This window comes from Canis lupus, chromosome 7 (assembly GCF_003254725.2).
Source record: "Canis lupus dingo isolate Sandy chromosome 7, ASM325472v2, whole genome shotgun sequence".
Taxonomy (NCBI): Eukaryota; Metazoa; Chordata; class Mammalia; order Carnivora; family Canidae; genus Canis; species Canis lupus.
This window is the reverse complement of record NC_064249.1, coordinates 40,990,978-41,093,590: the sequence shown is the minus strand read 5'-3', so window position 1 is coordinate 41,093,590 and position 102,613 is coordinate 40,990,978. Positions and strand designations below refer to the sequence as shown.

The following is a 102,613-nucleotide window of genomic DNA, read 5'->3' as shown; positions in this document are numbered from 1 at the left end:
TCTCCCTTTGCGCGGAAGGACATAATTGACATCGCAAACTCAAGTCACCGTCTACTTCAGCTTCACCACGCCTTTTTCTCGCCTCGTAGCCTAGGACAGAAAGTTTGCCAGATACACATTTCTTTAGAGCCCGGGCCGTAATTCGGGAGTGGCCCCTTTAAATGCAAATGAACCGCCTTCTCGCTCTCGTCCCCCCCCCCCACCACCACCCCCATCCCAACTTCGCTCCTCGTGCCCAGACTCCGCCAGCTGCCATTGACGTCACGCGTGCGTCAGCGTCGCCAGCCCAACCAGACGGCACGTGGGGGGAAGAAGGTGGCCTTAAAGGGCCAGGCGCCCTGGGCTTGCCGGGCTGCTGCTGTGAATGTGGCCTTGAAGTAGAGGAATGAGATGAGAGGTGGGAAAATCTAAGGGAACAGGAGGAAATGCAGGATAGGTGTTAGAGAGGACAGGTAGGAGTCTTGCTCCTTCCCAGGTTCCCCAGAAGTTTGGAGTTTTCGCCTCGGACAGACACCCAGGAGGAGCAGAACAACTCTGAGGCTGAGGGAGGCTGGCATTTAAGACTCGCCCAATTATGATTTCACACTTCCTTCATCCGTGCCTAGCATGTCCACAGTGCAGGGACTTGGTTCTCCTCGGTGTCTCCCGCGGTAGACAGGTACTTGACATTTGTAGAAAGACTGGGGTTGGGTGCAAAGCCGCCTCCTACAGGAGGCCTTCCCTGACTGCCCCACGGGCAGGTTAGCACATCCCCACACTAAAGGCGCCTCCACTATCTTGACCACCTGTAGCATTTAACAATCTGCAGCTTCCTTCTCTGCCTTGGTGACTACAGGACCGGTCTCAAGAGCACAGACCTTGGAATCACCGAGGCATGGGTTCCAGTTCCACTTACACTGTTTCCTAGCCGAGGGACTGAGGGCTTCTCATCTTAGTTCTGCTCAGTGTCAAATGGGGCTAGTGCTGCTCCGACCATGTAAACTTCTGTGATGGTTAAGTGCAGCACTTGTTTCACATAAGCACTGGGTGGTGGTGGGGAGGAAATTGTCAGATGCCCAGGTCCCCCACTAGACTGTGGGCTTCTTTTTTTTTTTAAGATTTTATTTATTTATTCATGAGACACACACACACACACAGAGGCAAAGACACAGGCTGAGGGAGAAGCAGGCTTCCTGCAAGGAGCCCCATGGAGACTCCATCCCAGATCCCGGGATCACACCCTGAGCCAAAGGCAGGTGCTCAACTGCTGAGCCACCCAGGCGTCCCTAGACTGTGGGCTTCTTGAGAGCAAGGCCTTTGCCACACTGCTTTGTTCCCAGAACCAACACAGTGCAAGGCTTATCGGTGGTGATTTTATTTTTTTTCAAAGATTGATTGATTGATTGATTTATGATAGACAGAGAGAGAGAGAGAGGCAGAGACACAGGAGGAGAGAGAGAAGCAGGCTCCATGCCAGGAGCCCGACGTGGGACTTGATCCTGGGACTCCAGGATCACACCCTGGGCCAAAGGCAGGCGCTAAACTGCTGAGCCACCCAGGGATCCCTCAGTGGTGATTTTAAAATGTTTGTTGAATGAGTATACATGAATGAATGAATGATTTCAGTATTTCCTGAAGTCTGACCTCCAAACCCACCCCTGAAGTGGTTACCGAAAGAGAGAAAGCTTCCCAAATGCCCCCTCTGAGCCCCAGGTTTTTAGCTCTGTGGCAGAGCCTCCAGGTGGAGTAGGGATGAGGCCCTAGTTGCTGTGGTTGAACCAAAAGTATTATGCAAACAAGCCGCAAATGATTGGTCTGCAGTGGAGACCTGAGGGGGCCTCCCCAGTGCTTCCCAGCTCTAGCTCAGCTGCTAGAACCCTGACCCAGGAAGCCAGGGGAGAGGGAGCTGCAAGAGGGGAGCTTCTTACCCCTTCAGGGTTTCTGAGCCCAGACTCAGTCCATCTTTGGCCCTTTCCCCTCCGCAGCAGGAACCCAGGCTCATCCAGCACTAATCTGTCTGCCCTGCTCTGAACTCCCCCCACCTCCCAAACTCCCAGCCTGCTACAGCTTCCCAGGAGCTATAGTGGGGACCAGGGGGAGGGCACAAGACCTCCTACCACCTGATTACAGCTCCTGGGCCAGAGGAGCAGTAGGCACCTCATCCTGGTTCAGCCTGTCTCGCAGCTGCTTATCGATCTGATTTTCAATATCTGTCACCATCTCTGAAGTAGAAGGGGCCGACAGACGGCAGAAGGAGGAGCTCTGAGCAGAAGGCACTGGGAGCCCTCTCCTTCCTTGAAGACCAGGGAAGAAGTGGTGAGACCCTCCTGTGGCTGAGAGCAACCCTGTCAAGTCAGGAGCCCTGAGGAACATGGGTGGGTCCCCCCAGGAATCTCCCAGCAGCCTTGATGCTGGCTCCGCCCCCTGCAGGGGTAGGGTGCTGCCCAGGAGCACTCTGTGTTCCAGAAAACCCCAAAATAACCCAACTTTGCCGTCCAGCTGCTATTTCTGTCCATCTTGTTTAATTATTCAAACCCAAGTTGGGGAGTGAACTATAAAAAGCTCTCCGACTTGGGGACCCAGGAGAGCTGGGACGCTGGCCAGGTTGCAATAGGAGCAGACCACATGGTTTGGGTGAGGTCACTTGGTCCGGCCTCCTGCCTGAAAGTTCCATCTGCTGTTTGCCTGCTTCCTCTGCTAGAAGGCAGACTTGGGCCTCCCTCCCTGAGCCTCCCTCAGCCCTCAGCTCTGCACCCCTCCCTGCCTGTCCTGAGTCCTGCCAGGGAGCTGGGCCCCACCCGGCTGCCTTTACCCTGGAAGTGTTTCCGCTCCGCCAACCCTTTGCTGACCACTTTCTAGTCCTGCTTCTTACCCCACAGATCCTATTATCAGACCCAAGCATCCAGGACTGGACAGAGGGTGGGGGGGTGGCAGGTAGTGCAGGTAAAGAGGCCAAGCCAGGTGGACTCTGACAAGAAGATGAACACAGTGCCCCCAGGAAGGCACTCTGTCAGCAGAGGGCTAGGGGGCCTTTCAGGAGTCGGGAACCCACCTAACCAGTGCTGGGCTTCTTCGGGAGCTTCTCTTGGGGACTCTGATATGGTGGCTAGAGGGACGGAGGGAATACAATTTGTTTTTCAGGGCCTAATCCTCTCCTGGTTGGCCAGAAGTTCAGTGTCAGTTTGCATTGAAATGGAAGCCCAGGGCAGGTGCAGGGTATCCCTGGGGGCCTGTTCCATGACCCCCTCCCACCTAGGCCTTTCCTAGGAAGGTGCTATCAAGAGGTGTGGCCATGGTTGCTATAGCAATGTGGAGAGCAAGGGGATTGATGTAGATGACTGTCTATTGCTCAGTCTGAGCAGGAGGGACCCAAGGATGGGCTGGGCAGGCCCCTGAGACCTCTGCCTGTGGAGGCAGAGTCCCAGGATGGACCAGAGGACACAGGCTTTGACCCCAAGAGAGGAAGAGACCCCAGGGTGGACCCAGAGACCCAGGGCAGATGTAGGGTGGGACGTCCTATGTGAGAGGGGCAGCAGCATCCTGGCAGAAGCTGGGGCAGGGGAGCAGGGCAGGACTTTCCAAGAGTCAGTGCCGGGCCCTGGGCTTTACATTCAGCCCTGTTGATGTAATGTTGGGGGGCTTGTTCCCCTACAGTTCGTGGCAGCCCTCCCCGCCCTACTGCAGCCACAGCTCTACCAGAGCAACCAGGGAGGGTGCTGAGGTTGGGGAAGAGGCTGGCCGTTGCTAGGCAACAGAGGCTGGGTACCTGGAGGGCAAGGGGGGGCCCTGGCAGGATCGAAGGGGCGGGGGAGGCAGGAGACAGGAAAGGAGCAGGGTGGGCAAAGCTCAAGGCTCCCTCTCCCATCCTCCTCATGACAGTTGCAGAGGAGGGATGTGCTGTCGCCCAGTGCTGTGTTAATGAGAGTGTGGTCCTCTGCTGGGACAGGACGCTGTGACTCGGGAGCCTAGGGGAAGAAAGACGGGTTAAGCATCTTTCACTGGTAGTTGGAGGGGTGGAGGGCTTGCCCTGTCCAGTGAAAGGTGGGAGCCCCTGTGGACGTGCAGGTGCTCCAGGCTGGCAGTTTGCTGGGGAGGGAAGCTCCACCAGCTCCCAGCGAGAGGGGGGCTGCCCAGAGAAGGGATTGCCCGGAAGTCCCAGTGTTCTCAGAGCTGAACTTCTCCACTGGATTTCCTGTGATTTTCAGTGTATTTTTAGGTGGTTTGGAGTTCGACAGAGGTAACCATCCATAGGAAAGACTCTGTCCTTTGTCCTTTGAGCCCTGATCCCCACCCAGCTGCATCTCTGCCAGGCTAGGGAAGCAGCTCAGGCCGTCCACAGTGTTGACACAGGGCTGTCACCACTCTCATCTGCTGGCTCTGCCAGTGGCTCAGCTCCCACCCAGAGGCAGCACCTTCATGAGGCGAGCAGTTATTGTGCCCCCAGACTCTCTGCAACACAGGCTACACGTACTGGCTGGGAACTCTTGCTGCCTCTCCTGGTGTGGTCCCGAATTCTGCAAGGAACTGGGTGTGCTTTGGCCCCCTCCTCTCCATGAGGCCTGGGGGTTTGCCATCCACCCACCTCACACACCCCAGACTGGCCCCAGAGGGTCATGTTGCCTGGAAGACACAGGGCCCTCCTGATTGCTTACCCAGGAGGAGAGGAAGCTGGAGGTCAAGGGGACAAGCTTGGCTTTTTTTCATGCCTGCTCCATGCCAGGCACTCTGGAAGGCCTCATATGTGTCATTGTCATCATCATACAACAAACAGCCCATTGGTTACAGAATTCTCATCCTCCTTGTACAGAGGATGGAACAGAAGCCCAGAGAGGTTAAGGAGCATGTTCCTAGTCCTATAGCAAGAAGGGGCTCTGGATTCAAAGCCAGGCCTGTCTGTTGCCCTGTCAAGGGTCACAGGAGGAAATGGTTTCACTGTTGCCCTGAGTGTGGGGTCACAGGGATAGGGGAGGGACCCAGGAGTCTGCACAGAGGGGAAGCCTCAGTGCGCAGTTAGTCCCCTTATGAACTCTAAGTTGCAAGTACTAATAAAGAAGACGAAGGTAGTCAGAACTCTGTATGCTGTGACGCCTGGGTGGCTCAGTGGTTGAGTGTCTGCCTTTGGCTCAGGTCGTGATCCTGGAGTCCTGGGATTGAGTCCCACATTGGGCTCCCCACGGGGAACCTGCTTCCCCCTCTGCCTATGTCTCTCATGAATAAATAAATAAAATATTTGGAAAAAAAAAAAAGGAGCTCTGTGTGCTACACAGGGACCTCAAAGTTGCTCAGGCTTAGAGATAGCCAGCAGAGAAGCCTGGTCAGGCTGACCTGAGATACCATCCCAGCTCAACCATTTCCAGCTGTGTGACCTTCGGCAAGCTGTTGACCCTCTCTGAGCCTGGCTCTCTGCAGTGATAGTGGGAAGCTGATAATCTTAGAGATTACAATAAAAAAACTAAACGATGTGTGTAAGGAGCTTCACCAAAGCCCCTCTCCTCTATCCCCCACAGAAGGAGATCCCGTGTGACTAAGGGCCAGCTGATGGGCCCATGCAAACTTGTCGGAGCACTGGCTATGCTTTGGGTGAGCCCTGAGCCTCACTGCGGTTCGTGGAAGGTCTCTGAGGTGTCTCCCTCTCTCTCATGGCAGTGGCAGCGGGGAAGTCACACATGGAGCCATTTATCAAGAAAGGGCCCCCCAAAGCGTCCTCTGCTGGAGAAGTGAGTAATGACAACAGAGAGGATACAGTTGCAGACACCTGTATTCCCGTTTCTTCTAAGACAGATGTTTGAAGTGGAGACCAGAGAATAGAAATTCTAGAATGGTGAGAATAGAGTCCCTACCCACCGGTTCATGGGTTCATAACTTCCTGTGTGCGTGGCGGGGGAGCTCAGCCTCACCACCCCAGCTTGCAGACCAGGGCCATGACCTTGGCTGGCCTGGGAGGCAGTTTGGAGAAAGAAGTACCAAGGCTGGAGGTGAGAACAGGAGGCTCCAGGGGAACTGGGAAGCTAGACTCTCACAACTCCAGGTTTGAACCGCACCACAGTTTCGGGAGATCAGAGAAGAAAGTGGGAGCGGGCTTGGGTAGGCCACCCCAGACCACTTGGGCAGGCATGGACCCCAGACGGCGGCTGGACAGAACTGCCCAGAAGGGACACCTGGGTGGCTCAGTGGTTGAGGGTTTGCCTTTGGCTCAGGTCATGATCCCAGTCCTGGGTTCAAATCCTGCAGCAGGCTCCCTACAGGGAGCCTGCTTCTCCCTCTGCCTATGTCTCTGCCTCTCTCTCTATGTCTCTCATGAATCAATAAATAAAATATTAAAAAAAGAAAATAAAAGAAAAGAAAGAAAAGAAAAGAAAAGAAAAGAAAAGAAAAGAAAAGAAAAGAAAAGAACTCCCCAGAAGCGCAGCGCACTGCCTACCTGCTAATCACAACTCGCAGTTGCCAAATGTATGGGTGATTTGAATGCACATTTGAAACCAAGAAGCACTTCTCTCTCTCTCTCTCTCTTTTTTTTTTTAAGATTTTATTTATTCATTCATGAGAGACACAGAGAGAGGGAGAGAGAGAGGCAGAGAGAGAAGCAGGCTCCATGCAGGGAGCCCAATGTGGGACTCGATCCCCAGTCTCCAGGATCATGCCCTGGGCCGAAGGCAGGGGCTCAACCGCTGAGCCACCCAGGGATCCCAAGAAGCACTTCTCATCACCGGAGAAACAGTAACTGTGTGGTGATAGGTGTCAGCTGGACTAATTGTGATCATGTCATGGCACACACAAATATCAAAGTCTTACATCATATGCCTGCAGATAGTATACAATTATATGTCAGTTATATCTCAGATGGAAGGGAAAGGACAGACCGAGCATCACTGCTGTGCCCTGTGCATGGACTCTGTGCCCAGGAGGGATCTTTAAAGGTGTCACCAATAAGTAGGAGCTCCTCAAAGGCCCTCCCTCCAGGGAGGTTAGTGAGGAACGGTGCGTGAGAGGCCAGTGGCTTCTTTCACTTGTTTGATATGGTGGGCTCCCAAGTAAGTCTTCCTTTGAAGACCCAGTGCCAGACAAAAGAAACCCTCTGTGCTCCATCATGGAGTGTCTGTGCTGTGGAATGCCACACAGCCTTGCAAAGCAAGCAGCGGGGCCAGGCCCAGAGACACACAGTGGTCGGAAACAAATTGTTGAACAAAGAAAGCAAGTTTCAGGGATACCTGGCTGCCTCAGTCAGTAGAACACGTGACTCTTGATCTTGGGGTCATGAGTTGGAGCCCCATGTGGGGCGTGGAGCCTACTTTTGAAAAAGGCCAGTCTCAGAGCAATCGATACCACCACAGGCTACTTATGCAAATAAGCATGTATGAGTATTTGTGTAATAAGCAACTCTGTCAACTTAGCTTATAAAAACAACTATCATATTACATCATAGTTTCAGGGATTGATTGGGTTCTGTTGGGTGGTTTTTACTCAGTACCTTGGGCTGCTCTGTTCTGACTGGGCTAGAGGTGAGGGCATCCTCATGTGTCTGCACTCTGGCCACTCATTTGGGCACTTGGGAACACTCCAACAGGTGGGGTCCAGAAATCTATGATAACATCTCTCTGTAGTCCCTCTCTGTTGACTTTCCAGCACAGAGGATTCAGGGTAGACAGAATTCTTACAAGGTGGTTCAGGACTCCAGAAATTATGTGTCCTAGCATAAAGAGCCAGGGAGGATCGATATTGCTTCTTAGTACCTAGCCTTGGGAGTGACCTGGCATCACTTCTGTCACACATTAGTAAGGCAGCTTGGGGCTTGCTGAGGCAGCAGTCAGAGCCCCCACCTGCTGGGGCACCTCAAGGTGTTGGAAAAGCATGTGGGATAGGAAATGTCATGCCCGTTTGTGGAAAGTACGTTCCGCCACAGTATGTTTGTATACGTGAAGATAAATAAATAGGAAAAATGCCCAGAGAGATCTATACCTAAATATCAACAGGGCTTCCCTGTGGAGAAGATGGGGTGCAAGTGTGTTTTCCTATACCTTCCTATGGATGACTTGACTTTTTCCTTGGAGATGATATATACATTATTTTGTTGAATGAAAAGGAAACTGAAGAGAAGAAAAAAGGAAGAGAAGCCAAGTAAAACTTTGCTGTAAGCCCTTCATAATAAAAAGTTTGATAGATTGGTAGGTATTTCTGGAGAATATTGCACAATGCATCTGAATTTCATGAACACATTTAATTAGGTTGGTTATATTTTATTTTATTATTTAATTTTTTAAGTTTATTTTTATTTTTTTTTAAAGGTTTTATTTTTTATTTATTCATGAGAGACACAGAGCGAGAGAGAGAAGCAAAGACACAGGCAGAGGGAGAAGCAGGCCCCATGCAGGGAGCCCGATGTGGGACTCGATCCTGGGTCTCCAGGATCACACCCCGGCCTGCAGGCGGCACTAAACCACTGCGCCACCAGGGCTGCCCTAAGTTTATTTTTAAATGTTTAAATAATTTTTTTATTTATTTGAGAGAGAGCCAGTGAGTGAGAGAGAATGAGCAGCGGGGAGGGGCAGAGGGAGAAGCAGACTCCCCACTGAGCAGGGAGCCCCATGAGGGGCTCGAACCCAGGACCTTGAGATCATGACCTGAGCTAAAAACAAATACTTAACTGACTGAGCCACCTAGGTGCCTCTTAAGTTTAATTTTTTTTTTTTTTTACTTATTAATGAGAGATACAGAGAGAGAGAGAGAGAGAGAGAGAGAGAGCGGCAGAGACACAGGCAGAGGGAGAAGCAGGCTCCCTGCAGGGAGCCCGACGTGGGACTCGATCCCGGGTCTCCAGGATCAGGCCCTGGGCTGAAGGCGGGGCTAAACCGCTGAGCCACCCAGGGTGTCCAAGTTTAATTTTTTTAGTAATTTCTACACCCATCCCATGTGGGGCTCTCTGCTCAGCTGGGAGTCTCCTCACGGACCCCAAGATCAAGAGTTGAATCACATGTTCTTCCAACTGAGCCAGCCTAGGTACCCTGTGTTGGTTATATATATATATTTTTAAATTATATTATATATATATATTTTTAAAGATTTTATTTATTTATTCATGAGAGAGACAGAAAGAGAGAGAGAGGCAGAGACACAGGCAGAGGGAGAAAAAGGCTCCATGCAGGGAGCCCGACGTGGGACTCGATCCCGGGTCTCCAGGATCAGGCCCTGGGCTGAAGGCAGCGCTAAACTGCTGAGCCATCCGGGCTGCCCTTTTTATTATATTTTAAATAAGATGTAGGAATGTAGACAGTTATTATTTTTCCAACTTTATTGAGATATAACTGACATATAACATTATATAAATAAAAGGTATACAATGTAATATATTGTATACAATGTATGTATATATAGAAAGAAATGATTAACCACAATAGGGTTGGCCAACCCCTCCATCACCATGTGCAGGTGTCTGGTGAGGACATTTAGGATCTACTCTTCATCAACTTTCAGGTATATGATACAGTGTTCCTAACTATAGTCACCATGCTGTGTACCACATCCCCAGAACATTCTCCTCTTATAACTGGAAGTTTGTGATTTTGGACCAACATCCCCCCATTTCCACCCCTACCCCCCAAGGACAGCATACAGATATTTCTTGAATATCTGCTGCATGTGAGTTGAACAGCTATGCCCAGAACATGTTGTTAATAGATCTGAGTCAGCTTTGAGGAACATCTCTGGTAGTTCCATCCATGGCCTTGTCCTGTTTCCACACTTTTATGTGGAAAGAGAAAAGGCAGCCCTGTCAAGGAGGTGGCATCATGGTGTGAAAAGACTTCAATATGTTAGATAAAAGTTGGGGCACCTGGCCAGTTCAGTCGCTGGAGAATGCGACTCTTGATCTCAGGGTTGTGGGTTCGAGCCCACATTGGGTGTAGAGATTACTTAAAAATAAAATCTTTAAAAATACATATACATATATATATGTGTGTATATATATATATATAACATAAAAATAGTGAAGATGTCAGCTTCACTCTTGCAATTATTTGTTGTTATGTAACAAACTGCCTTAAAACTTAGTGGCTCAAGGGGTGCCTGGGTGGCTCAGTTGGTTAAGCATCCATTTGTGATTTCAGTTCAGGTCGTGATTTAGGGTCACAAGATCGAGCCCCGTATCAGGCCCTGTGCTCAGCAGGGAGTCTACTGGAGATTCTCTCTCTCTCCTTTTGCCCCCACAAAATAAATAAATAAATCTTTAAAAAAACCACTTATGGCTCAAAACAGCAATAACAACATGATGATTCTGATTGTGGCTCTGGGCCTGGCTGACCTCAGCAGGGCGGCTCTCTCCCCAGGTCTCTCCTGTGGCTGGTGGCCCCATGTGAGTCTTCCTCACATGACCAGGTGTCCGCAGGGGCATCCACTGCAACTGTCCCTAGGACACGGACACCTGACTTCTCCATGAGGCCTCGGCATCCTCATGACATGGCAGCTGGGTTCTGAGAGCAGGTGTCCCACCAGGACCAGGTGGAAGTCATGGCATTTTGTACGTCGCTATAGAAGTCACAGAACCTCACTGTCACTGTGATTACAGACCTGCCCAGGTTCGAGGGGAGGGACATTGATGCTACTCCTCAATGCCAGGGCTACCAGCGTCGCAATAAGAGCGAGGGATATGGGGGGATCTTGTTATGCTCATCTTAGAGAATACAGTCTATGTTCATTAATCATCTAATAAATTAAAATTAAACAATGATGCTTATGTTTTTCAAATTCACAATTAGCTCATTTCACATAGTAGAAGCCACGTCCTTCTGTATGGGTCCGGAGCTAAGCTGTGCTGCTGTGATGGGCACCCCCAGACCTCAGAGCAAGAGTCTCAGGGGCAGTGGCGCCCGGCTGCCTCAGTCAGAAGAGCGCGTGTGCTTGAGCTCGGGGTCATGAATTCAAGCCCCACATTGGGCATAGAGATGACTAAGAATAAAGAAATAAGGGGCACTGGGGGGCTCAGTGGTTGAGTGTCCGCCTTCAGTTCAGGGCATGTTCCTGGGGTCCTGGGGTCAAGTCCTTCATCGGGCTCCCCTCGGGGATCCTGCTTCTCCCTTTGTCTGTGTCCCTCTCTGCCTCTCTCTGTGTGTCTCTCATGAATCAATAAATACAAATTTTTAAAAAGAAATAAATAGATAAAAGCCTCAAAGCCCATCAGTGGCTGTCTGTGTAGGGTCCCACCAGCTGGTGACTCCGCTCAGGACTTTGGTCCCACACAGGTTAGTGGGGGCAGTAGTTCAGGGAGCCCAGCTGACGGTCATGTCACCGCTGTTCCCTCTGGGATAGACACTGCACCAGGAAAAGGAGGATGAGAGGACCACGTGCAAGATTTTTGTTGACTGAGCCTGGAAGCAGTGCTGCCTTTGTGCTCAGGTTCCCTTGTCCCAGCACAGCCCCCGATGGCAAGGGGCTATGGGGGCAGGAGAGCCAGTCGGCTGTGTCAGGTGAGCATTGGGAGGCCTGTGCCTCATTTTGTTCACGCCCAGAAGGCCTTGCGCAGCCTGTGCTTTCACCTGACCTCGCGTGCCTTTCCCCAGGTATGCACTCAGCTCTGCTTCTCCGCAGTCCAGCGAGAGCTGGGGTGTCTTTCCCCCATGGGGCTTCCCCTGGTCACGCTGTTCAACACGGCAGCCCATCCCTCCTTTCCTTCCCTGGGTCTGCCCTGGCCTTTTCTGGAAGCACTTACTTCTTCTTTTTTTTTTTTTTTTTTTAAGATTATTTATTCATGAGAGACACAGACTGAGAGAGAGGGTGGCAGAGACACAGGCAGAGGGAGAAGCTGACGCCTCTCGGGAAGCCTGATATGGGACTCGATCTCGGATCCTGGGATCCCGACCTGAGCCAAAGGCAGGCGCCCAACCACTGAGCAGCCCAGGCATCCCACACTTCTTGCTTCTGACGGGAAATGTCTGCCTCTGTCCAGTGGCTGTCAGCTGCGGAGGGCGCTGATCCTTGTCTGCTTTACCTTGTCCCGGGCACCTGAGCTGGCAACGGGCATGCAGAGGGCACACACTCAGCATTCACTGAAGGCCTGAAGTTCTAAAACACTCGCTGCCCGCAGGTTATGTAACACTAACACTTGTGTGCCCCTCGAGTGGGACTGTACATTGGTGCGATGCAGTTTTAAACAAACTTGTAATTTTGGAATAGTTTTACATTTATGGAAAGGTTGCCAAAGCAGTGCAGGGCATTCGTGTGTGCCATCACCTGCTTGCCCGCAGGTTGACAGCTGGCATTTCTGTGCTATGTTGCTCAAAACAGAGAGACCAGTATTAAAACCTATTACTATTAACCCCAGACTTCATTCGGGGTCTCCGGCCTCCCATGGATGTCCTGTCTTCCCCACCCAGGGTCCAGGCCAGGCTGCCACACTGCCATTGGCCAGCCATACTTTTGGGACATGTGTGTTCCTTGTGAAGAGAGGAGTCTCCGTCTGCTGCCCTGGTGGAAAGGCAAAGGAGTGCTTCCGAAAGGCCCACAGGGTAGTTGGCCCCAGGACATGTACCCCTGCCTCTCCCCTCTTTCTGTTAATTGGTACAGATTTTCTGGACGTGAGGCCACATGTAGAAAAATCCTTTATAAAGCGCACACCCTTTGATGCAGCAACTTCCCTTTTAGAAATATCGTCCAAGAAAATAAACAAGGGCAAAGATTTAGGTGTGAGGATAAATTAGGAAGTAATCTCTGTGAGCAACAAAACGTCGGGCTCAGGAAATTCAGCAAACAGGGAGCTGGGGTGAGGGTGCCCCGTGGTTTGTTAGAAGTGGAGTGACCTGACCTGGGAGAGATGGCAGTCTGACCCCTCTGGGGACTCTGGTACCAGAAGCTGGTGGCAGTCACTGCAGGGTGCTGCCAGCGAGTGATTCAGCCCCAACCAGCTTCCCTTTCTGGGTGCCGCCCTCAGAATTCAAGTTCCCACGGACCAGAGGAAGGAAGTCCCAAGCCCACGGTCCTGGGCAGCTAGAGGCAGATCCGCCAACTGTCACCCCCACAGTTGTGTGGAGGGAGGGAGATCTGTTCCTCAAAGGAAGAGACCCAGAGAGGACAATGCCAACAGGCAACCGCCACAAAGGGTATGTCACACAGCATTCTTCTATGAGAACATAGACCATCCAGGGGCACCTGATGGCTCTGGTGGTGAAATGTCCCTTCGGCTCAGGTCAGGTTTCCAGGGTCAAGCCCTACATGGGGCTCCCTGCTCAGCAGGCAGCCTGCTTCTCCCTCTCCCTCTGCTACTCCCCCTGCTTGTGCTCTCTCTCTGTCAAATAAGTAAATAAAATCTTAAAAAAAAGTTTTTTTTTTTTTTTTTTTAGGTAAGTCTATGCCCAACTTGAGATTTAAACTCAAGACCCTAAGATCAAGGGTCACATGCCCTACCGACTGAGCCAGTCAGACACCTTTGGTATATCCCATTTAATATGAGAAGGTGTTTACAATGCAAATAGAAAAAGCAGTTTAGGGATCCCTGGGTGGCGCAGCGGTTTGGCGCCTGCCTTTGGAGACCCAGGATCGAATCCCATGTCGGGCTCCCGGTGCATGGAGCCTGCTTCTCCCTCTGCCTGTGTCTCTGCCTCTCTCTCTCTCTCACTGTGTGCCTATCATGAATAAATAAAAAAATTAAAAAAAAAAAAGAAAAAGCAGTTTATAAAATAAGATGTGTAGCACAATTCTAATTACAAATATGGTTGGAAGAAAAGACATCAAAATGTTACAAGTGGTTATTTTGTAATGTTTTTGGTTTATAAATGTTTCCTAGACTCTCTACAATGAATATGTCACTGGGAAAAAAACTCACAATTTTTTAAAAGTTCATGCTCTTGGGGCACCTGGCAGGCTGTCAGGAGAGCATGTGACTCTTGATCTTGGGGTTGTGAGTTCGAGCTCCTGTTGGGCGTAGAGATGACTCAAATAAACAAACTTAAAAAAAAAAAAAAAGGTCCTGCTCTTGGATCTAGTCATTTCTGTTCCAGCATCCTCTTCTAAGGAGGTAAGTTAGAAAGCTCTTGGACACAGACAGCCATTACCGACTTTAATAGTGAAACTGCAGGCAGCCGCAGAACATTGCAGTGATGTTAACTGCATTAAATACGTGGGACCCATTAGAGACATGAGTGTTTTTGAAGAAATTTTACTTTTTCATATTTCTGCATAGGCTCCTCACCCAACGTGGGGTTTGAACTCATGACCCTGGGATCGAGAGTCACCACTCCACCTGTGGAGCCAGCCAGGCATGCCTGGACTGATATTTGTGTGAAAGAGCACAAAAACTAGTCACCAGAAAAATGAAATGAGAAAGACCTGTACAATATGGGCTCAATCTTTAATTTTTAGGTTCCAGGGGTGAAATAGCTGCACACTGGCAGTAGGCTTCCATCAGCTTGCTGTGTTTCTGCACGCAGCTGCTAGCAGGCCAGGAGCCACTGCTCTAGAACAAGGTACATGGCCCCCTCCCCCGGCTCCCCTGCACATGCTCACACCTCAGTTCTGGAGTGGGTGTGGGCATGCTTCCCTTCCCTGAGCGTGAGAAGCTCACTGGCAGCACAGGGCAGAAAGACATTTCCCCTCATCCCTACTCCCCAAAGGGGACCATGGCCACATTTCTCATGTGTCATTTCAAACAATGGACACTGTGGACAGCTCCTCACACTAGCACACTTGCATCTGGCTCGTTGTGTCTACAGGCGGCACAAGGTCCCATCATGGGGCCACTGAGATCATTGAGATCTACTGAGATCACTGCTGCCACACACGATACCGGACCGGTACTCTGCAGCTCTCTGCCCCTGGCCAGGTCCCATCATAGGACACGCTCCTTGCTGGATGTGTGCTTTTATCGTCTGAAAAAGTAATAATTTACTTTCTTCTTTCTTTTTAAATTTTTATTTATTTGAGAGAGAGAGCACAAGCAGCAGGAGCAGCAGAGGGAGAGGGAGAAGTAGGCTCCCCACTGAGCAGGGAGCCAGATGCAGGACTCAATCCCAGGACCCAGGATCATGACCTGAGCCAAAAGGAAATGCTTCACCGACTGAGCCACCCACGTGTCCCAAAGTAATAGCTTTCTTGAAATATAATTCACATACCAAAAAATTCATCCTTTTAAGGGATAAAATCAAGTCTGTGCTCAGATTGTGCAGCCATCACTCCTTAATTACAGAACATTTGGACCACCCCAAAAGAAACCTCACAGCCACACACTGTCACTCCATACTCCCTTTTCCCCAGACTCTGGCAACCATGAATCTTATTTCTGTCCTATGGATTTGCCCACCCTAGACATTTGTATAAATGGAATCACACGTATGTGACCTTGTGTGTCTGACTCACACTTTGCAGGTTTTCCCACTACATCCCTTCTGAGGACTGAACAGTGTCCCGTTGGTGTGGACACACCACCTTTTGCTGAGTCATTCATCAGCTGATGGACATGTGTGTACAGACTTGTGTGTGGTCGTATGCTTCCAATGTTCTTGGGTATTTATCTAGGAGGGGCAATTGCTGGCTTGTAGGTTTAACGTTTTGAGGAAATGCTAAATTGTTTTCCAAAGCGGAAAACATTTTACAACCAACTGCCCCAGCAAGTAAGAGCTCTAATGTCTCCACATCCTCACCAACCCTTGTTATTACGGGTCTTACTTTAGCCATCCTAGTAGGAGATGGTATTATCTCATTAAAATCTAATTTGCATTTTACTAATAACTAATAATGTTGAGCATCTTTTCATGTGCTTATTAGCTATTTGTATATCTTTTTGAGAAATGACCATTAAAAATTCTTGCCCATTTAATTGGGTTGTCTTTTGAGTTGTAAGAGCTCTTTATACATTCTAGAAATCAGTCCCTGATAAGATAGATGCTTTGCAAGTATCTTCTCCCTTTCTGTGGGTTTTTTTTTTTTTTTTTTCATTTCTTGAAGGTGTCCTTTGAAACATGAGTTTTTAACTTTGACAGAGTCCACTTTATCTAGTTTTGGCCGCTTTTAACTCTGGTGTCCTCAGAAACCATTCCTGGATCAAAGTCATGAAAATTTAGGTTTTCTCTAAGAGTTTTATAGTTTTGGTTCTTACATTTTGGCCTATGATCTGTTTCAATGTTTGAATATGGTGTAAGGTAGGGGGTCTGGCTTCATTCTTTCCTATATGGATATTCAGTTGTTCCAACACACATTTGGTAGAAAGACTGCTCTTTCCCCATTGAATGGTCTTGGCAACCTGCACTTGTTTTTGTTGTCAAATTGTCCTCCAACGAGATTGCACCCCGCACCCCCCGTCCTCGCCCCATAGGAGATAAATGCCGGTGTCTCAGATTGGCCCTCCACAGTTAGGAAGACACTAAGAATTGACATTCGTCAGGGACCATCAATAGGTTGAGCAGTAGGCCTCAGAGAGAGAGGTCTGAGAGCGTGCACGAAGGGAGTAGAAACGTTTCTCAGAAAAGACACAAATGTGGGCACCCCGGGTGGCTCAGCAGTTTAGCGCTGCCTTCAGCCCAGGGCCTGATCCTGGAGTCCTGGGATCGAGTCCCACGTCGGGCTCTCTGTATGGTGCCTGCTTCTCCCTCTGCCTGTGTCCCTGCCTTTCTCTCTGTGTCTGTCACGAATAAATAAATAAAATCTTAAAAAAAAAAAAAAAGACACAAATGCAGGGAAATATCAACATGGACTGGGAGGGTCTGGGTTTAGAGCCCTGCTCTGCCCTTGATGGCCTGCTGTAGCCTTGGTCAGTCACCCAAACCTGGGAGTTTCAGTTCCATCCATTACACAAAGGGAGGGGTTGCTTATCTTCATGGTACCACCCCAGCATGACAGTAGCTACCGTGACGTTTTTTTGTTATCATGGCGTTTCATTAGTGGTATATGTGGCTGAGGTCATGTGGTGGCCAGAAAGTGTCACAAAGGGACAGTGCTGGAGTGCTTGGTATGAGATTTTCAGTGATGACTGATCATGTGTAGAAACCTGGATCTACTATATGTGTCACTGTCACCCAGAGCAAGGCAGTACTTGAAGTCTTTGCGGTGACATGTCACAGGAAGGAGAGGATGTGACAGTGAAATAGATTCTGAGTGACAAGGTGAGCAGGCTGTACCCGGCAAACTTGGGGGTGCCCAGTAGGGGCTTCTTGGGAGTTGAGATGTCAGGGCAGGTGTCTGTGTACCATCCCCTCCTCCCCAGACTCTGTCCTTGTTCCCTGAGAGCAAAGAGGAAAGGAGGGGGGCTTTTGTCATGGAGAAGAGATTTTGATCAGAGCGCACAAGCTACAATATACCTAAGGTGCTGCGGTAACAGCACCTTTGGTGTCACAGAAGGAAGCCCAGGAAGAGAACCTGTTAGAAATGTGTGCAGAGTGGGCTGGGCAGAACTAGGACTGGTTTCTCCTCCTGTCGGTTTTGTCTTCAGAAACTGGCCACTGTGCATCAAAACCCAAGCATTCCTGCCTCCTTGCTGTCCCCTGGGGGAGGAGACAGAGGAGTGCATGCCACATCTCATCCAGCTTTTAGGAGCAGCCCAGGCAGGCAGAATGGCCTCCATGGGAGGCAGGTGGGCACTGGGGGGCTGCAGGGAGGACTGCCCGATGAGCTCAGGGCAGAGCTGTCCCAGAACTCAAGGTTCCACTCTGCATGAAGTGAAGCAAAAGCTGAACGGCACAGGTGGGGGTGATAGCTGTGTTTATTCAAATGATACTGGGAGCAGAGGGACAGGAGGTCAGGTGCGTGTGGGGACATGAGACACAGTGGCAGGGACAAGAATACAAATGGACTGCAATGGCTTAGAAGAGTCCACTCCAAGGGGCCAGAGTTCCGAGGGGGAAAGATGTTCTGTACCATAGGCAGTAGATTGAGTCTTAAACACACAGGGGACCTTCCCGCCCTAACCCAAGGTGCCCTGAAGTACATGGCCTGAGGCGCTGGCAGGACTGGTAGTCTGAATATGGGAAAGAACAACTCCTCTGAGCTCAAAAAGAAGAATTCAAACCATGATTAAAGCTGCACAGAGGGGATCCCTGGGTGGCGCAGCGGTTTGGCGCCTGCCTTTGGCCCAGGGCGCGATCCTGGAGACCCGGGATCGAATCCCACATCGGGCTCCCAGTGCATGGAGCCTGCTTCTCCCTCTGCCTGTGTCTCTGCCTCTCTCTCTCTCTCTCTGTGACTATCATAAATAAATAAAAAAATTAAAAAAAAAAATAAAGCTGCACAGAGACCCACCAGTGTGTGTATGGCGGGGGGTGGGGGGTGGGGGTGGGATAAATACCCTAGGGACACACATATAAAATAGACCATCCACAAAGCAATGAGATTTGAGGTTAACAGGGGTCATGTTGCCCAAGGCGCCACAGAGGATAGCAGTGTTGTCTGTCCTGGGTGTAAGGGCAGGGGCTGGAGGGCTATGAGGTGTCACAGCAGCACAGTGACCCAAGGGGCAGTGAGGCAGGAGCACCCATGCCAATGGAGTGGGAGTAGGGAGAGAAGGCTGTGTCCTGGCTTGGGGGTGTGCTGGGAAAGGGGAGGCAGAGGGGACCGGCAGTGCTTGTAATATTGGGGTGACCACTGGAGGTCATAGCAGATGCAAGAGTAGCAGCCTTCCCAGACCAAAGGGCAGGTCTGGAGTTCATATCCTACCATCTGGCTGGGAGACTGTGGGGTTCTGGGACTTAGCCACACAGCCAGACTCTGGGGTGAGGCTCCCTTTGGCAGGAGACCCTATCTGTGGCCAGGTAGGCAAGCTCCTCCCAGCTGGGGGGGGGGGAAGGGTGGGACTCCTGGTAGCTCCACCCAGTTCTGAGCCCTGGGGGCTGCAGGGAAGTATGGCAGTGAGTTAGTGTCAAGACAAGCATCCAGGAGGGTAAGAGGCCTTTGGGGAGCGCCCACCTAGTCTGTCACTGCCGCAGGAGTTTCTTGTTGAGGAGGAAGATTAGGAGGTTGACATTGACCTTGGCTTTGTTGAAGAGCTTCATAACAGCTACGCCTTCATACTGGAGCTGCAGGAGGTCCTGGGGAGAGGGGCAAGGGCGGACAGGGGTGAGGGCTCCTGGCAGTAGCCTAGCCAGTCTATAGAAGGCTATCACTCTGGAGCCTTACACACCCATCCAATGGCGTTGGCCACTGAAATCTCATTTTACAGAGGATGACACCAAGGCCAAGAGAGGCACAGTGACTTGACCACATGTCAGCTCAAGTACAACCATGGCTCAAAATCCATTTTCTTCTTCAAAAGGCCAAGAGCAGAACAGGAAGATTTGGGTTTAAAATCATTGCTTTCTGGGGTGCCTGGGTGGCTCAGTTGGTTAAGCATCTGCCTTTGGCTCAGGTCATGATCTCGAGGTCCTGCGTTCGAGCACTACATTGGGCTCCCTGCTCAGGGGGGAGCCTGCTTCTCCTTCTACCTCTGACCCTCACCCTGCTCATGTGTGCATGTGCTCTCTCTCAAATAAATAAAATCTTTTTTTTTTTAAGATTTTATTTATTCATTCATGAGAGACAGAGAGAGAGAGAGAGAGGCAGAGACACAGGCAGAGGGAGAAGCAGGCTCCCTGCAGAAAGCCCGACGTGGGACTCAATCCCGGGTCTCCAGGATCACGCCCCAGGCTGAAGGCGGCGCTAAACCGCTGAGCCACCTGGGCTGCTCCCAAATAAATAAAATCTAAAAATAAATAAATTAATTAATAAATTAATAAATTAATTTAAAAAATCACTGCTTCCCTGAATGCTGGCCTGTGATAGGCATCAACCTATGCTGGCCTGAGGCATCAACCTCAGACCCGTAAAGGGATAACGCTTCAGGGCTGTACAGAGCCCAGCATGGGCACGGGCTAGGGCTCTGAGGACTCATCCTGCTCTGACATCACCGGCCCAAAGGCACAGCCTGCAGCTTGGCAGTGGGGTCTGTGTAGGGGAACAGAGGGGCTTGGGCTGTAAGACCTCTCCACTCGACTGGGGGGAGCGGAGCTGATGTTCTGAGGCTTAGGAAGTGAAGTGGGCCTACTGTCCTCAGGCCAGCATCCAAGCCCAGCAGGTAGCTTGCGGGCCCATGAGAGGCCCCTCACCTGGTAGTGAAGCTGAAACCGCTCCATGTCCACACCCAGGAACCTGGCATTGACTTCAAACTTTCCTGCCTCATCTCCAGGGGTGATGTCAAAGATCACGTTTCTGAAGCTGTTAGGGATGGATTTGAACCAGGGCCTCTTTCCAGAGCCGCAGCCCTGCTCCTCCACCCACTGCAGCTCAGCATGACAGTGCTGTGTGTCACCGAGTCCAGACTTCCCCTCCCCACTCCCGTAGGCACAACTGTCTGTCTTGCCTGCTCGGCTCGCTGCGTATCTTCTATCTACCTGGCCCTCATCAGCTGTCGCTCCTCTAGGAAGTGTCCCCAGCATCCTTTGCCTTGGGCTGTCTTGGACTGGGCTGGGCCATGTCCACTGCCCTTAGCTTTCTGCCTGAAGGTGCCCTGTCCCCCTGCCACCCCCACTGCCCCAAGACAGGGGCTGTGCTTCTCCTCCCTCCCTACCCTGGGGCACAGCAGGGCCCGACATACTGCCCGCTAGAGACACATACTGAGAGTGGGGAAGGTCCTCAATTTCCACCAGGACCCCCTTCTCCTGGAGCTGGGCAGCAGTATAATGGAGTGATGGCTGCTTCTTCCCTTTCCCAGAAGTCCTGATTCAAAAAGGTGGCAGAGAATTGGTCTAAGTGAGTCTTCCACACCAAGGACACTGGTCCCCTCAGGGTCTGCGGGAAGGAAATCAGAGCCCAAGGACCCTCCCTGATGGACCCCAGGGCTGCCTGAGAGGCTGGAAGGCCCCACTCAGACAGGGGCCGCATTGCCCTGGAACAGTGTCCCTTTCAAACCCGGTGGAATGGGGCAGAGGTTACAGGTCACCTTGGGAGCATGCAGCACCTACTTGGCGCGGGGGGCCAGGTGGCCCAGGCAGGTGCGGATGTACTGACTGTAGTAGTCACCCTGCTCCTCATAGAAGGCCATCTTGGCATCCAGGCCCTGGAGCGTGGCCTGTAGCTTTCCCAGCTCTGCCTTCCGCCACTGGCGGTGCCTGTGCTGGCTGCAGATGTCCTGGGGTGGGAGGGCCAAGGCCAAGTGAGCTGCCTCCTTTGACAGGAGCAACTCAGGGCCTGATAAAGCCCAGGGCACCCCTAGGAGGGTCCTCAGGAGAAGCAGAAGAGGCCGGTTTCACAGCTGCTTTTCCTAGGAGGACCTCAATCTCAAGGCTCTATCCCAAACCCTCAAGGGACTTGTCCTGGCCTTACCCACACCAAGGAGTAACTGTCTTAAGGCTCCTTGTTTTTAGAAAAAAAAGAGGCGTAAGAATACGCCCTTCCCTGAGACCCCCCCCCCCTTCAGAGAGAACCCTGTGGAGGTCTGTTGGCTTCAGTAGCTGGTGACAATTTTGGGTGGACACTTGCCAGGGTGAGGCCTGCCCTCGAGGCACCTGTGTGCCTACCCCCCACCCCCCACACTTGCCTACACCCCAAGGCCTCGCTCATCTCCCCACGCACTCACCTACATCTACCCACGACCGGCCTCTCCACCTACCTCCCCCTTCCCCTCCACTCAGCTGCCTACACCCACCCACAACCTCAAGGCCTAACCCACTCTCCTACACCCACAAGCCCCGCCCACTTGCCATGCCCCGCCCCAACCTGCCCCTCCCAACCCACCCTCCCTGCCCGCGCCCCCACGGACCCCACCCCTGATAGCTACCTTGGCCAGTCCATCCACCAGCCCTTGGTAGCCGTTGCGGGCACTGACCAGCCCCAGGCCCTCCAGCTGCCGCAGGTTCCGCAGGACACGCCGTCGCTTGTCCGCCAGCGGCAGGAGGCTGTGCGCGATTAGCGAGCGGTGCCGCCGCAGGGGCTCTGGGATCTGGGTCTCACAGGCTTGACGCTGGCACATCAGCCGCTGGTGGGCCGCTTCCTGGGGGGGCAGAGGAGCTGGAGGGACCTAGCAGATTCTGCCATTCTGCCCCCCTACCCCCACCAGATGGCTCCAGGAAGAACATGGGAAGTGTAGCATCACAGACCCAGAGGGGCCTGTGAGTCACCGCAAGGGAGGAGGGGCCCATGGGGGACCGAAGAAGCCATAGCAGAAAGCCTTCTGAACCCACGCTGGTAGCCACCTCCTACTCCTGCGATGGCCCCAGGGTGTTTGGGGTGTTCCTCTCTTTTGTGCTGTTTTGGGAAGCGCCTCTACCAGCCATCCTCACGTTTTCTCAGGGAAGCCCTTGGCTTGGTCTTTGCTGCCCAATCAGATCTCTACCCACTCACTAGCTTCTCCTGCTTCCAGGCTCTGGGGCACACTCCTCCTGAAGCAGCCAGCCCTCCAGCACTCTTCAGGGTGGCTACCCAGACTGCCATTGGGCCATCCAGTGCCCAGGACAGATGTGGGGACCAGTACTGTGGTGCAGCGGGGAGCATGGACACAGTGGAGCCCCAGTGTCCAGACAGTACTCCCAAGCCGCCTGGCCACTCACCTGCTCTCTAGATAGCGGGAGGGAGAGCATCTCCTCCAGCGAGTCCCTAGGCTGGAACTGCATGATGTCAGCTAGCATCTGCTTGGTGCTGTTAGGAGCAGAGGAATGGGGAAGGGTCTGGACATGGGGCTGCCCAGGAGCTGAGAGTGAGTGGACCTCACCGCAAGTCATGGCTGCCAGGGACACTTAAGCCAAGAGAGTGAGTGAGGGAGGAAGGAGACACCAAGGTGGGCTGAGGGGTCTCTGCACATGCTGTGCTGCCTCAACCCTTCCTTCCACTGACAGCCTCCCACAAACTGTTGTCCCAGTCCTTGGGCTGGAGGATGCCCTTCCTCCTCTGGGGGAACTTCCCCAGTGCCCATGTCCCTTCTGCTGAGCCCTCAGGGCGCCTGACAGCCACCTTCCTCTTGGTGGCCCTGGCTGTGTGTTCTTGCCTGGCCCCACCCTAGAAGGCCTTGGGTGGCAGGACAAAGCTGATTACCTGGCTCACTGATTCCCTGGAGGAATAGGGGGGCTGCCCTGCTGGCGCAGGATTAAGATGGTAGCTTGGCTCCTCTTCTACCCAGATGCAGCCAGCACTGCTGGGTGCCGCCCTCCCTCTCAGAACTGAGGATGGAAGCTCCAGGCCCCTCTCCTGACCATCACTTCCATCGGGCCACTTACCCCGAGCATCTCTAAACCATAAAGCAGGGAAACCATCCCTGACCTCACAGTTGTCCCTTGGGCAAACTGGTAAAAAGCATGACAATATGCCAACATCAGGTATCACCAACATTCCAAGTCTCCCCCAGCCTTCAGCCAAAGCACAGAGCAAAGGTTGAGGGGGACACATAGGCCCGGCAAGGGCGGTGCCAGAGAAGCCTCAAGGGAGAACTGTCTGAAGACCAGGACCCCAGGAAGATGGTGGAGGGGCCGAGTCACCAGCCTAGGATGCTCTCACCCACCTCAGAAGCAGGCTCTGGGCATTGGCATCGCCGGTGTCTGTCTCCAGCCCTTCGAACTTGTTGGCGAGTGTCAGGGATACCTCCAGCTTGCTCAGGTCTAGATTCCCATCTGCAGCTACGCCCTCCCCTGAGGTGGGGCAAGAGATGTGACCGGCGTTCACAGACGGCCATGCTAGCCACCTGCTCCGTGCACCTCTGTGCCAGGAGAGGTATGTCCACACTGCCTGAGGCAGCACCCTGGCCCTCGGCCCTCAGCACCGATGGGACGGCTGTTGCCCAGAGCTCAGCCCTTGACTGACACCCTTGGCCCAGGGGCCTGGAGCTCCTACCTCCCCATTTGTCACCACCCCCACCCTGACCCCTCCTCTGCCCCTCTTGTTCCACAGCTCTTGTCAGGGGAACCCTTGAGGCTCAAAACAGACCTACATCCATCCACATCTCTCTCCCACGATTTGATCAGCCATTTACATGATAGCACTGGGTCTCCCTCCTGCGTGTCCACTTTCTTCCTATCAGCTCGTGTCCACATTTCCAACTTAGGACCAGAGGGAGGAGGGGGTGTGTGGACCGGCTTCCTGGCACATATCCCCGACTTAACGAGAATCCCAGCCAGAGCGTGCTTTCCTGCCTGTCCATCCTTCCCTGCAGGCTCCCCAGCTGGCCCCCCCTTGCCCAGCATGGTACATACCAATGAGGTCAGGGACGGTGGGCAGCTCCCCAAGGTCCTCCAGGAGCTCATGCAGGGGATCACAGTGATCGGGGGCAATCCAGTCCTGGTGCTCTAGCAATAGCTGTGGGTCGGAGGAGGCCAGCAGATGCAGGTTTCAGCAGGGCCTTCCTCCAGGTCCAGCCTACCCACCCAGTGACCCCTCGCTGTGCCCCTCACCCTGTGCGTGTTGACCAGTTCCCCGAAGGTGATGTATACCACAGGTTTGGCCACAGCCACCATGTCGGAGTACTCGTCCATTGCAAAGCGCTCTTCTGGCTCTGGGACTTGGCAGGCTCGGCACACGAACCTCCTATCTCCAGAGGAAGGGTGTGAGAGGTGGTGAAGCGGGCAGCACCCCCACATGCTGTCCCCCCACCCCTACCCCCCCCCAGGGTCCTCTCCAGCCCAACAATCCACCCTCTGGCTCACTATGCTCACTATGTGCTTTATCTGCAGACTCTGCTTCTCCAAGGACTCCAGGGAGGGAGGTGGGGCATGACCAGAGAAAGAAGAGGAGGAAGAGGGGACAGGATGGGATAATTGGACAGGACCAAGACCTGAACTTGAGGTGTGTCTCCTCCAGGTAGTCGTTTAAGGCCCGCAGATGCCGACTCTCCCCAGAGAAGACTTTGCCAGCCGCAGCATGCTGGAGGACTTGAGCCACAGCCCCAAGCGTGTGGCGCTGTGGGGTGGCCAGAGCACCACCCGCTGCCATGGCCACAATGTCGAAGGCGTCGGGGGCCACTATGGCTGGGTTCAGGAAGCGGTAGTACAGGAGGTTCCCTACCACCTGAGGGCAGAGGACACTATCCCAGAAGCGTCCTGGGATCCGCCTAGGAGGCCCCTGCCCGGCTCCCCAGCTCCCCTGGCTGCGAGGTACCACCTGAGCCAACCCCATCCTTTCATAGAAAACACCCGAGCAGGCTGGCAACCTGCTCAAGGTCACACAGCAAAATGTGAGCAGGAGTTAGGACCAGAACCCGGATCTCCTGACAAGTCCAGGGCTGTCCACCCTGTTAGCTCATGTCCTAGCTGTCTGTTCACTTGCTGGCAGGTGAGCTGGGTGGAGAATGTTTTTCCGCTTGGATTTTTACAGCATAGGTTTTTCTATTCTTTTGTCTCTGTCTGGGGGTTCACAGACACAGCAGGGCAGAGGACAGCTCTGGAGTCTGGGGAGGGCAGACAGTGCTTGCCTTGTAGACTTCGTTCTCCGAGTTGTCAGGGAACTTTTCTGCCAGAGTTGTCCTCAGGACCTTGGCCACATACCGCATCCCGTACCTGGGGACAGAGTGCATGTGCACTGCGGTCCTGCCCATCTCGGCCGGAGCTCAGTGCATGTATGCTGCCTATTTACTGGCTCAGATATGGCACACCAGCCCCCCAGCTACCTGGGTACTCATGTCAGTACCCAGGGCAAGGGCTCTGTCACCCACTAAGTTGACATGCAGCCTTTAGCCTGGCCAGTGTCCCCTGGGAACACCCCACAGCCCAGGATTCATTTTGCCTTCACCTGAGAGGCACCTTCACCGAGAGGCTATGTATCCTGGGCATGTGACACAGCCAGAACCCTGTCCCAAGGCAGCCTGGGAGACTCTGAGGACACCAACCTCTTTAGGCATCCCAGAGCACCCAGGAGGGGCTGGGCTAGGCTGGGGGCAGGAACAAAGGAGAGCAGGACACGGGGGTAGGAGTTCCAGTCCTGCCTCCAGCATGAACCAGATGGTGGCTTATACAATCCCCTCCCCTTGTGGGTTTATCTCCTGGTCTGGAAAATGGAGGCGAGCATCCCTGCCCTCTCCCTAGCTCAGGGTTTTCGTGAGAATTGTGAAGTTATGTCTGTCGAAGTAGTGTGGTATCCAAACGTGCTTGACTTTATTATCACGATTCCTATAATGGACGTGCCACCTACAAATTCAATCTCCTTCCACCTCCCAGGGTTCAGAGACAGAGGTTTACAAATCATGCTGGCCTGACCAGGGTGGGGCTGATGCACGTACGGAATCCGGTCTACAGAGGACATGATGGCGACAAGGAACTTGTCGGTCACGGCCAGGAGGCTGTGGAGGGAGATGTCCAGTCGTCTCTGGACCTCGGGGTGGCTCAAGGCCTGCTCTGGGGTGACATCATAGGGGAGGTGGCTGTGGGCATTGAGACAAAGTATCAGCCAGAGCCCCTCCCATGGTGCCCCCTCCCCCAAAGCCCCACTTCCAGAACTCTTCATCTAAAAACGGGATCCCCCTCGCAGGCGCACACATGCTAAAGGCAGCCCAGCATGCTTAAAGGGACCAGGCCAGAACAAGAGAAAGGACTCAAAGGCAACAGAGCAATGTGGGTGGAAGGTAAAGAAAGAGTTGCAGGGCCCAAAGCAAGTGGATACATGTAGGAGGGATGGACATTCTGCAGTCTGTATGAGGGCTCCTCAGGGGAGCTGGAAGCCAGGGCTGTCCTAGATCTAGTCTTTGTCAGTTGGGGCAATCGGGAAGACGGCCACAGCCTTGCACCTCCGACATAGAAGCCCACATGTCACCGGAGCAGCCACCAGTGTGAGGTGCTCCTCAGCAGCCCCACTTCTCAAGGACCTGTGCACCCAACCAATGCCTCTGCCCGAGCCCAGGGCCAACCTGGCTCTTCCACTGCCTTATTGGTCTATTCATCTGGAAATCTGAATATTCAGCTATCCCCTATCAATGAGGACTCCATATCCCAACTCCTGGCAAATCGGATATATCATTTGCCAGCAGGACATAGCAATTAGACACATTTGCATATTCATCTGTGTTCATTCTGTGTCAAGCACACCAGGTCTGGTGTCGTTTATTCCAGTTCCATGTTAATTATCAGAGGGACTATCTAGAAGGCTACATTCTTTCATCCCATGGGGCTGGTGGCAATATTCAGACACCTGTGTGCTCATTTGTATGCTGTCCCAAGGAGGCCCCAGAGCAAGCAGGTCAAAGAGAGCTCTCCCTGTGCCAGCTGCTCACCTGCGCTGTCCTGTCTGAGCCTCACTCTGGTTGATCCAGCTCTTGTAGAGGTGAATGGGGTCTGTGTGGACGCTCAGCCTCTTGTCCTCCAGCACCTCTTGGATGACTCTGCCCAGGATCTCCCGCAGGGCACTCTGGCCCCGCCCATTCCGGTAAAACCTCACCACCAGCCTCACGACTGTGGGGTTACCCGTCACCATGTCCTGGGGCTGCTCTACCTTTGACCTATGGTGCAAGAAGTCATGGAAGTTAGTGTCTCGCCCCGTGTAGGACAAATCGCTGCTTTTCCTTTTGGAGATTTTGGTTCTTCGAAGCCTATTCTGGTAACCTCCTAAGACTCATCCCGACAGCGCAACCTCAGCTGTGCACTAACCCCTCTGCCCACATCCCCCCTCCATTCTGTCCTTAGAGACATCCTGCGGGCGCTCCTTGTGAGCTGGGAGAAGAGGCCTTCTGGTTCCATTTCCACCCTCAAACCTCAGCAGACTGTCAGCTGGTGAAGGAGCCAACAGTGGCCTCTCAGCCTGCTCCCCTCCCGTCCCTCTGGACATGGGAACCCTACCTGATCTCCTCCTGGAGCATGGTCTTGAACAGCTGCAGCAGCAGGTAGGCCTCACGGCGATTGGAGGCATAGTTGTACAGGCTGAAAATCACAGACTCCATGAACTTGGTGGTTTTGTTCTGTGGCATGTGGAAGGTCAGCTTGGCCAGGTAGATAGGCTGGGTCTACAAGTGACAAGAAGACAGGAATGGTTTCTGCCGGGCCTCGAGGACCAGCGAGTGAACAAAGAGAGGCTCTCCTGATGGGAACCTCTTCGGAGGACTGACAGGAGGGGCAAGAGGAAGGGGCATCTGGGGTCGAGGCATTAGGGCAGGGGAAGGACACTGTGTGCAGAGAAAGGCCCTCCGAGGGTAGTGAGGTCCTCTCCTCCCACAGCCTTCTGTTCACCTGCAGCAGGTAGAAGAGATGTTGGTAAGCTTCTAGTTTCTGCCTTTTCTCTTTGCTCAGCGACTTCAATCCCTTCTGCTTGTCCAGAACCATCATGCCCGACAGCTGCTCCTTATTCTTCTTGGTCAGCTTCTTGCAGTGCGAGACCACCTCCTGCAGGTGCAGGGAGAGCGGGCCAGTGGAGTGCAGACCATGTGGTCAGAGTCAGTGCCTCAAGGGGCCAGGCTTTCGGCCGTTCCAGGCATTCGTGGCACATGAGCCGAGAGAGAGAGAGAGAGAGAGAGAGAGAGAGAGAGAGAGAGAGAGAGAGAGAGATGGTTCTACAGTGTGGCTCCCCCTCCCCACAACCACCTCCGCTTTCACAGGGTGAGTCCCTGCAGAGAACTGGGTTGCCAGGCCCTGACGTTGGGTCTGTGGGTTTTGCTACCATTTCTTCTGAGACTGCTGCACTTGCCTGAGCTGGAGCTGTCACACTACCACTTCTACTCATCGCTGCACCTTTGTGTGGACATTCAGTCTGAGGAGCTTTTGTGTCTACCTCTAAGCTGGCCTGGCAAAACATACCCTCTGATTATTCCTGTTTCCCAAGGAGGAAACAGACTTAGAGATTAAGTGGGCAGCTTGCAGCCCCATCACAAGGTAGCAGCAGAGCTGGGCTCCCTCATTTCATAGCCAGGGCTCTTTTGGCCCTGTCACCTGTCCCCCGACAGAGCACCACTGGAGCGAGGACCTAAGCCAGGTAGTAAAATCCAGACAGGCAGAAATTACCGTAAGCAACCAGGACAGCCAGCACCACCTCCCAGAGGATGTGCTGGTGGCGGCAGGCCCCTCACCTGCAGGGTGATCCGGTTCTTTACCAGCAGGCCAATCTTGATGTCCATGAGGTCAAGGTCCTGCTGCAGCTGCTGGTTGGACCGGATCTTCCTGACCACCTCCTCCTGGAGCTTCAGCAGCTCTGCCTCCACCATGAAGTCCTCCTGGCTTTGATTCAAGAGGTGGGCAAATCTGCACACCACGCTGACAGTGGGATGGGGTGAATGGACTGGCAGGACGGGAAGAAGCGTCAGGATAGCCGCGTCCTCAGAGGCTTCCTCACCAGCTTCCTGCCTGTTACCACCTCTTGGTCCCTGTCCTGCTTGAGGCCAGCAGACCTGCAACACCTAGCCCTTTAACTGGTTCTGCTTGTGGCTGGGGAGTGGTGGGCTGCCTCTAGGCCTGTCCTGTCCCCACACCAGGGCCCTAGCTCCCTCTGACAGACCCCCCTCCTCAGATTGGCTGCATGCCCGGTCAGAGGAACAGACAGCACCCCCATGGGCAGGACAGGCACAGAGGGGATGGGGAAAGGGAGAGACCAAGGTGCAGGGCGTTCTATTGAAAGCCCAGGAGTGTCACCTCGGGCCCAGGAGGGAAAGGGCCCACATCTTCCAGAACTGGAGAGCTGGAGACAAACTTGGACGTGGATGCAAAAAGGAGGACCTCCAAAGCTGGGCTCCCGGACTTTAAGAACGGGAGCCAAGAGTGGCCCAGTAGGACCTCTTTGAGGCTTTAGATGTGCAGCCCCCTGTGAGGACTAGGGGGCAGGCGAGGGGCACCACTGGGTGCTGGCACTCAGGTCCCAGCACACAGAAAGCTTCATGCACACTGGCCCTCATGGGCTGGAGCTGGTGCAGCCCTAGGCCGCAAGATAAGGCTGGCCCTCTACGGAGAGAAGACCCTTCCCTTGTTTGCATTGGTGGGTAGCAACAGGAAGATGATATAAGCCTGGGACAGCAAGCACCTGGCGAGGGAAGCCTTCAGGGTGACCGGGTTGGCTGTTACTGGGGTGGGCGGGGGCTTTGGGAATAGCCCCCATTCAACGATGTTCCTGCACAGATGTCTTAGCTCCTGTCTCTCCCACCATACTAGGGGACCCCCAAAGGCAGAGACATATCCTCAGTCCCACAGGCACCCCAGGTCCTGAGGCACGCACAAGGTTGAAGACATCACCTGTTGGTGAGGGAAGGGGCTGGGAGGACAATTTCTCCAAAGCCCAATTTTGTAACCATGGGCTGGGGTGGCTCCCTTGCCCACTCCCTTTGACTATCGAAAGCCATGGCTCGCACAGAGGAGGGAGACCCGGCAGCTTACTCACAATGAAGAGAGGAGACCAGGCAGCGTACCTAACACCCTGTAGTCATCCCGGGCCTTCCAGGCTCGGAAATATGCCTGGATCTTCACAATGGCGTTAACCTGGCATGAACACAGGTGGGGAAAGGCTTGCTGACTGCCCTTTGTTCTGGTCTCCTGGGTGGAGGCTGGGCACGGGGACGGGGCAGCAGCAGGACACTCACATTCTTCTGGAAGTATCCCAGACGTCTCCGGTATCGCCTGCAAGCTGCCCACATCCGGACCCAGGCCTGGATCTGAGGACACACATTATCTCAGAGCTCCAGGCTCGGGGCCTGGCCCTTGGACCCGGGCCAGCCCAGCTGTCTCCAGAGGTGGCGAGGTAAGAGGACTAACAATTGTTCCCAGGGGGCCCTCAGGAAATAGCACTGCCCACCCCCACCCCCCACCCCAAGCTGTGGCAGCTACCTTGATGACAGCATCCAAGTTTGCTCTGAAATACTGCAGACGTTCCAGGTATGTCTTCCGCTGCCTGTAACCCCGCCAGTGAGCCTGTGTGCCAGGAGAGAGGACAACCCCTGTTGGTCCCTGCTGGCCGGAGACCGTCTAGGGGAGCAGGGCAGAGGAGGCAGAGGGGAAACCTGTTCTCAGAGAACATCTACCCTCATGGGGAAACCAGATATCTGCACCAGCCAAGCATGCTCTCTGCCACTCTCCCTGGTCCCAGCACACACACATGCACACACAGCAATCAAACACATGCACTCAAGCTAACACCTCCTCATGAAAACCCAACGGTAAGACACAAGCTTAAAGATATTGGTGAGTCTCCACATATTCACCAACTTCACCAGAGCGTGCACTATATCCCCCCTCAATGTACTCACACGCTCCATTGTTCCTCACACACAGGGGCATGGGTGGAAGGCATGTACAGGTGCAGAATGGTGCACCTCTGCCAATGCCACGTGGGCTGCAGGCCACAGAGGCTCCCCTCGCCCACACTCCTGTTTGCCAAGCCAGCACCCCCTCCCACACCCGCCCATCCACCCTCCCTCCATGGTGCCCCGGCCCTGGCTGGTCCACGTGAAGGGCTAGAGTGACTGGCTTCTCTGTAACCACACCCTCTCTGGTCTCTAAAACGAACCCGAGGGCTTCCTTCCTCCCATTAGAGGCCTCTCCCCTTTCACAGAAGCTCATGTAGCTGTTTTCCTAAAGTATCACCTTGACTACAACTCTCAGCCCCAGCGCTTCCAGCTCTCAACCCATCTGACCCCACATGACTCTCCACTGGTTCCTTAGCGACTTGAGCCACATCAGACATTGCACTTTCTTCTCTGAACCTTTGTTTATGGCCTTTACCCTGATTCCCAGCCCTTTCTACCCCTGAAATCTTTCGTGTCATTTAGGACCCACGTGAAACATCTCCTGGATGCTCAGGCCTGGACAATTCTCCAGCACGGAATCCGTAATGGGCTGGTGTGTCCAGAGCATCTCCTTTTGACCAATTATCCCCCCAGCCCTTCCTAAAGCCAGCTCTCCTGGCTGGGCTCCACCCCTGGGGCTAACCCTGTCACTCTGTTGAGCCAGGATGTAAGAGGCAGTGTGCCCTCAGGACAGCAGCTGTCCCCCCTAGTCTGGAGACCAGAAAGACCCACCCCCCGCCTTCCCTCAGCACAGCTTCGTCTCCTTCTCCAGGGGCAGGCTGTCCCTCTGGACAGCTGCTGCGGTGAGGAGTGGAGGAGCCCCTCTCGGCTCTTCCCCCAGCAGCCCATACACAGCTCCCCCTTAGAGAAGAGGCCTTCCAGTCTGGACTGGTCAGAGGTCAGGACTTGATCTGAGGGTTCAGCTAGGCTCAGAGCTTCCAGGAGAGGTTCAAGTCTCAGCACACCCCAGCAGCCCCATTCCTGACTCTTCCCTACAGCTGGAGGACAGGTGGCCCGATGCTCTGGGCCACCTCTCCCTTTCCCTGGTTCCCAGGACCCAGGCCAGAGCCCATACAGCTCCAGCATTGGCAGCACATGTGCCCTCTAACCCCTTCCCCTCTCCCACTATTACTGTGGCTTTTCAGCTCTTTAATTTGGGTGTGAAATCCCAGCCCAGGCTCAAGATGGAGGAATCCTTATGATCAGACCACTAAATGCTAATCACTAAGGTTCTGCACTGAGTTCTGGGACTGACGCCCTGCAATTTAACATGTGATAATGGCTACCACCAGTGGAGTGCTCACTGCACCTAGCATTACATACTTTCTTGCTAAACCTGCACAATCAATGCGTCACTGTGATTAAGGAAACTGTGTTGGAGTAGGCTCAGGAGAGTTGCCCAAGGCCGTACGACCCAGAAGTACCAGGAGGCAAATTCCAGCCTCTGACTGTAAAGCTTGAGCCCTCCGTCACAAACCCACACACATGGTGACTCGGACTCCAGAGCCATGTGCCCATCCCTCCCACACGCCGCTCTTGGGGTTGCCTCTGTGTCCCCACCACCACAGCATCCACTGTCAGCCATTCCCTAGGTCCTGCCAGAGGAGATGTGGTCACTCCTCAGTGTGTCTCCCATCCATCTCCTGTCCTTGCCTTGGGCCAGGTGGCATCCTTGTATACCAGGTATGCAGTGTTCATTCAAAAGGAACTTCTCACACTTCTGCACAACCTGTAGGTCACATCTACCTGAGGAGGTCTCTGCTCAACTCCCATCTTTCCTGGCTTGTAAAATGGTTGGCGGAGGCACATCTTCCCAGTCACTTGTGGGTCCTGCCTCAAGGCCGCACTGGACCAGCCACAGGTCAGAATATGAATGGAAAGGGCTAGCAGGAGAGAAAAGACAAGGGCTCTTCCCCTTGTGGCTGGTCCACCCTTTCCTGTTTAGCCCCCAGGGTATCCTCTTCCTGTGTCCGATGCCCGATGGCTTACCAAATCTCACTCTTACCTCCCCGCAGGGAGTTGACAAAGCAGTTCTTGCCCTGGGGACAGTAACTGGCACCTGCCCATGTTCTTGCCTGCCAGCCAGGCACTGTTCAGATGCCACTGCCTTCCTTAATCCTCACGAGCACCCCATATGGAGCATGTCACAATGTTCATGTTCCCACTCTGCAGATGGGGACACTGGCTGAGAGTAAGTGCCTGTCGAGGTCACACAGCTAGCTACTTGTGGTGGAGCTGGGACTCAGACCCAGGCAATCTAGGCTCTACATGGCATGCTCATAACCCCTACTGTTCAGAGGCCAGAAGATCATCCTCACTCTACTCAGCACAAAGCAGGAAGGAAGGAAACCCTGAAGCTCAGATAAGCCCAGGCCCTGACAACTCTGAAGGCCAGAGCTTGCCACCTGGATCTTGATGACCGCTGGCAGCCAGGTCCTCAGAAAGTGGGACTGCTCAGCAAACTTCTCCCGGACAAGGAAGCCACGCAGACGGGCCTGGAACTGGATAATAAAGCCGACGTTGGCCTTCCAGAGCTGTTGGCGGTCATGGGCAGCGGTAACCTTGGTGATGGCTGACTGTGGAAGTGAGAGAGAGAACTTGTGGCACTCCAACGGGTGAGGCCTCTGCTGCAGGGAACTCTCTCCCTCCCCTACAGGGGTGCAGCCAGCACCCCAGCCAGCAGGAGCCTCTGCCACAGGGAGTCCCCTCTCTGGCCCTCTCCCTCACAGGGGCTCTGCCAACCTGGATCTCCTCCCGAGTCAGGTGGGACATATTAAGGCGACAGCCAGAGGGCCGCTCCCAGGTGCCCTGGAAGGTCTGCAGGTGGAAGTAGTAGGTAGAGCCATCCTTCATGTTGTGCTGGACCCAGAAAGCTGTGTCTCCTGAGCAGAAGCCAAGTAAGGAGAGAAGGCTCAGAGGAGGCCAAGAGGTGGCTGGGGCAGGCAGAGGAGCAGAGGGTGAGGCTGGAGCCATTACCTGGGTACCGCTTCCTTGCCATGGCACCTTCCAGGGCCCGCTGATAGCTGTCAGCACAGTTGGGAACCACCCCTCGGAGGGCCACAGTGGGGTTCCTTAGCACCTGCTCTGTCTGGGCTGCCTTGCCCTCCTTGATGGCCTGATTGATGGCGGCTACACCGAGAGCCACTGCCAGGGGCATGGGGAGGGAGTGGTTGGTCCTTACCCTTTCCCAAGTCCCTCCCATGGGCCCTGTCCTGTCCATGGGGGAGGGATTCAGGAAAAGGGGACACCAAACCCCCTATCTGATGGAAGGACAGGGAACCTCCTCGTGTGGATGTAGACAGATGAAAATAGCAGCATGTAGCTGTGCCTGGAGGGAAAAGCAGCAGTCAAGGAAGGCTTCCTGGAGGGAGGCATCATGGGGCCTGCTGGGCTGGGTTAAGAGGACAGCTCCAACGCTTGTACAGGAGTTCAAAAGCAGAATACAAACAGAGAACCTCAAGACGGTTTCTAAAGAAGAAAATAAAGTCCAAGAAGTGCAGCAGCTGGCTTCATGTCAGACAGGTGGACAAAGGGACTCCAGACACTATGGATCGACACAACCAGCACCCACACCAGCTGGTGTGGTTTCAGAAACGCTGGTGTGGGTGCACACTGATCCTGTCTGCTTGTCCTCAAAGCCAGAGCTGACATCGGGACCCCAAACTCCAGCTACCAGCACAAGACAGGACAGACCTTTGGCTACCACCTGATGTCACACGCTCACACTTCGGGGGCAAGTACCCGTGGAAAGGTGTGGTGTCGATGGAAGTAAGAGTGAACCGTGGGCCCTCAGCCCTCAAGACTCTCCTGCCCAGCTACTAGGAGAGCTATTGTCCAGGGAAGCAACGAGGCCCTGCTCTGGTTCTGGACCACCTCCCCACAGAGGGGGTGAGGAGCCCACCTCCCCTGGACTGCCACATACTTCTCTGCGCAGCGTCTGTGTCCTGGTTGGCTCTAAGCACCTCCTGGCGGATCTCTTCCAGCCAGAGCACTGCCCCAGGGTCCCCTGTCGCCTAAGAAGTTGAGAGAGATGGCTCCAGGCTCAGCTGCCCAAGGACCAAGGTACAGGCAGGACAGCAGTGTCCACTCCTCCCACCTGCCGCATGCTGGCGTGGCCTTGTTGCTTCCTAGGGCTGCTGCCAGGCTCAGAAGGCTCTCTCCAGGCCTGCCTTCAGGCTGGCCAAGCATCAACTCAGCTTGGCCACAGCGCTCCCAGAATCCTCTTCCACCCTCCGAGCAACTCACTTTCCTGCCCTTGTGCCTCAGCGCCCCATTCCCCTGTGCCAACACACACCCTCCTTCTCAGGATGACCCCGACCCCAACCCCAACCTCCACCCTGTCTGGCCCATTCCTGCTCCGAATTATTCTACCAAACCAGGTGGGGCCTGGATTATATGCAACCATGGGTTGAGTGAGCCTGTGCCTGCCACATGGTCAGGCTGGTCCCCTCACCCTTATGGCTCACCTCACCCCAACCCCAGACTCTGCTCCCTCCTAACATTCATTAGCAGATGGAACTTTCTAGACAAACATTTGATCAAGCACTATGTTCCAGGCCACATTCTAAAGCACTTTCTCCTGAACCCACCACATTTGTAAGGCGCACAAACAATGCCCGGCAGAGGAAGAACCCAATCCTGCTGTCCTACTGTCTCCCTGAAGCCCTGACCCAGAGAGAAGTTCGATATCACCACACATCTGCAGGGGAGTAAACTGTGAGAGCCACGCACAGGGTCAACCCACCATAAGGCCCCATCATTCCCAGCATGCTGGCAGCTGGAGCTCAGGCTGGTGCCCCCCGCCCCATGGCCCCTCCTGCCTCCACCCCCAGAAGGAACTGGGTCATCAGACTGGGCCCTCCCAGGGTGCATCCTGGGCACAGCTCTACCCACGGGGGATGCTCTTCCTGCTCCGGCGACCAACCCAGACACTCCAGCCCTCACCTGGGCCTTCTGCCTCTTGGCTGCCACAAGGAGGAGATGATACCGAGGGGCGACAGCAAGGCTGACATTGTCCAGGCCAGCCGAGGGAAGCAGAAGGGCAGACAGAGTCTTCTTGGGGCTGCCCTGGTCCAGAGCCTCATTGATGAGGCTGACCGCAAGGATCTCTAGGAAAGACAGATCTAGGTGGGCAGAGGGCCTAGATGTACAGTCAGGGATGGGCTGCCCCCATCCACCCTGGACTCCACTCACGGTTGGTCTCTTCCTGGACCTGGGCATTGACTTGGTACACGGTGGCCTGCAGGTCATTCCAGCTCAGGGTGACCCCGTCTGGCATGCGCTCATGTCGCAGCTCCACCAGAGCATCAAAGTAACTGGCGGTGGGGGTGGGGGTGGGGTGGGGGGGGAAGTAGGTGAGCAGCAGGGACGACAGCAGCCAGAAGTCAGGGCAAGTCAGAACATGTTGCTTGGCTTCCCACTCATTACATTTTCCTGGTTCCCTTCTCACCTTGTTGGTCTTTCTTTCAAAGCCTGTGCTGGCTCCTCCCCACCCTCACAGCCGGAGCCTCCCACCGCTCTGTCTCCATATCTGATCCTGACCTCAGGGCTTGAGGTGCCATGTCCTAATGCCTCCCAGAGCACACCAGCTGCCTCCGCCCACCTGCCCAAGATTGCCCGATGAGCACCCACACCTGACCTCTCACACCTGACCCCCCAAACCACTGCCCCCCCAACAGCCTGAGTCTCCCAGTCCTACCCCTTTGGTCAACATTCACTCCAACCTCTGAGGACAAAGATCTTGATGTCACACCTGACCACTCTCTCAGCCCAGGTCCACGGGTCACAACCAACCACTCTCCCCCTCATAGCCCAGGTCCACACACAGCCAAATCCAGGCAGATCTGCTTTGGGAACAGATCCAAATCCGGACTCCCCTTCGCCACTTCAACAGCCACCACCCTTGGCCAAGAGTCCCTCACACTTGGCCTAGAGGCTGCCTCTGTCCACCCCAGAGCCTGTCCTCAGCACAGCAACCATAGTGAGCCTGGCAATGGTAGCTTGAATCGGCCTCTCTGCACTGCAACCTTCTCACTCAAAGGGAAAGCCACGGCTATGGTGTAGCTTACCCTGTCGCTCTCCTCGTGTTACCCTGCCTCATGACTTCCTGGCGTCCCTGGACACACCAAGTGCACAACTGGCTCTGGGCCTGTGCCCTGTATGGCCCCCTAGTAATCAGAGGCCCTGAGGTCTCTCCAAACCCCCTTACCAACAGGGCCTTCCATAACCCCCAGCATATCCTACCCTTTGTACCCTTGGCCCCTTCTGGTTTTGGTCATGGCTTGTCCCCCCTTTCGGTCCCCTTCCACTAGCACGTTGGTTGGATGAGAGCAGGAACTTCGCTTTGTTCACTGCTGTTTCCTAGTACCTGGGAAAGTACCTGACACTGGGTGGTACTCAGACCTCCACTAGGAAGCACACAACATGGAGGAAGAGGGGATGACTGAGCCCCCCACTCCCAGGATGAGCCACAGGCCAAGGAACTGCGGACAGACCCAGAGGGAGGCTGGGCCCAGGGGCAGGGCAGGCCCAGAAGGCTGGTCTCCAAGCAGAATGGAGTCTTGCCTCCACCTGCTTCCTCCTAGACAAGTGGTTAAACAGTTCTCACCGGTGAGCGTTCTCTCTTTCCACCTCGGCCAGGCCCGTGGTGGGGTTCACCAGGCTACTCCAGCAGCTGTCGCCATCGCCAGCCTCCAGGGCCCTGTTGATCAGGACCACAGCTGACAGCATTTCCATAGCCACAAAGAGCTCCTCATGGCCCAGCTCCTGCAACAGGAAGCTCCGATTCCCATGGGGCAGTGAAGGCTTGGGGCCACCGCCATCCTGCCCCCAAGGCTCCCCAACATCCCGGTCTCTATCCCAAGCCCCAGCGGATTCATTCACTCACTGACTAATTGTATCTGCTACCTGAGAACGAGCTCCCTGTGTGCCCAGTGTGTAAGCGCCTCACACATTTTCACTTGGCTTTATAACAAGCCAGTGGGGGGGGGGAGGGCTATCAAAACCCCTCATTCACAGATGGGCCCACAGGAAGGGAAGTTAAACCTAGCCCCCCGGTTCCAGGGCCCACGCTTAACTGTGGCCCCCCTTCTGGTTCCTAGCCACACTGGGAAGTGTGCGAGGCCCTGGCTCCACTTCTCGGCCCAGGCTTCCCCCTTCCTAAACCCTAGCGTGTGCTGCTCTCCATGCCTGAGCACCATCCAGTCCTCCACAGACAGAAGATGGCCACCAAGAATTCCAGCAGCTGAGCTTACATGCCAGGCTCATCACTAATGCATACGGTGACTGTTGAATCCTCACAATCCCATGTGGTATGTTACTGCTCCCACTTCACATATGAGCTGAGGAGCAGACAAGTAACCTGCTTGCCTGAGGACACATGGCAAGGAGGCACAGAGCTGGAAGTTACCCCCACTTTGACATCCATGGGCAGGGTTCCTGTGTTTACCTGCTGGTACTTGCCTTCTGTGCCTCATACCACTTGCCACTGTGGAGACAGCGCCCTTCCTGAGGGCTATGCCCGGGGTCATGCTCTAAAATTCCCTGCTGTGGGTCTGATTCTTCACAGGTGTCCTCTCTTCTAGGAAGCCTTCCCAGACTTAGTCCCAGCTCTGGTCCTTCCATTCCCTAGTCTGAAGTCCTCTGTCCCTGACAACATCCACTTCTCCCTCCCTGCAACTATCTGGATCCCTCTGAGGGTGCTCTGCACTGACTGTCCTGGGCCCCCCATGGCTCCTGGGGCTCACCCCTCCCCGCTGCTGCTGGAGCGCCGTCAGCTCCTGTTGGTACACAGCCGAGGCAGAGGGATACACTGGAGGCAGCTGGGCTTCTGGGCACATCAGCTCCTTCACAGTATCGGCTGCCACTCCCTTCTGGATGGCTCTATTGATCCTGCACACGGCCTGGAACACTGCAGGGGAGGAGGGAGAGGCCTGTACAGGCTGGGCACCTGGGGCCCATCCTACTTTCCTGGCTAACCAGCTGCTACTAGGGGTCTCTGAGGGGTAATGGCTTTGCAACTGCTCCTTCAAAGTTGTTCTGCCTTGAGGCGGCTGGGTGGTGCAGTCAGTTAGCATCCAACTCTTGGTTTCAGCTCAGGTCATGATCTCAGAGTCGTGGGATCGAGCCTTGAGTCAGTGCTCAGCGGGGAGTCTGCTTGGGTCCTCTCCCGCTGCCCCCTCCTGTGCGTGGACACGCATGCTCTCTGTCTCTCAAATAAATAAATCTCAAAAAAACTACAACTACTCTGTCTTCTGCTAAATTCAAAATAAGTTTCTAAGTATTTAGGAGGAAGAAGTGCCAGGTCACTGTACAAAGCACTGGAAGAAGCAATTTGTCAGGCCTAGAGATCGGCAGCTTGGCAGGTAACAGAATGGCCGCCCTGGTGGAGATGACAAGACAGACAAGAGACTGTGGAGTGTAGCTAAGAACAGTCAGTCAAGGGGCCCCAGGGGCCAAATCCTGCTGACAGCAAGGAGGGATAAACAACCAGCCCCAAAGTGGAGCCATTTGGGTACAAAACGCAGGAGTAAGTGGGGCATGTGTGCATCTCAAATGCAAGGGCTTGTAAAATGCCAGGCAGATCTGGGTGCTGCCATCAAGGAGATAGATCTCCTGGGGAGAAATGAGGATATGAAGACCAGTCAGTCCATATCAGCGCTGCCTTCCCTCCCCCAGAACTCTGGCAGTTGGGAGAGGAGGGGTCCTGGTGGGAGAAGGAGGACGGAAGCAGTGGAGGCAGTGCTGGAGGATGCTGTCGCCCGCTCTTCATGGGTGACAGTGTGCAAGAAACAAAACCCAGACAACCAGGGGCCTGGCGGTGGGGCAGGCCAGGCTGCCGGGGAAGTGCAGCCTGTCTGGGCAGCTAGCAGGGGTGGAAGGGGGAGGGAGACCTGCAGGTCTCATCTGCCTCACTGAGCAGATGGGACCAAAGTTGAGGCTGAAGCACAGAGGAGCCCAGGAAGACCTGCAGATGTGCAGCAAAGACGTGAGCATCAGGCCTGTGCACTCCGGCAATGAGAGAGCTGAGCGACCACAAGCAGCTAGCGACTAGAACAGGGCTGGCGGCCCCGGGCTAGGGCTCGGGCCCCTGCACTCTGCGTGGCCTAGCTCCTGCTGTGGGTGGGCTGACCCCCAGGAAGAACACATCACCAACATGCTCTTCCAATAAAGAATTATATTTGTACACATCGATTTTTAAGGAGAACTGAGTGGGATCATGATTTTTTCTCTCATCTGGGAAATCGCTACATTTGAGAAGCCAATGGATTCAAGCAGGTTGAAAGTATCCACTTACAGGGACAGAGCCCCAGAGCCCCAGAGCCAGCAGGCAGGATGGACTGTTGTCACCCCAGAGCCTTCATGAACCTGTCATGTGCCTCTAGGCAGCCTGGGCCTGGGCATACAACCCCACACGAGGCTGGGGTTGCAAACTCCGATGGCACTCTGCACCACCCTGCATAGAAGCCAGTCAAGGGTCAGAGGCAGCAGTGATGGGCCCCATCCACACCTCAGCCTGGAGGTGACTTACTGGCTTGTTCCTCATCACCCTTCATGTTGGCTGTAACTACACCAGCTTGGACCTCCTCCTTTTCCAGAAGATCCAGCAGGCCCAACTCCTGGGGAGGGAAGGAATGAAACAGAAGGGAGTGCTGGGCCATGAACGCCTGTAGGAGCTGCCAACACACGCTCTCAGCTCCCCCCAACACCTTGCCTCAAGCCTCTGTCTCCTCCTTACCCAGCAGGCATTGAAATAACTACCCAGACAACACGGACATCACATCAGGGAGAAAGCCAACAGCCATGAAGACGGGACTGCCAAGCTGAGGCCCTTCTTTGCTAACAGGGGAGCCTGTCACTGCTCATCAGGCTACCCCTGGGTACCCCTCCACCCCAGTCAGTCTAGGCCACTAGGCTTTGGGGTGATGTAATCATTTACACACATAGTCAGCACTGACTGAATACCAGGAGGTGACAGAGGTGACGCCTATGGAAGAGGCTCACCCCCATCCCACAGCCGATTGAGCAGGTGGCAGGTAATAGAGCCTGACCTGCGCTTTCTGTTCTCTGTCTGAGCTCAGCTGTTCCAAGTACCAGTTGGTGAAGTCTTTCCTGACCCCTCGCAGGGCCAGGGCAGGGTCCAGAAGGGCCTCCAGCAAGGCGTCAGGGCTCTGTCTTTCTAGCGCATCATCAACAACTTCTAGAGCCGCATGGACTGCAAAAGACCAAGACTCCACAGTGGACAACGTGTGAAAGCCCAGCCCTATTCTTCCTGCCAGTCCAGAGCTCCCTCCACCCCACTCCAGTCCCAAATCCTCAGTGGGATCTCCACAGCCTTCCCACACAGGGTCCCTAGACCCTGAGGACATACTGCCCCAAACAGGCAGATGCCCCCTCCATCCTGAGCCTTCTAGCACTTCCTGCCACGTCCTCTCCTCCATCCATTTCTCACATCTCCTTTTTGAGGACCCTAGTCCAGTTGCCTTTGGAGCTGGAAGGCCTGCCCTTTGCCTCTACCCTCTCCACAGATCTCCATTCAAACAGAACTCCCTAGATGGGGACACCTCTCTAGACACATAGCCATAAAACAGTACACGTTGCTTTTTGCCTTGGATCATTCCCTGAGACAAGGGTTGGCCTAAGCAAGGCCATAGGGCCTCTGGGCTGAGAGCCACCCCCGAGAGCACCCCAAAGCCCTCCTGGCCCATCTCTCTTTTACCGTTGACGTGGTTGATGTTGCCCTGGATCTCAGCCTGAGTCAGGAAGCAGTCATACAGGTCCCAGCTCTCCCCGCCATCCTGCACAAAGAGTGAGACCTGGGAAACCAGCCCCATCTTCTCCTGCTCCTCCCTCCCTGACTATAAATTTTTCCTCCTCTGGGGCCTTCCCAGGCCAAAGGTCAGTGTGGTCAGAAGGAATCTGGAGAACCTAGGGCTCCAAGCTCACCTTCAGCATCTCCTGTCTGGTATCATCCTGTCCTGAACGTCCAGCCCCCAGAAGCCCTCTCCTGCCTTCTCCTCTGAATCCTCATTATCCTCCCAGGTGCCTCTCTCGTTTGTCTACGATAACCCATAAGCGACAGTTTCTCTTAGCAATTCTGGGGCGTGGTGACAGGACAGATAGGAGTCCTATCCCCTGGAGGGTTTTTAGGCCACCTGGCTCTTAGCACCTGAGGCTCCTCCTTACGTGGGTCTGGGCACTGGCAGCCTTCTCCGCCTTGGCCTGGGCCAGCAGCTCCTGGTAGATGGGTGCCAGAGGCTCTTGAAGATTCACCAGCAGAGCACTGGGATTCTGCAAGGCAGCCAGGGTATCCTTAACCACCCCTCGCTCCACAGCCTCGTTGATGGCAAGGACAGCTGCGTGGACTGGAAGGAGTGTGGAAACAAGGTCAGGGGGCCAGACAAACCCCAGGCCACTACAGTACAACCAGCCGCAGGCCAATGACATCAACCCCCTTTTCCATCCGGGAGGCCTGGCAGCCCTGCCAACAGATGGGAGGCATCCAGAATCCATCCGAGGCTCGGTGTCCTCCTATTCTCACTGAGCCCACCCCTTGCATGGTAGATCCCAGACCCTACCTGCAGCCTCATCCACCGACAGCTCATTGGCCAGAATTCCCCCAATCTTGCTGAAGGCAGGCAGCTGGAGGCCATATTTGGCCAGTTCAGAGGCCATGTTGCTGAGCTCCTCGGCTGCAAAGAGCACAGATGCCTTTCCTCAGAGCCAGAGTCCCCGAGACCATGCCCACATGAGCAGCTACGGAAGGAGGGGGCTCACCTGAGAATTTCACTTTCCCATACAGATCATGTATCTGAGGCGCCAGTCCCAGGCGGAAAAGGAAGAGACTGGAAGAGAAGGGAAGGCTTTGGGCCTCTTTATGGTGACACGCTGAACACGTAGGTCTGGACATGGGGACTTGGAATGTGGGGACTACTGTAGCTGCCCCCAAGGCCCTCCCATCCACAGGGAGCGACATTATTGGAAGCCAGCCCGAGATAAGTGCTACAGAAGATAAATGGGATGCTCAAGAGGTGGGGGGGATCAGGACCTCACAGAGAAGTGCACGTGGCAGGAGCAGGTCACCATTCAGAGACAGAGGGCATAGTAAGCAGAGACTGCAGGGCCAAGCACACCCATCCCCTTGAAAGGACATGGAACATAAAGTCAAGAAGAGGCAACATGGCTGACCAAGGAACGGGTTGGGTACTTTAAGGTTCAGCCAGCTTGTTGCCAAGGGCTGGCCATGGGTAGCACCACACAGCTGTCACCATTCAAACTAAATGACTTGCATGTGACACTCTTGATGGGTCCCGTTTTGATTCCTTTGTTCTCCAGTCACAAGCAGAAGACCCTTCCCTCCTCCTGCCCTTTCCTTCAGCCCCACAGGTCACAAGACAGACATATCCACAAACATGCACATCAGGGCCCCTGGGGGGCTCAGTTGGTGAAGCGTCTGCCTTGGGCTCAGGTCATGATCCAGGGGTCCTGGGATGGAGCCCCATGTTGGGCCCCCTGCTCAGCGGAAAGCCTGCTTTTCCCTCTGCCCTCTGCCCCTCCCTCTTGCTTGTGCACATGCACACGTGCTCTCTAATAAATAAAATCTTCTTTAAAAATGCACATAAATCTAAACACAACTACAAAAATCTGAAGTCTCACTCTCCTAAGAAGTGATCCTCATGGAGTACCCACCCCCCTTCCCACTCCAACATTTGTTACCGACCAATGGTTGCATCCACTGAGAGGAAACTCGATGACAAAAGTTTGGGGTCTCTCACCTAAGTGCATGGATGCAGTAGACCACCCGGGGCATGTTCTTCTTGTCATAGATGTCTGTGGTCTCCGGGAAGAAGGTCTGGAGGGGAAGCCAGCTGGTTACTGCCTTTGGACAGGTCATAGTACCAGCTACAGAGGGCTGGGCTGAGCAATGGTCTTCCTCTCCTACCTGGGTCTGTGCTCCTTTGTCGCTTGGGGCTTCTGGGTCAATCACCCCAGCTGTTTACAGCCAGCACTGCCCCCACACACTAAGTGTTACAGAAGGGCCCAGGGGCCACAGACTGAACCAAAGCCCAGCCATAGACACAGCCCCAGGCAGGGTTATCAAGGCTATAGGATGCAGGCCATATCCTCCAGGAGAAAGGGGCTCCCTACCCAGCCTATAGACAGAGCAAGCCCTTGCCCCTTGCCTTGGACTATCGCCCCACAGAGGGCCCATGAGGCACACACTGTCAAGGATCACAGAGGGGGTAGGGCATGCATCCCTGTCTCTAAGTCAGAGGCCTCTGATCAGCGGTAGCCTCTCAAAGAACCGAGTCCTCTGAAGCATGGTGTCCCACATTACCTGGGGACTATGATGGGTCTGACCCCAAAACTTCTTGGCTACTTTAGATTCATAAGAAGGACCAAATCTAGAGACTTAATGGTGTTCCAGTCTCACTGAGGACAGATGGCCTCTATTGCTCCTGCCTCCCACCAAGACTTTCTTTACTGCCGCCCCCTAGTCTCACAGTTCCCTGGAAGAAACCCTGTAGAGTCCTATCATGCCTTAACTTGTACTGCTCTTTACAATGCACAAAGGAGAACTGTGCAGATCATCTGGTCCTTCTGACAACCTTACCAGGCAGATAGGGCAGGGGTCACCATGCCCATTTTAGAACCAAGAAACACGAGGTCTAAAGAGTGAGAGAACATGCAACAGGTGTCCAGCAGGGGCCTTGAGCCTAGGCTTCTGAGTCCACCACTGAGGGATGCAGGCTATGGCATGCCCTTGCTTCATGCCATGAAACTCTGGTGGGAAGAAGGCTGGCTAATATGAGTCCATCTCCTGCACCACATGGGGGCTCACTAATGGGAACAACACAGCTTAGGTCAGGGAGCCTCCTCCTCCCTCCACATCCCTCATCCACAGGAAGGAGAGGCAGAGCCAAGGAGCATGGTTGAGAGATGGGCATCTGCAATCAAAATCCTCCAATAAAGCTAGTTTAAGAGACACATGGTGGGGGCAGAGGGCGCCAGAGAGACAAAGTGTGCATGTAGGGGTGAGGTGCTGGTGGAGAGTAAAGATGAACCCCAATCTTGAGGCCCAGTGTTACCGAAGGCAGGCCAACATGGGCTATTGCCGACAGCCAAAAGTTGATATTGTCGGTGTGCCGGAAGTGCAAGCCGGTTGCCTGAAAGGGAAGGAAAGAGATAAGAATCTATTTCCACAGTTCTTGGGGTTCCCTGTGGGCAGAGCCTAGAGCACAGCTCAGAGGTTTGAAGGCGGTGGGAGCCAGAGGACCCTGGTTTCCCATATTCTGTCCCCTAGCCCCTCAGGCCAGAGAAACACAGACAGAAACCACCAGGAATGACTGACACAGCAGGACATCTGAGAAGGTGGGATTAACAATCCAGGGAGGCTTCCTAGTAAAGAGGAGTTTGGAGGTGACACAGGAAGAGACAGGCTGGGTTGGTCCAGCACAGGGAAGGGGCAGCGGGCCCAGGGGTACCATCAGGGTGGCAAGGCCACAAGCCTCTGAGTGTCCACGTGGACAGAAAAGTCTGCTTAGAAGTGTCCTTCAGGGGCATCTCAGGGCCCACCTAGCAGGAGTCCCTTGCTGCTAAAGACAGCACACAGTGTCCGGCTGGGGGACACCCACCACTCCTGTGGGCCCCGTGCAGGTATTGCTAGCACCCCCTTTCATCCTCAAACATGTCCAGGCTTGGACAATAAATTATGTGGTCACCCTGCTCTCACAGCTTTGGGGAGAAGGGGAAGTTTGGGAAGAAGCAGCTGGAAGGTAGAACTCTCCCTTCCCTACCTGATACCGCAACTGCTCCGCATCATAGATCTTCTTCAAGGGAACCACAGCAGGTGCAAAACAGTGGCCCAGCTTGGCCAGCAATACTCCGTTCCGGAGGCTCTCCTCCAGCTCCACCGGGGAAGGAAGCTCCTCCTTCAGGCAGGCTTCCATCCAGCTGAAAGTGCAAGAGCAGGAGAGTGCCTGTCACCCGCCCCTCCCTGGGCAGAGAGGGGCCTTCAAGTCTTGCCTCAGCTCCTGCCCTACTCTCCACTCCCCTCTCTGCCCGTCTGGCTGTCCCCACCTGATCCCAAGCTGCCCCAAACACTGGAATGGCCAGTCCTCAGCCCCTGCCCACCCCTGAAAATCCCCTGACAGATCCTGAACTGGTGCCGCTTTGGAGAGGCCCTTACCTGTTGCATGCTAGACCCTGCCTCAGTCTGGTTGGCACACCTATCCCACCATACCAAATCTGCTCACTTCTCTCATTTTGCGTGTTTTCTGAGAACCCAGGCCTAGAGGGTAACATCTGTCTGAATGACCTACACAGCCCTAAACCAGCTTTGATGACGATAGAGGTTGTGGGTTGTTGGCAGCAGCACAAAAGGACAGAAAGGCCACAGAACTAGAAGACCTGCCTTGCACACCATGTCCTCCACCTCACCCCTCAGAGCCTTGTTGTGTGACCTGCACACTGAAGACAGCGTGGGCTGCACCCCCACCAAGGAGGCAGTGGCAGGGGCTGCTTGAGCTAACAAGTGTGAACACACTGGGAGTAGACCCAGGAAGCCTATTGTTAATATGGTGGTGTGAGAGAGCATCAGGGTCTTCAGAGGGGTTCTCCAAACTTCCCCACTGATTTCCTGTCTACCCATGTGATCTGCTTTTCTAGAGAACATTAAAAATATACTATTGATTAAGAGGAAAGAACTAGGGACGCCTGGGTGGCTCAGCAGTTAAGTGTCTGCCTTCAGCTCAGGTCGTGATCCCGGAGACCCAGGATCTAGTCCCATATCAGGCTCCCTACATGGAGACTGCTTCTCTCTCTGCCCGTGTCAATGCCTTTCTCTCTCTGTGTCTCTCATGAATAAATAAACAAAAATCTTAAAAAAAAAAAAAAAGAGGAAAGAACTAGGGACGTCTGGGTGGCTCAGCGGTTGAACGCCTGCCTTTGGCCTGGGGTGTGATCCTGGAGTCCTGGGATCGAGTCCCGCATCGGGCTCCCTACGTGGAACCTGCTTCTCTCTCTGCCTGTGTCTCTGCCTCTCTCTCTCTCTCTCTCTCTCTCTGTGTCTCTCATGGATGGATAGATAAAATCTTTTTAAAAAATTTTTTAAAAAGGAGGAAAGAACTAAGCATTTTATGCTGCCTTTAGAGCCAACGTCCCTTTGCAGGAAACATGGGGTACAGAGAAACAAACTGTTTGACACAAGAAAGCAAACAGACAAATCCAGAATGCAGGGCAGATGAGCCAGTTTCTTCACCCAGTTATGACATAAAGAACTGGAAAGGGGAGTGGGCTATTCTGGATTGAAGAAGATTCAAGAGACACAGCAACCAAACATAACATGTGAGCTTTTTTAGATCCTTATTTGAATAAGCCAACTGAAAAACAGGTTATTTTTTCAGACAATCAGGAAAATTTGAAAATGGCTTGGTGTTGATTTTCCAAGGATTAATGGATAACTTCTCTGGGTATTAAAATGGCATCGTGGTTATTATGTGAGCAAATGTCCATACATTTAGAGACAGACACTGAAGTGTGTAGGGGGATAAAAGGATGTGGTTTTGCCTTTACTCACAGATGGCATGACCGTCTATGTGGAAAATCTGAAAGAAGGTGACACAGCCTCGGGGACCTAACAAGTGACCACACAAGGCCATGGGACATAAGGTTACTATACAAGTCAGTTGCTGTCCAATATACTGCAGTGAAGAATTTAGGATTTGAAATTAAACACAATACTGTTTCTGTTAGCTCCCCAAAAATGAAACACTTAGGTATGAATCCAACAAAACATATACAAGACCTCTGAGGAAAACTATGAAACCCTAATGAATAAGATCAAAGGAAAACCAAACTAAATGGAAAGATAGGGCAGCCCCGGTGGCACAATGGTTTAGTGCTACAAGGTATGATCCTAGAGACCCGGGATTGAGTCCCACATCAGGCTCCTTGCATGGAGCCTGCTTCTCCCTCTGCCTGTGTCTCTGCCTCTCTCTCTCTCTCTCTCTCTCTGTGTCTCTCATGAATAAATAAAATCTTAAAAAAAAAAAAAAAACAGACTTGTGACTGGGTTCCAAATACTTTAAAAAAAAAAGAAAAAAATGGAAAGATAACCCACACTCGTGGATGGGAAGGCTCCATACTGCCAAGATGTTAGTTCATCTCAACTGGGTCTACGGATTCAGTGAAATCTCAAACAAACTCCCAGCAAATTATTTTGTGGACATCAAAGGTACTGTTTCTAAAGTCTGTATGGAGAGCCAAAAGATCCAGAATAGTCAATACCATATCGCAGGAAAAGAACAAAGCTGGAGGACTGACACCACCCATCTTGGCCACAGTAATCAAGATAGTATGGCCTCAGTGAAAAAACAGATAGACGTATCAAACAGAATGGAGAGCCCACAAACAGATCCACATAACAACAGTCAGCTGATCTTCGACAAAGGAGCAAAGGCAATCCAATGGAGCAGAGATCATCTCTTCAACAAATGGCAGTAGAACAACTGGACATCTACATGCAAAAGAAATAAATCCAGACATACACTTTACACCCTTCACAAAAATCAACTCAAGATGTATCATCAATTTTTTTTTTTAATTTTTATTTATTTATGATAGTCACACAGAGAGAGGAGAGAGGCTGAGACACAGGTAGAGGGAGAAGCAGGCTCCATGCACCGGGAGCCCGACGTGGGATTCGATCCCGGGTCTCCAGGATCGCGCCCTGGGCCAAAGGCAGGCGCCAAACCGCTGCGCCACCCAGGGATCCCTGTATCATCAATTTAAATGTAAGATGCCAAACTGTAAAACTCCTAGAAGAGAACACAGGGGAAAACCCAGGTGACCTTCAGTGTGGCAATGACTTTTGTTTTATTTTTTCAAGTTTGTTTGTTTGTTTGTTTAAGATTTTGTTTATTTATTCATGAGACACACAGAGAGAGAGGTAGAGACATAGGCAGGAAGCCCGACTCAGGACTCAATTCCAGGTCTCCAAGATCAGGCTGAAGGTGGCGCTCAACCACTGAGCCACCCAGACTGCCCTTTAAGTTTATTTAAAAAAAAAAAATCTCTATGCCCAACATCAGGCTTGAACCCATGACCCCGAGATCAAGAGTTGCATGCTTGGTACACCTGGTTGGCACTCCCCTGCTCAGTGGGTAACCTGCTTCTCCCTCTCCATCTGCTGCTCCCCCTGCCTGTGCAATGTCAAATAAATAAATACAATCTAAAAAACAAAACAAAACAAGAGTTGCATGCTCCATAGCCTGAGCCAGCCAGGGGCCCCTGGCCATAATCCCCCACCTCAACCCTAGGCAATAACTTTTTAGACACAACACCAAAGACACAGTCATTGGAAGAAATAATTGATAAGCTGGACTTAATTAAAATGAAAAACTTCTGCTCTAGGGGGATCCCTGGGTGGCTCAGTGGTTTAGCGCCTGCCTTCGGCCCAGGGCGCGATCCTGGAGTCCCGGGATCGAGTCCCACATCCGGCTCCTGGCATGAAGCCTGCTTCTCCCTCTGCCTGTGTCTCTGCCTCTCTCTATCTCTGTGTGTCTTTCATGAATAAAATAAAATAAATAAAATCTTAAAAAAAAAAAAAAACTGCTCTAGAAAAGAGAATGAGAAGACAAGACACACTGTAGGAGAAAATATTTGCAAAACACATATCTGATAAGACTAGTATCTGAAATAAAAAAGGAAGGGGTGCCTGGCTGGCTCAGTCAGTGAAGCATGTGACTCTTGATTTCAGAGTTGTGAGTTTGAGCCCCACGTTGGGCGTAAAAATTACTAAAACAAACACACACACACACAAAGAACTCTTAAAACTCAACAATAAAAGAAAAAGCAATGGATTAAAACATGGGCCACAGATACCCATTAACAGACACCTCACCAAAGAAGACACTCAAATGGGAACTAAGCATCTGCAAAGATGCTCCACATCATATGTCATCAGGGAAATGCAAATTAGAGCAATGAGATATCACTGTACACCTATCAGAACAACCGAACTCTGGGCCGCTGACAGTACCCGACGCTGAGAGGAAATGCAGCAACAGGCTTTTAGTCACAGCTGCTGGGAATGCAAAATGGTGCAGCCATGTTGAAGACAAGTTAATGATTTCTCACAAAACTAAACATACTCCTACCATATGATCAGCAACCATGCTCCTTGGTATTTACCCAAAGGAGTTAAAACACATGTCCAAGGCAGCCCAGGTAGCTCAGCAGTTTAGCGCCGCCTTCGGCCCAGGGTGTGATCCTGGAGACCTGGGATCGAGTCCCACGTCGGGCTCCCTGCATGGAGCCTGCTTCCCCCTCTGCCTGTGTCTCTGCCTCTCTCTGTGTGTGTCTCTCATGAATAAATAAATAAAATCTTAAAAAAAATAAAATAAAACACATGTCCATACAAAACCTGCACATAAATGCTTATAGCAGCTTTATCCCTCACTGCCAAAACTTGGAAGCAACCAAGATGTCCTTCGGTAGGTGATGGATTAATAAACTGTGGTCCATCCAGACAACGGAATATCACTCAACACTAAAAAGAAATGAGCTGTCAAGCCCCGAGAAGACCTGGAGGAACATCAAACACATACTACTAAGTCAAAGAGGACAGTCTGAAAAGGCTTGTGCTGTACGAGTCCAACTATGGAGAAACTCTAGAGACAGGAGAAAAGGAATGGTTGCCAGGGGTGAGATGGGAGGACAAAGAGGCAGAGCAGAGGATTTTTAGGGCAATGAAACCACTCTAAGATACTCTAACGGTGGATATGTGTCATTTGCCATTTGTCCAAACCCACAGAGTGCATGATACCAAGAGTGATCCCTAAGGTCAAGTATGGGCTTTGGGAGACGATGTGTCAAGGTGAATTCATCAGTTGTAACAAATGCGCCACTCCTGCAGATGCTGACAGTGGAGGCTGTGTATGTGTGGGCACAGGGGTTACATGGGAAATCTCAGTCTTCCTCCTGATGTTGAACCCAAAACTGCTCTAACAAAACAAAGTCTTAGAGAGAGAGAGAGAGAGAAGAATGGACTCTTGTCCTTTTGTATTGGTGAGGGGGTAGGTGCCTGGGGTGGGCAGGGTGGGAAAGGGGGACCAGAAGGGGGCAGCCATCTGCTCACCGCTTGGCCTCCTCCAACCGGCACAGGTACTGATAGGCCACATTCTGCCGCCTCTGCTCATCCATTTCCTCAGCTGTGAGGCGTTCATCTGAGGAGTGAGGGTCAAGGTGAAAAGTGTTAGACAAAGGGCCAGAGTGCTGAAGTGCTTCTCAACAGACTTTCTTGGGCAGCTCTGCCCAGAGACCACTCATACGTCTGTCCCCCTCTTCCTAACACCCCTTGCTCCAATCTTGGGCCCCCATCTCGTAAAGCTGCCCTGGTCAGGACCCCTTCACGGGGAGCTCCTTTCTTTTTCCCTCCAGCCATCTCCTGACCCCTCCTTTCTGTCCGTCCAGACCCTTCTGTGGCTGGGAACGTAGTCTCTGTGTTCTCCAAGACCTGGCCCGTGTCATCCTCCTCAGGCACCCTCCCAGAAGCTGGGGCTAACAGGACCAACTGGGACTCATCATCCAATCTCCATGCATTCGTACCCTACCTTCTATCTGTCAGGCCCTGGGCCAGTGGATCCTTACAGATTAGCATTAGAAAAGAAAAACGTGTAAGTGACAAATTCCAACCTGAAGTGACAAGTGTGATTACAGCCACAGACATGCAAGCAGCAGAGGAGACAAAGGGTTCTTCCCACCAGTAAAATCTTAAAGAATGAAGCAGGAGGGGGCAGCTCAACAAAGAGAACCATGTGGAGGGCAGCCCCAGTGGCCCAGCGGTTTAGTGGTTTAGCGCCACATTCAGCCCAGGGCGTGATCCTGGAGACCAGGGATGAGTCCCATGTCAGGCTCCCTGCATGGAGCCTGCTTCTCCCTCTGCCTGTTGCCAGGGAGAGGCAAAGAACGTCTGTCTTTGAGGCAACACGTAATGTTAATCCCACTCTTTCCCTTATTTCCCTATATTGCACATCCTGCAACATGATTTGGACCAGGGGCGGGGCTTGTTGGAATTGGCAGTTAAGCAAGTTCACACACACGCAACGTCTCTGCCTCTCTCTCTGTGTCTCTCATGAATGAATACATAAAATCTTAAAAAAAAAAAAAAAAAAAAAAAAGAGAACCATGTGGAAAAGGAGGGCACTCCAAAAAAAAAAAAAAAAGAAAAGAAAAGGAGGGCACTCACTTCGGATGAAGTAGGACAGAGAGTCTTACAAGATCACAAGGATATCTTTACTTTTTTTGGTATAAGTCACCTGAGGAGGAAAACAATCTTCACACTAAATAAAATGCAGACAATAGGCTGACCCCAAACGTGAGAGCGGGGAATCCCCTAGGTGAGTCAACATACTATTCCGCCTTAGCCTCCACCTCCCTTCAACCTCCCCTTCTCCCATCTCCCACCTCTGGAGTGGCCTTCTGGAAGACAATACAAAATCAGATTGGGGGGGGGGGACGCCTGGGTGGCTCAGCCTTTGGCCGGGGGTGTGATCCCAGGATCTGGGATGGAGTCCCACGTTGGGCTCCCTGCATGGAGCCTGCTTCTCCCTCTGCCTGTGTCTCTGCCTCTCTCTCTTGCTGTGTCTCTCATGAATAAATAAATTAAAAAATCTTTTAAAAAAATCAGATGGGGGGAGAGAAAGCTGAACATGTACACACATGAGGAATAAACAGAGGGCTCGGAAAGAGACACGTCTGTCTTTGAGGCAACACGTAATGTTAATCCCACTCTTTCCCTTATTTCCCTATATTGCACATCCTGCAACATGATTTGGACCAGGGGCGGGGCTTGTTGGAATTGGCAGTTAAGCAAGTTCACACACACACACACACACACACACGCAACGTCTACAACCGTTGGTTGCTAAGCATGGAAAATAAACAGTAAGCAAATGACATCACCTCGGAGTTATGAACTGAGGGCTGTGTGAGACGGGCAGGGCTTCCTCCCTACACACACACTTTTTGTTTTTTTTTTTTAAGATTTTGTTTATTTACTCATGAGAGACACACAGAGAGAGGCAGAGACACAGGTAGAGGGAGAAGCAGGCTCCCCGCGGGAAACCCGATACGGGACTCTCTATCCCAGACCCCATCATCACACCCTGACCTGAAGGCAGACGCTCAACCGTTGAGCCACCCAGGCGTCCCCCACACAGTCTTATTTAAATTTTTTTTTAATTTTTAAAAAAAATCTTCCTGCGCTTCACAGGTCTAGAACTAACTTTCCTTCAACAGATCCGAGAACAAGGACTTTGTTTTTTTGAGCCCTAATGGCAAGAAAGGGGAAGGGGTGGAAGAAGATTTTGCCTTTGTTCAGAAGGTCAGGCAGCAGCAGCCTTTCTGCCGTCCAATCCTCCTGACCCCACTGTCTTTCCAAAACAGTGTTTTTGCAAGTGTGGTCCGCGGACTACCTGCACGGTTACGTGCGGTGAGGCAGCAGCACAGCAGGGCTTGTTACCAATGCAGACGACGGGCCCCGACCCAGCGAGCTGGCGCTGCGACACAGGGCTGAGGAGCGTGCCGGTCACTTCCGGTCATCCCCGGCACACTTCGAGGGCCACCGTCTCCCCCGCGGCATCGGACGGGAGTCCCGGCCCCTGGTGGCTCCCTCCCCGCGCCGCGCAGGCCCGCCCCCTTCCTTGGACCCCCTCCGTGGCCCCCTCTGCACTCACACAGCGCCGAGCCCGCGCCCGCTCTCCGCGGCTCCATGTTCCTCCTCCTTCCAGGTTTGAATCTCCCGCCGCCGGGCCGCCGCCCTCGTCGTTGCAGCAGCCCGACAGAACTTCCGGCCCGAACCGCGGGGGCAGCTGGGATGTGTAGTCCAGACGGTGCAGGCGCAGGCACGCCGCCAGGTGCGGAGAAGGAGGTGCTGCGGCACAGTGGGAGCGGCATCTCCCTCTCCGCGCGGCGGTGGGCTGCTGTTCCTCTACGGATCCTCCTCTACCCTCTCCTCCATCATTTGCCCTAGTGTTCTCAGGAACTCCGCTGCGCCTCCTGTAGCGTTCTTGGCTCCCGCTAACTTGCGGGCCAGCTTGCGTGAACTAGATGGTGCGGATGCAGAGAGAAATTACCATAGTTAGGAGCGCCTGGCTGGCTTAGTCGGTAAAGCGCGCAACTCTCGATCTAGGGGTTGTAGGTTCAAGCCCCGCGTTGGGTGTAGAGATTGCTTAAAAAATAAAATATCTTAAAAAACCAGCATAGTTGATGCCCTATATATAACTTGCTATTCTGGAATGAGTGACAGTCAAAATACATGAGAGGTCAGCGATATTCAGAGGAATGAGGTCGCTACAGCAATGAAGTTACTACGGTAATGAAGTTAAGGGCAGCGAAGGACAGGAGGACTTTCTAGTGGAGGTGATAGCTGATGTTTGTTGGAAAGGGAACAAGACTTCATCAGCCTGAAGGAGAGAGGAATCTTAGCGCAAACAGCACTTGTGACCAAGGAGGGAGCCCAGGAAACGAAAATTGGTGCAGTTCTGTAGGTGAACAGAGTTCGGACAGGGAGAGGGGGGAAGAGCACCTCTAGAGACACGCTGGCAGCAGCTGCAATGCCAGACAGCAGGCTGAAGAGCAGGATGCGGTCTGGGGAGCAGCCACAAGCTCAAGAACACTTTACATATAGGTCGAGTCCCGGTTCACATTTTACAAAGATTCATTTTGCAGCAGGGGCTTGGAGCCAGGTGACACTAGGGCCAGAGACCAATCCAGAGTGTATGGCAGCAGCACAGGTGAGAGCTAGTAAGGCCTGAACTAGTCAAAATAATTATAATGACACCTGTCCTAAAATTTTGTTTTGCTATATTACCTAATGGGCTTCCCCCACCTGGTATTTCTCCTTTAGCCCTCCCTCCCTCCTACCAGTGCCCCAGTCAAGCTGCAGCCTATGCTCATAGCCTCAGGGGAGGCACCAGAGGGGTAGAACACAGAAATCATCCAAACCTTCCGAGGAACAGAGGAGATGCAGGGCTGAGACAAAACTGTGGGAGTTGTGGGGTTTGTAGAGAGTGGCTCCCCTTTGCTCACCACGCAGGAAAGTAGAGGGAATCTAGACTGCTGGTGATAGAAGCCCACTCCCTGCTTTCTGGAAAGGCCATGGGCCTGAGACCTGACAAGGAACAGTTGCTAACAAGGCCCTGATGTACAGAAACCCCGACCCCAGCTAGAAAGGAAGTACATGGACGAGCTACCCCCATTTCTCCTTGGGTTAAGGGCTCCTGGGCCTGAGAGGGCCAGATGGAGAGTAAGTAGATGGCTAAGGACTCAATGGGCCTTCCCTCTCAAGTTGTAGCATCCCATACTCCCTCCAACTTGGCCTCCACCCTGGGAGAAGGGAGGGGGTGAACCAAACTGACTCACACTGTCTTCTCCATCCCAGTGCAACAGGGACTGGAAACAGGGCCTGAGGAGAGATGTACTTCTCACATGCTGGGGTTAGATACCACACACAGCAATGACATGCACTGAGTGTCTATGGTATGCTGGTACTATATTTAGCATCATCTTGTTTTATCTTCATTATAGTGATGAGGGAAATGAGGCTTAGAAATGTCACACAGCTAAACTGGTGGAGCCAAGACACAAATTCAGATAGTGTAGCTTCAAGCTTGAGTTCCCTACCACCACGTGCTACCACCACCTCCACGGCTGTGGCTAGGATGCTGCAGAGGAGAGGGCATGCAGGGAAGAAGTCTCAGAGGTAGAACGAGTAGGAATAAGCTGGAGGAGGGGAGGTCGTGGCTGCCTCCCATGTTTCTAGCTCTTGGACTAGTTGGTGGTGAACCAGTGAACACTGGGAATGGGGGATGGGCAGATAGCAGGAAACAGGAATGTCGCTTGGACAAAAGCCAAGTCTAGAGACATATGTTTAGAAATTATTGGCTGATCAGTAGTGTGAAAATCAGACGAGTGGATGGAATGTTCATGAAAGTGTATGTAAAGTAAGAAAAAAACAAAGGGCAGAGGGTTGGAAACTATTTGCATTTAAGGGGTAGACAGAGGGCCCAGCAAAGGAGACAGAGAAGGAAGTGTCAGAGGAAGAGAAAGAGCCAGGATACAGTGGATCCTGTAAGCCAAGTGAGGAGACAGTGGCAAGGATATGTCAGATAAAGTGGAAATCAAACAAGCAAATCATTCAGAAATGATCACCAAGCCATTGAGAGGTCATTGGAACCTCAGCGAGAGTCGTTTCAGTCCCTGCACCCTCCCCAAACCTTTCCCCGGAAGGGAAGCCTACCAAGTGGCCAGGGACTGAGCTGAGTGTTGGCCCTGGCCATATGGTGGTGGCATCCTGGAGGCCAGCCCGTGGGTAGGAGCTGCAGGCAGCTGAGAAAGCCTGCCTTGGACACAAGCCCCATCTGTGGCACCCAGCACTGTGCGGGCACACTAGCCAGTGCAAGGAAGCCCTGCTACTTCCTATAACTTTGTTTCTGGCAAAGGCCTCTCTACTTAAAAGAGAGCTCCCTCTCCCCCAGGGTAAAGGAGGAGATTGGCTTTCTGCTCCAGGCCACCCTGGGTGAGTTAGTACAATAGGTGCCCACTGTCCTGGGATCTGCTGTCCTCTCATTAAGCAGAACGTGGAGCTCTGCTTGGGAAGAAGATTCAGGGGCAGAAAGACTCTTCTGATCTCCAGGCTGTCCTGACCATCAACCTTTAACCCCATTCCCAAATGTGAGATGTACCACACAGGAGCACAGTGTGTAGGTATGTGCCTCTGGGCGTGTGTGTGAGAAAGGGTTCTTTCTAGGACAGTCCTTGTTACAGCTTGTGATCATAGTACGGTGGAAGGAACCCTGGGCTAATTAGCCAGGAATCAGAAAACCTGGGGTCTGATCCCAGCTCGGTGGCTGCTCTGTGACCTCAGTCAAGTCCCATTTGCTTCTGATTCCCCTCCTCCGTAGAGTGAGAGTATGGGAGAGACGATCCCTGAGGTTGTAACTAGTAACAAGCCATCATGCTGTGATTCCCTGCTCACAGTGCAGGACTTGAGGGGTGTGTGCAGGGATGAGGTGGGGAATGGTGGGGCTGGAAGGGCAATGGAATCCAGGTAACTGTGCCCCCAGCCGCCATCAGTGATTCAGCACTATGATAGGGCACCTGAGCTGTCCATCAAAAAATCCCCCTGGAGTGGAGGGCGGTACCTGACTGTCTGGTAACCCCAGGGCTTTGAGCTCAGAGCTTGGCCAGGTAACCCAAGCCAAAGGGACCATTCCAGAAATCCAGCCTCAGAGAGCAGAGAAGATGGAGGGAGGTAAGTCTTCCCGTGGCTGGGCCCCAAGGCCTGATGGGGGTAGCCAAGAATGCCCCAGGAAGGAGGGCCTTGAAGGCAGGATTCCTGGTATTCCTACTTGCAAGGGAAATTTATTTAAAAAGACAATCACCTCTGCCTGCCTCTTCTAAAAAACAGGGGGAAGGGGCAGCCCCTGTGGCGCAGCGGTTTAGCGCCGCCTGCAGCCCGGGGTATGATCCTGGAGACCCGGGATCGAGTCCCACATCGAGTCCCACATCGAGTCCCACATCGAGTCCCACATCGGGTCCCACATCGGGCTCCCTGCATGGAGCCTGCTTCTCCCTCTGCCTGTGTCTCTGCCTCTCTCTCGCTCTCTCTGAATGAATAAATAAATAAATCTTAAAAAAAAAAAAAAAAAACAGGGGGAAGGACAAAGAAAAGAGGAGGTGCTGAGAGACCAGGCCTGAGTCTGCCACCCCTTCCCCCATCTCCTGGGAGGAGAAATCAGGAAGAGGCTTTGCCTTCCTAGGGGAGAGACCCTTATAGGAAATACATACTGCTGAGGGAAGCATATTTGAGACCAGAGCAGGTGCTGGTGAGACCAGACTGGCCAGCTATGGGGAAAGAGGTCTCCTGAGATAGGGAGTGGGCAGTGAATGAAAGGCAGCATCCTCCTTCCTGAAAGCCAAATCCTTGCCAATTCAATAGCCTGCCCAGCTTAGTATCCCTAGTGCCCTGCGGGCCCCTGGTATGCAGCAGGCGCTCACCAGGTGTCTGCTGAGCCCACTTGATCTACACCTTGAGATCAGGCGCAGGAGTGCCCAGATTGTGAGCGGATGGGTGTCCATGGGAGAACAGTGTGAAGGAGGTGATGGGGGTGAGGCCCTGCATGTGCTCTGTTCACCTGTCTATTTGTTTATTCCTTCAATGAGGATTTTTTTTTTGGGGGGGGGGGTTAAATTTTTTATTTTATTTAGTTAGTTAAAAGATTTTATTTATTTTTTCATGAGAGAAGCAGAGACATAGGCAGAGGGAAAAGCAGGCTTCCTATGGGGAGCCCAATGTGGGACTCACTCCCAGGACCCCAGAATCACACCCTGAGCCAAAGGCAGACGCTCAACCTCTGAGCCACCCGGGCATCCTAATGAGGATTTTTTTTGTATCATGGTAACATACATATAACATGACTTTTACCTTGTTAAGCCATTTTTAAAAAATATTTATTCATTCATGAGAGACACACAGAGAGAGGCAGAGATATAGGCAGAGGGAGAAGCAGGCTCCCTGCATGGAGCCTGACATGAGACTTGATCCCAGGACCTCAGAATCACACGACCTGAGCCAAAGGCAGATGCTCAACCTCTGAGCCACCCAGGCACTCCTTGTTAAGCCATTTCTAAGTGCACCGCTCAGTGGCATTAGGTACATTCGCATTATTGTGCCCATCTCATTCGATGAACATTTATGGAGGACCTACTATGTGCCAGACCCTCATACTCCTCCAAATCTAGTAGAGATAGACAAGAAAGTCAGCAATTTCAGCCTGGCATGACAAGTGCTATAAAGGACACGGGTGTGAGGCATTCTGGGAGCCCAGAAAGACACAGATGGTTGAGGGAGGAAGCTCTCTGGGAGCTGTTCCTTGACCTGGTTCCCAAAAGACTGAGAATGAGTCAGAACACTGGAGTAAGGGTTGATATGGCGCCCAGCAGGATCCATGACATAGAGTCAGATGGCAGAGATCACAGCAGGGCAGGGGTAGGGCTGAATTACTCCACAGGGATCCTGCTTTGGAGGAAGCCAAGGGTGACACACTGACCCCTCTGCTCCCCACTGTTAGCATTATGTCTTTCTCCAACCCTGAAGATGTCCCCCAAGAGCCTGAACCCTCAACCTCCAAGAAGAAAAAGAAGAAGCAAAAGTGGCCACAGCAAGAGGCCAGCATCCAAGCCCTCACCAGGGCTGGCCATGGAGCCCTACTGGCTGGCCGGAACCATGAAGCCTTGACCAGCTTCCAGAGGGCCTTCATCCTGGCCTCTGAGGCCCCACAAACTCAGGACACCTCTGTTCTCCGGGCCTGTGCCTTCAACCTAGGGGCCGCCTATGTGGAGACAGGGGACCCAGCCAGAGGCCTCAAGCTGCTCCTGCGAGCCCGACCTGAAGAGAAGGCGCAGGGCAGGGGTCATGGGGACCAATGTTTCAACGTGGCTTTGGCCTACCAGACCCTGGGCAAGCTGCCCCAAGCTTTGGCCTGGTACCACAGGGCCCTGGGTCACTACCACCCATTAGGTGACCAGGGGCAGGCCCAAGCAAAAATGGGAGCCTGCTACCGGGCTCTGGGACAGCCTGCACTAGCAGCCCACTGTCTGCAGGAAGCAAGCCAGGCCTACGTCCAAGCAGGGCAGCCCCAGGATGCAGCCCTGGCATTGGGGGCTGCAGCAGCTTGTATGCTGAAGAGTGGGCAACACGGGGTGGGTGACGTAGTACAGGTGCTGGAGGAGAGCCAGAGGCTTGCTGAGAGGAGTCCTGAGCAGGGACTGCTGGGTGAGGCCCTTGGGCAGAGGAGGTGTGGGGTCTGGGGACATTCAGACCAGGAGATACAGAGAGGTGGGGTGCATACAGGGTAGGGGGCTGGAGGACCCTGGGAGAGTGGGACAGGGGGCCGTACAATACAGCTTCAGCAGCATCTGACCTGGCTATCTGTGCCCCTGGCCACACCCTCAGGGCAGCTCTATAACGACCTGGGCCTGAGCTACTCCCAGCTCCAGCTGTTCTCGCTAGCAGCTGAGGCCTTCCTGCGGGCTCTGCCCCTGTGCCGGGGGCCAGGAGAGGAGGCCATGGTGCTGACAAACCTCGGAGCAGCCCACAGCGCCCTTGGCAACTATCAGGAAGCCCGGGATGTTCACCGGAAGGCAGCTGACCTGCATGGTGGGTACCAGGGCCCGGAGCAGGGGATCCGGACTAAGAGAAGGCTCCAGCCGGGGCTCAAGGCCCAAGAGTGGACAGACCTTTAGGGACGGGCATGGGACCAGGAAGTCCCGAAGCAGGGGGTAAGGGCTGGGAATGTGGGAGATTGGGTAGGTAGGCGGGACAGGGGGTTGAGGGCTCAGAGGCTGAGGCCTGGGATTGGGGAGGCAGCAGTGGGCAGCTGGAAGAGCCCCAGCAGGAAGAGGAGGCCTGAAGTGAGGCCAGCGCCTCCTCCCACCAAATGCTTGTGTGACTTGACATTCATTGTGGCTTTCTGAGCTTCAGTTTCCACACAGGTAAGAGGAGAACTATTGACACCTGCTTTGCCTGCCTGGCAGGGTTGTTGCATGGCTCATACTAGTGAGGGGCGGGGCAGGGCAGGGAGGGACACATGCACTCAGGCCTGAAGAGAGGCTATTGAGAGTGGAGGTGTCTGTGGTACACCTGGAGGTGTGCCACGGCTGAGCACCGGGACTCCTGGGAGCCACCCCTGGTTGCAGCCAAAAACCCCTCTTATGATGGGGCCGGCTCTGTCATCAGGCTCCGTGGGGCAGCGGCAGGAGCAGGGCCGCAGCTTCGGCAGCCTGGCATTTGCACTGAGTCAGCTGGGGAACCACAGAGCAGCCAGAGACAACTACCTGCATGCCCTACAGGCTGCCCGGGATACTGGTGAGGCGTTAGCAGGTGGTGTGGCAAGGGCCCAGGCTGAGGGTCCCTGGGTGCCGATGGGGGTATGGCTGGAAGGGAGGGCTGGTGATGCAGGGACCCATGAGAGGACCTCCTGGGCTCTCTTCCCCAGGGGACACGAAGGGGCAGTGGCAGGCCTGTGAGGGGCTGGGGGCCGCAGCAGCCAGGCTGGGGCAGCACAACCAGGCCTTGTGGTACTATAAGGAAGCACTGGCCCGGAGTCAGGTAGGACCACCCACCCCAGAACCCCACTCTTCCTGCTGTGCCTCCAGGAAGCCTCCTCTGCTGACAGTCCTGCCTTCTGTCTTCTTGCCATCCTTCCACTCAGCAAACATGTATCGGGCACACCGTGGGCTAGGTCCCAGGGCACTGTTGTGAGGAGGCCTTGGTCTCTGTCCACAGTTCTGGGCTGGCAGTAGCAGGGTGCTGCAAGAGCCCGGGGGTGGGGTAGAGAGAAGACAAAGCCGCCTTCCCTCCCCCTCTCCAGTCTCTTGCTTCTCCAATCCCCAGAGGAGCTCTTAGCCCAGGCATTCCCATCCCCCATTCTCTACCCACTCTCCAGAAGGAGCCAGACTCTGTGCGGGATCGGCTGGTGGCCAAGCTGGCAGATGCCATGAGAACCCACTTGGCCCAGGCGGGGCCTGTCCCGACCTACAGCCTGGTGAGGTGACACCTGAGACGAGGAGCTGGGGGTGGGGAGAGGTGACCAGAGAAGGAGTGGTGGTAAACAGCTCACATCCGCAGAGATGCGGCACCGGAGAACCCCTGTGTGTTACTCTGCCCTGAAGCCCACAGAGGGGACACCTATATCACTTTTCCAAGGACACCGGGGAGGTGGGAAGGGGGCCGGGGGATTGTGGCACGTCTCCCAGGACTAGGCTGTGCCAGCTCCTTGCCTGAGTGGTAACTAGCCAAGCACTTGAAGCCAAGGGATGCAATCAAGGACGCTGAGCCCTAGGTCAGCCCGGGTGGTACAGCGATTTGGCTCCGCCTGCAGCCTGGGGTGTGATCCTGGAGACCCGGGATCAAGTCCCACATCGGGCTCCCTGCATGGAGCCTGCTTCTCCCTCTCCCTGTGTCTCTACCTCTCTCTGTGTGTGTCTATGAATAAATAAATAAAATCTTAATCTTAAAAAAAAAAAAAAAAGAAAAGGACGCTGAGCCCTACCTGGAGGAGGTGGAAACCCTTAAGTCCTTGGCTGCAGTTCCACAAAAGGCCACAGGGTGGGGGCAGTGCTCCAGGGAGGGTCCCCTCCCAGGCCATCCTGGGTGGGTGCTTCTTTGTGTGGGTCTCCACCTCTTCCTCTCTGGCTCCCCACAACCCTCTCTCTGTCTCCTAGCCTCTCAGCAGGTCCAATTTCTCCTCACCTTGAGATATCTCAGGGAACCAACCTCCCACCCAGGAATTTAAATTATACCTTAATATTTATTCTGTTTATTTAATGAGGTTTATGTCTTCTCTTAAAGACCAGGATACTCTATTTATAATTTGCAAGCAAAATTAAATTAGTCTAGTCCAGGCAGAAGACTGGATGGGTGGGGGGGTAGAAGAGCTGGGGTCCATCTGAAGGCGGCCACCAGCTTTCTGTGACTTTGCCACCAGAGGCCCCAGGCAGGGTGGGGTGGAGACCAGGCTCCAGCCAGGCCTGATGGTCCCAGAACCTGATTCTAATTTGAGAGTCGCTAGTGCAGATCTCTCCGTGGGTTTCTACAATTAGCTGGGTGGCACACCCAGTCTGTAACATGTCTGTCTCTGTGGGGCATGGCCTGTGGAGGGAACATATGCCCATGGATACACCCCTCACTGGTTCCTTTGCTCCCCACCATTCCCAGACTTCGGCTCCAGGGAGACCCCAGGCTCCAGGTGGGGTGGCCGGGCCCCCAGCTGGGGTGGGAAGGGGCAGAGCGGAAGTGTGGCACAGGTAAGTGGGGTGGGGCCAGAGCTCCAGCGTAGGGGAGGAGGTACACTGGAGGTGTGCAACTGCCTGGTGGGGGGGGGGGGTTGGGACCTGCAGGCACCCCACAGAGGAGGGGACCTGTCCTAGGTTCTGCTCTCCCCCCTGCTCTCTGTCCCTCCAGGTCTTGGGGTAGGTGGGAAGAAGAAGCGTACGAGGAGAGCCAGGAGGAGAGAGAAGACCAGCAGCCGGCGGATGTCCCTGTGACATCTTGGGCACAGAGACTGGAGTGTGAGTGGGAGAAGGCCATCCCCAGCTGGGCATCTTCTCTCTGAAAATGGGAGCACTTTCCCTGTCCCAGCCCCTTCGGTTCCTGGACAGCCAGGATCCCAACAGCCGCTTAGGCCCAACGACCCTCTCCCCTGCCCAGGTCATGTCTCCAGGCCCTGGCCAGTTTCCCCAAACCCTCCCACAGTCACCTCTGCCTCCTGGCTTCCGTGGCTTTCCCAGCCTCTAGAACTTTGCAATTAGAGTACCAAGTTTCATTGAAAGCCTACTCCATGCCAAGTATGGGGTGATTTTCTTGCCCTAGTTCACTGTTTACCAGCCTCTTTCCTCAAAGGCTTTGCCATCTGGGGCAGAGCTCTTGGCTACTTGATGTTGTCTAGTGTTCTCCCCAAAGCAGCAGGGAGTCCCCCAGGCTTGCTCTGAACACCTGCCCTGTACAGAGTGTAGTCTCTGGTGCTCCCTCTGAGTCAGTGACCAGTGCACCCATCCCAACACCCACCACCCTTGCTCTTCTCCCAAAGCTTTCTCTTTCCCCCATGTTCTCGGTGCAGAGAGGCCTGTGACAAATGTGCCTGTCCCTCCCCACCCAGGTCTAGGACCCAGGGCCCATCTCCCACTTGGAGGCCAACGCCCCCTCCGAATGGAGCAGCCTGGCACTCTGGTGCCCAATGGCCCCCAAGCCAACAGGTGGGTTCCTGGGGAAGCAGAGGAGGCCTGGAGATAGATAAAAGGGGTGGGGGGTTGTGGCTTCAGATGCTTTTAAGGGAACATGATCACCATTCAAACTGGGAGGAGGGGGGATCCCTGGGTGGCTCAGCAGTTTAGCGCCTGCCTTTGGCCCAGGGTGTGATCCTGGAGTCCCGGGATTGTGTCCCACATCGAGCTCCCTGCATGGAGCCTGCTTCTCCCTTTGTCTATGTCTCTGCCTCTCTCTCTTCGTGTCTCTCATGAATAAATAAATAAAATCTTAAAAAAAAAAAAAAAAAAAAACAACTAACTGGGGGCAGCCCGGGTGGCTCAGCGGCTTAAGCGCCGCCTTCAGCCCAGGGTGTGATCCTGGAGACCCGGGATCGAGTCCCGCGTCGGGCTCCCTGCATGGAGCCTGCTTCTCCCTCTGCCTGTGTGTCTCTGCTTCTCTCTCTGTGTGTCTCTCATGAATAAATAAAATCTTTAAAGAAAAAAAAAAACTGGGAGGAAGTTTGGCCCAGTGCCTGGGGGATCTGGTGCTTGGAGCCTGTTTGTCTTTAGCCTTGAGCAATCAGAACAGCACTCACCCAGTTCTAGAAGTCTGGGGTGTCCCCGGTCTCCTGTGCAGCCTGACTGGATGCCTCCCAGAGAGGGAGAATCCTGCTGACCTCAACACAGTTGAGGGTTGGGGTGAACGCTCAGGCCTCCCCCTCTTGCCCTGGGGCCCAGCACCTGACATAAGGGCCAGGGAAGCTGCCCTCTGCTCTTTCCCCAGCCAGCCCCACTGGCAAGCCCCTCTCTGCCTCCTGCAGGTCATCCAGCTGGTCCAGGGAGACCCCCAGTGGGAACCCTCAGAGGAGACCCACCGAGTCTGGCTTCTGTGCCATCATATGACCCCACTCAGCTGACCGTGAACGTGGCCTCCTTGGTACCTCCCTGACGCACAAACATTAGGGGTTTCCAGGACCAAGCCTTTTCCTGGTTGTTCAGTGCTCTAAGGGCAGGTGATGTAACATCGCCAAACAGTGGGCTCCTGTGTAGGCTGAACAGGGCCTTTGCAGTCTGGGTGCCAAGGTGTGCAGTTTGCTCCTTGTTGGGAGTTTCAGACTCAATGGGCAAAAGAAAAAGGAAAAGTGGACAGTGAATTTCCCCTTTTTTCCTTCCTGATCCAAACCTCTTGATTGCGAAGGCTCTTGTCAGCTTGGCTGTGACATAGTAGTCAGGACATTTTGCCATTGTGAACTGTCTCCTGACCTCCATCTTCTTGAAGGGGAAATGAGGATCTAATACTACAGAGGATGCATCTTAACCCACCGATGTGCTCCACTTTCTCCACTTCCTTGTGGGTGGGGGAGGCAATGCCTCAGGCCCATTGGGACCGCTGCTGTCAGTGGCCACCATGTTTTGTAAGGCATGATTATCACTCAGCACACACCACACCCTGCTCTGAGTGCTTCACGCATGTTTTCTCCTGCAGTCCTCGCAGCAGATGACCCCCTTTCACAGATGAGGCAAAGACAGCACAAAGGTTAATGACTTTCCTCCCAGGCCACACAGCTAGTGAATGGGGAAGCCGGGATTCAAACCTGCACAGTGAGCACCCTCTAGAATGCTGTGTGGTTCTGCTATCCCCTACTTACGCTAATGTTCACCAAGAGTTGATTGTGTTGGTAACAAATGTGCTTATGCCATATGTAAGTGTACTTTGTGCTTTAATTAAATATTATATAAATTGATGACCTAAGTGTGAAAACAAGCACTGTTTGTATGAAAACGAAGTTGAATCCTTAGAGGTCTTGATTAAGGTAAGTCAATTCAAAAACTACTATTGAATTAGATGTGAGCAAGACAATGATAACATCTTGGGGCAAAATAGTAAAAATCTAGATGAATTTTGCATTCAGATTGCTCCAAACATGCCATCAGTTGTTCCAGCTTAAGGAAGCAGACTGGAAATTATAGGCAATCTGTAAAGAGGTTTATGGAGGAAGGATGGGGAGCTCCAATCATGGGCCCGTCCTCAAAGAGAAGACCCTGGCCACACTTGGACAGATGGCAAATGAATGTACTTTTTTCTTTTTTTTAAGATTTTATTTATTGATTCATGAGAGACACAGAGAGAGAGAGAGGCAGAGACACAGGCAGAGGGAGAAGCAGGCTCCATGCAGGGAGCCTGACGTGGGACTCGATCCCGGGTCTCCAGAATCACGCCCTGGGCTGAAGGCGGCGCTAAACCGCTGAGCCATCTGGGCTGCTCCTACTTTTTTGTTTTAAGTTGAAATAAAATAATTCATTCCTAGTCCTGTCCGAGGGGAGGGCTTCTACGACACTGTGAACTACTTTACCTCACCATGAGATTTTGAGGATTCATTGAAATATCTGTAGAGGACCTACTGTGGGCTCAGCATGGAGCTAGCAGCTGGGGACACAACTGCTCACCTTCCTTGGAATCCTGTCAGGGGTTCAAGATGTCTTGATTTGGATGCAGGTTCACCTACTGTAACAAAGCCCAATGTAACCGTGCCTGTAAGCCGAGACAACTTTGTTCCTCTCTTATGAAAGCAGCCCCAGGGGATCCCTGGGTGGCTCAGTGGTTTACTGCCTGCCTTTGGCCCAGGGCCTGATCCTGGAAACCCAGGATCGAGTCCCACATCAGGCTCCCTGCAGGGAGCCTGCTTCTCCCTCTGCCTGTATCTCTGCCTTTCTCTCTGTGTCTCTCATGAATAAATAAATAAATGTTTTTTTTAAAAAAATATTTATTTATTATTTATGATAGACAGAGAGAGAGAGAGAGAGAGGCAGAGACACAGGAGGAGGGAGAAGCAGGCTCGATGCCAGGAGCCTGACACGGGACTTGATCCCAGGACTCCAGGATCGCGCCCTGGGCCAAAGGCAGGCGCTAAACCACTGAGCCACCCAGGGATCCCCCAATAAAATGTTTAAAAAAAAAGAAAGAAAGAAAGCAGCCCCAGCCAATGTGGTGGCTTCTTGGAGCTCAGAGCTCGGAGCTGGGAAGTATGAGGGCCGCTCTGCAGTCCTCCACACGGGATTCCCATGCCCTGGCCTAAAATGGCTGCCCGGCTGCGCCAGAGCACCTTCCTCCCAGCCAGGGGAAGAAAAAGAGGAAGTGCTGGAAAACACGTTTTCTAAAAGGCAGGACATGGCACGTCATCTTTGCTCAGACCTCATTGGTCAGCGTGTAATCACATGTATGTGCAGCTGCTGCAAGGGAGACTGGAAAGTGTAGTGTTAAACTAGGCAGCCACGTGACCAGATAAATCAGGGGTTCTGCTGCCAAAGGAAGAGAGGAGAATGGATTTTGAGGGACAAGTAGCAGCATCTGCCATGGGAATACTGCCATTTGGTCGGGCCAACCCCGTATCAACTGTCACTGGCTCTACCATTTAATAGCTATATTATCTTAGGAAATGACTTCCCTGTGCTAGTCAATTTCCTCATCTATAATGTGAGGGTGAAAACATGTCATAGGATAGGACGATTTCTATAAGCATCTGAAACTCAGCAGGGGCTCAATTCATGTGCCCTTCCTAGATTAGTTTTGAAGGCATTTCCCTGGAAGAAAACTCTAGAAGTGTGAAAGGCAGCAATGAGATGGAGTAGGTCTTTGGCTCCACTTTCCTGGAGATAGCCCTCATGTGGTTGTCTTATGCATTCTGGGGAGCACGCAGTGGGGTATATCTGTGTCACTATTTTACTCTCACATCTCTTCAGAATGAAGTCAGCAGCGACAGCACTTTAATTACATATTTCCGCACTTGGGAAGGGGGCAGTGCAGTAATGGTTTAGAGTGCAGACTCTAGATCAAGCTGCTTGGACCCTACCTCTACCACCAGCAGTTACCACTGTATCACTGGGCATGTCATTCAATATCTCTGAATCTTCGTTGTCTCATCTGTAAAATGGGAATAATGGGAATAACAGGGTTGCCACGAGGATAAGATGAACTGATTCATTTAGCACATGGTACATGTAAATATTCAAATGTCATCTCAAAAAAAGCATGCTTCACCCCGTATTTTATTTAAAGATTATTTATTTTTTTATTCGTGAGAGACACACAGAGAGAGGCAGAGACAGGAGAAGCAGGCCCCATGCAAAGAGCTCGATGTGGGACTCAATCCTCGGACTCTGGGATCAGCCCCGAGCCAAAGGCAGACGCTCAACCACTGAGCCACCCAGGCGTGCCCACCCTGTATTTTAGAAATAAGTCTTTGGGGGTTGCCTGGAAAGCTCAGTCAGAAGAGCCTACGACTCTTGCTCTTGGATCATGGGTTTGAGCCCCACCTTGGGTGTGGAGATTACTTTTATTCATTTTTTAAGATACTAAGTAATCTGGGCAGCCTGGGTGGCTCAGCGGTTTAGCGCTGCCTTCAGCCCAGGGTGTGATCCTGGAGACCCGGAATCGAGTCCCACGTGGGGCTCCCAGCATGGAGCCTGCTTCTCCCTCTGCCTGTGTCTCTGCCTCTCTCTCTCTCTGTGTGTGTCTCTCATGAATGAATGAATAAATAAAATCTAAAAAAAAAAAAAAAAAAGATTCTAAGTACTAGAACACACGACCCGGAGATGACCAGCCGCAGGCTCCTGACTGAGCCGGCCAGGCACCTCGCCACAGGTATAACCTGGATAAAGGAGGATGGGCATTCCGTCCGGTTAAGGAAATGCAGCAGCGTGCGATCCTGGCGGGCTGAGGCAGGTCGGCCCCCAAAACAGTTGGGGCGGGGGCCCTAAACGACACGTACACAGCAGTGCAGCCGGCCCCGGGGCTGAGCTATTCCCAGCTTCTGCGCTCGCTTGCTGCTTGCTGCTCGCTGCTCGCTGGCCGCACAGCCCTGCTCCGCGGCACGACGCCTCCTTCCTTCGGAGGACTCCACCTGCTCAGGGTCGGGTGCACAAACGACCCAGCGCCTGGGCACCGGCTCCGCCGCACCGAGCCCGTTCGTTTCTAACGCCCCGCTGGGATGGGGAACCCCTCCTTCCCACCACGCTGTCCCTCCGGTGAGGACCGAGTCGCGGGAGCAGCCCGGCCTAAAGCGTAAAGGAGAACGCGAGCTGCAGGGCGCTGGAGGCAGGGGTGCCGGGGTCCACGCCGCCGGAAGTCCCAGGGCCGGGCCCCGGGCCTCCCGCCCTGCCACCAGCGGCCCCTAAGGGGCCGCCCGCGACCGAGGAGCTACTATTACCAACGCGGCCCTCAGCAAAGCGCCGGGGCCCCGGGAGTGCGCGGCCCCGCGCCCGCGCGAGGGGGCGGGGCGAGCCTGCGGCCCCACCTCCAGGGGGCGTTGCCGGCGCTGCGCATGCGCCGGGCGAGCTTCATGTCCGCGCTGCGAGCGCTGCTCGGGCTCGGGCTTCTGGCAGCCGGCTCGCGCCTGAGGCGGGTCCCGGGCCGGGCCGGAGCCTGCCCTGCGGGGTCCGCGTGGTGGGAGGCGCGGCGACCACACTCGGGCGGCGGCGGGGAGCCGGCAGGCATGGCGAGCCCGGCGGTGAAGTACCTGAGGTAGGCGAGGCTCGGCGGGTTGCTCCGGGGCGGGGACTGGGCCGGGCCGCGCGCCGGGCGCCCGGGGGCGGAGACTGAGGCCGTGGGTGTCCGCAGCCAGGAGGAGGCCCAGGCGGTGGACGAGGAGCTGTTCAACGAGTACCAGTTCAGCGTGGACCAGCTGATGGAGCTGGCTGGGCTGAGCTGCGCCACAGCCATTGCTAAGGTCAGTGGCCTGGGCACGGCAAGTGGCGGGGACAGCGCGCTAGTCTGGCCCGGAGCTCTTCTAACCCCCCTCCGGCCCCCCACCCCAGGCCTACCCCCCCACGTCCATGTCCCGGAGCCCCCCCGCGGTCCTGGTCATCTGCGGACCTGGAAATAACGGAGGAGACGGCCTGGTCTGCGCTCGGCACCTCAAGCTCTTTGTGAGTATGTGGGCGGGGGCCAGGGCGGCGGGGGCTCTGGGCTCTGGGCTCCAACGACCCCCTCCTTTCCTCCAGGGCTACCAGCCAACCATTTATTATCCTAAAAGGCCGAACAAGCCACTCTTCACCGCATTGGTGACCCAGTGTCAGAAAATGGACATCCCTTTCCTCGGTGAAATGCCCCCAGAGGTAGGTGGTGCCAGCTGAGTGCCGTCTTCCAGAAACACGGCGCATGTTCTGCTCTTCCTCAAGTACTCAGGCCGAGCTCACTTGCTTACCTTCCCCTGGAGGGTGGACTCCTAGCAGGAGGACCTTTCCCTGCGAGGTCAGGTCTTGTCCTGAAAGCAGTAAACATGCTGTCCTTTTTTTTTTTTTTTTTAAGATTTTCATTTATTCACGAGAGACACAGAGAAAGGCAGAGACACAGGTAGAGGGAGAAGCAGGCTCCATGCAAGGAACCCAACGTGGGACTGGATCCCAGTCTTCAGGATCGGGCCCTGGGCTGATGGCAGCACTAAACTCCTGAGCCACCCGGGTTGCACTCATCCACTTTTCAAGGGCTGAAGTGACTGCCACATCCTAAAAACCCTTCCTGCAGGGACATGGGCTTAAGGATAGGAAAGAACTTTTTTTTTTTTTTTTTTAAGATTTATTTATTTATTTATGATAGAGAGAGAGAGAGGCAGAGACACAGGCAGAGGGAGAAGCAGGCTCCATGCCAGGAGCTGGACGTAGGACTCAATCCCGGGACTCCAGGATCGTTCCCTGGGCCACAGGCAGGCGCCAAACCGCTGCGCCACCCAGGGATCCCTAGAACTTTTTTTTTTAAGTTTAACACATTTTAGATGAAGAGACTGAGATGGTCCAGAGAAGGCAAGTGGTTTGTCCGGAGTCCCAGCCTCAGGTGGTCCTACACTATACCTTCTCAGTGGCAGGCAGGCACTGAGAACAGAAAGCGTGTCTGGACTCAGCCTAAATCAGTGACCAACTTGCATTGATGTCTAGGCCCCAGAATACCATCTGAATGAGATGAAGTGTTTATGCTTCTGCAAATAGTGCATGCAGAGGACAGCCCTTTCCTGTTGAGGATACTCTGTGCAGCACCTGGCTCTGACGTGCTTTCCCCTTTCTGCTCCACAGCCCATGCTGATTGATGAGCTGTATGAGCTGGTGGTGGATGCCATCTTTGGCTTCAGCTTCAAAGGTGATGTTCGAGAGCCGTTCCGCACCATCCTGAGTGTCCTGGATGGGCTCACTGTGCCCATTGCAAGCATCGACATTCCTTCAGGTGTTGTGTCCAAGGAAGGTGGGGGTGAGAGTGGGGATGAGGATGTGGATGCAGCCCTGCCCTGTCTTGAGATAGGCAAGGCTCAGGCCTAAGTTAAAGGTAGGTGTGTCTAGAGGGGCAGAACATTGCTTTATGGATTCCCCAAAAGGGCCAGGGAGCAGAGTTTAGGAGTGACCTTGTGTGGGTACATGGAGCTTCAAGGATGCAAGTTCTTGGGTGGCGACACAGGGCCTCCCACTCCTTCAGAACTAGGGTAGAGCAAGGTATCTTGCTCTAGATAGAGACCTATCTGGCCTTTTCCTCTCCTGAATACCACCTTCTTTTCAGGATGGGATGTGGAGAAGGGAAACTCTGGAGGGATCCAGCCAGACTTGCTCATCTCCCTGACAGCACCCAAAAAGTCTGCAACCCAATTCACTGGTCGCTACCACTATCTGGGAGGTCGTTTTGTACCACCTGCTCTAGAAAAGAAGTACCAGTTGAATTTGCCACCTTACCCTGACACTGAGTGTGTCTACCGTCTTCAGTGAGGGAAGATGAATGGGCTTCTTCCCAATAAAGACTTAGTGGCTCTCTCCAGAGCTGTGGAGTCCTGGGAACTTTCTTGGCAATAATGGTTAATGGGTGGCAGAAGTCAGAAAGCAACACTGAGATTCGGTGCCACCTCTCTGAGGGAACAAAATGGGCAAGGAAGGTGGCTGTGGCATTTGGGGGCAATGAAAATAGTAATTTCTCTGGAGGCATTCGAGGAAACTAATTTGTTGTATTCAGGATGTTCCCAGGCTGGGAACCGGAGCTGATGCTGAATTGTGTACTACAGTGCTGGGGCTGGCAGCCTGTGGGCCGGATTCTATCTTACACTTGCTGTGTTTGCAGCTGTCTTAAACAAGGATGTCCCTCCAGAGGGCATCTGCCTGCTCATCCCCACAGCCCCAGAGCACTGCATCCTACCACTGCCAGGCTCCTGAGTTTTCCATGTCAGGGTTAGAAACTGCAGACAATACCATGTCCACACCCAACTTTGAGCAGCTGGAGTTCCAGAGTTCAGCATCCTCCTTGGGAGGGCCCTCTTCACTGCAAGGGTACAGGGGACCTGTGTCGACTCAGGTCTGAGGCTTTAGCTCCTGAAAAGGAATCCGAAGAGCCCCACCTTGACCTGACCTTCAGGTTTTCTTTTTCTGTTTCTTCTTTCTTGGTGTCTGGTCAGGGCTGACTCCAGCTCTTTCCTGCCACCTCCTCTCACCTCTGTGGCTGGAGCTGGTGTGCACTATGCTCACTGCCTCCCTAGTCCTGCTGCCCTCCTCATGTCCTTCATTCCTGACTTCCTCCTCTTTCTCCTGGGGCTGCAGGCTTTTCTTCTTGATTTTCCTGCTTTTCCCATCTCGGTGTGCTTTATGTGCTGCTTTGCTGGCCCCCACAGCAGCCCCTTCCTCGTCTTCCTCTCTGTTCCAGTCTCCCTCCTCTGGCTGCCACCACCTCTCTGCCTGCCCTGTCCCTGTGCTGGCTGTGGCCTCCTGGCTGCCTGCCCCTCCATCTGAGACCCCCGAGCCCTTCCTCTTTCTTTTCCTGCAGGGCTCATCAGCTTGCTCTCTGCTCTCCCACTCTGCAGGCCGGCTCCTTTCTGCCACCTCTGCATCCACATTACCAACGGTTGCTCCCTCCCTCTCGTCTATCCCAGCTTCTTCTTGGGCTTCTTGTTGCCGTCTTTTCTTCTTCCTGCTTCTGGCCTGGCCAGCCTCTTCTGGGCACTCCTCTTCTGCACTTCTGGTGGTTGCTGTGACCGCTTTCTCCTCTTTCTGCTTCCTTTTCTTTTTCTTCTTTTTGAGAGGCTTACTCTCAGACTGCAGTTGAGGGGTCCCAGGGTCCTGGCTTTTAAGACGAGCCAGGAAGGCCTGTTCCTGGGCCTCCAACCGAGCAAGCTTAGCCTTCATCGTGATTCCATGACGAGCAGCCCTGAAACAAAAGGGGCCCAGGTCAAAGCAAGGTATGGCAAAAAGAGGCATAGTCCTCTGGATGCAGGCAACTCTGGATGGGGAGGAGCTGCCTATTCTCAGGAGCCTCAGGGATGGGCAGGAAATGCCAAGAAGGGGCACAGACCATTCTCAGGGCTGGACCTGTGATGGGCAGAAGAGAAGGAAGCCCAAGGAGCTGACCACTACTTACCTGTGTGCTGTGCGCCCCTCACAGGCTTGGAGCAGCATCTCATCAGTCAGGCTGTTGGGGGAAGATCAGGAATCAAAACCAGTTCTTGCAAAGGCCTGACCCCTCCTGCCCTCTAAAACATTCCCTCAACACTGAGTTCCCATTCAGGACCTGGCACTTTCTTGGTGCAGGGTATACAAAAATGAGTACAACACAGTTCCAGCCAAAGAAGCCCAGTCAGGCCTGAGATTTGGCCCTTTCTCTTGATATTCAAAGGCTTCTCCTTCCACATGCCCCCAGCACTGAAATGAGGTCTCACATCTTTGGAGGCTTGGGCTCCTGGTTGTCGTCATCACTGTGGCTCTCCAAGTCCTTGTCTGGCTTCTCCCCACCTGAAGTCAGTGTGGCTGTCTAAAAGGGGTGATCACAGGGGTAGATAAAGCTGATTCCAAACCACTGCCAAACCCCCTTCCCTCCCAGAACCCCCCCAGGAATTGATAGCCATAGGCACAAGTTTGCCAGCCCCCAAGACAGCTCCCTGCAGACTCACAGAGAGGTGGGCCACTGCTTACTTCCAACTTAGGAGGCGGGCTGCAGCTGCAAGGGTTGGAGGGTGCCCAGTGGGTGGGAACAAGGGATGGAGGAGTGTACCAGGTCCACCTGGTGTATTCCCTGTGCTACTGATAATTAAGATGGTGCTTCTCACCGCCCTCCCCCACACCTGCGGTGGAGTGCTTTTATTTTTTTAAAGATGTTATTTATTCATTCATTCATTCATTCATTCGAGACACAGATCGAGAAAGAGGCAGAGACACAGGCAGAGAGAGAAACAGGCTCTACGTAGGGAGTCTGATGTGGGACTCGGTCCTAGATCCTGGGATCACGCCCTGGGCGGAAGGCAGATCCTCAATCACTGAGCCATCCAAGTGTCCCTGGAGTGCTTTTATTTAAGCAGACTGAGGGATCCCTGGGTGGCGCAGTGGTTTAGCGCCTGCCTTTGGCCCAGGGCGCGATCCTGGAGACCCGGGATCGAATCCCACGTCAGGCTCCCGGTGCATGGAGCCTGCTTCTCCCTCTGCCTGTGTCTCTGCCTCTCTCTCTCTCTCTCTGTGACTATCATAAATAAATAAAAATTAAAAAAATCTTTAAAAAAAAAAAAAAAAAAAAAAAAAAAAAAAGCAGACTGAGAACCTACTATGGACCAATGGGTTGAGGATAAAGAGTGGAACACAAATGAGATAGCCCATATGGAATCTACATGTGGGGTGAAGGAAGGATGCAGAGTGTTGCCTGTGCTACAGGAGGATAACCAATCCAACTTCAGGGTCTGGGGAAGAAGTTTCAGGAACTTGGTGAGCTCTAGAGGACCATCAAAATGGGCCTCTCAAAAGGGGGAAAGGCAGCAGACTGTTGCAGGCAGTGAGTGGGAAGTGCAAAATCTTGCAGGTGAAAAGAGGTGGTACTTTCAGAAGAATCTGATTCCACCTGGCTAAAAGTATTAGAGGTCCGGAAAGGGGTGAGTGCAGGTCAAGGCCTCAGGGCCCTATGAGCCAGTCTGACACATCAGGACTGTCATCCTAGGTCAAGGATGAGCCAGAGTCCTAGTGAAATCTGTTAGCATTCTAGTCACTGGGTCAGTGAACTGACTGGGGTGGACAGTGAAAGGGTGAGGGGTCTGGCTATGAGGCTGTGAATGAAATCAGGCAGGAGAGGATGATGGCCATAAGGAGGAGGAGAAACAAGAAAAACTTGCTATATAACATAGAAGACCCACATAACAGATGATCACTGAACATTAGCTCCCTTCTATTGCTATGCTAGTAAGTAGGGGTCTGAAGCACCAGATTCTGGTCCTGTCTGCAAGCCACTTCTCCCTGCTTGTGACCACAACTGCAAAATAGAGGATGGGTCAGATAATCTCTCAGGTCCCCTCTGGATTCTAAGTCCTTTGGACTGGACATCCCCTCCCGCCCCACCACCCACCCATCACTGCCCTCAGCAGAAGGCAGGGATCCAGGAGACCCGAAGATCTAATTCTAGCAGAGGGTCTGGGCAGGCTAAGCAAGCAACAGCAAGGTTGGTCACAGGACTGACCATGTTAAGATTGTTCTCCAACAGGTAAGGATGGGTAAGGCACATGAAGCCATTGTTCAGGCCCTGGGGGAGGCCAGGGAAGGAAAAATGAGGGACTCTCTCACTCCCAGCCCCGAATACCTTCACAAACTTCTGATACAGCAAGTTGGGCTTGGGATGATTATGACGGCCTGTTTCCTTTGAAAGACGCTTTATCCGTACTCCATCCTATGGGGAGGCGTCAGTGAACGAGTGACACAGGTGTGCCCCTCACCCCCACATGCCCATGAGCACCCCATACCTGCCCAGCCTCCACAACCAAGCTGGCTGCAGTCCTGTTGAAAAGCTCATCCCACCAGTGGTCCGTGAACTCCTTGGCAGGGTCATGTCCCACCTGCCAGATAAGAATGAGCTCAAGACTTGTCCCTGCCCCATCCTGTCCTCGGGGCCTCATGTCCCATCCATGCCTTCCCAGTCTTACCCCATGAGTGTCCTGCTTCAGTGTCACCCTTAGGGCCTGGGTGATGCCGTTCTCGTTCCGGCCCAAGCCTTTGCCTGCAGGAAAGTGAGTGACTGGGTTTATTCTGCTGCCTGCCCCGAGCCCTCATAGGCATCCCATGTGCCACTCCTCGCCACACCACACACCAAGTGTGCTCCATCCCTGGCAGATGCCTTCCAGTCCCACTTTCTGGCACCTCTCCATACAGTGTCCCTGCCTTTGTCTGAGTCCAAGCCGTCTTTTCCTTCATGATTATTTCAGAAGTCATGACCCTTCCTCCCTCCCCTATCCCCCCGATCACTTTGCTCTCATGACCTACTATCAAATTTCTTCTACCCAACCATTTTCCGGAAACTTAGAAATTGTCTTCTGCAAATTGCCCTTTAAACTCGCTTTTCCTCCTCCAGGTGAATGGACTACTACGGGTAAGCCCCAGATGACGCTGTTCACCTGACCACAAGGTGGACAGGGAGTTGGGGGGATGTGGAAGGGGCCCCCCAGGGATGACCTTGTGTCCATCCATGCTTTAGCAGCTGTTCCTCAGCAAACTTCATCCCACGACTCTTGATCTCTGGGGTGGCACTCATGGTGAGAGAAGAGTCACTATCCTCAGGCCCTCACCAGAGAAGAGGCCATTATCATCCCTTTAAAAGAAAAGGAGAAAATGCCCAAATCGTCCATCCAATCCATCCTGACTGGTCTCATAAAAATTCTTTTCTGAGTGTGGGGTAGACAAAGGGAGGAGGCCTGGTCTTTGGGAGAGCTCCCTGCTGACCACAGAGATCAGCATGTTGAAAAGTCAAGTAAGACTGGTGTTACTAATAACACCCAAATTTACGGAGAGCTCACCACATGAGTGTTTAATGTTCCTAGCCCAGAAAGGGTTCCTAAACTTTGCATTCAGGAAAGTATTATCATCCGTACTTCACAAATGAGGAAACGTGACTTGCTCCAGGTCAACCAGATGGCCTGCCGGCACAGCCCTGCTCTTTGCCACGACATGGTTAACAGCTCCCTAGATTTACTGCCATGTAAAAAAAGGTGATAAGAGATTTTTAACCTGAGTTATAAGAATACTCAGCGGAGCCCCTATCTCATACCGATGCTCCAGGGCTGTCACCTCAAGTGTGGGGGCTCTGCACCTCTTCCTCACTGCTGCTCTTCACTCTTATTGGAACACCCCTTTTGAAACTGTCCATCTCACTGATCATTTCATGCATCACAGATTGATTACACATACTGTTGTATTGTCTTATTTAATCCTGATAGTCCTGTGGATAACAATTACCTTTACTTTACAAGCAAAGAAAACAAAGCCTGCGTCACATAGCTAATAAGAGATGGAGCCGGAATACAAGCCCAGGTTGCCCACCTCCAACGAGGCCTCCATCCCATCACAATTACTAGTCATCTAGGCGCTTCTCCTTTGGGAGCCCAGAATGGCATTATCCAGCTTATCACACGAGACACACAAAACTAAGACCACCACTGCTGACTTAACTCACTAAAGTTAACTTGTATTAAGGTAACTCATCACAGGGATTGCAGACCATTTTTAAGGATTAATGGCACTAGTGGAGTAACCCTAAGCCTCCCAATGTGACAATTCTTTAGGGTAAAACTTGCATTTGTGTTTAAGAAGGCCCAGTGAACATGATATTAATCAGCCACATCAGCTGAAGTCACCTCTCCTAAATATATGTATAGGCTTAAGAATGCTGCCCATTCTGGCTTGGTATTTAGAGCAGGCAAATTCAGGATGACTTATATTTCTGTTCACATTTCTACTATGAAGAACGATCACCCAAAAACCAGGTACCTTGAGAATCCCAACAAAAAGCCAAGCGAAGAAACTGCTCTATCTTACTTCTTGAATTTTAAGAAATGTAAAATTCGAACACTGGGGCCTTTTAAGGGCGCCTCAAAACTCGGCCTCCTCCCGGAAGTTATCTCTCATCCATCAGCCCCCAGATCTTCGTAATAACAACAGTGTCTAAAAGTCATTTACTCAATGCCAGCCTGCTAACCTCTTTACACAGATCGTCTGATTTCATCCTCCCAACAGTCCCCTTAGGAAATATTATTACCGACACTTAACAGAAGAAATCACAGATAAGTTTATTATTTGCCCAAAGCAAAGAGCTGGCAAGTTGCAGATCCAGGATCTCAGGCATCCCAGAACTGGTCTCTCACAGCTCTTCGCGCTGCCCGCCTTGAGGTTTACCACTGCAGTCATTCGGAACTACACGCCCCGCATCAGGGTCGGGCTTTACTCCGCAACCCCGTGCACTTAATGCAGGAGTGGAATGCGCTCAGCGGTACGACCCAGATCCGGGCGGCTTCAGCTGACTGCCCACAGTAATTGTACAGAAGCAACCAGGCCCCACGCGGTGCCCCGCGGGCCCGGGAAGGCTGCGAGCGCGTTCTCTGGAACCGTCCCCTTTCTGATCAACCTGAGTTTTCTGGAAAAGGGTCCCAGGACCACCCATCTGACAGCGCTTCCAAAGGGCCGCTACCCCGACCCTGGCCTCCCTCCTCATGCCGTAGTTCCAACGGCCAAGGACACTGTCCTGCCCCGCCTTCACTCCTGAGCCCAGGCTCCGACTGACTCCGTTCGGGGCGCAGTAGCCACTTACCGTCACCGCGGGGCCCTCTCCGCGCGAACACGTGCGTCGCCCGTTCTGTGCGCCGCCATCTTCCCGGAAGTGCCGGTCGGTCCCTCTAGGCTGCGGACACCATAGAGGCGCACGTGGACCCGGAAGTCCAGGCGTGGGGGAGGCGCTCTGTCCTCAGCGGATGTGGCGGAAGCTCGCCCGCGAACGCCAGTTTCCTGGGGTCCGGGGCGGTTCTATTTCCGGTTAGCTTGCAGCCCCCGGGATGCGAGGGAATCGTCTTGGCCAGCCCTCGGGACGCCGAGCGCAGCACTGGCTGCAACGCTGAGCTAGTCCTGGTCCCAGAGCTGGGGAAGGAAGCTCCAGGCAGCGCGCAAGGCTGCCTGGGCGGGTCGACGGGCGGCGAAGAAGCGGCCCCTCGGGGGTAGTTTGCGGGGATGGATACTCAGCCCGGGGACGGTCGTTCGGCGGTTGCAGTAGGTTCATCACCCCGTGGGGGCAGCTGCCGGGTTGGAACTGGTGCTGCGAAGATGCGGAAGACGCGCGCCCTCACTCGGGCGGACCTGCTTTGGCGGGGTCCACGGAGACGCTGCGTGGGGCTGCAGGGCCGGGGTTGAGGGCTGGAGCTAGCTAGGGCGGATCCCGGCCGTTGGGGGCCGGCTGAGGACCTTGCACTTGCCTGGTGTGAGGCTCCGCTAAGGAGTTGCACATGCCGCCTGCACACAAACTGTACCTCAGCCTCGCGCACCACCGAAGAACTAACACCTGAACACCCCCCACACACACCAGCTCCCTATCTCAGGATTTCCGGTAACGGAAGCGCATACTCCTGGAACTGCGAAAAGGAAAAGTGGCATTTCCCGGGAAAGCTTTGCCACATTACTCAGTTTGTCACATCTAATTTTTCCTGTAAAATTCACTCATTCACCAGAGAGCACAAGCAGGCTGAGCGGCAGGCAGAGGGTGAGGCAGAAGCCGACTCCCCCCCCCAAAAAACGGAGAGCTAGCCACGTGGGGATCATGACCTGAGGGTAAAGCAGACACTACCGACTGAGCCACCCAGGAGCCCCTATTTATATTTAGAGAGAGGGGAGGAGGAGAGGGAGAGAAAGAATCCCAAGCAGGCTCCATGCCCAGTGGTGCCGACCTGGGGCTCCATCTGAAGACCCTGCAATCATGACCAAATCAAAATCAAGAATCTGAGGCTTAACCGACTCAACCACCCAATGCCCCTAACTTTACTTTTAAAATACACTGCATGGGGACGCTGGTTTAAACCATGGAGCTTGCTTAGTGGAATTCTTCATGCATCTGGGATGGTGGATGCTTGGAAGGTACTCCTCAGGGTCTGGTTCAGTCTGGGAACACTGAGTGGGAGTCACATCTGAGTCCTTTTCCCACTCCACCACTAATTGTGAGACCTTGAACAAGTCACTTCTCCAGAGTACCCTTTCCCTGGTCTGTAAAATCAGAATACTGGACTTGTTCAATCATTTTTACAAACTTGACCTTATCGTGGTGTTTCAGGCTGCTGAGGGAATTCCACAGACTGGGCCCATTTCCACCATGTTCCCCTCCACCTTTTCTGTTCCCTCTGCCTATCTAATGTCACGTATCATATTGTGGTCATAGAAGAGGTTTGAAAGCTCCAGAATGAGGCAACCTCGGGGGCCCCTTCCAGTTCACAGTTTCTGTTTAGCACTCTTTACAGGCCACCCACAAACCTAGTAGCCACAATTCTCTGACTCAAGGTTCCTGGTCTGGCCTAGAGTCATGAGCTCCTTGTTCTGCCTGATTCTCTAATTCAAGAAGCATTTATTAAAGGACTTCTTGGCCAGCCCTGGTGGCGCAGCGGTTTAGTGCTGCCTGCAGCCCAGGGTGTGATCCTGGAGATCCGGGATCGAGTCCCACATCAGGCTTTCTGCATGGAGCCTGCTTCTCCTGCCTGTGTCTCTGCCTCTCTCTCGCTCTCTCTGAATAAATAAATAAATCTTTAAAAAAAAAAAAAAGGACTTCTTACAGCAAGGGCTGGAGGTATAAAAATGTCCAACCCTTGTCTTGTTGGGCCTCACAATCTAGTGGGGATGTAACTAGTTACAGGCATTTATATCACTGGGAGCTCTGGGATGGTTAGGACACAGTGCTGGTGAGAAGCATCTGCCCCAGTGCAGGGCCTCTGGAAGGAGCCTTCTGAAGGAGCCTCCCTTGAGGCTGCAGGCCCGGCCCTGAGAATTGTGCGGACCAAAAGAGAAATGGGCTTCTAAGAGTTCCAAGTTTCATGGGTCTCACACCAACCCACAAGAGTGGAAACAAAGCATTATGACAGAACAAGCATACATGCTTGTTCACATACAAGCATATATGATCTGATGTGCAGACAGCGAGATGCATAGAAATATGTATTACAGGGGGATCCCTGGGTTGCTCAGCAGTTTGGCGCCTGCCTTTGGCCCAGGGAGTGATCCTGGAGTCCCGGGATCGAGTCCCCACATCGGCCTCTGTTCATGGAGCCTGCTTCTCCCTCTGCCTGTGTCTCTGCCTCTCTCTCTCTGTGTCTCTCATGAATAAATAAAATCTTTTAAAAAAAGAAATATGTGTTACAGTAATATTTTAAAATGGAAAAATTGAAAAGAACCAAAATCTTCCAAAACAGGAGAATGGCTAAATAAATTAGTGCAACAGTACAATGAACTAATTAGCCTTAAAAAACTATGTTGAAAGGGCAGCCCTGGTGGCGCAGCGGTTTAGCGCCGCCTGCAGCCCAGGGCGTGATCCTGGAGACCCTGGATCCAGTCCCACGTTGGGCTGTCTGCATGGAGCCTGCTTCTCCCTCTGCCTGTGTCTCTGCCTCTCTCTCTCTCTGTGTCTCTATGAATAAATAAATAAAATCTTCAAAAAACAAAAACTATGTTGAAGAAGGATTCTTGGAATGCCTGGGTGGCTCAGCAGTTGAGCGTCTGCCTTCGGCTCAGGCGTGATCCCAGAGTCCTAGGATCGAGTCCCATATTGGGCTCCTTGCATGGAGCTCTGCTTCTCCTGTCTCTGCCTCTCTCTCTGCCTCTCTCTGTGTCTCTCATGAGTAAGTAAATAAAATCTTAAAAAAAAAAAAAGGATTCTTAACTTGGGGAAACCATTTATGATACAATTAAAATGAAAAAAGCAGATACGGGGTATCTGTGTGGCGTATCTGTGTGGCTCAGTGGTTGAGTGCCTTCTGCTCAGGCACTTGATCCCCGGGGTCCTGGGATTGAGCCCCACATCAGGCTCCCTGCAGGGAGCCTGCTTCTCCCTCTGCCTGTGGCTCTCCCTCTTTCTCTGTGTCTCTCATGAATAAGTAAAGTCTTTAAAAAAAAAAAGAAAAAAGATACAAAATGATACCTATATAGTAAGAGCTCATGTGTGTTAAAAATCAATATGTAATAGCATCAGAAGGAATAAGACACTTAGGAATTTAATAAAATATAACAAGTGCAAGACTTGTACTTGAAAGCTACAAAATGTCACTGAAAGGAATTAAGGAAGATCTAAATAAATGGGAAGATGCTTGTGTTCATGGATGGGAAGACTTAATGTCTCCAAATTGGTCTGCAGATTCCAAACCATCTCCATCAAGATCCCAGCTGGCTTTTTTGCATAAATTGACAAGCCAATCCTAAAATTCATATGGAAATTCAAGGGGCCCAGAATAGCCAAAACATTCTCAAGAAAGAACAAAATTGCAGGACTAAAGCTTCACTATTTCAAAATTTACTACAAAGCTGGGTAGCTCGGGTGGCTCAGCAGTTTAGTGCCGCCTTCAGCCCAGGGCCTGATCCTGGAGACCTGGGATCAAGTCCCACATCAGGCTCCCTGCATGGTGCCTGCTTCTCCCTCTGCCTATGCCTCTGCCTCTCTCTCTCTCTCTGTGTGTCTCTCGTGAATAAATAAATAAAATCTCTGGTTTCTTAAACTTTTAAAAAAATAATTTACTACAAAGCTACAAGTAACCAAGAGTGTGGTTTTGGCATAGGATACATATATAGATCAATGGGATAGAATTCAGATTCCAGAAATAAACCTATACATATGGGTAATTAATTTGCATCAAGAATGCCAGGATAATTCAGTGTGGGGGGGGACAGTCTTTTCAACAAATGGCGCTGAGACAACTAGATAGCCAGATGCCAGAAAAAAAGAAAAAGAAAAAGAAAAAGTTGGAACCCTCCCTTATAGCATATGCAAAAACTAACTCAAAATGGATCAAAGAACTACTAAATGTAGGAGCTAAACCTCTAAAGCTCTTAAAATTAAAACTTTTGTGCTCCAAAGAACACTATCAGGAAATTCAAAGACAGTCATAGGATGGGAGAAAATATTTGCAAATCATATATCTGATAAGGTTCTAAAATTCAGAATATATAAAGAAGTCTTACAACTCAACAGTAAAAAGATAACAGAACTTTAAAATGGAGAGAGGATTTGAGAGCACATTTCTCCAAAGAAGATCTACAAATGGCAAATAACCTCATGAAAAGATGCCCAACCTTATTCACCACCAGGGAAATGCTAGTTTAAACCACAGAGGGATAGCATTTCACACCTACTAAGATAACTAATTTTTTTAAGGTAATAACAGATTTTGGAGAGGATGTGGAAAAATTGGAACCGTCATGTATTGCCAGTGGGAATGTAAAATGGGGCAGGTGCCTTGGAAAACAGTTTGAAAGTTTCTGAGAAAGTTAAACATAAAATTACTATAGGACACAGCAATCCCACTCCTGGATATACACCCAAAGAGAAGGGAAAACATAGGTCTACACAAAAACTTGTACATGAATGTTAATAGAAGCATTATTTGTAATACTAAAGAAAGAGGAAACAATCAGAAAGTCTATCAACTGATGGATAGATAAAGGAAACATCTCAGACCCACATAATGGAACATTACTTGGTCATCAAAAGGAATGAAGTCCTGGTACACACCACAACATGGAGAAAACTTAGAAGTACGTCAAGTTTAAGAAACCAGAGACAAAGGCCACATAGTTCCACTTTCATGGCAGGTCCACAATAGGCAAATGCATAGACACAGGTCATTCTGGGAGAAGGCAATGCAGAGGTGGGTGACTGATGCAGGTACAGGGCTTCTTTTTGCATTGATGAATTGTTCTAGAATTAGATAATGATGGTGGTTATTTGTGAATATCCTAAAAACGACTGAAATACTTTATTTTTTGTTAAAGATTTAATTAATTAATTTATTTATTAGAGAGAGATGAATGGGGCGGGGCAGAGGCAGAGGAAGAAGCAAGTTCCCCACTGAGCAGGGAGCCCAATGTGGGGCTCCATCCCAGGACCCAGAGATCATGACCTGACCTGACTTCACGGACTGAGCCACCCAGGTGCCCAACCTGGGTTTTTATTTTTTATTTTTTATTTATGATAGTCACACAGAGAGAGAGAGAGGCAGAGACACAGGCAGAGGGAGAAGCAGGCTCCATGCAGGAAGCCCGACGTTGGACTCGATCCCGGGTCTCCCAGGTTGCAGGCAGCACTAAACCGCTGCGCCACCAGGGCTGCCCTCACGTGCTGTTTCTGAGGCTGACTCTTATTTCCCAATCCTCCAACTTAGGCCCTATTTCGTTTTTCTGCTTCACTGACTGAGTTCAGGACAATAAAAGTATAACCACCCTTTGTATACAGTGCTTTAAAAACAATGGTTTGGGCAGCCTGGGTGGCTCAGCGGTTTAGCACCGCCTTCAGCCCAGGTGGTTTGCAGTTCAAAACCTTATCTTGACAAACATCCTCCTATTCCATGTCACCGAGATGTCCTGTCATGTGTCATTGTCCCTATTAGCATGCAGCTGGGATGGCCCCTCACCCATGCACGTTCCTGAGGCTCTGCTGCCACCTGCACTCACGGCCCTCCTCCTCTCCCCTGGGGTCCGGTCTCAGTGTCCCTTGTGAAGGGGGGGGCGGGGGACAGCGGGTCGGAGGGTGGGCCGACCTCTAGAGTCACCCTGGAGGAGGACAGTCTTCGAGGGCAGCAGATGCATCCACTTGGGAGGCTGCTTTTCTGTTCTCAAAGGGCAGTGCTTGCTGACACCGCACTGGGATCGCATGGGACAGTCTTTGCACCGACGCGAGTGGACCCCGAGGAGCGCGCGGGAAGGGACCGCCAGGACCTCGCGCTGTCTCCACGCACCTTGCCTCTCCGGAATCCCAGAGACAGGCTTCAAGGGGTCAGGACTCCGAGCCTTCCGAGCTAGAAGTCAGCCGAGCCCCCGAGGCACGCGCGGGGTCCCCCCACAGGGCGCCGGCCGCTCTGAGCAGCACCGGGGCCCCCACGCACGGCCGCCTCCCCGTGGGGCCTGCTCCCCACTGCCCCTGCTGGCGCTCGGGCGCATCGCATGTCACCGGGCAGTCCCCGCTCAAAGCTCCGCGCCGGTCGCATGGTTCTTCAAAGTTGGGAAGGACAGACAACAAAATGTTAAAATGTATTCTGTGTGGTGAGGCTGAGGGAGATTTTCACTTTTTCATGTTAGTTACATGGTCTACAATTAAGTATATCATTTTGTAATTAGGTTTATAAAAAGCAATAAAAGTTAACTTTGGAATGAAAAAATATTATTCTGTGATTTGTTTTGGCTTCATTTTTATATTTACATCTCTAAGATTCCTGGAATTTATTTAGTTTATGGGAAGGCTAATGGAGCGGTTTTTGTTTCTTTCTTTTTTTTTTTTTTCCTTCTTGAGAGGTCTAACTAATTGTCCCAACCTCTGGCACCCTGAATATACACCAACAGACATCTGGTTAAGGTGTGCTGCAGCCAGCCACTGGAATGCTATGCAGGTGCAGAAGAGAGTGAGGGAGCTTGATGTCAGTGCTCTGGGGTAGATGCTCACTGCATGTTATTAGGTGAAAAGAGCAAAGTAGGGAACAGCTTGTACATTAGGATCTCAATTAGATTTAAAAAGAACATGAGGTGCCTGGGTGGCTCAGTTCTTTAAACGTGGAATTCTTTTTTTTTTTTTTTAAGATTTTATTTATTCATTCCTGAGAGACAGAAAGAGAGAGAGAGACAGAGACAGAGGCAGAGACACAGGTAGAGGGAGAAGCAGGTTCCATGCAGGGAGCCCAATGCAGGACCAATCCAGGGTCTCCAGGATCACGCCCTGGGCCAAAGGCGGCGCTAAACTGCTGAGCCACTCAGGCTGCCCACATTTTTTTTTTTTTTTTAGATTTAATTTATTTATTCATGAGTTGCAGAGATACAGGCAGAGGGAGAAGCAGGCTCCCCAAGGGGAGCCCGATGCGGGACTTGATCCCAGGACCCATGTGCTGAGCCAAAGGCAGATGCTCAAACATTGAGACACCCAGGCATCCCAGAGCACTCAATTTTATTGATTTATTCAGTAAACATCTTCTGGATGCCTAGTAGATGTCAAGTGAGAAAGATGTGAAATCCTTTCTTGCTTTTGTTAAGGAGTTTCCTGGAGGAAGCAATGGGCGCCATGTAAAATCTCCAGTGTTGCGAATGAAATTGAGTCACTGCACCACTGATGGTCCCCAGGAACACAGCCAGTGAGGGTATACTTAACTATGACAAGGCACTGTAAGGACCGTGGCTAAGAATGACGCCCATTGCTGGTCCAAACTGGAGACACAAAGTGTCCTACACTCCAGGAGGTCTGGTATCCCTAGGAAGTCCTGCGCTGGTCCCACCAGTGGGTCTGCTAGTCCAGGGAAGCACAGAGTACCGGTGGGTTGCCTTCAATGTAGGGAAGTAGAGAAGTGAAAAAATGCAATTCTGAAAGTTATTTGCTAATTCACATTGACGATTTATTCAATTCATTAATGAGTGAATAAGGAAAAAAAAGGAATGTTGAAATAAAATTGCTAATTTATATATGACTGGCCAACTTTCTAACACAATAGAACCAAAACACCTTTGTGGGGACGCCTGTGTGGCTCAGTGGTTGAGCATCTGCCTTCAGCTCAGGGAATGATCCTGGAGTCCCGGGAGTCCCGGGATCGTGTCCCACATTGGGCTCCTTGAATGGAGCCTGCTTCTCTTCCCTCAGTCTATGTCTCTGCCTCTCTCTGTCTGTGTCTCTCATGAATAAATAAATAAAACCTTTTTAAAAATAAATGCCTTTGTGGTTAACTTCTGTATTGGGCAATAAAACCCTATTATTTCATCAACTTCTGTGAGTTAACCACTCATAGTACATACCTGTACATGTCTGTACCTTCTTTGGTTGTGTACCTTCTCAGGTTGTGTCCTATACATTCCTCAGGAGACTTCAGTGACTGCCAAGCCAGGTCTTAGTGCTTTAGAATGATACCAAAAACCAAGCAACTGTCACTTTACCTTTTCCAAGTTTGGAGAAATTATTCTTTCACTGAAGGGAAGATGTCCTCCAGCTTTGGAGATAGCTACCTGGGTTACTTAGTAGCTAGATGACCTTGAACAACTTACTAACCTTCTCTGGACACTAGTTTTTTGCTTTTTTTTTGTTTTGAATGTGTTTTTTTGTCCATAAGATGGGAATGACACTGTGATAGTTTGTATATCATCTCCCTGTGAAACAATACAGAGCTCTAGGCAGGCAGCTTACTTTTTAAATTACTCAAATTCTGGTCTGAGAATGGTTGAATATGTACAAATCTTTTAAAAAATATTTTATTTATTTATTCATGAGAGATACAGAGAGAGAGAGGCAGAGACATAGACAGAGAGAGAAGCAGGCTCCATGCAGGGAGCCCGATGCAAGACTCGATCCTGGGACCCCAGGATCACACCCTGGGCCAAAGGCAGGCACTTAACCACTGAGCCACCCAGGCATTCCACGAATCTTTTTTAAAAGATATTATTTATTTATTCATGAGCCACCCAGAGAAAGGCAGAGACAGGCGGAGGGAGAAGCAAGCTCCCTGCAGGGAGCCAGATATGGGACTCGATCCCAGGACCCCAGGATACGACCTGAGCCAAAGGCAGATGCTCAGCCACTGAGCCACCCAAGTGCCCCATACAAATCCTCTTACTTCTGGGCTTCAGCGTGACCCACGTGAGACTGGGAGTGGGGGTCTGTACACAGTTAGGAGGAGAACACAAGGTGGGGTGTGAGAGAATCTGGGCCCCAGCATGACAAGAAGGGCTGATAAAATGGAAGTTGGGGTGTCAAGGTACTTGCAGGACTACTTGAACAAAAATACAGTTTATTTATTTATTTTTAAAATACAGTTTAAATGGTGCACTTGAACATAGCAGCAAACAGACTGTCAACAAACACATTGATAGGTGACATGACCATTAGCAAGTGAAATATAATTATTAAATCTTTGTCACCATGAAAATAGCTTCTAGATGTCTGTCATTTACTGTTCTCTGTACGTTCTTTAAACATTTTTTAAATTTAAATTCAGGGGATCCCTGGGTGGCGCAGCGGTTTAGCACCTGCCTTTGGCCCAGGGCGCAATCCTGGAGACCCGGGATCGAATCCCACGTCGGGCTCCAGGTGCATGGGGCCTGCTTCTCCCTATGCCTATATCTCTGCCTCTCTCTCTTTCACTGTGTGCCTATCATAAATAAATAAAAATTTAAAAATAAAATAAAATAAATTTAAATTCAATTAATTAACATATAGTATATTACTAGTTTCAGAGGTAGAGGTCAGTGATGCATCAGTCTTATATCCCAGGGCTCATGACATCATGTGCCCACCTTCATGCCCATCCTGTAGTGACCTCAACCCCCTACACCTCCCCTCCTGCAACCCTCAGTTTGTTTCCTATGATTAAGAGTCTCTTACTGTTTGTCTCCCTCTCTGATTTCATCTTGTTTTATTTTTTCCTCTTTTCCCCTATGATCCTTTGTTTTGCTTCTTAAATTCTACATATGGGGCACCCCGGGTGGCTCGGTGGTTTAGCGCTGCCTTCAGCCCAGGGCCTGATCCTGGAGACCTGGGATCGAGTCCAATGTTGCGCTCCCTGCATGGAACCTGCTTCTCCTTCTGCCTGTGTCTGTGCCTCTCTCTCTGTGTCTCTCATGAATGAATAAATAAAATCTTTAAAAAAATAAAAAATAAAATAAACATAGGGCTGCAGGTGCCCCCTTTGAATCACTACATTTGTATCTTTGGGGTAAATACCCAGTAGCGCAATTGCTGAGTCATAGAGTAACTCTATTTTCAACTTTTTGAGGAACATCCGTACTGTTTTCCAGAGTGGCTGCACCAGCTTGCATTCCCACCAACAGTGTACAGGGTTTCCCTTTCTCTGCATCCTCCCCAACATCTGTCATTTCCTGACTTATAACTTTAGCCATTCTGACAGGTGTGAGGTGGTATCTCATTGTGTTTTGATTTGCATTTCCTTGAGGCCGAGTGATGCTGAGCATTTTGTTATGTCTGTTGGCCACGTGTAGGTCTTCTTTGGAAAAATGTCTGTTCATGTCTTCTGCGCATTTCATGACTGGATTGTTTGTTTCTTGGGTGTTGAGTTTGATAAGTTCTTTATAGATCTTGGATATTAGCCCTTTATCTGATACGTAATTTGCAAATATCTTCTCTGATTCTGTAGGTTGTCTCTTAATTTTGTGGATTGTTTCCTTTACTGGGCAGAAGCTTTTTAGCTTGATGAAGTCCCAATAGTTCATTTTTGCCTTTGTTCCCTTCGCCTTTGGAGATGTGTCTAGCAAGAAGTTGCTGTGGCCAAGGTCACAGAGGTGGCTGCGGCTGAGGTCACAGAGGTTCCTGCCTGTGTTCTCCTCTAGGATTTTGATGGATTCTTGTCTCATATTTAGGCCTTTCATCCATTTTGAGTCTGTTTTTGTGTATGGTGTGAGAAAATTGTCCAGTTTCATTCTTCTGCATGTGGCTGTCCAAATTTCCCAACACCGTTTGTTGAAGAGACTGTCTTTTTTTCCATTGGATATTCTCTTCTGCTTTGTTGAAGATTAGTTGACCATAGAGTTGAGGGTGCATTCCTGGGTTCTCTATTCTGTTCCATGTTCTCTGCACTTCCTATGATTTTACCTTACCTTCATCTACCTCTGAGACAGAATAGGTGTTATCCCACTAGACTGGGAACTTCTGTCCTTCATGGTGCTCTGCATGCTGAGGTTCTTCAGAACATATTTTAAGTGAAATTGCATGCCTGTTGTGCAGGTGAGCAAACCAGACCAGTGAAGAGACCTGGCCGCATCCATGGTGGAGCCATGGCTGGAACCCAAAGCCCTGCTCTAACACAACCACTATCATGCCCAGCATCTGTAAAGGTCTGGACGGTGGAGTCCTGTCCTGCAAACACAGGGCAGGCCTCTATCTAGCTGGTGCGTACCCCTGTGGCTGGAAGCGGAATCCAGGGGAGCAGTCAAATAGAGCAGAATGATGAGTTCATTATTGCTCTATTATTTTATAATAATATTTTATTGTTCATTATTTTCCCTAGGGAAAGACCAGAGACCACCATGCCTTCTAATGCCTTGTCGCCTTTCCTCTGACAGCCCTTGGTACTGTGAGAATATTGCCCCAGAAGAAGAAGCACTCCCCTACACTCTGCCCCCCACAATGCCCTCAGAATGAAGATGGTTGATGAACCTGAATGTTAGCTGGCTTCAGATAAGGACAGGGTGACACCCCGTTCCAATCCTCTGACGCCCCTGATGCCCACTTCTCAGGAACCCCAAGTAAAGGGGCTGGAGTGAAGGCCAGGAGACCCAGCTCTGTCCAGGACTTCCAGGCAGGGCAGGGCAGGGCCCCCTGAGATGAGGCACAGTCTCCTGCCAAGGATCCATGAGGCATCTGAGGTGAGTCCTCATGTCCTGCACAGAGACAGAAACACAGGGAGTGAGAGGGAGCAATCCTGAGTGGAAATTGTGCCTTTTACTGAAGGCTGACTTCCCCAGCCCCACCCCCACATCTTCCTGCAGTGACACAGGGATCCAGCTCCACAGGATGCCTCAGCCTGGGCCAGAAAGAAGTATGGCCTGGGGCTCACAGGGAGGAGAAGATGAGGGACCTCTGCTTCTGGGAGGCAGGGAGGTGGCTGTGGCATCTGTGTGTGAACTTCACTGGAAGGAGAGGTTGTCCCCAGTCTTTCCCTGCAACCCCCCTGAAGTGCCATCTTGCCAACTCTCTCCATCCCATCCCTCATGCAACAATCCCAATAGTAAACTGGGACCAGCTTGCCATCAGCAGAGATCAAGAAGGTTGGTCAGCTGACCTTGCCTGGGGGCCAGAAGCCAGTCTGGGAAGAGGAGTTAGAGGGAGGAAGTCAGGACTCCATGCTGGTACTGGATCATTCCTATCACCCGCCCAGCTAGTAGCAACAGTGGCAAAGACCTCCACTCAGAACAGCAAGCCCAGCAGCCTCCTGGTCTGCTGAGGCTTGTGGGGCCTGGGGATGCAAGTGCCCTTGAGCAAATTGAGTGAGCTCTGGCTGTTCACCACACATTTATTCCTGGTCCTGGTCCCTTCCTTCCTCACTCCATCCTCAAAAGGTTCTTTCTGCCTCTATCAAACAGTTCCTGCCAAACTCAGCCTTTTATGGATGCACATACTTGAGACTTCCAAACCATAGTTCAGAAGCGATCTGGGGAGAGAGAAGGGTGGGAGTGAGCCTGGGGTGGCCGCAGAGCCCGTATGCCCCCCTCTCTGCGGGAAGCTGTTTGTCTGAGTTGGGTGGAGGCCAATCAGAGGCACTGGATCAGGGTGTCCCGGCCCTAAGACAGGGGCTGTTTGTCTTTTCTCCTCTGGGAGGAGGAGGGAAGGGCTCTGGAAGAGTAATGGAGGAGGAGGAACCATCCAACAAACCCCTAGGGAGTGCAGGTGGGCTGGGCTCCCTGTTACGAGATGTGGCCCCAGCAAGAAACCCTGTAGCTCCCTGATTTGGAGCATCCAGCATCCGGGAGATTAGCGGGAACAGCAACAAGTTCCAGACTTGACTCCAGGGCTGCCTTCTGTGTAGGCTTGGGCAAGTCCCACTGGCTTGTTCTTTTCATCAGGCGCCTGAAGAAGATAAGTGTCCCAAGGTCCCCTGTGGTTCCAAAAGTCCATGATCCTAATGATGCAAAGCTATGGATATGGGGTTGGTGGGCAGAGAGAAAAAAAGGTTAAGAGACCATTGGAAGCTGGAACTGTTTCTAAATGGTTATTTCCAGAGGGAGTCCACCCTCTGCACTGACAACAAACAAAAAAAGTCTCATTCTGGGTGTTGAAATCTTCCATATGAAGGGCCCCTGGTGGCGCAGTTGGTGAAGCATCAGACTCTTGGTTTTGGCTCAGGTTCTGATCCCGTGGGTTATGGATCGAGCCCTTGTCAGGTTCCCTGCTCAGCAGTCTGCTTGAATATCCTCTCCCTCTGCCCCTCTCCACTCCACCCTCTCTCCTCTCTCTCTGTCTCAAATAAAAAATCTTTAGAAATGTTCCATATGATCTGGGGGTGAGCTCCATGGTATGTACACATGTAAACATTATTGAGCTGTTCACTGAAGATCTGTGCTACTTGTTGGTTGTAAGTTGTACCCCAACAGAAAGGTTTGGACAATGAGTATGAACTTGGGCAGGAGATTACACTCCAGGGGAGACAGTGGAGGGGTGTAGTCCCACCACGTGAGGTTAAGGACCTCCTTTCTCTGGAGAATTTACACTACAGGAGGCAGGATGAATAAGCTGACCTCTATCTGAAGACCTTTCCAAAGTCCTTCTCAGAAATTCCCATTTTCCTCCCAGGCACAGAAACCCCTCCTTGCTGTCGCCTGCCATCTTTCCCACTGCAATTCCAACCATTGACCCTGGCCCCCCATGGAGCCCAGCCATCCCTGGCCTCACACCACACAGCTCTTCAGAGGCTTGAAGCTTGGAGTATGGGAGGGGCCCCATTTCCACCTTCTCACCAACCACCATCCCCACCCTCATTCTCTTTCCCTGGGGATATCTGTTCTGTTCTGAGCTTACCCCTACCCGGGTCGTTTTCCGGTGGTGTGTGCCAGCCGGTCCTGCATCCCACATCCCCAGCTGTTGACATTTCGTTGCCATTCGTTGCCAGGATAAAGAAAGGGCCCCTGTTATTCAACAATAGAGAGAAAGACAGAGACAATGGGAAATTGTGCTTCCGATGGGGTGGGGTCAGAGAAGGAAAGGACAGACAGGGGGCTGGACAGAAGGGGCCAGTGTCTTGAAGCAGCTAGAGGTCCTGGAAGTCTGGCTCCCACCTTGAGAGTCTCTTCCCATAGGCAATGCGCACCCAGCCTCCAGAGGACAGAGGTGAGGACTTTGTGGGGCAAGAGGAGGGGGTGCTGCTTGGATGAGGCCCATGTGGAAAATCGGAGACAGCGGGAGCTTGACCATGGGTCTGTGAGCTCATCTGCACTTGATCCTCACACACAGCGGCCCAACATCTTCATCCCTGCCAGCCAGTCTGCTCTTTCTCCGGGCCAAGAGCATCTAGAAGAAACAAGGCACCCCATCCTCCACAGTCCTCCAGGTAAACCTTCCTGGATGCCTCCTTTACTCTATCCCTTTTGGGGGTCCCCACCCCTGGTCCCAAGCCCCACACCTTCCCCAGGCCCAGGATGGTGAGCAGTGCAGATATAGTGACGGGTCACAGGCTGGACACTGGTCACTCAGCCTCGCTTAGTGCAGTGACAGGTGGAAAAGTTCTTGGCACTCTGGCTGCTTCTGCGAGCTCAGGGCAGAAGCCGTTCCTCAAAGGTCAAAGGGAGCCACTCCGTTGATCAGGTGCCCAAGTGCCACAGCTCTAAGGTGCTTGAACCTGCCAGGGGCTAGACAACTCCTTCACTGGAATCTCTTCCTGAAGCAGGCCACAAAGCTGCCAGTCCCTGTGGCTCCCAGCTCTGTGAAGAGATAGGCTTCTAACAGGTAGGCCCTGGGGCTGTGGGAGCTCTCATTCTCTGCAGAGGCTACAAAGAGGGTATGTGAGGGTTGCTTGGAAATACAGAAATACAGACCACTGGTTAAGAGCTTGAGCCTGCGTTTAAATCCGGTTCTAATCCCAGGAAACCCTCCTCCTATTGTGTGACCTCAGTCAAGTCTCCTATAATTTGTGCACCTTTGTTTGAGCAGGCGTGAAAGGAGATTCCTAATCCTTCCCACTTTAGGCCATTGCTGAGAGGAGTAAATGGAAGGTACACATGGGAAGTGCTGGGCGTGGCTCACCAGCCTCTTCCCCCAGCCCTCTGTGACCACAGCCCCCATTTCTTCCACCTCGTAGGGCGTGGCCTTCATTTGCAGGAGGATGGGCTCAGCCCCAAGGTTCTTCGCCTGACTCCCCAGCTATAGTATTTTCTTCCCCCCAGTCCCAGCTCTCCTTCCCAGAATCCTTACTGTGGGCTCATTCATTAACACGCACACACATTTATTTAGCACTTACTATTGTGCCAGAAACTCTGCCGGGTGCTGCAGATAATAGCTAACACATGCATGGCACCTACTACATACCAGACACGATTTTAAGCATTTTACGCATGTTCTTTTGGTGAGATAGGTGGGAATTATTATTTTCATGTTTACTGATGATCCTGGAGCCCCCGGGATCGGGATCGAGTCCCACATCAGGCTCCTTGCATGGAGCCTGCTTCTCCCTCTGCCTGTGTCTCTGCCTCTCTCTCTCTCTCTCTCTCTGTCTCTCGTGAATAAATAAATAAAATCTTTTAAAAAATGGCCAAGTTGATAAAGAACAGATACAATAAAGAAGTGAAAAATTGGAGTGCCTGGCTGGCTCAGTCCCTAGAGCCTGCGACTCTTGATTTCAGGGTCATGAGTTTGAGCCCCACAGTGGGTATGGAGCCTACTTCATAAAATAAAATTTTAAAAAAGAAAAAGAAAAGGGAACTCCACTGCTGAAGTAGACAATTGTGTTTGGAATTAGTTTCTATAACTGTATAATCACCAGAAACCTCACTGATAAAGTCTATATGAGCATAGGTATTACTTCCAAATTCACAGTTAGTTCAGCTGCTAATAAAAGCACTTCCAAAGAGGAATGCCCAGGACAGTGCAATAGGGGAAGCCGAAGAGCAGGTGCGGTGCACTACAGTCTGGCCGACCAGGGAAGAGGAAAGATTTCCCAGAGGAGGTGAGGCTCACAGTGAATCCGACTTCTTTGGGAGCCAGTCCAACGTGTCTGGAGCCTAGTGTCTGGAGCCAGTGCAGAGGCACAGCGGATAGGAGGTGATGTGGAAGGCTCTGGGAGAGGCGGGATCCAAGAGGGCCTTGGAAGCTGGTCCAGAGACCGGACTTTATCCTCAAGGCAAAGGGAGCCAATGCTTTAAGCAGGAGAGTGACAGGAACCTGTGTCCTCTGGCTCTGCTGGAGGATGGTGCCAGGAGGGAGGCTGGACCTTGGGGGTGTGCAGAAGAGAGCCAGCCCCCAGGCCTGGGGAAAGGGGTTTGCTACTGCCCCTTCCCCATCACCTTCCTTTTGCCCGGTCCAGGCGCCTTCTCTGCCCACTTGCTTTCCAGCTGGACATTCCCCACACACACCAAGGGATCCCCAATGAATGGGAGTTCACCTCCAAGCCCGCTCCCTTCTCCCCGTCCCTTAGTCCCAAGAAATGCCTGCTCTTTGCACTCTGCAGACACGCTGGGCTGACTCCCATCATGCCAGGCCTGCTCAGTCTCCCAGCACTCTGTCACTTCCTTCTCCCTTGGGCCTTCACCATCTTCCACAAAGCCCTGGGGGACCCAGGTAAGACCCCAAGCCCCGCCCAGAATCTGGGGGAAGGTGGGGGAGAGGCTTCAAGTGTGTGGATGGTGGCTAGGGCAGCTGTTGGAGGTGCTCCAGGAGAGCCTTTGGTGAGTGTGCAATGGAGGCGAGGGTTGGGGGAGTCTGGGGAGCAGGGTCTGGATGGGCACTTGTAGTGGGGGTCAGGGGGTTCCTGCCACTGTGGCCCCCCTCTGCTCAGCACCCCACCCTAGCCCCCACTACCTCCTGCCCCCCATCCACGAGGTCATTCACTCTCGTCGTGGGGCCACGGCCACGCTGCCCTGCGTCCTGGGCGCCCAGCCTCCCAGCTACAAGGTGCGCTGGAGCAAAGTGGAGCCCGGGGAGCTCCGGGAAGTGCTGATCCTCGTCACCAACGGCCTGCACGCCCGTGGCTACGGGCCCCTGGGGGGACGCGCCAGGATGCGGAGGGGGCATCGGCTGGACGCCTCCCTGGTCATCGAGGGCGTGCGCTTGGAGGACGAGGGCAGGTACCGCTGTGAGCTCATCAACGGCATCGAGGACGAGAGCGTGGCGCTGACCTTGAGCCTGGAGGGTAAGGCCCTTGGGTTCCTGGCCCCCTCCTCTTCGGGTCTCCCCGGGCTGCGTCCCCCACCCTCTCCCCTGTCTGCCGGCTCTCCCTAAGCTGTCCGCCTCCCCCAGGTGTGGTGTTTCCGTACCAGCCCAGCCGAGGCCGGTACCAGTTCAATTACTATGAAGCGAAACAGGCGTGCGAGGAGCAGGACGGGCGTCTGGCCACCTACGCCCAGCTGTACCAGGGTGAGCGGCTGACCGGCCCCGCGCAGGCCTCTCCCGGCAGTCCCTCGGCCCTGCGGGGCGAGCTTGGGTCAGGCTCCTGCGGGGACACCTCTGACCCGCGACCTCGTGTCCCCCTGCCCGCCAGCGTGGACCGAGGGCCTGGACTGGTGCAACGCGGGCTGGCTGCTCGAGGGCTCCGTGCGCTACCCGGTGCTCACGGCGCGGGCCCCGTGCGGCGGCCGGGGGCGGCCGGGGATCCGCAGCTACGGACCCCGCGACCGGCACCGCGACCGCTACGACGCCTTCTGCTTCACTTCGATGACAGCAGGTGAGGACGCAGGGTGCCAGGCGGGCGGCGGGGCGGGGATGAGAGCCCCTCCTCCCGGCTGCAGCTCCGACGAGGATGTGGGGCCGGGGGTCTGCGGAACGCTGCGCGGCCGAGATGCGCACCGCGGGAGGGGGCCGGCGCTCGCCGCGGAGTCCCTGCGTGGTGCCGACCGCCACGCTGCCCGCCAGGCTCCCTCCGTCCCCTGCCCCGCTCACGCCTGCTTTGGCACCGCCTCTGCTACAGGCTCCGCCCGGGGAGGATCGGGGGGAGGGTCGAAGAGGGGGATCTGGGGTGGGTCCGGCCCGGCCAGGGGTGACGCGCTCCGCTCCCCAGGCCACGTGTTCTTCGTGCCCGGGCGGCTGACCCTGTCTGAAGCGCACGCGGCGTGCCGGCGGCGCGGGGCCACGGTGGCCAAGGTCGGGCACCTGTACGCCGCCTGGAAGTTCTCGGGGCTGGACCAGTGCGACGGCGGCTGGCTGGCGGACGGCAGCGTGCGCTTCCCCATCACGTCGCCGCGGCCGCGCTGCGGGGGCCTCCCCGACCCCGGCGTGCGCAGCTTCGGCTTCCCACGAGCCCAGCAGGCGGCCTTCGGGACCTACTGCTACTCGGAGTAGGGCCGCCGCCCCGGGCGCAGGTCCCGGGGTCCCGGGGTCCGGGGTCCCGGGGTCCCGGGGTCCCGGCGGGCCGGGCGGGGAGGGCGAGTGGCGGCGCCCGGCAGGACCCTCGGAAGCGCGGACCGGGCCGCTGCTGGGGGCGAGCGGGCAGCACGGGCCTGGTGGGGCAGTGGCGGGGCGAACCTGCCGGGCCGTGGGGGGCGGGGAGAGGGCCCCACAGGCCGAGGCGCGCAGCAGGCACCGCGAGGCTAGGTCGACGCGGACGCGGGAGAACGCGCGGTGCTGTTGCGCGGGGCCCCACGCGGGGGCGCCGCGCACCCGCCGGACTCGGGTTCACACCCGCAGGCTCCCCCGCCGGGCACGACCGAACGAACGGAGCCGGACGGTCCTGAACGTGCTTCAGGATGGGTCTGTATCCTGCCAGTCTCCTCTCCTGTGGGGGACACTCGGACCGCTACGCAGCTGGCGGCAAACGGACCCAGCGCGGGAGGAGGGGACCAACCCGCCACCCACCTGGGTCCTCGGCAGATGCCTGAGAGCTTGAGCGGTCACCCCCACCCACCCGGGGCGAGACTGGGAGCTGGACCTGGAGCATCGTTAACGCCTGGAGAAAGGAAACGCACCAATAACTCGACAGACAAGATCAAATGTCATTAACTCCTTTTTCTTTTGTATATTATTTTAATTAATGAATTAATTTGTTATTCATTTTGCTGTCCGGGCAATATAACTCCACCGCAGCAAGCTTGGGCTAGTGAATAATTACTGGAGCAAAGGGTACGGACTTTCAAATGGTGCTTGATAGGAGTGGGGAAATTGTTTTCCAGGCGGGTTCTTGCTGTAATTGCTAAAGAGAATTCATCCCGTGGGATTTTATATGAAGGAACGAATGACATCTTCAGGAGCTCTCACACAGCAAATGGGGTGTTTGTGGGAGTTCCTAAGCTTTGCTTTCCTCATCTTGGCCGTGGGATAAGAATCTCTGCCTCTGGAGTTTGCTGTGAGCGGTGACTGAGACAATGCATTCGCGGGGTGCCACAGGCCTGGCACACATCAGAGGCACTCCGGGGATGGTACCTGTGATGACTGATGATTATGATGACAAGAACACTAGTGACAACAGAACATCAGCCATCATTATTATTGGAGTTCTTCCCAAGTAGCCTGTAGGTTTGCTTGCCGTGTGGCACTGTGTTCATCAGGATATGCTCAGCTACACTGTGATAACAACCTCCAAACAGCAGTGGTTTCAAACAAGATTACTTCTCCCTTAGGCCACCTGTGCATCATGGTCAACAAGGGGGTTCTTCTCATTTTAGTTATTCAGGGACCCAAGCTGATCAAACAGCCACCATCCTAAATGCTGCCGGTCAGCACACCAGAAGGGAAAAGTAAGAAGAGCTCTGAAAGGTCTTACACCTGCAATGAATAGCTGCAGCGCAGAGAGACACCTGTCTCTCCCCTCGACAGCTGTTTCTCTAGAACGAATCCCATGGCCTTGCTTAACCAAAAGGGGGCAGAAAAGAGCAACCTACTCAGACCTGGAAGTACAACCGCCAGTATGTACAGGATCAGCCCCAGTTCCACCACAGGCATCAGGGCGGGCAGACTGGTGGGCACCCACTCCTCCCCGGCTCTTCTGGGTTTTCTGAGTTACAGTCTGTACGGAGTCAGAGCCCCAGAAAGCCAAGACGCTGGACCCAGAAGCTTCCCTGAAGGAAGATGGCTTCCCTTCTGTGTGATGCCCTCGACTTTGTCAAGAAACTGCATAAAAAATGGTCACAGGACTTTACATTTGCTGCAAATCTTTCTCTCTCTCTCTCTTTTTAAAGATTTTATTTACTTATTCACGAGAGACACACAGAGAGGCAGAGACATAGGCAGAGGGATAAGCAGGCTCCCTGCGGGTAGCCCGATGCAGGACTCGATCCCAGGACCCCAGGATCATGACCTGAGCCAAAGGCAGACACTGAACCACTGAGCCATCCAGGCATCCCAAAGCTTTATATTTTCACCCATGATAGCACATGCCCACTAATTTCTACAACTACGCCCCACACTACTATTACAATGTTTTTATTACGGAGAACTTCAAACATACGCAAGAAAAGAGAGAAAGGATAGTGAACCACTTCATCATCCAGCTTGACCACTTCAAAATTCCACCTTTCTGGTTTCATGAAGTCCCTCACTTGTGGTCGTTTGTGGTGGAGTATGATTTTTTTAGATTTTATTTATTTATTCATGAGAGACACAGAGAGAAGCAGAGACACAGGCGGAGGGAGAAGCAGGCTCCATGCAGGGAGCCCAATGTGGGACTCAGTCCTGGGTCTCCAGGATCACACCCTGGCGGAAGGCGGCACTAAACCCCTGAGCCACCCGGGCTGCCCATGCTGGAGTATTTTAAAGCAAATCTCAGACAGCTTATTATTTTCTATTAATCTTCACATACATGCTATGCATTTCTAACATACGGTGACTTTAAAAGATAACTAATTCTGTTATCATATTCCCCCAATTGACGTTATCTAATATATACTTCATGATCAGTTTCCCTTAAATGTCTAAAAAATACCATTTTATAGTTGATTTGCCCAAACCAGCATCCAAGGGCTATACATTGCATTTGATTAACTTTGTTTATTTTTTAAAATATTTTATTTATTCATTTAGAGAGCATGAGAGAGAGAGAGAGTAAGCACACGCAAGTGAGAGAAGGGGCAGAGTGAGAATCTCAAGCAGACTCCTCTCTGAGTGTCTGGATCTCAGGATCCTGAGATCATGACCTGAGCCAAAATCAAGAGTTGGATGCTAAACCAACTTAGCCACTCCTGCGCCTCTTGGTTAATTTCTTAAAAATATCTTTTTAGACTGTAATACTTTTTCCTTTATGTTTTCTATGCCATTTTTGTTTGTTTAGGAAACTGGGCTGTTTCCCTGTCGAGTCTCCCATGTTCTAGATCTGGCTGTGAGTGTATCCCTGTTGTGTCATTTCACATGTTCCTCTGTCCCTGTCATTATATTTCACTGTTTGTTTTTCTAAGATTTTATTTATTTATTCATAAGAGACACACACACAGAGAGGCAGAGACATAGGCAAAGGGAGAAGCAGGCTCCATGCAGAAAGCCTGATGTGGGACTCAATCCTGGGACTCCAGGATCACACCCTGACCGAAAGGCAGACACTCAACCACTGAGCCACCCAGGAGTCCCATATATTTCACAGTTTGATTAAATATGCATTAACTTTTTTCCCAGGAGTATTTCATAAGTAAGACTGTATTTCCTCTGTTGTCAGATCCGGAGGTATGCGGTGTCTGGTTGTTGATGCTACGACTGGTCAGTTAATTCTGCTGCTGTCAGCCTGATCCACTCACAAAGTTGCTTGTACCAGTTATGCAGGCTGCTGCAACACATTACCACAAACGTGGTGGTTTATGAGCCAGAAATATATTCTTCTACTGTTCTGGAGGCCAGAAGTCTAAACTCAGAGTGTTGGCATTATGGCCCTCCCTCTGTGTAGACTCTGAGAGAATTCTTCCTTGCTTCTTCCATCTTCAGTGGCAGGTGGCATTCCTCAGTGTCTCTGGCTGCATTGCTCCTATCTCTGTGTCTGTGGTCATGTTGCCTCCTCCTTTTCATGCAATACGACCACAGACAGAGATAGGAGCAATGCAGACACATTAAACTGAATTTTGGGAATAAATTCATGTAATGAATTACATCCACAGAGACCCTTTTTCCAAACAAGGGTTTCAGGGATTAGGATGCAGACACATCTTTACCCATCACCTTTTTATCTGATGGCTACTGGTGACCATGGTCTAGATGCATTATTTCATTAGGAGCACAAAATGGAGATGTTCTAATTTTGTCTCTCCTCTTCCTTTATTATTATGAATTGTCCCATATGGAAAAATATCCCTCATCAATTACTGTCACTCTGGCTTAGAACCCATTCAGGAAAGATAGAGTTAATGCCTGGTTCTCTCCCATTTGTCTTATTTTTTTTCCCATTTGTCTTAGATAGGTACTGTGGAATGAGTGTTTGCATCACCCAAATCCATATATTAAAGCCCTAATCCCCAGTGTGGTGGTTTTGGACATGGGGCCTTTGGAAGGTAATCCCACGATGACATTAGTGCCCTTATAAGAAGAGATGTGGGAGAGCTTGCTCTCTCCTTGCAGACTTCAGTGAGAAGGCAGGCGTCTGCAGGAAGCCAGCCCTCACCAGACACCAGGTCTCCTGGCCTCCAGGGATGAGAGAAATATGTGTTTGTTGTTTAAACCATCCAGGCTGGGGCACCTGGGTGGCTCAGTTGGTTGAGCATCTGCCTTTGGCTCAGGTCGAGATCCCGGGGTCCTGGGATCCAGTCCCACATTGGACTTCCTGCGCGGAGCCTGCTTTTCCCTCTGCCTATGTCTCTGCCTCTCTGTGTCTTTCATGAATAAATAAATAAAATCTTAAAATAAATAAACAAAAAAACAAATAAATAAACAAACCATCCAGGCTATGGTAACTTGTTACAGCAGCCTGAGCTGACTAAGACCATGGGGTTCCCTGAAACCAACGTTGAGTCAAAGATTTCAGTACAAGCAGTTTATCTGGGGGGTCAGGTAAAACGCACCAGTGGGGGACTGGGGAAGCAAGGCAGGAGGGAGGAGGAAGCTGGCAAAGGCTGTGAGACAGAGTGGCCGGAGCGATTGGCCCAGTCCTGCCAAGGGATCCCTGGAAGGCAGTGTGGAGCCTGTCTCAGAGAATCCCACCTGATGGACAGACAGCAGGGTCATATGTGTCAACTTCCTGCCTGAAAGCCGAGGGCTGCTTCTGGGAGCACTGACCCGTTAGCATTCCTGGCTAGCTCTGAGTGCACACATGCTCCCACAGTGAGAAAAAAGCCACCAGACAGAATCCCAGATGCTACCGTCTGCTTATGGAGACAAATACTGGAGGGTCGGGTCACAGCTGTGGTCCACCCTCCCCACTGCTCAGACCCATGTGTCCCCCTGTCCACCGTGTCCTGTCACTGACTCTCCAAGGCTGTGGCTAGGCACCATTTTTAATTCTTGAAAAGAGAGTTTTATGGGCAGCCCCAGGGGGCCCAGTGGTTTAGCATGGCCTTCAGCCCAGGGCCTTCAGCCCAGGGCGTGATCCTGGAGACCCGGGATCGAGTCTCACTTCAGGCTCCCTGCATGGAGCCTGCTTCTCCCTCTGCCTGTGTCTCTGCCTCTCTCTCTCTCTCTCTCTCTCTCTGTGTCTCTCATGGATAAATAAATAAAATCTTAAAAAAGAAAGAAAGAAAACAGAGTCTTATGACAGGAGGGTTAGTGGGACAAGTTCCCATAGTTGCTGCAGCGGGTGGCTCCGGGGCTGTGACCATTATCAATATTCCACATCTTCCTCCATGGTTCATCTGTTGTCCACAGGGCTTTCACAGAAAAACCCAGACCTTCATCCCTGAAGGCCTTTACTTCCCATGCCCTTGACAGGCCAGCATGGCTGCACCTGCCATCATACTTACCACCGGATATGGGCTCGTCAAGAGTAAATGTTTTGGGGTGCCTGGGTGGCTCAGTGATTGAGCGTCTGCCTTTGGCTTGGGTTGTGATCCTGGGGTCCTGGGATTGGGTGCCCTGTTTGGCTCGCCACAGGGAGCCTTCTTCTCCCACTGCCTGTATCTCTGCCTCTCTCTGGGTGTCTCTCGTGAATAAATACACTTTTAAAATCTTAAAAAAGGGCAGCCCCAGTGGCGCAGCGGTTTGGCGCCACCTGC

At 52.7% G+C, this 102,613-nt stretch overlaps 5 protein-coding genes across 15 annotated transcripts; 3 read left to right on the top strand and 2 right to left on the bottom strand.

The window, feature by feature from the left end:
• Nucleotides 1-15,863: 15,863 nt before the first annotated feature.
• On the bottom strand, nt 15,864-54,055 carry IQGAP3 (IQ motif containing GTPase activating protein 3). 8 transcript variants are annotated; one of them, XM_049112534.1, is made up of 39 exons: nt 53,821-54,055; nt 51,222-51,309; nt 45,880-46,036; nt 45,172-45,249; nt 43,858-43,934; nt 42,860-42,927; nt 42,661-42,774; nt 42,269-42,447; nt 41,802-41,880; nt 41,134-41,297; nt 40,614-40,701; nt 38,830-38,993; nt 37,692-37,849; nt 36,278-36,399; nt 36,029-36,192; nt 35,007-35,097; nt 34,061-34,228; nt 33,827-33,966; nt 33,490-33,660; nt 30,627-30,710; nt 30,383-30,454; nt 30,212-30,281; nt 28,892-29,094; nt 28,053-28,211; nt 27,666-27,829; nt 27,104-27,328; nt 26,117-26,257; nt 25,313-25,397; nt 24,677-24,909; nt 24,297-24,429; nt 24,099-24,201; nt 23,411-23,537; nt 22,467-22,554; nt 21,698-21,910; nt 20,883-21,049; nt 20,536-20,637; nt 20,028-20,136; nt 18,853-18,974; nt 15,864-16,576 (listed from the first exon to the last, which is right to left on the bottom strand). In XM_049112534.1, the coding sequence occupies exons 1-38, from the start codon at nt 54,038-54,040 to the stop codon at nt 18,861-18,863; spliced, it is 5,082 nt and encodes a 1,693-aa protein (XP_048968491.1). In that variant the 5' UTR covers nt 54,041-54,055; the 3' UTR covers nt 15,864-16,576; nt 18,853-18,860. The 8 variants fall into 8 exon arrangements, with proteins under 8 accessions (XP_048968491.1, XP_048968490.1, XP_048968494.1 ...); XM_049112533.1 differs by lacking the exon at nt 15,864-16,576 and adding an exon at nt 17,636-18,133; XM_049112537.1 differs by lacking the exon at nt 15,864-16,576 and adding an exon at nt 51,697-51,728 and having other exon boundaries at nt 18,276-18,974; nt 53,821-53,918.
• A 2,969-nt stretch (nt 54,056-57,024) lies between these two features.
• TTC24 (tetratricopeptide repeat domain 24) lies at nt 57,025-65,637 on the top strand. 2 transcript variants are annotated; one of them, XM_035719049.2, is made up of 10 exons: nt 57,025-57,398; nt 59,244-59,921; nt 60,102-60,305; nt 60,885-61,013; nt 61,144-61,256; nt 61,594-61,692; nt 62,865-62,953; nt 63,111-63,217; nt 63,805-63,901; nt 64,714-65,637. In XM_035719049.2, the coding sequence occupies exons 1-10, from the start codon at nt 57,389-57,391 to the stop codon at nt 64,793-64,795; spliced, it is 1,608 nt and encodes a 535-aa protein (XP_035574942.2). In that variant the 5' UTR covers nt 57,025-57,388; the 3' UTR covers nt 64,796-65,637. The 2 variants fall into 2 exon arrangements, with proteins under 2 accessions (XP_035574942.2, XP_025286605.3); XM_025430820.3 differs by having other exon boundaries at nt 57,026-57,398; nt 59,218-59,921.
• Nucleotides 65,638-69,198: 3,561 nt separating this feature from the next.
• Nucleotides 69,199-71,686, top strand: NAXE (NAD(P)HX epimerase). 2 transcript variants are annotated; one of them, XM_025430819.3, is made up of 6 exons: nt 69,199-69,413; nt 69,510-69,618; nt 69,707-69,817; nt 69,893-70,006; nt 70,958-71,105; nt 71,433-71,686. In XM_025430819.3, the coding sequence occupies exons 1-6, from the start codon at nt 69,214-69,216 to the stop codon at nt 71,633-71,635; spliced, it is 885 nt and encodes a 294-aa protein (XP_025286604.3). In that variant the 5' UTR covers nt 69,199-69,213; the 3' UTR covers nt 71,636-71,686. The 2 variants fall into 2 exon arrangements, with proteins under 2 accessions (XP_025286604.3, XP_048968488.1); XM_049112531.1 differs by lacking the exon at nt 69,707-69,817.
• GPATCH4 (G-patch domain containing 4) lies at nt 70,488-79,263 on the bottom strand. 2 transcript variants are annotated; one of them, XM_025430817.3, is made up of 8 exons: nt 78,456-79,263; nt 76,328-76,463; nt 75,802-75,875; nt 75,622-75,714; nt 75,462-75,548; nt 73,567-73,658; nt 73,269-73,319; nt 70,488-73,058 (listed from the first exon to the last, which is right to left on the bottom strand). In XM_025430817.3, the coding sequence occupies exons 2-8, from the start codon at nt 76,404-76,406 to the stop codon at nt 72,269-72,271; spliced, it is 1,266 nt and encodes a 421-aa protein (XP_025286602.3). In that variant the 5' UTR covers nt 76,407-76,463; nt 78,456-79,263; the 3' UTR covers nt 70,488-72,268. The 2 variants fall into 2 exon arrangements, with proteins under 2 accessions (XP_025286602.3, XP_025286603.3); XM_025430818.3 differs by lacking the exon at nt 75,462-75,548.
• Nucleotides 79,264-92,529: 13,266 nt separating this feature from the next.
• Nucleotides 92,530-98,631, top strand: HAPLN2 (hyaluronan and proteoglycan link protein 2). Its single transcript, XM_025430816.3, has 7 exons — nt 92,530-92,681; nt 92,805-92,901; nt 95,014-95,123; nt 95,341-95,694; nt 95,802-95,918; nt 96,043-96,225; nt 96,559-98,631. The coding sequence occupies exons 1-7, from the start codon at nt 92,654-92,656 to the stop codon at nt 96,837-96,839; spliced, it is 1,170 nt and encodes a 389-aa protein (XP_025286601.1). The 5' UTR covers nt 92,530-92,653; the 3' UTR covers nt 96,840-98,631.
• Nucleotides 98,632-102,613: the final 3,982 nt, after the last annotated feature.

What these genes read in the sequence shown, in the direction of transcription:
- IQGAP3 (XM_049112534.1), bottom strand. Translation starts at nt 54,040, where the DNA reads ATGCCGCTCCCACTGTGCCGCAGCACCTCCTTCTCCGCACCTGGCGGC. An exon ending in GTCGGTGGATGAGGCTGCAG is followed by an intron (nt 42,448 to 42,660) that starts GTAGGGTCTGGG and finishes CACTCCTTCCAG; the next exon opens with TCCACGCAGCTGTCCTTGCC. An exon ending in GAAAGAGAGAACGCTCACCG is followed by an intron (nt 36,400 to 37,691) that starts GTGAGAACTGTT and finishes CCCCACCGCCAG; the next exon opens with TTACTTTGATGCTCTGGTGG.
- TTC24 (XM_025430820.3), top strand. Translation starts at nt 59,222, where the DNA reads ATGTCTTTCTCCAACCCTGAAGATGTCCCCCAAGAGCCTGAACCCTCA. An exon ending in TCCTGAGCAGGGACTGCTGG is followed by an intron (nt 59,922 to 60,101) that starts GTGAGGCCCTTG and finishes CCACACCCTCAG; the next exon opens with GGCAGCTCTATAACGACCTG. An exon ending in AGAGCGGAAGTGTGGCACAG is followed by an intron (nt 62,954 to 63,110) that starts GTAAGTGGGGTG and finishes CTGTCCCTCCAG; the next exon opens with GTCTTGGGGTAGGTGGGAAG.
- NAXE (XM_025430819.3), top strand. Translation starts at nt 69,214, where the DNA reads ATGCGCCGGGCGAGCTTCATGTCCGCGCTGCGAGCGCTGCTCGGGCTC. An exon ending in TCGGTGAAATGCCCCCAGAG is followed by an intron (nt 70,007 to 70,957) that starts GTAGGTGGTGCC and finishes TCTGCTCCACAG; the next exon opens with CCCATGCTGATTGATGAGCT. An exon ending in AAGCATCGACATTCCTTCAG is followed by an intron (nt 71,106 to 71,432) that starts GTGTTGTGTCCA and finishes CCTTCTTTTCAG; the next exon opens with GATGGGATGTGGAGAAGGGA.
- GPATCH4 (XM_025430817.3), bottom strand. Translation starts at nt 76,406, where the DNA reads ATGAGTGCCACCCCAGAGATCAAGAGTCGTGGGATGAAGTTTGCTGAG. An exon ending in AAAGCATGGATGGACACAAG is followed by an intron (nt 75,876 to 76,327) that starts GTCATCCCTGGG and finishes ACTTTCCTGCAG; the next exon opens with GCAAAGGCTTGGGCCGGAAC. An exon ending in TGGTTGTGGAGGCTGGGCAG is followed by an intron (nt 75,549 to 75,621) that starts GTATGGGGTGCT and finishes GCCTCCCCATAG; the next exon opens with GATGGAGTACGGATAAAGCG.
- HAPLN2 (XM_025430816.3), top strand. Translation starts at nt 92,654, where the DNA reads ATGCGCACCCAGCCTCCAGAGGACAGAG. An exon ending in CCAGCCTCCAGAGGACAGAG is followed by an intron (nt 92,682 to 92,804) that starts GTGAGGACTTTG and finishes CCTCACACACAG; the next exon opens with CGGCCCAACATCTTCATCCC. An exon ending in GCTGACCTTGAGCCTGGAGG is followed by an intron (nt 95,695 to 95,801) that starts GTAAGGCCCTTG and finishes CGCCTCCCCCAG; the next exon opens with GTGTGGTGTTTCCGTACCAG.